This window comes from Macaca mulatta, chromosome 7 (assembly GCF_049350105.2).
Source record: "Macaca mulatta isolate MMU2019108-1 chromosome 7, T2T-MMU8v2.0, whole genome shotgun sequence".
NCBI classification, from domain to species: Eukaryota; Metazoa; Chordata; class Mammalia; order Primates; family Cercopithecidae; genus Macaca; species Macaca mulatta.
The window spans coordinates 88,198,408-88,342,586 of record NC_133412.1 but is presented as its reverse complement, the minus strand read 5'-3'; the positions used below and the strand labels follow the sequence as shown (position 1 = coordinate 88,342,586).

Here is a 144,179-nt window from a genome sequence, read left to right as displayed (position 1 = left end):
TAACAGGAGGATGAACGGGGTGAGAGGTAGAGCTTCGTAGCTAAGGACACTAGCATTTGGTGCATGGGAAATAACGTTCACATACAGTGAGGCAGATCTAGATTTGGGAACATGCCTGTGGTACATGGTGCCTTGCACAGGGGAAGGAAGAAGTGAGAGAGAAGATGGTGGGTGGAGAGAAGAATGAGGCTGAAGCCAGGCACAGCCCCTCCTGTCAGCCTTATCTAAGAGAAACATGTGGCCCTGCAGTGAGGGCCCTGCAGTGAGTACCCGCAGTGGTGCTACCATGGTGCCTGCTCTGCATAGCCCACTTGCCCTGGAGCCAGGGCCAATACATTTGGGAAAGGCTGAATTCCATGAGCTTCTTGAATGACTAAAAATAAGTGGATAAGCGGAACAGGAGCTAATAAAATTCCAAGGGCATTCCAGGGTAGTTCAGAGGAGAGAGGTCAGCTCTGCTGGGGACTGGCCAGAGATTCTGCAGAGGACCAACAAGGAGTGGGTGTGGGGACTCATCTAGGAGGAGAGAGGAGCAATTAAGAGAAAGTCATGGGTATGTCACTGGGGCAGCCAGAAGCATGGAACCTTGCAGATCATTAAGTTGCCCAACGTGGCTGGAGCCCAGACGGGTTGGATGGTAGGAGATGATGCTGCATAACTGCCTGGAACTGGCTTCTAGCAGTGTGGAGGCCTGTGCAAGGGAAGCTGAGTACTACCCAGCAGGTCAGCTGTTGCCAGTAGTATTAGGCTGTTCTCATACTGCAATAAAGAAATACCTGAGACTGGGTAATTTATAATGAAATGAGGTTTAATTTGCTCACAATACTGTAGGCTGTACAGGAAGCATGGCTGGGGAGGCCTCAGGAAACTTACAATCATGGCAGAAGGCAAAAGGGAAGCCTGCGTGTCTCACACGGCTGCAGGAGGAGGGAGAGAGAAAAGGGGGAGGTACTACACACTTTTAAACAACCAGATGTTGTGATAACTCACTATCATGAGAATAGCACCAAAGGGGAAATCCACCCCCATGATCCAGTCACCTCCCACCAGGCCCCTCCTCCAACACTGAGGATTATAATTTGACATGAGATTAGAGAAGGGACATAAACCCAAACCATATCATTCTACCCCTTGCCCCTCCCAAATCTCATGTCCTTCTCACATTTCAAAATACAATCATGCCTTCTTAACCTTCCCCCATAGTCTTAATTCATTCCAGCATTAACTCAAAAGTCCAAAGTCTGAAGTCATCTGAGACAAGGCTAGTCCCTTCTACCTATGAGCTTCTAACAATCAAAAACAAGTTCATTGCTTCCAAGATATAGTGGGGGTATAGGAATTGGGTAAATACTCCTTTTCCCAAAGGGAGCACAAGTGAACTTTGTGGTGATGGTACTCCTAGGTATCTTGATTGTGGTGGTAGTTATAGGAAGCTAAACATGAGCTGAAACTACACACACACACACACACACACACAAACACACTGCATGCGCATACAAATTTTGAATTATACCAATGTCAATATCCTGGTTTTTATATTGAAATATCAGGAGAGGCTGGGTAAAGGGTACAGGAGACCTCTCTGTACACTTTTTTTTTTTTTGCAAATTCCTGTGAATATTTATTTCAAAATAAAAAGTTTTAAAAACTGTGTGGCCTCCTGTGTGGGAGACTAGCCAGTGCCAGATATGCCTGTGACGGAGTGGCGTGCTCAATTAAGTGGGCTGCAGGTACAAGTGGAATTCTCTAACTCAGCTTTACCCTGGAGCACAGCTGAGGTTTTGTTCCATCTCTGATTCCTGTGACACATTTCTCAATTCATTCAAACTCTTAGATGAGGAAAGGGCTGTGATTAAATGTCAGTCTCTGATAACCCAGCTCCCTGGACCTCAGGCCTTTAGAGTAGGAACCAGTTCTGCAGAGAAACTTGAATTATACCTTTGCAATTCCTGAACAGCAGGGTCTGGACCCACAAACAGGGTTGGCTCACGAGGGGGTAAAAACTTTCTCAGGGAATGAAAAAGTTTTGGACAGGACATCCCAAAAAGCCCATGGTGTCCTCTAATTTGACCAAATCCTTTAGAATAAATAAGACTTCAGCTGCCTCTGGAAACAGCCAGAAAAAAAAAAAAAAAAAAGAGCAGTTATAGAAAATGGTGAGATTAAGAAAAAAAAGCACTGAGAAGCCAGGTACCTCCTGGGATAATAAAAATGCAGTAACACACAAAAATCACATTCTGCTTTAGGATCATATTTTTATCAGCAAATATGACATCTCTTATCTGTTTTAAATTAGAAAAATCAACTCTGCAAGTGAAGGTTTGAAGCTCTTGTGTTGCAGGGTCAAACCTCACTTTAAACTTGGTCGGCCCCCCAGTGGAACTTGCAAAAGGAGCCGGAGAAATCTCTTAGAATTCTGAGAGGCCCATGGGAGGGATGCATGTTTTCTCACTCTTGTTATTGTTGGTGCCAGTCTGAACACCTTGATCTCGAAGCAATTTGTCGGAGCCCTGGTTCTCCCACCATCTGTCTACACGCCAATTGTCTTGGCAAGATTTACACACGAAGCAAATCCAATTAAATGAAGAGACTGCCCCTGGCAGCTCAAAGCATTTCTAACACAGGAAGGCCATGCTCTGGAATCCAGCGGGCATTCTCAAATCGCGGCTGATTATCAGCTACTTCATCAAACAATCTCCAGTTTGCCAGCAAACCACAGGCTGACAAGACAAAGGCAGGGGTCAGTGTGGTTCTAAGATGGTGCTTCAATGTCCGTATTTCATTCATGACAAGCACTGCATGTAGAGGAGTACAGTTTCCTTAGGAATTCAAGAGTAATTTGAACCATTCAATCTCCAGAACCAAAATAACACAAATAAGAGCAAGGGAGATAAAAGGTTTCCCAAATAACTTTCTTTTTCTCAGAAGGTCGACAGGAGTTTGAATTACAGTCTGAAAAGATTAAGCGACATAACTTTCAATTTTCCATTCATCCAGGAAACCCTGTCTCTTCATCCAACACAATTCAGAAAACTTAAAACCGGCCAAATGTGTCTAACTAAAAATGAAGGCTGGACACGATGGCTCATGCCTATAATCCCAGCATTTTGGGAGGCCAAGGCGGGAGGATCACTTCAGCCCGGGAGTTAGAGACCAGTCTGGAGAATATAGGAAAACCCTGTTTCTACTAAAAACTAAAACAAAATACATTGTGGGATGTGGTGGTGAGTGCCTGTTGTCCCAGCTACTCCAGAGGCTGAGGTGGGAGGATTACTTGAGCCCAGGAGTTTGAGGCTGCGGTGAGCTATGACTGAGTCACTGCACTCCAGCCTGGACAACAGAGGGAGACCGTCTCAGAAAAATTAAAAATACAAAAATAAAAATAGGGCCAGGCATGGTGGCTCATGCCTGTAGTCCCAGCACTTTGGAAGGCTGAGGCGGGCAGATCACGAGGTCAAGAGATCGAAATCATCCTGGCCAACATGGTGAAACCCCACCTCTACTAAAAATACAAAAATTAGCCAGGCTGGTGGTGGGTGCCTGTAGTCCCAGCTAGTCAGGAGGCTGAGGCAGGAGAATTGCTTGAATCTGGGAGGCAGAGGTTGCAGTGAGCCGAGATTGGGCCACTGCACTCCAGCCTAGCGACAGAGCGAGACTCTGTCTCAAAAAAAAAGATTAATAAAAATAAAAATAAAGAGCTTTGAGGAGATCAGGACCCCAGGGACTGGCTGGGATGCTGACTTGGTGAGGCACATGTGGGTGGGGGTGACTTTGGATGTACTGGTGTTTGCAGAAGTGAGCAGCCACCATTCCTTCCAAGTTGACCTTCTGGGGCTCAGGGTCTCCAGCTAGTGGCTGTCGGGGGGGGGTTCAGAGCCCCCTGAGAAATGGAAGCTCTCACTCTGGGAGCAGGGCCTGTGTGTTCCTTTGCAGGTGGCCGTTGTAGAGGGGCTTGCAAGCCTTGTGAGGGCCCTGTGGCTTCTGGGCCTACAGATTCCTCTTCCTTGCTATGAGCCTGCACCCCCAAGGGATACCTCACGTGCCTCAGGCCCCACTCAGGGAAAGCAGGTACCAGCCTCAGCTTCCTCCCTGCTGGGTTGAAAGGCAAGGTCGGAGCCTAAGCCACCAGCGGCACCTTCGTGCGTGCCACTCAAGAGTTATTTGAAGCGAATGAGCCACAGAAGCAGAAATGCCTGTGTTCCTGATTGTTTATTAATGGGGCACAGCAGGAAGTTCGTTTCCATCTGGAATTATCAGCACCACCAGTTGCCACTATTTTTTCCCCTCAGGGAACTGTTTAAGACCCAGGATCAAGCCAGTGCGCATTCCAAGGCCAGGCTAAAAGCAGCAACAAATAGAGAAAAAAAGTATATAGTCTTACCAGTCACCACCACGCAGCTGGGCTGGGAATCCATGAAGATGAAGTGGGAGCTCGCGTTGCGCTTCCTGGGTCAGGTGGCAGGTGGGTGGCCGGGCTCTGCGCACTCTGCAGGCCTGGCCGCGTGCTGGCCGTGGGGCCGCTATGGAGCGGGAGCCCAACTCCTCCCGGCCGCCGGGCTTCCGTAGCGTTCTGGGCCCCGAAAAGGCCAAGGATCTGGGGGAGAGTGTTAAGGCGATGCCCCTTGAAAGCAGAACTATGAAGCTTAGGACAGCGGGTCGGAGCGCCAGCAGGGACTTTCTGGACATTTGGGCGTGGGTCAGTTTGTTGTTCGGGATGGTTCAAAGGTGAGCTAAGGGTTTGGCCACCAGCTGTCCTGGTTTGCCTGGGATGGAGGGATGTCTGGGACGGGACACTAGAATGTGCTCAAAGGGGTGCCGTCCTGGGCACTGTGGGCTACCCTGTACGTCGTTTATTTAGAACTTATTTTTTCCTCTTTAGTAATCCCCGCTCCCTGCCAGAGCCCCTCATTGTGTTTGGCCATTATGATTTGGTAAAATTTGATTGCTCTGGAAACTGATTCCACAAAATATGTGAGATGTGAGCAGGGAAAAAAAAAAAAAAAAAAAAAAAAAGAAAGAAAAAAAGAAAAGAGAAAGAAAACAAAACCATAGTTGAATCTTATGGCACCTGCCTTTAAAATATTGATTGCAAGCACCGCTGCCTAGGAGCTGTGGGTCCTCAGGGAGGTTAACCTCTGTGCTCAGGTTTCCTGTTTTGGGAAACGAGGATCACAGCACCGGATCATGTATGGATTCTTTCTGTGCCCCCGGCACTGTCCCCAGCTTCATCAGCCCTGAGGGACAGAGGCTTGCCACCTAGTTAGTGTCTGTGCAGGCTTGGTAGCTCTGCACTCACCACCCTGCGTTCTGCCTGCGAAAAGTGCTTGCTTGACACTCTGCTGGACTCCTTAAATGTGCCACTGACAGTGAGCCACAGCCGTGGCATGCCACCTGGCTCTGCAGACAGTCCTCCTCTTTTTGTGTCAGAATAACCGAAAAAACTAACATTTGGGGCTATCCCCTCTACTGAAGAAGCTGTTATACAACATCTTGATCTTTCAGAGAATACTATTAAAAAAAAAAAAACAACAACTTTTGGCCAGGTGCATTGGCTCATGCCTTTAGTTTCAGCATTTTGAGAGGCCAAGGTGGGAGGATAGCTTGAGGCCAGGAGTTCAAGATCAACCTGGGCAACATGGCAAGACTGCGTCAATTAAATTTTTAAAAAAGTGGTGTGTGCCCGTAGTCCTGGCTACTCAGGGAGGCTGTCGCAGGAGGATCACTTGAGCCCAGGAGTTCGCGGCTACAGTCAGCCATGACTGTACCTCTGCACTCTACCCTGGGTGACAGAGCGAGACCCTGTCTCTAAAAATATTCTCAAGAACTTTTTTTTTTAAATGAAAAATACTATTTTTCCAAAGTTGTATAATAAGAGGAAGAAGAGCCATAATTCTCTGTTCCCATCTAGGCCTGGGTAGGAGAAGCTCCCTTCAGGAAAGCAGGCAGAGCCTCTCAAGCACCGTGCGGCCTCTAGAAAGCTCAGTGTGACAGCAGGACCACGTAGCTGCATCTTCTGAATTGTCCTCCTGATATAAAGCGCTCCCTTTTAATTGGGATCACCTCCAGGGATTAGACCCCACTTGATGGCTTTCTGGGATTCTGAACCAGGCTCAGTTCCCTTTAATTGGCTCCTGGTGTGGGCTGCAGGCTTCTTTATAGCCAACAACAGGTGGGAAGTGCCATTTGCTCCCACTGGTCTCCCACTCCCTGCCCTGAGAAGCTGGGGCCCACCTTGTGTTGAGTGGGATGCAGAGGACTTTGGACTTGCCTTATTTCATGGAAGTTACCCAGTTTCTCACATTCCTTGAGGCACTTGTGGACTTGGTCTCAACCTCCTCTGGTGAGCAGCTCTCCTGGCTCCTATCATTTACCTAGTTCCATCATGGGGGCTTGGCTTCCCCTGCACTGTTAAAGGAAGAGATTGGGCCATTAAGAAATGCCCACTTTTTTTTTTTTTTTTTTTTTTTTTTTTTTTTTTTGAGACGTAGTCTTGCTTTGTCGCCCAGACTGGAGTGCAGTGGCGTGATCTCAGCTCACTGCAAGCTCCGCCTCCCCGGTTCAAGCAATTACCTGCCTCAGCCTCCCGAGTAGCTGGGGTTATAGGCACCTGCCACCACTCCTGGCTATGTTTTATGTTTTTCGAAGAGACAGAGTCTGACCATCTTTGCCAGGCTGGTCTTGAACTCCTGACCTCATGATCCACCTGCCTTGGCCTCCCAAAGTGCTGTGATTACAGGCGTGAGCCACAGTGCCTGGCCAGAAATGCCCACATTTGTAAAGTTGGTTGCTCCTAGGGTCCAACTCCGCTGTCAGCATTCACCGATGGGATCTGGGAATGGGAACCTATGTTTAGGCAGACTCCCTAAGTGCTAAGACTGCCCATCTTTAACCATACTACTTTTCTGATAACAAAGTTGAAATTTTCATCATTACTATTTTTTTGATTTGACATGAGCTATTCTTATTTTAACTAAACTGGAATCTGTCCTGGAGTTTTCACTTTCCTGTAATTCACTTATTTTTTTTTTTTCTGTTCTGAAACTTTCTCTAATTTTGAAATTAATAGAAAAAGAGAACAACAGATATAAAATACTTTACTTAGTCACAGCGATATGTCTATTTTTGTATTCATTCACCTCCCCTCTTCCCACACGAGAAACCCCCAGCACATTCCTATTTTCTGGAAAGAAAATAGCTCCGAGAAGTATGGTTTTGAGGTTCAACATCTGCACTTTTATTTCTTTTTTCATTGTGAAAACAAATGGTCTCTAAAAGTTGATGTCAAATACAGTCTTCAGGCCGATGAAATACAGTAAGCCTGAGAACGAATAAGGCAACTAAATGGAGCTGTTTTATTTAACAGAAAGCACAGTGATCTTCCTTACAAGCTGGATTCCCGAGAGGAAAACGTTTGTCATCAGATTGGACTCTAGGATTAAGAGGGCAAGGTGCGACCCTCTTAGGAGGGTCTTTGAGACAGAGTCTTACTCTGTGGCCCAGGCTGGAGTGCAGTGGTGTAATCTCGGTTCATTGCAACCTCCGCCTCCCAGTTCAAGCGATTCTCGTGCCTCAGCCTCCTGAGTAGCTGGGATTACAGGTGCACACCACCACACCCAGCTAATTTTAGTAGAGACAGGGTTTCACCATATTGACCAGGCTGGTCTCAAACTCTTGACCTCAAGTGATCTGCTTGCCTCAGCCTCCTAAAGTGCTGATATTACAGGCGTGAGCCACTACACCCAGCCTACGTTGCAGGCTTTGTGGGCCAGGTGCAACTTGGCTATTGCAGTGTGAAAGCAGCAATAGATAATATGTAAGTGAATGAGTGTGACTGAATTCCAATAATTATTTATAGATGCTGAATTTTGAATTTAATATAATGCTGATGTGACATGAAATAGTCTTCATTGGATTTTTTCAGCTATTTACAAGTGTCGAAACTATTCTTAGCTCTTAGGCTGTACAAAAACGGGCAATGGGCTAAATTGGGGCTGTGAGCTGTCATTTGTAAAATCTTGCACTCTTTTAGGGGACACGATATGGCTGCTGATATGCTGACCTTATGGTATCCAATTAATAAATATTCAATAAAATGAGTAAATAGATTATAATTAAAATGGAAACAAGAACTAAAAGTGATTCTGAATATTTCATCAAAAAACCCATTGCTTTCTCTTTTTTGTTAGGTTCATCCGGTGTTAAATTAGAAGAGCAATCAGAATAGGCATGGCCAAAGTTTCGTTTTCAAAATTATACTATTTATGATGTGTACTAGGAATTAACTAACAGAAGCAGTTAGTACAATTAATTTTTTACAAGTAATTATTTTACAAACAATTTTTTCCTAGTACAATTAATTTGTTAAAAATTTGGTAAGAATATTCTCCCACCTCCCAGCACTCCAACCAGGATGTGAATTTGCTGATTGTTCAAGGTGGGATCTGGCTGCTGTGCCCAGGTAGGTTAGGAACCTGAAGCTCTAATTCATCTTCTTGGAGGTACTGGACACTGTACATTCATGTTTTTAAACTTTATACTGAAGCATGCTTCTCAAATTCTTACACCATTTACTTTTTAAAATTAAAAACTTGAGGCCGGGTGTGGTGGTTCATGCCTGTAATCCCAGCACTTTAAGAGGCTGAGGCAGGCGGATCACTTGAGGTCGGGAGTTCAAGACCAGCCTGGCCAACATGGTGAAACCCCATCTCTACAAAAAAATACAAAAAATAGCCAGGTTTGGTGGTAGGCACCTGTAGTCCCAGCTACTCAGGAGGCTGAGGCAGAAGAATTGCTTGAGCCCAAGAGGCAGACGTTGCAGTGAGCTAAGATTGTGCCATTGCACTCCAGCCAGGCGACAGACAGAGTGAGACTCCGCCTCAATCAATGAATCAATCAATAAAATTAAAAACTTGAAGCCAGGCATGGTAGCATGCTCCTGTATTCCCAGCTACATAGGAGCTTTTCCCAGCTGTTGAGAGAAGATCACTTGAGCCTGGGAGGTCAAGGCTGCAGTGAGCTATGATCTCTCTACTCCAGCCTGAATGGGAGGGCAAGACCCTGTCTCTAAAAATGAAAAAAATAAAAAATAAAAATGAAAAAGACGAGACTTTTATAACTTTCTGAAACAACCATTCAAAATGGTTTTAAAACCATCAAGAAATTGGTTTGCTGGGATCATCTTCAACATCCCGTAGGAAACTGATATTGAAGATACTGGAATTTACAGCTTCACTTGTGAATTCTGAATTAATAGTTTTGAAAATGGATGTTTTAAAATTCCTGGCAGGGTCAGGTACGCTGGTTTGCACCTATAATCCCAGCACTTTCGGAGGCTGAGGCAGACGGATCACTTGACGTCAGGAGTTCGAGACCAGCCTGGCCAACATCATGAAACCCCATCACTATTAAAAATACAAAAATTAGCTGGGTGTGGTGGTGCACACCTGTAGTCCCAGCTACCTGGGAGGCTGAGGCAGGAGAATCGCTTCAACCAGAGAGGCAGAGGTTGCAGTGAGCCATGATGGCACGACTGCACTCCAGCCTGGGTGACAGAGCCAGACTCCGTCTCAAAAATAAAAAATAAAAAATAAAATTCCTGGCAGTTTTCTATGATATATTATAAGGTGATATTTCTCTTACATTTTGTAGGAGAAGGACTTGTCTTTATTTTTCTTCTGTCTTATATTTTTCCCTTAGATTTTTGCTAAGTCTTGATCACTTTTTTTTTTTAGGGACTACAGCTCCTTGACTGCAAAGTAACAACTGTTGCAAAAGGAAGTTTTCTACTTGTTAAAAGCCAGTAGCTTGTTAGCCCTGTTGTTTAAATACTGGATTTTTCTTTCAAATTTCACAAATATCTTAGGAATGACTGGAACATTTGTGTTCTTAACACTGAGGAAATTCTTGTGTAGACAAATGAGGCCAGATGGAGGGTGCAGCAGAGAGCTTAATAGCCTCTTGGAATGGAAGGAGGGGGCCATATTAAAACATGCTCCAGGCCTTCCAGGGGCCCCTATTTTCCAGTATACACATATAAAAGGCATTTTTCTTTTTTCCTTGATTGGGGCCAAGGGTAATTTTTGTGTCAGAAGTGAGTGCTAAGTGGCTGAGTAGGTGTGAGGAAGGCTTAGAGATCCAGCTTATTTATAGACAATCTGATTATAATATTTACGATCATTGATTTTTAAAAACTATTGGACCTCTTCAAAATGGTTGGATATGAGACTGGTATATACTGAAGCTAATAGCTTTCTCTTTTTAAAGAGATAGTGTCTCTCTCTGACGACACACAGGCTGGAGTTGGAGTACAGTGGCACTATCAGAGCTCACTGCATCCTCAAACTCCTGGGCTCAAGCGATCCTCCCACCTCAGCCTTCTGTGTAGCTGGGATCACAGGTGTGTGCCACCATGCTTGGCTAATTTTTTAATTTTTTCTTTTTTGTAGAGATGGAGTCTTGCTATGTTGCCCACGCTGGTCTTGAACTCTTGGCCTCAAGCGATCCTCCTGCCTTGGCCTCCCGAAGTGTTGGGATTACAGGTGGGAGCCACCTCTCAGGGCCTAAGAGTTTTCTTATATATCAGCAATAACTAACTCTAATGTAATTGGAGAAAAGAAAGAGCCCATCCATAATACCCTTCAAATATCAGAAATCTCTAGGAATAAACCTGGGAAGAAATGTATGAGATTCCTTTGTGGAAAACTGTGAAACTGGCAGGGTGCAGTGGCTCACGCCAGTAATCTCAGCACTTTGGGAGACCAAGGCAGGTGGATCAACTGAGGTCGGGAGTTCCAGACAAGCCTGGCCAAGGTGGTGAAACCCTGTTCTCTACGAAAAATACAAAAATTAGCCAGGCATGCTGGTTCGTGCCTGTAATCTTAGCTATTTGGGAGGTTGAGGCAGGAGAATCGCTTGAACCCAAGAGGCGGAGGTTACAGTGAGCCGAGATCACAGCATTGCACTCCAGCCTAGGCAACAAGAGTGAAACTCGGTCTCAAAAACAAAACCAAAACAAAAAAACTCAAAAAAAGAAAAAGAAAAGAAAACTGGAACTTCAGGAAAAAAATACATAGAAAACCCGAGTAAACCAAAGGATGCTGTGTTCTATAATGGGAAGATTCAAAACTTTAAAAATGTTAATGCAAACTGATGTTAAAGACTAGATGTAACTGGCTTGCCTTCCCAGATATCCAAATATATGCTAAAAGTTAGGGTAATTAAAATAGTGCAGTATTGTTGTAGAATTAGAAAAACTGCCAAACAGCTAGAATGTAAATGAGAATTTAATATATGGTTAAAGAGATAATTCAAATTAGTAGCGGAAAGAATATGCCATTTAATGGTGTGGGAACCATGAGAAATAGTTAGATCCATTCCTTATGCCATATAGGCCAGTAAATTCTGATTGGATTAAAATTCAAATCTGAAAATCAAGACAGTAAAAATACTGGAGGTAAATTTAGAAGAATTATTTTCTAGTTTTGGAGTAGTTTCAAGTTACTCATGTGAGACACAAAACTCGGAAACTAAAAGGAAAACAGGAGGTATTTGACTAATACTTACTTTGGAAATAGGAGTTGAATGAGAAGCAGGGAACTTTTCAGTTCATTATTCTTTATGTATACTGTATACATGCACACACACATATTTTAAAAGAACTGTGCAGGCACTATACATGTAATTTTTTTTTTGAGACAGAGCCTCTCTCTGTTGCCCAGGTTGGAGTGCAGTGGCGCAATCTTGGCTCACTGCAAGCCCTGCCTCCTGGGTTTGTGCCATTCTCCTGCCTCTGCCTCTGGAGTGGCTGGGAGTACAGGTGCCTGCCACCATGCCCGGCTAATTTTTTTGTATTTTTAGTAGACACGGGGTTTCACCGTGTTAGCCAGGATGGTCTCTATCTCCTGACTGACCGCGTTAGCCAGGATGGTCTCTATCTCCTGACCTGGTGATCCACCCGCCTCGGCCTCCCAAAGTGCTGGGATTACAGGCGTAAAAACTGCGGCTGGCCCTATACATGTAATTTTTTAAAAACAAGAGAACTTTAAAAAATGTAACAAAAACATGCACCAAAAAATGTATACTTCTTCATACCTTGAAGAAATATATTTTACATTTTTACAGCAGACATTAATGAAACTTTAGTCCTGTGTACCTGTGGCTGACTGCCACAATTACTTCAGACTATAACTACGACAGTTATTTCTGTTACTACTTGAGACCGTCACTACGACAGTTATTACTCTTACTACTTGAAACCGTCATTACGAGACTGAACGAAGGGACAAACGTAGAAATGATAAAAAATAAACTGTTTTAAAGGAAGGGGAAATGGGGAAGAAGAAGGGAGCGCCCTGCTTCTAGTGGGCAAAGGCAGCCCCCCTGAGCTTCCACAGCCCTTGGTATTTATTGGGTAGAATGAGCAGGGAGGAGGCGATAAGATTGGTCAGCTGGCTTGATTGATCACCAGTTCCCATTACTAACAGGCTTCAATTATGTCTAATCATAAAAACACTTGTGCCTGGGTCGTGAATGCCCTCAGCAGTCCTTCTGGGCGGCAGACACGCTTTGTCAGTTTGCCAGCACCCTGCTCTCATGAGAAACAGTTTGCTGCTTACTCACGTGGTCTCCAGTGGTATAGTGAGTTGATCACGACCCTCAATCTTTTGGCCTCTAAGAGCCGCCGGCGGGGGTGGGGAGGTGCCAGCGTGCTGAGGCCTTTGGGTTCCTAGGCTTCTGGCATTTTAAAACCACCACTGCATTCCACCTCCTCTTGGATAACACCCTGAAACAGGCCAAGAAGAAATACAGGAGAAAAAATTACCTGCTGTTGTATATTTCTATTTCAAATGAATACTAGCTGAACATTTACTAAATAACATTGTTAGGTATCAGCAAAAGCGGGCTTATAATAGTTGGGTGAGGACAGGGAAAGACTGAAATGGGCAGAAAAGATTACTGGATGTCCTGCAGGTTCAGTGTGCTTTGGCCTATTTTTCAACTGTGTAAATTTCGGCTGCCGCTGCCTTGTCCTCCTCCTCCTCGTCCTCCTCCTCTCTCTCCTCCCTCTCCTCCTGCTTCTCCTCCTTCCTTCTAGTAAGCTTACTGGAGTGAAACATTTTCAAAAAGGGTTAACGCAAATAATTCTTGTCCAAAGAAATAGAAATAATAGAAGTGTGAAGGGGCGTGGGAAGGGGTTGAGATGTGCCCGTTCAGGCCCGGGGCACTGGCGAGGGTGTGCGTGTGAGTGGGGCGTGGGGGCGTTAACGGTTTCTTCTCCCCACAATGAAAGAGAAATAGTAAATTCTCCTGGGGGCGGTGAATCAGGTGGGAAGGTGGAGCCAACGCTCTTTGCAAACTGTCTGGAGAGCCAGGGGTTGGTAGCAGGGAAGACTGTTAGGTGGTGACTCTGGGGGAGGAGGAGGGGGCGGGGAGCAGGGAGCGGGCAGCGGGGGCAGCCCCGGGGGAGGAATGGGAGAGGGAGGAGGAGGCGAGGGGCACAGGGACAGCCTCCGGGGCTGAGGCCGCCCGTGGAGTCACGGGTAAGGGGAGGGCCAGACACAGGGCCGCCCGCTTCCCTCCCGGCGCACCGCAACAGCTCTTCCCCATGTCTCGGGTTTCAATGGCTCGGCCCACCCGAAAGCTCCTTTATTTTTGAAGGATAATATTGCTGGACATAGAATTATTTGTTGACATTGGTCAGCACTTTGAATATATCATCTAGTATCTTCTGGCCTCCGTGGTTTATGATGAGAAATCAGCTGAGGATTCTTGAATATGACTTGTCTGTCTCTTGTGCTTTCAAGATTCTCTTTCAACAGTTTGATTATGATGTGTCTGGCTATGTATCTCTTTGAGTTTACTCTACTTGTACTTTGTTGAGCATCTTAGATGTGTAGATTAATGTTTTCCATCAAGTTTGGGAAGTTTTGATTCGTTATTTCTTCAAATATTCTTTCCCTTTCTCTGTCTCCCCTCCTTCTGAAGTTCTTCTTATCCATGTCTTGCTTTGTTGCTGATGTCCCAGTGGCCTCCAAAACTGTGTTCATTTTCTTCATTCTACTTTCTTTCTGTTTTTTTTTTTTTTTTTTTTTTTTTTTTTTTTTTTTTTTTGAGACGGAGTCTCGCTCTGTCGCCCAGGCTGGAGTGCAGTGGCGCGATCTCGGCTCACTGCAAGCTCCGCCTCCCGGGTTCACGCCATTCTCCTGCCTCAGCCTCCCGAGTAGCTGGGACTACAGGCGCCCACAACCGCGCCCGGCTAATTTTTTGTATTTTTAGTAGAGACGGGGTTTCACCGTGGTCTCGATCTCCTGACCTTGTGATCCGCCCGCCTCGGCCTCCCAAAGTGCTGGGATTACAGGCGTGAGCCACCGCGCCCGGCGTCTTTCTGTTCTTCAAACTAGATAATATCAATTGACCTACCTTCAAGTTTGCTGATACTCTATTCTGCTTCTTCAGATTTTCTGCTCAGCCCCTATAGTGAAATTTTCATTTTAGTTGTTGTACTTTTTAACTCCAGAATTTCAATTTTTCAAAAATATGTGATTTTGATCCTTTTGTGAATATTTGCATTTGGTGAGACCTTGTTTTCATGATTTACTTCAGTTGTTTAGACACACATTCTGTTAGCTCTTGGAGCACATTTAAAATAACTAATTTAAAGTATTTTCTAGTAAGTCTAAAGTCTGTACTTCCTCAGGGAACCGTTTCTATTAGTTGCTTAATTTCCTATTATAGAGCCATACTTTCTTGTTTCTTTACATGCCTTGTAATTTCTGTTGATGACTATTTAAAATAATACATTGTGACACCTCTTAAAATCATTCTCTCCCTCCCCAGAGTATATTGTTGGTGCTGCAATTTTTTAGCTGCTTTGTATATTTAGTATTTTTTTGAACGAATTCTACAAAGTCTGTACTCTTTGTTTTGTGGCAACTGAAGTCTCTATTTGGTTAGCTTGGTTGTTGAGTAAGGATAGGACAGAGATTTCTGTAAATACTGTAAACCAGTAAATCTCCAAGTCAGGTCAAATACGGACAATCTTGCATGTGGAGTCTTCCAGAGTATTACCAGACAGCTCTGACCAGACAGTTCTGATAAGGACAAATCTTTGGGAATGAGGCTTTAAAAAGAGCTTCATTCTGCTCACTCTGGTGGCTCCAATACTGCCCCAGGAATGTGGGGTGTTATTTTTCAAGGACACTGCAGGAAAGGAAAGTGAGGCATGAGAGTGAATCAAGGTAAAATGCCACAAAGCTTACTGTTCTTACTGAGCATTGGCTGGTTTTCTTAAATACATGCTTCTTGAGTTGCTACAAGCCTTTGGTCAATTTCTAGAGTTCTGGAAAAGTTGATTCTAATAATCTTTGCCAACTTTATCCTTGTTTCTATGGAGAACAGAAGCTTTGTCAGTATTTATTCCACCATTTATGCTGAATTCACCTCTTGATTTTTAAAAATTAATGATCTAAATAACAGTCATATCTCTCTGTATAAAGAACACAGTGCTCTGGAATATGATTTTGGGGGATTCACATCCTGGCTTTGCTGCTTACCGGTTTGTGGCCTTTGGCAAGTTACTTAGTGTGTATCAGCTTTCTTTTATGAACTGGGCATATTAATAGTACTCATCTCATAGGTTGGTTGTGACTATATAAAATGAGTTAATATGTGAAGAGTTCCTATAAGGATGCTTAGTACAGAATAAACATTTGGTGAATCTTACCTTTATGACAGCTACTCTAAATTTTCACTACAATTCCACACACTTGGTAGGCTGCCACCTCCTCCTCCTTCTCCTTCTTCCTCCTCCTCCTCCTCCCCCTTCCCCCTCCTCCTCCTCCCCCTTCCCCTCCCCTTCCCCTCTTCCTCCTCTTCCACCCTCTTCCTCTTACTCATCCTCTCCTTCTTCTTCTTCCTCCTCTCCCTCTTCTTCGACAGAGCTTCCCAGGCTGGAGTGCAGTGGTGGTATCTTGGCTTACTGCAACCTCCACCTACTGGGTTCAAGCAATTCTCCTGCCTCAGCTTCCTGACCTAGCTGGGACTACAGGCATGCACCACCACGCCTGGCTAATTTGTGTGTGTGTGTGTGTATTTTTAGTAGAGATGGAGTTTCACCATGTTGGCCAGGCTGGTTTCAAACTCCTGACCTCAAGTGATCTGCCCACCTCAGCCTCTCAAATTGCTAAGATTACAGGCGTGAGCCACCACATCTTGTCCTGATAGGCCAAATTCTAAATTGAGGTTGATGGAATTATTTACTGAAGTCGCAGAGGTAGTGAGTAATTGGTTCAAGCAACCTTGAAGAGTTGCTGCAAGGATTAGAGATAATGTGTAAAATTTTAATCTCATACTTACAGGCTGCTCATTAAATGGGAAGCACTCCTACAAATTATGGCTCTAGCATTTTCTCCATAGTGGGTAAACAGTACATAGTTCCTTGACTATTTAATTTTTTTGGATGAGTGTATGTATTTATATTTAAATGTCTCTTGCAGTTGCATGAGGGTTTTGCTGAAACATTTCTTCTGTTCAATATCCAGGTTTTGGCAGAGTTCAAAGACTGAGAAGCAAGATTCAGCCATGTTGGGCCTTTGGGCTCATAGATGAGCAAGGGTACCCCAATATGAGGACTGAGCACATTCTGGAACTTATCAGTTCTAAAGACCCTTAGAGGAGAAGGAGACAAGTAAAAAGTCTTTCAAAGCACAGTGAATGGGATGAAAGCAGGGATCAGGAGTAGCTAAAATGGAACAGGTGGCCTACATAAATACCAGCTGTGCATTATGGTTGATTTTATTGCCAGTTTATAATGTTGTCCATGGCTATTTTACAACAGTTTTCTTTATTCCTGACATTGTTGTAAATCTTGCTGTAAAATTGCTCTAATGCCGCAGAAAGGCTATGAAATGAAATGGGAACTCCAAGGATCAGTTGATTGTAGTGGAATGGAAGGGAGGCTGAGGATGCCCAGAGAGAAAATAAAGGAAAGCTGGGGGGAAAAATTAGTGGGCTGAATATCTCATTATGTATGAGAATTTGTCCTCTTAAGTCAGTTTAATAGTGAGCAAGAGCAGATAGCACTTTTAGGATGAATCCACCAGGTGGCACCATCGAAAACATTTCTTAGAAGGCCCCTTCGTCTAGTTTCTTAGAAGAGGTTAGTAAACCTGTGATTTTTAGAGGTGGAAACAATACTTACTCATTTTTGGAGGGGGAATGCATGGTGTATATTACATTATATTCTGTACTTTTTGTATTTGTGTGTATATATTATGGTTCTAAACACTGAAAGACCTCTTTCTTAAGAGATACAATGTCAACTTGGGTCAATTTTGTAGGGCGGATTTGAGCCAAGCATCCCAGATTTAGGGATATATATGGTTTTTTCCCTTTCTTTTCTTTCTTTCTTTTTTTTTTTTTTTTTAGGACAGAGTTTCGCTCTTGTTGCTCAGGCTGGAGTGCAATGGTGGGATCTCGGCTCACAGCAGTGTCTGCTTCCCAGGTTCAAATGATTCTCCTGTCTCGGCCTCCCGAGTAGCTGGTATTGCAGGCATGCACTGCCATGCCCAGCTAATTTTTATTTTTAGTGGAGACAGGGTTTCTGCATGTTGGTCAGGCTGGTCTTGAACTCCTGACCTCAGGTGATCTGCTTGCCTCAGCCTCCCAGAGTGCTGGGATTACAAGTGTGAGCCACTGTGCCCAGCCAGGTGTATATTTTTATTCCTTTTGGTTAATATTAATATACTTTGGGTTTTCTTCTCTTTTCTTAACCTGGGACTATCTAAGTCTATACTTTTAATTTTCCTTTTTATCATCTCTGCCAAGAGGTGAAGGAGAGTACTAAGTAGCCCTCTCTACTTCTGCTCCCAGCAGCCAGCCGCTGGCTCTGCCTCTACCTGGTCCCTTCCAGGATGTACTTCTGAAGTGGTGGAAGTGGGGAAGGTTCTTGAAGGGAGATACCCACGATTCTTAAAATTATGCACCAAGACACAGCACAGAATTGGAATCCAAGAAAGTTGGATTTCTGGCCCATTCTGCCTCTTTCTTTCTAGCTCACTACTTAATTCAAGGGTTATTGCAAGGATTAAAGAAGGTAATGTGTGCAAAATGCTCAGTATATGGCCTGGTACATGCTAGGTGCCGAATGCTTGTAAGAAAATAAAGTTTAAAAAAATGTGTATTAAACTAGTATCTTTTCAGCAGGAGGCCAAATAAACTTCTTGTCCACTTCAGATTTTTTTTCTCACTTTTTTAAAAATCAAGAAGGATGTGAGGAACCAGGAATTGAGATTTGGCATTCATCTTCATTGTTGGTGCCTAGGGTTGGCCTTGTGTATCGGCGATGAAACAGGCTATTTTTGACATTGAGTTGTCCAGCATTGTCGAAGGTGAAGCTAAAGGCTTGCATATTGGAAAGATTTAGCGAATAACAGAGGCAGGCTCCACTCTTGTTTCCCACTGGGAAAGGCAAGAGCAGCCTGCAGACAGAGCCCCTCTGAGGGCAAAACTCACACTGCATGCTGCATGTGAAAACTGCAACAGGGAGTTAGAGTTGCCTGGGGCAGTTGTGATTTTCACTGTGCCTTTATCTGTAATCATTTCTGTAAGGAAGATTGATGGATACAGGGGGGTGAGGGTGGGCGGAGGAAGTCACTGCCGCATAGTGATGCACAGAAATTGATATTTCATCAGAAGGAAGCTCTTGATAGTTGTTTTCCTGGCAAGCTGGAGATGACAGACAGTCTTTACTAACCGAGTTGTTTATCCCCTCTGTCAAGTACCTAGTCCTGCAGGGCGCTGCTTAATGAACCAGAAGTCCTGCCTCTTAAGTATCTCACCAACTCAAATGTGTGCATGTCACCTTGGCGTGAATCGGAGCAGGCGCTGATGGATACCGTTTGGAGGCATGCCAGCAAGGAGCTCCTTGCGTAGCCTGCCTCTGGGGCCTCAAGTTCAACTTCCATGGGGCCAACAGGGGAGCTGGGCTGGGCAGGGCAGAAGCTCCTGGGAACCAAAGCAAATGGTCTGAGAGTCTGAGAACATAGTGGAGGTAACGTGTTTGCATCCTCTCTGGCTGCAGCACCCCAAGTCCTTGCAGACTCAAGTAGCCTATCTGCAAGTTTCAATAATTTCTGAGCCCTGACGGGTAACATTAATACTCACAGTGGCCCTGGGTCAGGGATATAGAGTGGTGACTACTTGGCAGAACTGGAGCTTGCTCAGATGAAAAGATAAATTGTACTGGTTAAACGAAGCTTAAGTGCAGGGTTTGGACTTTGTTTCCATCTTTCGTGTGGACTCTATAAGCACCTACGCTCAGCATTCTAGAAACTCTGCTCCCACCCCTTCTGTCTCATGTCATCCTCCCAATTCCAGCGGGTGGACATACTCTCCCTGTGTCATGTGAGAAATTCCTTTCTCATGGAAAGCAGATGGTATTCCTGGACTCTCCTTGGCCTGGGTGTTGGTAAGCACAGGAACTCAAGGCATCCGAATCTCTTGTCAGAGGTGGGCTGTAAGGCTACAGAAGAGGAAGACGGAGGAGTGCCTGCAGAGCTCCTGCCTGAAGCCTTTGGATGGGCCCTGCTGACTTGCCGTGTGTGTGTGTGTGTGTGTGTGTGTGTGTGTGTGTGTGTGTGTGGTGTCACGTTTATTATTTGCCCTCAATGAGGCAAGAGAGCAGGGATCAGGTGTCTCCCAGCATCTGGTCTCATGAAGACAATAGAAGTGGTTGGATCAGGTCCACTGCCATGCTTGGCTTGCTTATGTCTCCTAGGATTGGCTGTCTGGTGGCCATCCCTCTGCCATCCCCTTTACTGTCCTGCAAGTGACATCCATTCTGGGGCCCCAGGCCACTCAGAAAAATTGAAAAACTGAAGATTGTCAAGTTCAGGTGCAGGTGGGGGCAGGTACTGGTGGTGGGGGGCTTTGTTCTTCTGTAGTTGGAGGATCCTCTTTCAGAATAGTAATACAATTTGTGAATTAATAAAATTAGGTATGAAAGAGGATATGTAGAAGAGAAGATAAATCACAAGCTACACAATTTTTAAGTTGACAAAACTACAAACATCACAAAATAACATAATATTTTAAATTAATTATCTGCCTGGAATACTCTAATTTTTTTTTTGATCTTTTGCCTACATCGTCTTTGATAGGAGTTTTTTTTGATATTGCTTTTTATAGAGAGAATCTCAAGATAATGGAGTCTTTACTCTGTTGTGGTTAATTAAACATTTTTTGATGTTATTCATAATTTGAGATGTTTCTTTTAGCTTCTCAACCTGCTATACAGATAAAAAGCACTTTAATGTCAGGTGAATATTTAGAATCGCTGCCAAATTTTAAATTTCCTCCATCAATTTTCTTTCATATGTCACATATGAGTTGTGAGATTTGGAAGGATATTTCAGACCAGCTTCTGTATCTATTTTTTTTTCTCCTTCTTTAATCACATGCTCCTAGTGTTGTGGATAGTAACACATGACCATGTCAGGACATGACTTCTGGCCCTGCATCTTGGTGTCATGACGCTGAGTGAGCCCACTTGAAGGGTGGTAGAAGTATCCCTGGGCATCATTCCTACACCAGAACAGCAATAACTCAGCTGTCTGAGGAAGTTACTGTGAACCACATGCACATATTCTACTCAGGTCAAGTCAAAGTAAATGTGCCCCCAACTCAATTTGTCCTTAGCTAGACCCCAAAAGTTCTCATGGGGAGTCTCTCACTCCCCTTCCACTTAACATGATGGAAAGCCTGATTGGAGGGGGGCGTCATCAGTGGGAAGAGACACAGCCTTCACTGATTGCAGTTAAAATGTCTTACTTTTGAAAATAGGACAAAAACATATGACCACGTGCATACGCTGCTGAATCCCCTCCCCAGGCCATGGAAGGTGCCTGTGTGAGTGCAAGTGAGATGCCCGGAAGTGTAAGTTTTATCTGCTCAGGGGAGGACCCAGGTATTGCTTGGTATCACATTCCAGGGGAAAGGAAGAGACAGTCAAGGCCTTCTGGCTATTATCTTTGATCTTAGTGCTCCGTATTTTCCATTCTGCGTGATACAAAAACAGATTTATATCATGTTCTAGCACAGAGATGAAAAGCATTTTCACTTTTGGCAGGCCCTGGAACATCATTTAATCAATATTTTTTAATTGGTTGAACTGGATGCATAATTGGAAAGCTAATGGAAGGAGATACGTTTGACCAGGAAGGGCCCTTGGTGATCACTGATTATTCATTTTTACAGATAGAAAAGCCAGGAAGGGGAATGACTGTCTGAAGGTGACAGTGAATGACAGAGATGAAGCCCATGGCAAGGTGCACTAGTACACTCAGCCTTTGCATGACTAAGCAATTAAAGTCTCATCAGAAGTCATTTTGAGTTAATGCACAGAACAAATACAGATGCAGATGTTTAGGAGAAACAATGACATTTACACTGAAGCCACTTGAAGGTTTATTATAAAATGTTGCACTGAATACTTTATATACACCTGTCTTGGTTAGTCACTATTGTTATTTTCTCCAGTCTGTGGGTTACATGCCCCCCTCCTGACCCACAATACCATACCACAAGATATGCTGCGTATTGGCCAGGTGTGTACCTGGCAAAAGTCTGCTCTGCTTAGGCTCAGCTGTGATGGGTCGTGAAGACTGTGGACTACAGGACTGGGCTTGAGGGCAGAAGAGTCATAGGGCACTCTGGCCAGGAAAAGGGAAAGGGGCCTGTTCCTACCAGGTGTTCTGTGGAGTGTCCACCCTGCAGGGAAAGGCTCAGGTCTGAACAGGAGGCATAGACTTTGTGTCTACAGGACCCTGCAAACAGAGGCCTTGTGGAGGTTTGGTCAAGATGGAGAGGCCAGTTGGCAGCGTGCCATGGGCTAGACTGTCCATGACATGGAGGAAAAGGCAGCTATTGGAACTGAGCTGACAACAGTGGGAGGTGGAGCCTCAGTGGAAGTGGATTGTTTGCTTCTCATCCTGCCTCCAACACTTGGTACCCACATGACCCTGCACAAGGAACCTCCTTGGCCCCTCTGAGCCTCTGCATCTTGGGCTGTCAAATGCCAAGAAAAAGAGAAACAAGACTGATCTCATAGCGTGGTCATGAGAATTAAATGAGATAATCCATGTAAAGCAACTGACATGTAAAAATAACAATAATGAAAGTGACACTAATCTTAGACAGGGGCTACTTTGACTTTGCTAAGTGGTTTTACAATAAATAGCATTATTATTTATTTATTTATTATTGCTTATCATTATTTTTAATATTACTATTACATCAGTCTCAATGGCTGTGGATGGGGGTAGGATGACCTGGACCTGTGGGCCCTGCCTGTCTGTTTGCCTCCTCCATGCCCAGGTACCCAGTCCCTGCAGGTGTGTGCAGCCCACTCCCCCATGAGAACTTCAGGGTGTCCAGCCAAGGGCAGGGCCTCTGGGAGCCTCTGTTTTCTAACAGGGGCTGGGCTGCTGGGCTCAGGAAGCCCATATAGCCCTAGGCTTCTAGGGAGGATGGTGAGACAAAAGGAAGCATGGGGAAGAAGGCAGTCTGCAGTTACTGAGCACCTACTATGTACCATGACTCTAGAAGAGTTTATATATGTTATCTCGCTTAGCAATGCTATCATTAGGTATTCTTATCTCCAATAAAAACAGGGAAATAGACACTTTGAGAAGTATTCTGCTCAAGTGTGGAGCTGGTGAACACACGACCCAGACTCAAACCTGCATCCATGTGACTCATGCCTGCGCCACTATTCAGGTGTGGGAAAGGCTGCTTATTCCATTCCATGCTCATTTTTGCATAAAATAATTATTGACTCAAACAGGAAGGTGAATTACAAGGTAACTTACCTTAAAAACCAGTTGGGATTTTGACTGGAAGTGGACTGAAGCTATAGACTGCTTTTAGTAGACTTGACATTTTTATGATATTGAGAGTTCTTCACCTTGAATGTGGATTACTTTTTTAGTTATTAAGATATTCTTTAGGCCAGGGGCGTGGCTCACATCTGTAATCCCAGCACTTTGGGAGGCTGAGGCAGGTGGATCACTTGAGGTCAGGAGTTCGAGACCAGCCTAACCAACATGGTGAAACCCTGTCTCTATTAAAAATAGAAAAATTAGCCAGGTGTGGTGGCAGGCGCCTGTAATCCCAGCTACTTGGGAGACTGAGACAGGAGAATCACTTGAACCCTGGAGGTGGAGGTTTCAGTGAGCCAACATCATACCACTGCACTCCAGACTGGGTGACAGAGTGAGACTCCATCTCAAAAAAAAAAAAAAAAAAAAAAAGGAAAAGAAAAAGATACTCTTTAGAAGACACTGGACACTATAAAATAGGAAAAGACAAATCTAAAACATATAGATGTAATTGTAACATGTATAGCTGGAAAAGGATTAGTATCCAGCATATATAAAGAACCATTATAAATTCATAAAAACAACCTAATGGAAAAGAGGAAAAAAGGATACAGATAGACATTTCTCATAGGTGGAAACATAAATAGTAAAAAAAAAAAAAAAAATGAGGAAAAGTTTATTTTCTTGACTACATTTCTTAAAAATTTCTTGACTGCCTTTAATTGAAAATACTAATATTCAGGAAAATGAAAATTAAGACATCATATGATACTTTTAAAATACTCTTCAATTTATAAACATTAAGAAATTTGATAAGATCAAGTACTCAGAAATATCAAAACAGAACATACACTGTTGGCATGAGTGTAAGCTGATATAAGCACTTCAAAAAGCATTGTCTTATAAACTTGAATATAGGTGAGTCCTATGAACCCACTAATTCTCTCTATACCTGGGAGAAATTCCTGCCCCTGAGTACTACAAAAGCATGTACAACAGAATGTTTTTAGCAGGCTTGGTAGTAGCCAGAATGAGAATAATGTAGATGTCCAACCACTGGAAAATAGATGAATAAAAGCTGGGTATATTTACTTAGTGGGATATGATACAACTGTGGAAATGAATGACCCAAAGCTGCCACCATCAGGAGATAGATGGGTGACAGTGAGCCTCAAAACTTCAGAGTCAGTAATATGAGATGATACCATTTTTATCATGCTAAAATCCAAGCATAGCTAAACAGTATATTGTTTAGGAATACAGACATAATCTAGAAAAAACCTTTTTTTTTTTTTTTTTTTATTAAATGAGAAGGATAAGCACAAAACTAGAAATAGTTGTTCCCTCTGAGGCAGAGGCAGAGGCAGAGGGGTGCAGTCAGGGGGTCTTAAGGGGATTCCCTGTGTTGGGCATGGTCTCTTTCTAAGCTTGGTGGTTGAACTGGGGTACTGGTTTTGTGAGTATGCCTCATAACTCTGACATACATTGTATCTGTTACCATTCCCTGAACTCCATATCTCACTACCATTCCCTGATCCCTGTTTCCAGTCCTCTGCCTTATACTTCTGTATCCATTTCCCTGAACTCCAGAGCAGGAGATCAGACCTCTGTTTTAGCTGTTCCAGAATGGGCCCTGCGGGCTTGGAGGGTGGTAGTCACTGCATGGAGTTGGATGGGATCCTGGGGTTCACAACTCCTCTGTTTCGGGCTGAAATGCACATCTGTTCGTAGGCCCTTTTCCCCATCCGTGCCAGGTGTCTTCAGGCCCTGAGCCCTCAGGAAGGGTCAGAGAGAAGAACTGCTGTGCTCCTGCCCGCTACCCTCCAAATTGAGTGCCTGCATTTTGGCCCAGGTCTCCGCAAATTCCAAAATTTTATCACTCTCTCTTCTCCATGGTGGCTTCCTCTCTCCTTCTCTTTTTCTTTGTCATTTTCTTAAAATAAATCATTTCAGTCTTTTCATACCATTTTGAGCAGTCCATCTTCTGGATTCAATTCACCATCCCTGGAGGTCAGGGTAACTTCCTGTGTTGAAATTTGCCTTTTCTTTTACAAGTGAAATAAAGGAAAGATGTTGTGGTTACTCGGATCATCCAGGAGGTTTTCTGTTGGTGGAGGTTTGGGAGGAATGGACAACAGGCCCCTTGGCCTGCTGCTATTTCTGGTCTGACAGGCACAGCCCCTCCCTCTACTGTTCCTGGAAGGCTGTTGCATTCTGAAGAAGCTTTTCTGAACTAGCCATGACATTGCAATTTTCATCACCATCACTACCTCTTTTTTTTTCCTTGCAACTTTAAATTTTAAGATGTTTATAATCAGTGCTAAATTTTCACTCTGATTTCACAGTCATGAGAGAAAATAGATAAGCATGATAGCATGCTTATCAAAGGGATTACTTTTTGTACTTTATGCATTAATTTATCTCTTTCAGGGCAGAATGCATTATTTAATCTGTTTTAAAAGATTAAATTATTTTATTCCTTTACATTACAAAAGGTGACACTGGCTTCTTATGACAGTGGCACCTAGCCAAGCGGAAACTTCCACTTGTGCCTGCCACCTCCTCAGGTACCAAGCCTACGGATTGAACGTTGTAGGCCTGTAGACAAATGCAGAGCTCAAGTTAATTTAGAAAACACCATGCATAACCTGACATTCTTTTTCTAACCCCAAACAGTCAAGACAGACAGAAGGCATGAACATGTTATTTCAGCTGTCAAAGTAATGAAATCAATAGCCAAGAGCTCGTATTAATTCAGTATTATTGAAGACAAAGCAACTTAGCACAGGATTTGAATAGGTTTGTGTGTTTCTTTAAGCTCATATTTTAAAATTGAACATCATTCAAATGGACTGTTTTTGTTGTATATTATGAACATACTGAAAAGGCAAAATAGAAATGCCCATTGAGATCATAACGGTCAATGTCATGGATGAGGTTATAGAAGTATACCTGTCATATGCTTTTTAGGTTCCACATCTATGCTAATGCTGTTTTCCCAGTGACTGGCTTTAATTGAGTTCTCCCATCTACTTCTGACATAGGTGAAACTGAATTCATAACTGGGTTGGAAAGAGGAGCATCTAATTAAGATCATATTTATACTTGAAATATCTCTCCCTAGTAGGGAAAGATAATATCGTCACTTAGTATTTGGGGTGGATGATGATATTAATGCTTTTCCCCATAGGAAACATAGTTCAACCAAGGTCTTGTCTGAACTTGTAGAGACTTTAGCATCTTTGAAGGGAGATGGCCAGGAATGTTTCCAGGAAGTCATGAATTTTTCATTATTCTTTCTTCTCTCTTTGATAAACAGGGTTTAGATAGCCAACCATGCTGCCCATAGTAACTTTGAGGTATCATACTGATTGAGGAATCATTTACATACAGTAAAATTTTCAATTGTGTAATAACCACTGAATCCCCTAAAAAGTTACCTTTTGCCTCCCCTAAGAAGTTACCTTTTGCCTCTTTGCAGTCAGCCTCCTTTTTTCATTCCCAGCCTCTGATAACCACTTAGCTATTTTCTCTCTGTATAGTTTTACTTTCCAGAATGTTGTATAAATGGCATCAGATAGCATGATGGCTTTTGTATCCAGCTGCTTTCACATAGCATGCTTTGAGATTCATTCATGTTGTTTCAGCATAAGTTCTTTTCTGTTCTTTTATTTTAGTAACATTTTAGTGCATGGATATATCAAAATGTGTTTATCCATTCACCAGTTGAGGAACATTTGGGTCATTTCTAATTTCTGGCAATTCCAAAAAGTGTTTATTAACATTAACATTCAGATCTTTGTGTGAATGTATGTTTTTACTTCTCTTGTGCAAATACCTAGGAGTGGGATTGCTGGGTCATATGGCAGGTGGAGGTTTACTTTTATAAAAACTACCAAACTCTTGTCTAAAGTAGCTGTACCATTTTTCATCCCTACCAATATTAAGTACTATTTAGGAGAGTTCCAGTTGCTTCATGTATTCACCAACTTTAAGTATTGTCACTTAAAAAATATTCACCATTCTAATATGTATATAGTGGTATCTCCTTGTGGTTTTGATTATTTTCCTCATGACACCGAGCATCTCTTTATAGGTTTATTTGCCATAGGAAGCTCTTCTTTAGAGAGTCTGTTCATAGAGTAATTTTTTTGGCCATTCAAAACTGGGTTTTCATTGGAACAATACAGAGATTAGCTTGGCCCCTGTACAAGGATGACAAATTCATGGAGCATTCCATATTTTTTAAAAAATGGGTTTTTAACTCAAGAAACGTAAGTAGGTAGTTCATAGACCCTAAAAATAAACTACACAATAGAAACTACAAAGTAACCAGCTAACAACTCCACAATAAGATCAAAATCTCACATACCAATATTAACCTTGAATGTAAATAGTCTAAATGCTCCACTTAAAAGGCACACAGTGGCTGAGCGTGATGGCTCACACCTGTAATCCCAGCACTTTGGGAGGCTGAGGCGGGTGGATCACGAGGTCAGTACTTCGAGATCATCCTGGCTAACATGGTGAAACCCCGTCTCTACTAAAAGTACAAAAAATTAGCCGGGCGTGGTGGCAGGCGCCTGTAGTCCCAGCTACTTGGGAGGCTGAGGCAGGAGAATGGCATGAACCCGGGAGGTGGACCTTGCAGTGAGCCGAGATCGTGCCACTGCACTCCAGCCTGGGCGACAGAGCGAGACTCCATCTCAAGAAAAAAATAAAAAATAAAAAGGCACACAGTGGCAATTTGGATAAAGACGAAAGGTAAGACCCATTCATCTGCCATCTTCAGGAGACCTATCTCACTTGCAACAGTGCCCATAGGCTCAAAGTAAAGAGGTAGAGAAAGATCTATCACACAAACGAAAAAGAAAAAAGAGCAGGGATCGTTATTCTTATATCAGATAAAACAGTCTTTAACAACAATAAAAAAGGACAGAGAAGGGCATTACTTAATAATAAAGGGTTCAATTCAAAAAGACTTAACTAACCTAAATATATCAATACCCAACATCAGAGTACTCAAATTCATAAAGCAAGTCCTTCCAGACCAACGAAAAGTCTTATGTAGCCCACACAATAATAGTGGGAGACTTCAACACCCCACTGACCGTGTTCAACACATCATTGAGGCAAAAAACTATCAAAGAAATACTAGACTTAAATTTAACACTTGACTAATTGGATCTAATAGATATCTACCGACCACTCCATCCATCAACTACAGAATATACATTCTTCTTGTTTGCACATAAAACATACTCTAAGATCAACCACATGTTCAGCCATAAAGCATTTCAATAAATTTAAAAAAATCGGATTTATACCAACCATACTTTTGGACCACAGTGGAATAAAAGTGGAAATGAATACCAGGAAGAAGAGACCAAGAAGATCTCTCAAAACCACACAATTACAAGGAAATTAAGCAACTTGCTCCTGAATGACTTCTAGGTAGACAACAAAATTAAGGCAGAAACTAAAAAAGTATTTGAAATAAATGCAAACAGAAACATGACATAGCAAAATCTCTGGATACAACAAAAGAAGTATTAAGAGGAAAGTTTATAGCTCTAAATACCTACATCAAGAAGTTAGAAATATCTCAGATTAATACTCTAACATCACACCTAGAGGAACTTAAAAAGCAAGAGCAAACTAACCCCAAAGCTAGCAGAAGAAAATAAATAACTGAAATCAGAGCAGAGCAGAATGAAACTGAGACCCAAAATTTCATACAAAAGGTTTATAAAACCAAAGGTTGGCTCTTTGAAAAAATAAACAAGCTTGATAGACTGCAAAAAACAAATACGCACAGAGGTGACAAAGGTGATATTATAATTAATTCCAGAGAAATACAAAAGGTCCTCAGAGACTATTATGAACACATCTATGCATACAAACTAGAAAATGTAGAGAGAGGAATGGACAAATTCCTGGAAACACACGACTTCCCAAGATTGAATCAGGAAGAAATTAAAATCTTGAACAGACCATTATCAGATTCCAAAATCGAATCAGTCAGACAGAAGTGAACCATAAAAAGTCCTGAACCAGATACATTCACAGCTGTATTCTACCAGACATACAGAAAATTGCTGGTACCAAATCTTCTGAAATTATTCCAAAAAATCGAGGAGGAGGAACTCCTCCCTAACTGATTGTATGCAAAGACGCAATGAAAAAAGAAAACCACAGGCCAATATTCCTCATGCACATAGATGCATAAATCCTCAACAAAATACTAGCAAACTGAATCCACCAGTGCACCAAAAAGTTATTTCATCACAATCAAGTAGGTTTTCTTCCTGGGATGCAAGGTTGGTTCAACATATGAAAATCTATATATGTGACTCACAAACATAAAGATAATTAAAAACAAAAACCATATGATTATCTCAATAGACACAGAGAAAAGTTTCCACAAAATACAACATCCCTTCATGATAAAAACCCTCAACAAACTTGGTACTGAAGAAACATACCTCAAAATAATAAGAGCCATCTATGACAAACCCATAGCCAACATCATCCTGAAAAGGAAAAAGCTGGCTGCACTCCCTTTAAGAACAAAAATAAGCCAGAGATGCCCATTCTCACCACTCCTAATTCACATAGTACTGGAAGTCCTAGCCAGAGCAATCAGGAAAGGGAAATAAATAAAAGGCATCCAAATAGGAAAAATAAGATGTCAAATCATCTCTCTTTGCTGATGATATAATTCTATACCTAGAAAACCCTAAGGACTCATCCAAAAAATTCCTTGACCTGATAAATGACTTCATCAGGGTTTCAGGATACAAAGTCCACATACAATGACAATGGCAGCATATCTATCCATCTGTAACATTCAAGCTGAGAGCCAAGTTAAGAACCCAATCCCTTTTATAATAGAGTCAAAAAATAAAATACCAAAGAATACATCTAATCAAGAAGGTGAAAGATCTCCACAAAGAGAACTACAAAACACACTGAAGGAAATCAGAGATGACACAAATAAATGAGAAAACATTCCATGCTCGTGTATTGTAAGAATTAATATTGTTAAAATGGCCATACTACCCAAAGCAATATACAGATTCAGTGCTATCAAATTACCAATGTCATTCTTCACAGAATTAGAAAAGAACGATTCTAAAATTCACATGAAACCAAAAAGAATAAAATTGAACCCCTACTTATCACCATATAAAAAAAATTAACTCAAGATGAATCAATAATTTAAATGTAAGACTTCAAACAATAAAAATCCTAGAAGAAAACCCAAGGAATACCATTCAGTACATAGCCTTGCAAAGAATTTATGACTAAGTCCTCAAAAGCAATTGCCACAAGACCAAAAATTGACAAGTGGGCCCTAATTAACTAAAAAGCTTTTGCACAGCAAAAGAAACTATTAACAGAGTAAACAGAGAACTCACAGAATGAGAGAAAATATTTGCAAACTGACAAAAATCTAATATCCAGTTCCATCACCCTGTATACTAATTCCCTGCTAGCTTTTCCTCACCACCAGATATACAGGTAAAGCCATGGTTCATCCAGCTTTGGGAAACAGGAGGTCAGATTTTCTAGGAGGGGCCTATGGCCCATGGAGAGGCTTTGTTAGTTTATTGGAATAAAATTATAATATGTGCCCAGATGTAAGAAAAATTTCCCTCCTCCCCTCCCTCGAATTATTTTTCTGAAAGGAAGGAGTTGCCCAGTATTCAAACCCTTACAAATTATCTTCTATTATAGGACAGTAATCTTAGTTGTTTCACTTTGAACAATATGTATTGTGTAAGGAAGACACACTTAGCCTTAATTGATCTCAATCAATTCTAGTTTAGGATACTCATAGGTCATCTGGAAGAATAAGAGAGGAAGAGTGGGAGTGGGAGTGGGAGAGAATATTAATACTTGAGTAGTAATTATCCTTAGGAAGAAGAGTTCAGCTTTTCAAGTGTCATTAATTGTAAATTAGCTTTTGAAGGACACTTTAAAAAGAAATATTTTGTCAGATCGTCACAGAAGGTTTGAGGCATAGTACTATCCTAATGCGCCAATGGATACTTGAAGCTTGGGATAAAAATTAGAGTGATTGTGCCATTTACATGTTTTAAAAGTGTGTATAACAACTTAGAAAGGAAATGGACACAAATGCAAAATGGCATGTAATGGGTAAAAATCTGGTTCTAGGGGTGCTAGAGAAATGGATGTTAAAAGAGGTGAGCAGTTTGAGTAAAATTATCGTATGAAATACTTGGAGAGCAACAAAAAACAATCTTTTAAAAATAACACCTTATTCTGTGATATGTAAGGTTTAAATTATCTATGTGCAACTACATTGTTTGGCTACTTGATCTAAAATATTACAATCTTGTTTGCATTATTTAAGGATGCTATATTAAAATGTTCACATTGGGAAAATGGGAGAGTGTCTTCTTATAATCATAAATTTGTGGTAAAAGGAAATGGGGCCACATTTGTTTCTTGTGATGTCTATAGGATCAATAGAAAAGGGTAGAATCAGAAGGGAAAATCCAGTTGTGTTCATTATCAGCAAAATGGAGCATTTGTGCCTAATTCAAGGAGAGAAATTTGAATTGAGCTGCTCAGAACACACTGAGTACATGGCCAGTATACTACAATCACTATTCTTGTCATCCCATGGGGGCTAAGACTTTTTTAAGTTTAATAACATTCTTTATGATTGTAAAAATAGTACCATTGTTTCTCATTATTTGTGAATTCTGTATTTGCAAATTCACTTATCGAAATGTATTTGTAGCCCCCAAATCAATACTCATGCTGTTGTCATGGCCATTCACAGACATGTGCAGAGAGGCAAAATATTTGAGTTCTCCGAGGGCCACATTCCCAGCTGAGGCTGAACACAGAGAAGCTCTGCCTTACTGTTGGAGCTTTCATATTGTAAACAAATGTGCTTTTCATGTTCTGTTTAGGGCCACATATTTTGCATTTCTGTGTTTTTGCTGGCGATCTTGCCATTTGAAATGGCCCCCAAGAGTAGTGCTGAAGTGCTGTCTAGTGTTCCTGCACTCAGGATGGCTGTAATGTATGGCACAGAGAAAGTCATGTGTATTAGATAAGTTTCCTTCAGACATAAATAAGTAACAGTGCTGTCAGTAGTGAGTTCCAGTTAGTGAAGCAATAATGTAAATAAGGCGTCTTTAAGCAGAAACACAAGAAACAAAGATTATGTATTGATCAATTAACAAAAATATTGTGTGACCAGAGGCTCACAGGAACCTAACCCTTTGTTTCCTTTAGAAGCAGTGGTTCAATATTTGCTAATTCAGTGTTGGCAGCAACTTTATAGAACATGACTGTATATGTGGAGCATTCTGTTTGGTGACTTACGTTTTGCTTATCAATATATCATGAACATTTTTTTCTAGGACTTTAATCCTAAGATTATTTTAAAAACTCAATTCATGGTAATTTACTTTCATAAAACAAGGGTGAATAGATTTAAAAATTTTCCTTCAGGTCAAAGTAGTGAAGAAGTTAATGGAAGAAAATTTGGCTGTCTGTGTGAGAGGTCAAATATCCGGGTATTCCAAAATGTGAAATGAAGATGGCCAAATCAGGTTTTTACTTTTGGTCCAGATGTTTGAAAGAATGTTGACATTAAGCTCTATTTGAGGTCGTATTGATTTAATTACTAGAATACCATTTTTCCTCAACTTATTTACAGAGGGTCGGAAAGGAGGTAAAGATTTGGGGAAAAGTCTAAAGTCAAACCTCTCAAGCATTACCTAATGAGTAATATGCAGAAAACAAGTTCCACGGAGTGTTGATATGTGTAACTCCTGGGGTACAGTTTGAATATGCAGTCACAGTGAGACTCAAGTGTAAGGAAAGTCTTATTACTCTGTTTCTGCAAATCTAATTAAATCTGACTGAACTACCGTGCACTTGTGAGGTAGAAAATTTAAGCACAATTATCTAAGGGGCATCATCCTCCTACTCACCCACCATGGGAAGGTTGCAGGGAACTGACACATATTGGAATGCTTGAAGAGGGCTTTCTGTAATTGGTGCACACTAAATTCCACTGCCATGCTGAGTTGCTAAGCCAGCATGACCCCTTTTGATGGTGGTGGTGGTGTGTGTTTGTGTGTGGTGGGAGGATAGCTTCCCCATTTCCAGCCAGACTTTTCCATTTGAGTCTTTCCTGAGGCTTAGCTGCAGATGTACAGGACCTGTATGTCCACCATCCCCTCACTCAGAGACTGCCCCTTCTCAAGACGGAAACTCCAAACTCCAAGCTAGAGGCCTCTTCTTGTTTGAAACATCTCTCTCATTAGGGCTTGATGCTTAAGTCTATCTCCTTCAAACTCTAGAGCCCATTCTACTAGTTAATTTTTTAAAATGCAAAGATATTTAAACTTGACCTTAGACACAAGGGAAGTCCCATGTCTGCAACACAGTGGCCTAAGATGGGGAGCAGAGCTCTCTTTTATTTGACTCTTCCACCAGCATCGAATTGTATCAGATTCTCTCAATAAATTAGCTCACTGTGCTCTGCAAAATTGATGACGGGATGCTCAAATCAAAAGAAGGTTGCAGGAGGAGTGGATTTATGTACTTTGTGACTTCTTAGAGCCTTTGCAATGCTTGCATGCACTGTGAGTCTCCAGGAGGAGGTTGGACCTGGGAGTGCATGTAAAACAAGTTGAACCACAGAGCCTTTTGGAAGTAGAGCACTCTTCGGGTTGGTGCTTGGTTGGGTGTGCACTGCATACCCAAGGTGGTAGACAGATTCTGAAGGGCTTGAAGTTGGCAGGTGACAGATATCCCCCCACATGACATATTTCCTTAGCAGAGGGTCAAGTAATTTATCCCAGGTCTTCCTTCACAGGTTGGGTTTAGAGAAACGGTGTCCTCTTTGGCGTGCTCTCTTGGTCTTTATCCAGGAAGCCTGAGGCTTCTCATGATTTTAGGCTCCAGGTAAAGCTTATAAGAGGTGAAACTTCTGGGGATAGACCTAGAGCTCAGGGCTGCAGGGTAGGGAAGATCTGCGACTTGTGTGACGTTGGCCTTGAGTCACTGTCTTCTGTGACCTTATCATCTGCTCTTTAGGACTGCTGGAATTTAGAGACTTCGCTTATGCGACCATAGATGCAATATAGCAGTTGTCTCCAATCAGAGCCCTTCCTTGACCAGAGTACAGTGGTGCTGCGCTTTACAGTGAGTGCATGAGGGTAGGGCTTGCAGGCAGTTTCATGGAGGGATTGTGACCGCTACCTGAAAAACAGGAGGCATTGAGTGGATTTGGAAATCTACACCTTTACAGCAGCCACACTCAAAGCAACTGCTGCATCTTCCAAGAAGAAACTTCATTTAGATAACTCAGTCAGACCCATTTTCAGTATAAAGAGTAAAGAAATTGGAGGCCATGTGGGAGTTCCCACTGGCATCTCCAGGATTACTGCTTTAACCAGCCTGGGTACAGCAGGCTTTCTTGTCCAGGACAGAGATCCAGACCAGCCTCTCATCCCATGGCTGAGTTGTGAAGTGCTGTGTCACCCTCCAGGGATTCCGAGGTGCACTGGAGCTAATGCACAGACATCCCTTGGTCAAGTGGATTTGTGTCTTTAAGATGTAGAGTGTAATGAATCCTGTTCCCCTCCTAAAAACCTCCTGTTCCCCCCACTTCACATTCAGCAGATTTTCTTTCATGGGTTATTTTGCCCATAGACATGAGGAGATGCATGTAATTGTGATGATTTCAAGAGTGTGAGTAATGCTTGGTACTTACTTTGTGCCGTATCTGCTCCAATCACCCATTCCACTTTATTTCCTATTATGCTGAATGAAATGGTTATATTATAGCTATCATCTTTCACTTCCTCTGCAGTTTATAAAGCAGTTGCTGCTGCATGCTCTAACTCCAGATTATTTTGAGAGATTAAAATCCACTTCAGAAGGCCTTGTGTTTAAACAGAATTTACCATTAATTGGACCAAAATATCCAAGAAAAAATTCACCTCAAGGGAAAGTCTGACCTCCCACCCCTGCCTATTTCTATGTACCATCCATCCTGGAAACTCCTGGAAGTCCAGGCCCTAAACACTTATTTACTGGGAATAGGCTTTCCCAAATTAACATGCAGACTCATATTTTTCTTCTTTGAAGCCTGCCACTTAACATGTTGTGTCATTGTGTCTATTTGGGGGCTCTGACAAGCCTATAAAGGATATATGCTGTGTTAGTGACTACCTAGGGGTCTCTAGGAGGCTTGGGGATAAAATTTGGCCTTTGCTGAATTGTAGACACAGCTCTGGACTTGAGGCCAGAAGACCTGAGTGTGGGACCTCATCCCACCACTGCTGGCTTAATGACCTCGGGCACATCACATAATCTCTCCAAACCTCTGAGTTTTTCCTCTTTAAGGTGGACACCATAGGACTGTTGTGAGGATTGAAAGATTATTCATGGAAATGGACACTGTAATGCCTGTCCCATGGAGAATACTGAAGGAAGGATATCTCCCTACCTGTTTATGTAAACTCCCTTAGCTCCAGTTTTTTTCACGTATTAATTGGGGGGTAATTGTTGCTGCTCAACAAACTTCTCAGAGGCATTCAGTGAGAATCCAGTGAAGCTCCTCTTGTGGAAATGCTTCTAGGGGGACCCACAGCATCACTAGTGTTCTGTGCTGCTCTTAGTTTCTGGAGTTCCGCACAGCTCATAGTGCTTTTGTCTGACAGGTGCCCAGTTGCTGCTGTTGCATGCCAGTTGAAGAGTGTTGCTTCTATGCAGAGACTGATTCTCACTCAGTTCCTCTTGGTAGCCTTTAAAAGATAAATTAGCCAGGCACGGTGGCTCAAGCCTGTAATCCCAGCACTTTGGGAGGCTGAGACGGGCGGATCACAAGGTCAGGAGATGGAGACCATCCTGGCTAACACGGTGAAACCCCGTCTCTACTAAAAAATACAAAAAACTAGCCGGGCGAGGTGGCGGGCGCCTGTGGTCCCAGCTACTCGGGAGGCTGAGGCAGGAGAACGGCGTAAACCCGGGAGGCGGAGCTTGCAGTGAGCTGAGATCCGGCCACTGCACTCCAGCCTGGGCGACAGAGCGAGACTCCGTCTCAAAAAAAAAAAAAAAAAAAAAAAAAAAAAAAAAAGATAAATTGAGACACATTAAAATTTAAAGACTTTATTTGAGCAGACTGACTCATGAATTGGGCAGCTCCAGACTGCAAGCCTTTGGGGGCTCTGCTGAAGGAGCATGAGGGGAAGACTTTTACAGGGTGAACATGGAAGTGAGTCAAAGAAAATTATTGATTGATTAATGTGGAGCCATAGCCTTATTTGGATTATTCCAGTGGAAATTCCCTAGTGAGAGGTTGCTTGGCAGTTTCTGAGTGATTAAGCTTAAGGTTAGTTTTACCATTTACACTGAATTAGGTTTTAGTTTGCTCATGTAGGAACCCAGGGTGCTGGAGCTGCCTTAGTCTAATGGCCTCCCAGTTAATTATTTTAACATGGCCAAGGGGCTGTTGGCTACACGGTCTGGATGTTTAGAGCCTTCTTCAAGGCAAAGACCCCTCTGGGCTCTGGCTCCCAGCCTCTCCAGTCAAAAGAAGGAGTTTAAAGAAAGTAGAAAAGCGATGAAGCCACATGTGATGTGATAAACAGATGATCCCTTGTTTAGCCTCGGTGCTGTCTCCATCTCTAGAGCTTGTCATTCTCCTTTCTTTGGTACCCCATGATTTTCAGAGACTTGGGCAGAAAGGCAGCAGGGATGGGGCCTTCAATACCCTCTGGACCTGCTTTGGGAAGGCATGGGGTGTGGGGTGAATGTATGAACACTCCTTGCTTCCCCTAGTTGCATTATCCTCAGGGGAGTTTGCCAAGATTATGTCTTTACACCTAACTGGCTGTGAATCTTGAAAAAAATTACTCTTTGAGCCTTGGTTTTCCATATTTCCAATGGGGATAGCCATGTCTACCCAGTGACTGTTGTTAGAATTAAATCTGAAGATGAGTACCGTGGTTAAAAGCCATTTTTATAAAACCAAAAGTGAGGGCCTGTTAACGTGATTGATTCATCAACCTCGTTATCATCACCATAGGCAGGTGGTGCTAGCAAATTAGTCCCTGCCTTTCTGTTTGCCTGGGTGAAATCCAGAGCAATTTGTGGGTCAAGAGAGCCAGGTTGTGAGAGCCAGGTCTTGGAAAGGAGGATGCCAGTAGATGGCTAGTTACCAGGGAGGAAAACAAAGCTTCAGGATGCTGTTCAGCCAAATGGTAGGGTCTGGGGTCCTGCTGTTGGGAAGGCAGAGGCTGGGACCTCTCAGGAGCTTGTGGGATCCAGATTGGCTTCTGAATGAATGTTCTGGCACCTGGAGGAAGCAGCCTTCTGCATCTGCATCAGTCAGCAGATTATGGTGTCAGTGACTTTAGCCAAGTTCTTTCTGTACCTCGTGCCTCATTTTAATTTCAATCTACATAGAAAAAGATGAATCCTACCACCTCTTGGTGAATTGGTTCTGTAAAAATGAAATCAAATTACCACTGATATCAGAAAGTGGCACAAAACAAGAAAACTAGTTGCAGGGTATAGGTTTTGTCAGACTAAATTCGAGGTAAGCAATACCTGCTTCTCTCTCAGACCCCATACTTAAAATAAAATAAATGTTTGCTGGAGTGTGTGGTTTCTGGTCGGCACACTCTGATGTGTGAGGTACAAGAGGCCAGAGGGTGAGCATCAGAATGGAAATAATAATTATTTTTTATACCAATGTCTTCTCAAGCTTCAAAGAAAGGAGCCTCTCTCCTTGCACATGCAAACATCAATTTGGGAGCTGAGGAAGGTAATTTTCACATGCAAATGCATATGAGTTGAAATGAGCTGAGGCAATGAACAGATTGTTAAAGAGACACCATTCCTCTTCTCATCCAATAAAAAGGAGCAGGGACTTAGGAGAAGCAGCTATTTCTTAAGGGAGCAAAGGGAAAAACCTAGTGAGTTTCTTTGCCCATGTCCCTTGGACATGTCTCTGTATCCCTGGAGCTCTCCAGGAAGTAATGATTAAACTCAGCAAAAACTAAGGACCCCTTAGTAAGGTACTTGAGTGGAGCAAAGCGTGTAGGTTTGAGTCTGATTTTATTATAGATCCCATTCTTCTGCAGACTGATCATGGGACCTCAGGGGAATCATGTAACTTCTGTGAATCTGACTTTTCTCATCACAGGATGCTGTCAGGATTAATGGGAGTATACTATGAAGTGCTCTGTGGTATAAATTATAGGCCACAAACCCAGAGGAGAAGTAACAAGCACCATTGCCTTTTCTAAAATAGCAATTTCTATGCTAATCCCTCATCTAATCATCCTTTGTAGGACTACCCCTTCCAAAATGGTACCAGGTCTCTGGAATCAGAGGAAAAGAGAATGATTTGCCATCCAGGTGTACAAAGCACCTTCCAGTCCAGAGCTTCTGTTATGCCAACTCATGCTTGGAACACTGGGACTTTTCTGAGGTGCCTGAGACCCTGTGTGCCCAGAAACACTTTCAGTCACCCTTTCTCTTGCCTGGTGTTTAGAGAACAAAGGGGTTTCTGTTCCTCATATCCTGGCCACCTCCACCACTGCTCCTGGATCAGCTTCATGGATCAGTTTATGCTTGAGGTCAAGACACTGCTATTTCTGAATCACTCTCCAATCCCTAGGGAAAAATTGCTGGGAACCACTGCAGAAGGGCTATACCTTTGCTCTGCCCAAATCTGTGACTGGTTATCTACTGGATTAAGAGCTGTGGGCATCAGCTTATTATCTGCTGGACTAAGGGAGGGACAGGAAGGGCAAAAAGAAATTAACACCTCACTAATTGGGAGGAATCATTGCACATGCCATAATGGTGAGTGCTCCTGCACCTTCCTCACCCCTAGGTTGGGGGTTAAAAGACTCCCTTGACCCTTACAACTCTATGATTATCTGAGTCAGAACAACCATAAAGTACAGAAAGAACAACTAAGCTTTGTATTTTTGCTCTGGTTCTCTGAAACTCCTACTCTGGGGGACAGCAACTTTGCATCTTTGAAAGTTTCGGCATTGCCATTTTGTTTGGATTAATGCAGAAATAATTTTAAATGGTCACTCCAACAAGAGCCCTTGCTAGTTTTAGGGAGGGCTATTGAGAGATACACCCTTGTAACATTTCCCACATGTTCTTTGGTTTGGGCTTGTGGTTTGTCTGTCTGAAAATAATTAAGATGGTTTCACTAGAATATTGAAAACTCTGACCACAGCAGAGAATAGAAATTTAATGAAAAAGGTTTGCTTAATATCTCTACAAGGCTAGAAGTATCTGTTGAATTTTCTGCCTTTGGCATCTATGACCATCAAAGTAATCACCAACTGGTATACCCTTAGAGCTGGTAGAGACACAGGACACATTGAAGCTATTTTTCCTTGTTCTGGAAAAATTAATAGTTGATTCCCTTTTCCCCTCTCCAGGGGTCTTCCAACCCAAGACTCTCCCCAGGAGCATCTAAGGCTGAGTGTAGACAGGCTTTTGCTTGGCTTGGCTGCCTAGAGCTTGGTACCACAAAGTCAGATCACCTTAGTCTGACTTCATTGGAGTTGCTGAGGTCAGCACAGAAGTTTTGGTCATATCACAAACATGTCTGGTGTTGAAGAGCTATCTTAGGGTGTGACTTAAAGATAACAGAATTCTGGCTAAACATCAGGTCACCTGGCTTCTAGAAACAAATCCAGCAGTGACCAGCTGTGTAATTTGGATAAACTTTCAACCTCTCTAGCTTCTTACTTATGTAAAACAAAATGAGTTCATATAAATGTTAAAATCTCCTTAGGTCTCATTTTCAAGGATTTTCCAATTAAAGAACATGATACAGGAGAAGATGGAGTAGATGTACTTTTCTTCTTCCTACAGTAAGTACATTAAGTATCTTGGATGTTACATATAAAACAAACATAAGATGACTCTGAAAGGTGGCTTTAGCACCTGAGGAATGACGTGGTGGTGAGTTTATTAGATGTTCTTTTTGCCTTATATGCCCTTTAATTGGAGCTGAAAAAACTGGTAACCTGGGGGCACCATTAGGCACAGATAAAATAGTTTCAAGAAAAGGTTTCTGTTTCTAACCAAAGGACCAGAAACAGGGCAACCTAGCAAGACAAAATTTCACTCTACCCCACCCAAACACCAAAGCAAAAACAATGACTTTACTCTTAACCACTCCAGCAAAGTCTGGATGGGGAGCTTAGACTTTCACACTTTCACTCTCATGAGGCTGTAATTAGATACCCCAATAGCCTCATCATGGTGGCATCAGAAAAGGCCAAATAGCAAGCCAGGACCTTCATTCCCACTGGAAATGAGCTCTCACCCAACACAATGTCACTGGAGACCCTTGGGAGAGTTAGAACTTCTATCTCCACTTGTCAGTAGTGAGGAGCCCTTTCTGCCTTGAGTGTCATGGAGACAAAGTGGAGAACCCATACTTCTACTCCTACCTGGCAGTAACAAGGTGGCAGTAACCCTTCCCTTGACAGAGTGGTGTCAAAGAGAGCCATATAAAGCAGGAAATTTAAATAAAATCATTTCAGCATATAATATAAAATGCCTACATTTCAATAATAATTGCTTTTTATGTCAATAATTAGAAGTATCTTGAACCAAATGAAAAAGGGCAATCAATAAATGCTAACATTGAGATGACAGAGATGTTAGAAATATGTAACAACTTTTTTTCTAATGAAGATTTTTAAGCAGCCATGATTTCAGTGAGCAATTATGAACATATTTAAAATAGGTGAAAAAAGGAGACTTGGCAAACAAATAGAAGATACAAAAAACCTAATGAAAATTATAGCACTGAAAAGTGCAAAAGCTAAAGTAACCATATCAGTGGATGAGATCAATGGCAAAACAGGGGGGCAAGAGGAATCAGTGAACTGGAAGATAGAACAATCAAAACTATCCAATGTAACCTACAGAGAAAAAAGCAATTGAGAAAACAAATAGAGCCCCTTGGACCTGTGGATATTGTCACAAAAGATCAAACATTTAGGTTATGGAAGCCTAGGAAGGATCAGAGAAGGAGGGCCCATGAGCTAACTAAACCTCTTTTCTTTATAAATCACCCAGTTTTTCAGGTAGATTTTTATAGCAGTGTGAGAATGAACTAATACAGAAAATTGGTACCAGAGAAGTGGGCAATTCTATAAAGTTACCTGAAAATGTGGAAGCAACTTTGGAACTGGGTAACAGGCAGAGGTTGGAACAGTTTGGCAGGCTTAGAAGAAGACAGAAAAATGAGGGAAAGTTGGAAACTTCCTAGAAACTTGTTGAAAGGTTGTCTCCAAAATGCTGTAGTGATATGGATAGTGAAGTCCAGGTTAAAGAGGTCTCAGGTGGAGATAAGGAGCTTTTTGGGTAAAGGAATAAAGATCACTCCTGCTATACTTTAGCAAAGAAAGAGATTGGTGGCATTACACCTCACTCTAGATATCTGTGGAACTTTGAACTTGAGAGAGATGATTTAGGGTATCTAGTGGAAGAAATTTCTAAGCAGCAAAGTATTCAAGATGAGGGCTGGCTATACAAAAAACCATTTTTCCCTGTTAGGCCCAGGCCTATGATGAGAGAGGCTGCTGCAAAGATTTCAGAAATGACTCAGAGGCATTTCTCCCATTGTCTTGGCTATTAACATTTGACTCCTCTTATGCAAATTTCTTTAGCAGGCATTAATTTCTACCCCAGAAAATGCAGTTTTCTTTTAAACCACATGGGAAGGCTGCAAATTATTCAAACTTTTATGCTCTGTTTCCCTTTTAAATATAAGTTCCAGTTTCAGATAATCTCTTAGTGCATGCATATGACTGTATGCTATTAGAAGCAGCCAGGCCCCAGTTGCTTTGTGCAGCCTCGGGACTTGGCACCTTGCATCATGGCTGCTCCAGCTCAGCTGTGACTAAAAGGGGTCAAGGTACAGATTGGGCCATTGCTTCAGAAGGTGCAAGCCCCAAACCTTGGTGACCTCACCATGGTGCTAAGCCTGCAGGTGCATAGAGGGCAAGAGTTGAGGTTTGGAAGCCTCTGCCTAGATTTCAAAGAATGTATGGAAACACCTGGAAGTCAAGGCAGAAGTCTGATGCAGGGGTGGGGTCCTCATGGATAACCTCTACTGGGGCACTGCCTAGTGGAGCTTTGAGAAGAGGGCCACCATGCTCCAGACCCCAGATTAGTAGATACATTGACAGCTAGCACCACACACCTGGAAAAGCTGTAGGTATTCAATGCCAGTCCTTGAAAGCAGCTTCAGGGGCTGTACCTTGTAGAGTCATGGGTTGGAGCTTCCCAAGGCCTTGGGGGCTGACCCCTTGCATCAGTGTGACCTGGATGTGAGACATGGAGTCAAAGGAAATTATTTTGTGGTTTTAAGATGTAATGACTTCCCTGCTGGGTTTTGGACTTACATGGGGGCTGTAGCCCCATTTTTGGAATGGGAACATTTATCCAATGCCTGTACCCTCACTGTATCTTGGAATTAACTAACTTTTTTTGGTTTTACATGCTCATAGGTGGAAGGGACTTGCGTTGTCTTGATAAGACTTTGGACTTGGACTTTTGAGTTAAGAGTATGGAGGACTGTTGGGAAGGCATAATTGTGTTTTGAAATATGAGAAGGACATGAGATTTGGGAGGGGCCATGGGAGTAATGACATGGTTTGGCTCTGTGTCCCCATCCAAATCTCATGTTAAATTGTAATCCCCAATGTTGGGGGACAGACCTGGTTATTTCAAATATAATGACATAGGCAAGTTGAAAGTAAAGATTAAAATGATATACCATGTAAACATTAGTCAAAGAAAAAAAGAAATGGCTATATTCATATCAGATAAAGTAGACTTCAGAGAAAATACAATTACCAGAGAAGAGAGGAACCTTACAGAATGGTAAAAAGTCAAGTCACTAAGAAGACATAGTAATTGTAAATATGTATGCACCAACCAACAGAGCTTTGAAATATGCAAAACAAAAACTGATGAAAAACTCAACACATTCTTTTTCAAGCACCCACAGAACTTGTTCCAAGTTGGAAGATATCCTGGGTTATAAAACCTCAACAAATTGAAGAGACACAAAATCGCACAAAGTGTGTTCTCTGACCACAATGCAATCAAACTGGAAAGCAATAAACAGAAAGATAGGAAAATATTCAAACAAATAATAATAAAGGATATATCTAAAGAACCCATGAAACAAAAAGGATGTCTCTAGGGTAATAAAATTTACACTAGATGGAAGAAAAATTAAAATATAAAATATCAAAATTTGTGAGATACTGATAAAGCATGCTGAAAGGAAAATTTATAGCACTAATTGCCTACACTAGAAAAGAGGAAACATTTCAAATCAACAATCTCAACTCCTACCTCAACAACTTAGGAAAGGAATAGTAAAGAATAAAGAATCATAAAGAAATAAGAAAGAATAAGCATAATAGCAAACATAATAATAATAGGAGTAGAAATTAATAACATTGAAAGCAGGAAAATTTAAAGAAAAAGCTGCTTCTTTGATCAATAAAATTGACAGATCTCAAAGGCTGATAAAGATAAAAAGAAAATATTAGAATTTTCTGGTTACCAATATCAGAAATTAAACAGGACATATCACTGCAGAATTTGCAGATACCAAAAGTATAAGGAATTATTACAAACAACTCTGTATATGTCAATCTGACAACTTAGATGAAATGAATCACCAATTCTCTTAAAAAACACAAACTATCACAACTCATCCAATATTAAGTAACTTGAATCAGCCTATAACTACTATGGATATTGAATTATGAATTTAAGCACCTTGCAACCTAAATCTCCTGGCCCAGATAACTTCACTGAAGATTTCTATCATATGTTTACAGAAGAATTAACAACAATTTGATATAATCTCTTCCAGAAAATACAAAAGGAGGAGACATTTCTTAATACATATTATAAAGCTAATGTTGTCCTGATATCAAAATCATACAAAGTACAATCAACCAACAAAGAACTCCCATACACAAAACTACAACAAACAAAATCCAAAAGACCCCCAAAACCACAGACAAATATTCCTTATGAATATATACCCAAAAATCTTTAATAAAATGTTAGCCATATTAAATTAAGCAGTATATTCAACAATGTTTCAACTGGTTTAATATTTGAAAATCAATCAGTGTAAGCCACCATATTAATATGCTAGTGAATAACAATCACATGATTATATCAATGAATAAAGAAAAATTATTTGACAAAATTTCACACTCATATATGATAAAAACTCTCAGATAAAATAGAAACCAGAGTACTTCCTGAATTGATAAAAAGTCTTTACAAAGCCAAAGCAAACATTATACTTAATAGTGAAAGAATATATACTTTCTCCCTAAGTCTGGGAATAAGAGAAGGTTATCTGCTGTCATGAATCTTATTCAATATAGTATTTACAATTCTAGCCAGTGCAATTCAGCAAGAAAAAAAATAAAAGGCATACCTATTATAAAAGGAGTAAAAAGGGTACTTCTTTGTAGATGACATGATTATCTACATCAAAAATTTCAAAGAATCTACAAAAATCTCCTAAAAGTAAAAAGATTTCAGCAAGGTCACCGGATACAAGACATGCATACAAAAATCACTTGTAATTTGATATACTAGCAATAAACATGTGAAGACTAAAGCTAAAAATACAATACCATTTAAAATCACAAGTGATGAAATACTTATGTGTGAATATACCAAAACACGTACAAGACTTTTATGACAAAAACTACACACACAGATGAAAGTAATGAAATAATGTCCAAATAAATGGAGAGACATACCATATTTACAGATTATAATACTTAGTATACTAAAGATATTAATATATCTTAGTATATTACCATTAGATATTAGTGTCTTAGTATACAATAAGATATTAAGGAGAAATTCACTCAAAAGATAGCTATCATAAAAAAGAAACAAACAGAAATTCTGGAACAGAAAAATTCAATGAATAAGATAAGAAATACATTTGAGAACTTCAACAAAAGATGAACTAAAGGAGAAGAAAGAATTTTAGAATTTAAAGACAGGTCTTTAGAAATGACCTATGTGATAGGACACAAGCAACCAAATACTCAAACTTTGAGTGTTTCAAAAGATTAAGAGAAGGCCAAAGGCATAGGAAATCTATTTGATGAAATAATAGCTGAAAACTTCCCAAGTTTGACAAGAGATTTAGACATCTAGATACAGGAAGCTCAGAAACTCTCAAATAGATACAACCCTAAGAAGTTTTCTCCACGGCACGTGATAATCAAAAGTTAAAGACAAAGAGAATCCTAAAAATAGCAAGAGACCAGTATCTATTCACATATAAGGGAACATGCATCAGGCAAGCAGAAGATTTCTCAGCAGAAACCTTACCAGCCCAGTGAGAATGGTATGACATATACAAAATGCTGAAAGACAACAACTGTTTGACAAGAACACTATACTCAAAAAAGTTATCCTTCATCAATGAAGGAGAAATAAAGTCCTTCCCAGACAAGCAAAAGCTGAAGGAATTCATCACCACTAGGCCAACCCTACAAGAAATGCTTAAGGGAGTCCTATACCTGGAAGTGAAAGGACAATATCTGCCCTCATGAAAATACATGAAGTGTAAAACTCACTGGTGGAGCAAACATACAAATGAAGAAGAGAAAGTACTCAAATGTTACAATGACAGAAAACCACCAAAGAAACACAAAAAAAGATAATCCAAATAACAAAGTCAATACTGAACAAAAAGAACAAATGAGGAGGCATCACACTGCATGACTTCAAAATATATTACAAGGTTATAGTAACCAAAACAGCATGGCATTAGTATACAAATAGACACATAGACCAATGGAGGAGAACAGAGAACTCAGAAATAAATTCCTGTATTTACAGCCAACTGATTTTTGAAAAAGGTGCCAAGAGCATACAGTGGGGAAAGAACACCCCCTTCACTAAATGGTGCCAGGAAAACTAGACATACATATGTAGAGGAATGAAATTATAATCCTATCTCTTACCATTTACAAAAATTGACTCAAAATGGATTAAGAACTTAAATGTAAGAGTCAAATATATAAAACTACTAGAAGAAAACATAAGTGAAACACTCCAGGACATTGGTCTTAGCAAAGATTTTGTGGCTAAGACCTCAAAAGCACAGGCAACAATAACACAATAAGACAAATTGGACTATATTAAACTAAAAAGCTTCTGCACAGTAAAAGCAGCAATCACTAGAATGAAGAGACAATTTGTTGAATGGGGGAAATATTTGCAAACTGTTCAGTGAACAAGGGACTAATATCTAGATATACGAGGAACTCAAACAACAGCAAAAAAAAAAATAAATAATCCAATTAAAAAGTGGGCAAAGGACATGAGTAGACATTTCTCAAAAGAAGACATGAATGGCCAACAGGTATATGAAAAAATGCTCACCATCACTCATCATCAAGAGAAATGGAAATCAAAACCACAATGAGATAATGCCTTACCCTGTTAGAATGGTTGTTATAAAAAAGACACAAAATCACAGATGTTGGCAAGGATGTGGAGACAAGTGTCCATGAGCAAATGAATAGAAAAAGAAAATGCTGTATATATATATACACACAATGAATACTGTTTGCTTATAAAAAGAATAAAATCCTGTCATTTGCAGCAACATGGATGAAACTGGAGGTTAGTTTGTTAAGTGAAATAAGCCACGTACAGGAAGATAAATATCACAAGTTCTTGCCATAAGTGCAGTTAAAAACTTGATCTCATGGAGGTAGAATAGAATGATAGTTACCAGAGGCTGGAAAGAGTATGTGTGTAGGAGTGGGTGGGGGAATGAAGAGATTAATCAATACAAATATACAGTTAGATGGAAGGAATAAGTTTTAATGTTCAATAGCAGAGTGAGCTGACTATAGTTAGCAACAGTGGATTGTAAATTTCAAAATAGCTAGAAGGAACAACTTGAAATGTTTCCAACAAATAGAATTGATAAATACTTAGGGTTATCAATATCCTAAATATCCTGACTTGATCATTACACATTCTATGCATGTAGCAAAATACTACAGGTAGCCCATAAATATATATTAATTTAAAAATTGTTCTGAATCTTAGCAAGATTTTTGTGTAGTTGCAGACAAGATTATTTGAAAATTTTTACAGAAAGGCAAAGGGACTACAATAGCTAAAACAATTTGGAAAAATAATAAAGTGAAAAGAATATGTCTACTAAATTTTGAGACATTATATAATTACATTAATCAAGACTATGTGGCAAAGATGGAAAGATAGACACAAAGATAAACGTAAGTGAATAAGGAATCCCAAATAGTCCTACACATATATGCCCAAATGATTTTTACAAAGATGCAAACATGATTCAACAAATGGTGCTAGAACAATTGTACATTCATGGAAAATAAACAAATATAACCTCAGTTTAAGTCTCATATTGTCTCCAAAAATTAACTCAAAATGGATCACAGACTCAAAATTAAAAGTTAAAATTAAAACTTTTATTTAAAAAAGAATGAAATCTTTGGGATCTAGGGCTAGGCAAAACGTTTTGAAACTTGAAACCAAAAGTGTGATCCATGAAAGGAAAAACTTATAAATTGGGCTTCATCACTAGCTTAAACTTTTGCTCTGTTAAAGACCCTTTTAAGAGGATGAGACGGTAAACTACAGATTGGGACAATATTTGTATAAGCCACATATCCAATAAAGGACTAGAATCTAGACTATGTGAAGAACCCTCAAAACTCAAGTGAAAAAGGAAGCAATTTAATTAGAACGTGAATGAAAAACAGAGAGATATTTCCCCAAAGAAGACATACAGATGGCAACCAATCACATGAAAAGATGTCCAGTCATTAACCATTAGGGAATTAGAAATCAAAACTACAAGGAGCTATCACTACATTCCTATCAGAATGGCTAAAATAAAAAGATATTGATAACCCCAAATATTGGAGAAGATGTGAAGAAACTGGATCACTCATATTATTGATGGAATTGAAAAATTGCGCAGACACTCTGGAAAACAGTTTGGCAGTTTCATATAAAACTAACTATGCAACCACCATATGAGCCAGCAATTGCACTCCTGGTCATTTATCCTAGAGAAATGAAGACTTATATTCTCACAGAAACCTGCATATGAGTGTTTACAGAAGTTTTATTTGTAGTAGCCCCAAACTGGGAAGCAGCCCAGAGGTCCTTCAATGGATGAATGGTTAAACAAATTGTGGCAAATCCATGCCATGGGACATGAATTATCCTATTCACTAATAAATACGGAACAAATGGTTGATACACACAATAGCCCACATGAATCTCTGAAAAATCAGGCTGAGTGAAAAAAGCTGAAAGGTTACATACCATTTGATTCCATTTACATGCATTCTCAAATAATAAAATCACAGAAATGGAGAATAATGGGTTAAGGAGGAGTTAGGGGCAGGAAAGAAGTAGGTGTGGTAAGAAAAGGGCGACATGAGAGATCCCTGTGGGGGAGAAAATATTCTGTGTGTTGACTGTGTCAAAGTCAGTACCCTGGTTGTGATATTGTACTACAGTTTTACAAGACACTACCATTGGGGGAAATTGGGTAAATAGTACAGGGCCTTCTCTATATCATTTCTTACAAACAAATGTGAATCTGCAATTATCTCAAAAAGCTTAATTAAAAAGTTTTAAAGGAATATGAGATACAATAATCAATATTTATGAAACCAGTGAGTTCAGAAGTTGAGTTTAGTTTGACGTCAAGATCCCAGAAGTTCCCACCATAAATTTCCTCATCTTTGCAGCCTTACCTGGCACCACTTCTCCCTCGTCCCCAACTTTCTACTGCAGTGGCACTGAATTATTTCCCTTTTGTGCACTGTGCTTTCTCCTGCCAAGGGACTTTGCATATACTGTTTCTCTTGCCTTCTCCTCCCTTCATTTGTTCAACTCCTACTTATTTTATGGATCACTTCTGTATTAGTCTATTTTCATGCTGCTAATAAAGACATACACAAGCCTGGGTAATTTATAAAGGAAAAGAAGTTTAATTGACTCTCACTTCCACATGGCTGGGGAGGCCTCACGATCATGGCAAAGGGTTAAGGGGAGGCAAGACACATATTACATGGCAGCAGGCAAGAGATCATGTGCAGGGAAATTGCCCTTTATAAAACCATCAGATCTCATGAGACTTATTCACTATCACGAGAACAGCATGAGAAAAAACCACCCCCATGATTCAATTACCCCCTACTGGGCCCCTCCCATGACACGTGGGGATTATAAGAGCTACAATTCAAGATGAGATTTGAGTGGTGACACAGCCAAACCATATCAACTTCCTTAGGGATGCCCTCCCTGACCAGGTAAAATCCCCCTCTCATGGCATCCTGTGTGGTCCTTACATAACACCAGTCATGGTTGTCACATTTAATTTCTGACTTGATTTACTTAAGTTCTACCTCACTGATCTGAAATTCAATGAGTGTGGGGACTAGAACTATTTTAACTCACCAGTGTACCTCCAGCATCGAGCACTGTGCCAGACGCATAATGAGCATTCATCAAATATTCGTGGAGTGAATGAAGGGAAGCATGAGGGGATTTTTTACCTTTCTGTTCTTAAACCAGCAAGGTCTTCAATATATTTAGAGTATAATCTGATCTCTCCTTCCTGCTCTGTGTGACCCACCATCCTGGGAAGAAGTGCACTGTGCTTCTTTGAGCTCTCCACTGCCCTCAGTTGATCCTAACCTCCCAGAAGGCACTCAGGCAAGTGATTATCCTGACATGGCCATGTGAGAGCTGGAGAGGAATCATAGGGAAGGCCAGAGAAGATGCGCTCAGGGATAGGCTGGGTCTGACATACGGGCAAGCTAGCCTTCCCTAGAGAGGGGGTCTTTCCTGGCAGAAGCTGCTCCTCTCAATGACTCTCCAGTGATTGGTATATGTGGGGTGATTTGCTACAGTTGTGAACTTCTGTGATCACTACCTGTGTCTTGGGAGAAGGCAGCAACCCATATCTGAAGACTGGGTCATAACAGAATAAAATATCTAATGTCTGCCCTGTACAATGCCATGCTGCTACCTCCAAGCCCTGCCAGCCATGGCCCTGTTCCCCAGGACTCTACAGTCTGCCAGTACAAGCATTGCTGGTGGAAAGTCGGCAGGCTGACTCAGGGCTATTCTAGAGTGGGGAGCAGGGGATTCAGCATCACAGCCCTTACCATTCTGTCTCCATACCTGATTTCCCCACTAGAGTATAAGCTCTCTGACAAAAGCAGGGAGATTATCTTGTTCCCCACTGTAGCCTCGACATCAAACTCTGTGCCTATAATGTAGTAGGTGCTCAATAAATGTTAATTACATGAATGAATAAAACTAACCTTTATCATCTCTTTTGTGGGACCCTTTTCAGGTTTTTGTGCTTTGCCTGGATTCTCATGGTGTCTGCCTAACTCCCTCCACCGTTTCTACCCATACAGGACCTCCTTGTCTCTATCACATTCCACTTTTAAGCTGAAAGTAACCTAATCAGTTTTATCCTCAGAGTGAAAAATGTTCAATTAGTTTTGTAGTTGTATCTTGATCCTCCCAAATAAACAAGGATTTCTAGTAAGTATAGAAAGAAGATTTGAGTAGATGAGCATTTATCTTTCCCCCATTGTGTGTTGGACATTATTATGCTTCTTGCTCCTCCCTATGCAAGAGGCATTTTAATTTTCATTTTCACAGAGAAGAAGACTTAGGTTCACAAAGATAAGCTCTGTTCTCAGGGCCACACAGCAAGGCAGCAGGGACCAAAGATCTAAGTTAAGATCTACTTAATTCCTAAGCTCCTTCCTGCAAGGGCTGGAATATCTCTTAGAAATTTTTCTGACAGTAATTTTAGCTTTAGGAGAAAGACTAGACACTGTTTTTTGACCTTTCCAATTATCTGACAAGCCTGGTGTTAATCAGCTGAGTCAGAATTGATGACCTCAGGACTGCTTTAAGCCCCAAACCATCTTCGGATGAAATGATAAAACGAGACTGTGAGGCTAATTAACAAGTCTAAAAACATTATGTGAGTTCCAGTGATGCCTCTCCTTCTGGCCCATCCCACACCTTTCCCAAATAAGAAAGCAACTAATTTGCAAAACCGTTGCTTCTGTGGAGGAGCTGTGAGAGTCACTGACATATATGATTAGCATAAAATTAATTCCTGTTGGGGAAGCATTATTACCAGCCCTAATGAGGTTTAGGAAGTGATTAGTACTGTGTATGAAGGATGGTATATACTCTTCTTTTCACTCTGGATGAAATGTGTGTGGGATGCAATTTTCAACAGAAAGAATTATGCTTAGGGATCATGTGTTTATGGCACAGTCTGAGTCCATTTGGGATGCTGTAACAAAATGCCAAAAACTGAGTGGTTTATCAACAATAAAGATATATTTCTCATGGTTCTGGAGGCTGGAAAATCCTAGATCAAAGCACTGGCGGATTTGGCGTCTGGTGAGGCCCACTTCCTGGCTCGTAAACACCATCTTTCATTGCATCCTGACACGGTGAATGGGATGAGGCAGTTCTCTGAGGCAGCTCCCATCATGAGAGAGAACTCAGGACCTAATCACCTCCCAAAGACTTCATCTCCTAATACCATCACATTGGGGATTAAGATTTCAACATAAGAATTTTGAGGGAACACAATCATTTAGTCCACAGCAGGCGTCTTGTGTGAGGTAAGTTTTAGTCAGTGATTTGAGGGTGGGGACCATTTATGACAGTTTAAACGGGTCTCTTCATTATATTTCTATGTTTTGTTCTCATGGAAAATTCTGTGTGGAAGACAATTATGATAACTTCAACCTCTTAAATGTTCCTTAAATGAGCTATAATTTTACCATTATTTCATTTATAATTTTAAATGGAAAAGAACAGTGAAGCTACTGTAGTTAAATATGGGAATCATTTATTCCAATTACATGACAAAAAATAACTACCTGTAACCCTTACATCTATAGATAAGCAAAGTTAACTGAGTTATGTATTTCCTTTTAGGCATTTCCTGTACATATAGTTTTATTATTTAGCCAAAATCACACAATATATTGAAATGTGCATTTTGTTTTCTGTACTTATAATAATAGTGTGTTTTTCTCACTAAAAATTCTTCATAAAACATAATTTTAATGTTCTTGCAGTATTGCATTGTGGATGTGTCATGATTTATTTAATCATTGCATAAATGTTACATTTTATACTTGTTCCCTATTATGAATGATGCAATGCAGCTGCTTTTTTTTTTTTGCATTTTAACTTATTTTCACTGATTTCGTAAAAGTGGCAATACTTGATCAAAACAGGTTTTGGATAAATATTAGGTACCAGACAAATATTGCTGAATAGATTTTCTGAGTATAACTGCCAAGCTAGAATCCTATCCAGGAAAACCATTCCTTAAGAATGGAGGAAAAATAAGGGCATTATCAGACAGACCAAAATTTAAACAATTGTTACCTTCAGGCACACACCAAAAGAAATCCTAAAGTATTTCCTAAGATAGAGAAAGACTTATTTCAGATGAAAACATGGAAATGCAAGAAAAAATAAAAAGGAATGAAAAAATGTAAATATATGGATAGATCTAAATAAATATTGACTATACAGAACAATAATGATTTAAAATATATGAAGAACAAATATGCAAAACAACACAAAAAGATGGAAGCAAGGTAATGAAGTTAAAATTTGTGAAGTTGTTTTACTACCTGGGAAGTGATCCAAGTACCAAGTTTTATTAGAATCTAATAAATCAACAATGTTTGGAGTAATCACTGTGTAACCCTTAAAGGTGGATAAAAGAAATTATAGTTAACAAGGTAAGAGAAAAGGACCTGGAGATACATTTTTAAATGTTTTATTGGTTCAAAAAGTTTCAAGAAAGGCATAAAAGACATGCAGAACAGATAAAATAGATAACAGTAGTTGATAACAGATAAAAACCAAACTATATCAGCAATTATGTTAAATGTAAATGAACCATAATACTTTAATTAAAAAGGAAAACCTCTCAAACAGAATTAAAAATAGGAGAAAGTCTTTCTACTATTTAAATACTACCATTTCTTTCTATTATCTACTAAATAAATTTGATATGTAATTAACAAAGTTCCTACAAGGAACAGGTGAAGAATCAAAATTTAATAAAATCTATTACCAATTGCTGATAAGAATGCTCAGCAAACAAGAAACAGCAAAAAGAACTTCCTTAAACTGATAAGAAGCAGCTCAAATAAATCAAAGTAAACATTTTATAATGTATAGTGCTACATAGGAGGCATCTTCTAAACAACGGAAATAAGACAAAATGTGTTATTATCATTTCCATTTGTGTTAGGGTTCTCTACAGGGAGAGCACTAATAGGATAGATGTATATATGAAGGGGAGTTTGTTAAGGAGTGTTGACTCACAGGATCATAAGGTAAAGTCCCACAATAGGTCATCTGCAAACTGAGGGGCAAGGAAGCCAAGACCTCAAAGTAGGGTCCCAAGTCCTCAAAGTGTCCCAAGACCTCAAAAGTAGGGAAGCCAACAGTGCAGCCTTCAGTTTGTGGATGAAGGCCTGAGAGCCCCTGGCAAAACACTGGTCTAAGTCCAAAGGTCCAAAGGCAGAAGAAGTTGGAGTCTGATGGTCGAGGGCAGGAAGCATCCAGCACAGGAGAAAGATGGAGGCCGGAAGACTCAGCAAGTCTGCTCTTTCCATCTTCTTCTGCCTGCTTTATTTTAGCAGTGCTGGCAGCTGACTAGATGGTGCCCACTCAGATTGAGAGTTAGTCGGCCTCTCCAAGTCCACAAAGGAGATCAAATGTTAATCTCCTTTGGCAACACCCTCACAGACACACCCATAAACAATACTTTGCATCAATCCAATCAAATCAACAGTCAATATTAACTATAACACCATTGATTATTGTACTAGTTGTCCAAGTCAGTGCAATAAGGTAAGAATAATGAATAAAATGTACAAGGACTAAAAGGAAAGAAATAGAATAACATTATTTTCAGACCATATGGTTGTGAAGTAGAAAAATCTAAAGGAATTTGCAAATACACTATTGCAGTTAATAAATGAATTTAATGAGGTCACTGAATAAAAGGTCAGTGTATGAAATTCAATACTTTAATATACCAGCAGCAAATAGAGAATGGCATTAAAAATGATACCAATTATAAAGAGTATCAAAACATCAAATACCTAGGAATAAATTAAATACCTAGAAAAAAAGGGCATCACTTCAACACTAAATACTGTAAAATGTAATTGAGAGAAAGAAGGCATGAATAAATAGAGGAATATTTTATTGTTCTGGGCTGAGTTGTGGCTTCTCCCAAAATGCCTAAGTTGAAGTTTAACCCCCAGGACAGAACCCCCATAGTAAAAATGTGACTATATTTGGAGATGATGATCTTCAAAGAGTTAATTAAGTTAAAATGGAACCATTAGGATAGATCCTAATCTGATATGACTGTGTCCTTAAAAGAAGAGGAAATTTGGACACAAACAGGTACAAAGGAAGCCATGTGAGGACATGGGGAGAAAGTGGCCAACTACAGGCCAAGGAGAAAAACCTCAGAAGACATCAACCCTACTGAAACCTTGCTCTCAGACTTCTCACTTACAGAACTGTGATAGAATAAATTTCTTTCTTTTAAGCCACGCAGTCTGTGGTACTTTGTTATGGCAGCCCTAGCAAGCTAACATACATACTTGTGGATTAGAATACTCAAAATTGTAAAGATGCTCATTGTCTCCAATTTGATTTATAAATTCAATGAATCTGATGGTGTTTTAATCAAAATAAATTTCATTGATACTCTCTCCAACTCATCCTTTTATTTCCCTTTATGATATTTAGCAAAGCATCTTTGCATTTGTTGTGATAGGGTATGCAAGATGCAGTGGGTCTCTGAAGTTGCAGGTGCCTGAATCTCCATACTGTTTATTGCCCATCACTGCAGTGTGGCGATTCCTCAACGTCTGTAACTAGAATTACCATTTGGCCCAGCCATCCCATTACTGGGTATATATCCAAAGGATTATAAATCATGCTACTATAAAGACACATGCACACGTATGTTTATTATGGCACTATTCACAATAGCAAAGACTTGGAACTAACCCAAATGTCCATCAATAATAGACTGTATTAAGAAAATGTGGCACATATACACCATGGAATACTATGCAGCCATAAAAACGGATGAGTTCATATCCTTTGCAGGGGCATGGATGAAGCTGAAAACCATCATTCTCAGCAAACTATCACAAGGACAGAAAGCCAAACACTGCATGTTCTCACTCATAGGTGGGAATTGAACAATGAGATCACTTGGACAAAGGGCGGGGAACATCACACACTGGGGCCTCTTGGGGGGTTGGGGGCTGGGGGAGGGATAGTATTAGGAGAAATACCTAATGTAAATGATGATTTGATGGGTGCAGCAAACCAACATGGCACATGTATACCCATGTATCAAACCTGCACGTTGTGCACAGGTACCCTAGAACTTAAAGTATAGTAATAAATAAATAATAATCGAGGAAGAGAAAATTAAAATAGCCCCAAGGAATAAACTGTAAACATATGTTGTGTCTATTCTATGTAGGTGTAAACTGTGTCCGATCCTCTTCCTTGAGTGAGACAGAAAAAAATTAATTTGCTGCATCAGTGGCCATATCCCATGTATGTGAGGCTACTACTTGGTTAAGCTCAAGATTATCCACAATCATTTTCCAGGATGTATCGCTTCTTCGGGGACAAACTGGTGAATTACATGGAGATATGTAGAAACCACTAACCCAATTAGTGCCTTTAGTGTGGTACTACTACCTGCTATCCTCCCTCCCCTGGGTGTGATACCATCCATGTTCGATTTACTATCTGGCCAAGGCCACTTGGTCTTCTTGGTCTCTGATAGCTCTTGTTACAAAGGCTTAGGACCCAAGATAGGGATTTAGCTAACTGCCAAGTATGTCTAACTCAATTATAAGTTTGGAAACTGAAGAAGTCACCATCAGGTGAGTTTGTGGACTCAGTGGACATAGTGTAAGCTGAAATTTGGCCAGAATTCTGTTGTTGCTTTACCTCTACATAAACCTCCACTGTAACCAGAAGCCAACATAATTCAGGTCTCTGTGAATCAATGTCAACCTAGGCCTGTGTCCAGTGATCCCCAGAATATAAGAATAGTCCCGTTTCTCTCTGTTATGCTACTCTAGTAAAGGGGGGAAGGACTGGGCAAATTACAGCAGATACTTGGCATGGCATTGCAGTCTTTCTCCAAGAAGACACAGCCAGCCTTTCGAGTAAGTTTCAGATTTGAAAATAAGCACACTTCCAGAAATTGAGCAAGAGGGTGACTTTTTATTGGGGTAACTGTCCTTAGCCTCTTGTTCCTCCACTCCTGTTACTTTTTGAAGGAAGCTCAAGAATAGCATGACCATGGCTCACAAGCTGAGGCAGACCTTGAAGGAGCTAGAAGCTCTCAGCTTACTACTGTTCTTGCTTGTGGCAAGTCTTTTCTTGAAGATGATTTGGGTGGTGCATCTCCATGCCCGCCACAAATTAAAGACACTCTGTTGTCATAAATTATGTCTGCTCCAGCAATACATTAGGAGAAGCAGGGATAGGGTTTGATATGAATGAAAAGGGTAGATGGCCCAGGAATTCAAGAAAATGCTCCCAGAGATGTGCAGAAAGGAAGGACTAGAGCCAAGGGGTGGATGGATGTGAATGAGGCTCCTGGTTCTGGCTTATCATCTGACAAGGAAGATGGACAGCTCTACTGTCCCTGAGGTATACAATCTGGAAATAATGCCAAACCTAATTCTCCACTACCTTCTGGGTCTGGCAATGAGAACACTCAATCTCCAGGACCACCCCAGGGAACAAGGGCAATGAGCAAATGGATAGTGAACCATGCCAGACCCTTTCTGTGAGACTGTGAACCTTTTTCCAACATTTTCTCTCCCTTCCCCTCACTCCAGCATTTGGAATCCTCTAGACCTAAGTCTGGACACCAGCCCTGCCACTTGGGCCAACAGCTAAACCTCATGGGCCCTGGGTTCTCTGGGTAGACTGAGGATATCAGTGCAGGTCTTGGAAGATGCTGTGAGGATTAAATAAACAGTGCAAGTGGCTGTACCTAGACAGCAAGTTGCCTTCCAGATGGTCCATAAACATTGCCTACTGTCTGAGCAGCCGTTTATACATGCCTCAGTCTGCTTGGGCCACCATAACAAAATACCTTTGACTAAGGGTCTTAAATGACAGGCATTTATGTTTTCATGGTTCTGGAGGCTGGGAAGTCCAAGATCAAGGTTCCAGCTAACTTGGTTTCTGGTGAGAGGTCTTTACCTGGCTCATGGTTCTGGAGGCTGGGAAGTCCAAGGTCAAGGTTCCAGCTGACTTGGTTTCTGGTGAGGGCTCTCTACCTGGCTCATAGACAGCAATCTTTTTGCTATATCCTCACATGGTGGAGAGGGAAAGTGTGCTCTCTGATGTTTCCCTCCTCTTATAAAAACATGAATCCTGTCACATTTGGGCTCCACCCTTATGACCTCCTTCAATCTTAATTACTTCTTTACCTCAAATACAGTGATAATGGGATTAGACTTTAACTTACTTTAACTTATAACTTTTGTGAGAGGACACAACTTAGTCCATAGCAGTATCTTTCATTCAATCCGGCACCAGCCTCCAACCCATGTCTTTGTGAAGGGGCCAAGACTTCTGTAAAGCTCAGGCAGTAAAAAATTGAGCAAACCAATGGAAGTTCCTAAAAGTCACCCAGTTGCATGGCTTTGCTTGAATAAATTGTCTTTAAGCCAAAAGTTACCCAAATGTGTTCACCCAGGGATTCAGCAGGTGTGGAAAAGGAGGGGAAGACCTCTCAGAGGCTTATGTATGTGAAAAACTAGGGGTTCTTCTAGAAAGAGTTCGCAATAGAGAAGCAAAAGCAGAGAGGCACAGGCAGATGGACTCAAGGACGCTTGATTCAAGATTTAGGGTAGATGGGCAGGGAGAAGGGGGTTAGCTGGGGAGCATCCCTCAGCATCTGGGGGTGAGAGTAGGGGACTGTGGATGTATGATGGCAGAAAAGGCTGAAGGAAGGGGCTTACCCTGTTTCTAAGATGCTGATATCAAGTAGGAACTTGGATTATGGCTACTGCCCCAGAGAGAGGAGAACAGATGGGCTACAGGGCCAGTTTCTAACTTGGATTCAGTGTTAGCCCAAGGAACATTCTGGACCACAAGACAACAGCCGAGCCTGCTGCCAGAAGGACATCTCTGCATCTGGTTTGCTTGGTGTCTTTGGGAGGTGCTAGCATAGGGCTCATCCCAGCAATGACTGTGAAAAGGTCTAGGGATGAGTTCATCTCGGCTGAGACACTCCTGAGCATCCTGAGAGTTGGCTGGGTAGGTATGTGAAGGTGCACCAAGTTTTCTAGCAGCAGCTGGGACAGAGGCAGGAGAATACTATAATTTGCCTGTGACTCTATTCATGTCCCCAGGCTGCTGTGCCCTGGAGGGTGAGGGCACAATCACACCACAAGCACCCTCTTTTCTGCACAGCTTTGGCCTAGACAGCCCCTGTGATGGCAGTGTTTCCATGGTGATTGTGTAAGGGATAGCTGTTCCCGGGATATTCTTCATATTTTATTTTCCTTTAGTGGAGTTGGTTAGATTAAGTCTGTTCCCTAATGAGCATCGATTAATGAAAGCTAAATGCGGGACTCCAGCCCCCTTGCAGCATCTGCAGTGGCTGAGGACAGCGCTGTGACGTGACCAGCATCATTGAGTTTACCCAGGCAAATCCTTTCACTGCCTTTCCCAGTGACAGCCAGCTGGGTGCCAGGGAAGCCTGGGTGGTGATGGGCTGTTTTTACCACCTCCGTGGATTAAGTGGGATAGATTAGGATTCTCTGTTGGCTCATGGATGTGTCTCTTTGTTACTGAACTGTGGGGGCTGTGGTGTTCATAAAATCGGGGTCATAGTTTCATAGATGGATCAAGTGGCAGGCCACATGGGGTCAGCTGGCTCCAAGAGGAACCCTGAGGGAAGCGTCTCTCAGCTGCAGTATCCTCGGGCCTTTCCTGCATCAGGCAGAGCCAGCAGAGTTCTGGGAAGGCTCAGGCCCCAGTGGGGTCACTGTCATTGGCCTCCACCTCCCAGCCCCCTTCACTGGACTTGACCTCCTTCCCTAGCGATTTAGTATACATAATATTGTTCATCTTTATATTCTCAGGGTCTGGCATGGTGACTGGCACATACAAGACATGTGTGAAACATTAGTGGAATGCATGAATAATGAAAATATCACTTTGTTCTCAGAGCCCAATGTGGTCTCCACGATGAATAAATACATGAATAAATAAATAGATACATCCATTCTCTCATTCGCCCATTCATTTACTCATTGATGAATATTTATTTAGGGGATACATAATATTTGCACCTAACACAGTGCCTTGCAGATATAAAACACTCAATCTCTTTTAAATTACATTGTGCCTGGGACTGGGAAAATCCAAATACTACATGAAGCACAATCCCCTTTCTATGTCTGTGTCTGTAAATATTCTTCCCACTCTCATCTATCTGCACACACACACACGGGCACACTCACATTTTTATTTTATTTTGTTTTAGTTTAGTTTAGTTTAGTTTTTGGAGATGCAGGCTTGCTCTGTTGCCCAGGCTGGAGTGCAGTGGTGAGATCTTGGCTCACTGCAACCTCTGCCTCCCGCGTTCAAGAGGGTCTCCTGCCTCAGTTTACCTAGTAGCTGGAATTACAGTTGCCTGGCACCACCCCTGGCTAATTTTTGTATTTTTAGTAGAGATGGGGTTTTGCCATGTTGGTCAGGCTGGTCTTGAACGCCTGACCTCAGGTGATCTGCTCACCTTAGCCTCCCAAAGTATTGGGATTATGGGCATGAGCCACCATGCCTGGCCTGTATTTTGGAATCATTCCTTTCAATTGGGGTATGTTTGCTGAAAAAAAAAATTCTAAAGAAGCAAATTTGAATTTAGAATTGAAATGCCTACCATGTGCTGACTTTGTACTTGGAACAAGATACAGCTCCAAAAGACATTTGTGGTTGCCTTGTCCCTGTGTAGTCATAGGAAGGTCATGTTTGATTGAGGGACTGGGATGCAGTAATGGTCCAGAGAAGAAGGCCAGCATCCAGGAAGGACAGATGGATGTCCCCTTTGCATACCTGCCCTGCAGGATGGCACAAAAACCCTGAACCCCCAGGAGGGATGGAAGGGAATGCATGACACGGGAAAACCACAGCAGTGTAGAAAGCTGGCAAGTGTGTTGTCATTTCTTGCCAAACCCACACTCTGGCTCATGGCAAAGGGATTAAAACCAGCCCTCTTCCATGTGCCAGTGTGCTCCTTTGGACCTAGGAGCAGATGAAGAGTTGAAGATGGAAGAGAACTCTTAGGTTTCAGGGTCCTATAACGGGAAGAACAGTGGGTCACATAACAGACGTAGGGCAGTAAAGAGGATGGATGTTGGGGAGTTAGGGAGGGGAATTCAAGTTCTGTTTGTAACACAGTGAGTTTGAAGAGACAACAGGAAGACAAAGGATGTATTGCAGTCCGGTGAAGGAGGGTCAGGGCTGGAGATGGGGGACCCCTCCAGAGTTGAAAACTGAAGCACCAGAGTAATGAGGGCATCCACGAAAGCGGGTCAGCATAGAAAAGGCATTAGGAGTTGCTGAGAGAATAAACACTCAGAACTCAGATGGGAGCCAGGCAGGTCAGAGTGTGGCAGTTATCCTGCTACTAGCTCTGTGTCCTTAGGTTCTCAGTCCTCAGTTTCCATATCTGCGAAATCAGATAACATGGGAAATCCCTCAGCACAGTACCTGGTACATAGAAATTCATCAGTTTTATCTGTCATTATTAGGGGCTAAGAAAGGAAGGGGAACAATTAAAAATATGGAGCCATATCAGAAAACCATAGTGTCAGTTACATTGACAGAATGTCTTTTGAGATTAAAAAAAAAGAAAGGAAGAAAAAAACTGCAACCTCTAGAGGTTTACCTGAATGGGTTTTACCACCAGCTCTGTCCTTGAAAGCATGCACAATTGAACAAGACTTCTCTCAAGCTGTGTTTGTCTCCTAGTAAATGAAGGTGTTGGGCTTTTAGTCTGACACTGGTAGTGAGCAGAAGAGGCAGTAATCCAGCTTTTCCAATCAATGTGTTTCCATCAGATACCTGGAGACCAACAATCTCCATGAACTTTGGAGCTTACATTGATCTTGCTGCCTCTTAAGTCTCCATTTGGTCTCCAGGGCTGCCCAGGAGAGGTGCTCCCCACCATATGTCACAGCTGCTGGGGCCACTGGAAGTGTCTCTAGATGTCAAACCAGTGGTTGGGCACAACCACTAATTTAGGAATCCTGTGTATCTCCATTCCAATTTAAATACATTATTCAAATTAAGAAGGGGGAAAAATCTCTTCATAGCAGCCTTAAACTCGTCGGATATTATTTTATGATTTGCTCCACTGTTGAGTTCAAGCTCCCAAATGTCTTGGCTCTTGTAGCAAGGTCTATGTCAGGACAACAGTGCCCTGTTCCATCAAGTTCTAGCCAAAGATGTCACTGGGAAATGGACTGAACAGCCTCGAGGACTCTTTCAATCCATATTATAGGCAATTTTCAGAGCTGGAGGCTGAAAAAAACCTGAAAGTAAGGAAGAATAAAATCAGATTTTAATTGAATTGCTGCAATGTACTAGTAAGGCTAGTTAAGCATATAATTAATTGTTGTAACTATAGCAACAAGATTAGCTGGAACTATTAGGGTGGGCACCAGGGGTTCAGTGAGAGACTCTTAAAAAGACAAGTGTTGGAAATTGCAGAAAATAATTCATTCTCCTCCTGTGGTTCTCCAGAGGGCCTCACACTCTTTAGCAACCCCAAATAAATCTATATAATAATATTTTCTTAGATTCATGCAGTTTCTTTTATCCCAAAAGGCCCTGGGGTGCTTTGCAAGCCATGAACATAAATATAGATCTGGAATAATGTATCGGGCCAGATTTTCCTAGTGCTTAAACAACTCTCTCGTGGTTTGTTCTGCACCTTTGGAAGCTCCATTACCTTCAGGATACATGCAATCAGTAATTTATTAAGTGGCATCCCCATAGGCCCAGGGCCTGAAAATTCTGGTAGGAGAAGAGATGGGCTCCAGAGATAGCGCTTTTATTTATTTATACCCTGTCATTCCAAAAAAGATTCAAGCAGCCTTGCAAAATACACAGTGCACATCGGGATAAAACAAATACATGAGGAAATCCAAGGCAGGGGCAAATAACAGTAAGAAGAAAACATGTAGCTCTACGGAAATGTTAGTATAGGAACTGCAGAGAACAAACTCCTACAGAAGAGCTGAAGGTGGGTGTATTTGCAGCTGTTCTTCCTGCTAGTCTAAAGGAGAAGAAAATGGAACCAGCTGCAGGCAAAAGACACTTGGTGCTGCAACTTTAGACTCTACTCTTCAGCATAATGAGTCTCAAGCCACCTCTGAATTAGAAGGAAGTCAAGGAGGGCCTTCTAAAGGTAGACTTCCATTCAGCTGCCAAATATGGATTGACCATCTATTTTGTTCTTGGCATCTCCCCTTATACAGGGCAAAATAATTCAAATAATTCAGCTTTGATGCTTTCTGATATTCTGGCTTGATCTGTGGCTAAAATTTAGAGTTCAGAGCAGAGGTACCAAAGTGAAGTTCACGGGACAGATACAGGGCAGAAATATGTTGTGTCTTGCCATTGTGGAAGATTCACATTCCAGTCCAGATTTCCACTTCTCTTGAAAACATAGAAACACCTGCAATGCTGCATCCATCTTTCCACTATTGCTGAGCAGAGGCTGACCACTTGGTTGGGACAACTTCCTTCGGTGCACACTTTGCACTATGACATACTCCCAGTAGCTGCTCTGCTTTTTGTGACCTGCCTGCCTCCTATAAGCATTTGAGTTTTGTTTTGTTTTTTTTTTTTTAAATCTCTGATCTAGAGTCATGTTCATATTGTTTATCTCTGTAGACTCTGTGATGAGAGTTAGTCAACCAAGGGTTTAGTGGTGGGTATTTCTAGGCTACTCTCTTCAGGCATCTTCCATTAGGACACTACAGTCAAGGCCTTTGCTCCTTCTGTGCCTCTCAGGTGGATAATCCTCCCAATTCTTCTCTGCTTATCTAAATCTCATCTGTCACTAGGCTCAGCTCAAGACTCCTTCCCGAAGCTTTCTTCAAGGTTTCTACCTCATTGATCATCCTTCTGGGACTATACCTGAACTTTCAAAGGGAGTAGGTATCAATTAAAAACAACAACAACAACAACAAACACATCAACTAGCCAGGAGCAGTGGTACATGTCTGTAATCCCAGCACTTTAGGAGGCTGAGGCAGGAAGATCGCTTGAGGCTAGGAGTTTGAGACTAGCCTATGATGGCAACATAGCAAGTTCCCATGTCTAAAAAAAAAAAAAAATTAGCCAGAGGTGGTGGCATGCACCTGTAGTCCCAGCTTCTGGGACGCCTGAGGCAGGAAGATCTCTTGAGTCTGAGAATTCAAGATTATAGTAAGGTATGATTGCACCACTGCACACCAGCCTGGGTGACAAAGCAAGACCCTATCTCTCTCTCTAAAAAAAAAAAAAAAAAAAAAAAAAAATTCAACTTTGCACCATTCACAAGGTGACCTGCCCGTGAATGTGTTTTCTGCTGCTCTTCTACCTCCCCCTTCAAAATCACCCTTCTCCCACATTACAGGAGATTGTCCACCCGTCATCCATGTAGAATCTTACCATGCTGCACGGATCCAGTATGACAGACCTTCAGGGGCACCAAGCAAGGACAACTGTAAACTATCAGTGTTGACAGGTGAATGTCTGGGTAACACATCATTTTGCAAGTAGTTTAAGTCTAGTTCCCTGATCTCAACAATGCAGAAGGATCTCATTGAATTGAGAGCTGGTAGATCATTAAAACATTTTTGAAAATGGATTACTACATGATTTGTGGCATATAGTTTGAAGCCGAGATTGCACCACTATACTCCAGCCTGGTGACAGAGCAAGACTCTATCTCAAAAAAAAAAAAAAAAAAAAAAAGAGTGACACTGCTATAAAATTACTCGTTTCATTCCTATTTACTTACATATGTGAACAACATTTACTCAGTAGGTAGTTCTATCAAAGTAAAAAATAGTACTAACAGCTAATTCTTTTTTTTTTTAAATGGAATCTCACTCTGTCACCCAGGCTAGAATGCAGTGTCATGATCCTGGCTCACTGCAACCTCTGCCTCCTGGGCTCAAGCGATTCTCCTGTCTCAGCCTCCCAAGTAGCTGGGATTACAGGTGTGCACCACCACACCTGGCTAATCTTTGCATTTTTAGTAGGAACAGGTTTTCACCAAGTTGGCCAGGCTGATCTCAAACTCCTGGCCTCAAGTGATCTACCCGCCTCGGCCTGCTAAAGCGCAGGGATTAAAGGCACGAGCCACTGCGCCTGGTCCCTGAAAGCTAATTCTATCACATTTTAGCAATATGTAAAAAATAATTTAAAACCTTTATCTCATTAAATGTGCATTTCAATACAATTTGATGAAGAATATATATTGTATACTATCAATAACTGTAATAAGTAAACCTAGAGAAATAAAATTATGCAAAGTGAATGGAATACAAATAAAAGTTCAAGAAGAAAAAGTGAAATTTCTGTCTATTAAAAGAGGAACTTGTTTGTAGATTTTTAAAATGGGTGATGGAAAGATTAATCACCATGGTAGCTAGATTCTGCTAGATATATTTAAAATGAAGGATCAGCTTTATTTATAAAAGTCAATAGTTACAATGTACCAAAAAACATATGCTCTGTAACTTTGTAAACTTAACCATGACACATTTTAGAAGTCAAATTATAAATGTACCACTCAGTGTGTAGTTTTTAGCGTTCTTTGGTAGGGAGTCCCCAAGCAAACAGATTAAAAAACACTGTTTTGGGAATTCTAGTTTCTCGTAGAAATTTAATTTTTCATCATACTGTTATTCACACTTGTGCCTTTGATGTATTATTTCATGGCTGCACGTCTGGCCTACGCAGTTATTAAGAGTCTTTGAGATCTATGAATTGCCAGTTACACAGTGTTTATCAAGCATCTGCTCTGTGTTCAGAATAGTAGAGGACCAAATATACGACGCGGATTTTCCCATTGAAGAACATTTATTTTATTTAAGGAAAGATGAAAAATAAAAGCAAAACAACAGTAAAGTCCATTTAAAAGATAGGTGGACACTTCGTGTGTGAAGATCATTTATCCTCTACTTTAACTAGCTAGAGAATGAACAAAAACCAGTAAATAAAAAAAAAAAATTCTGATCAAACCAGATTGAACGTATGGACAAAAACCCATAGGTGAAAACATTAACAAGCAAAACCTTAAAGCTTTATTCAGAACTTATTTACTTATACATTAAAACAATATTAAGGAGTTGTTTCTCTGTTGTCACAATTAAGATAATATCAAAAGTGGAGAATTATAAAGGAGGTAAGAAATTAACACCTTCCCTCTGTAGATAGTGTTATAGGCTGTATGCTTGTGTTCCCCCAAAATGCATATGATGAAGCTCTACTCTGCAATGGAATGGTAAGAAGAGGCGGGTCCTTTAGAAGGTGATTAGGTTTGGATGAGTTTGTGAGGCTGGAGCCACCATAATGAGATCAGTGCCTTTTTTTTTTTTTTTTTTTTTTTGAGACAGAGTCTCGCTCTGCCGCCCAGGCTAGAGTGCAGTGGCGTGATCTTGGCTCACTGCAAGCTCCGCCTCCCGGGTTCACGCCATTCTCCTGCCTCAGCCTCCCGAGTAGCTGGGACTACAGGCGCCCGCCACCTCGCCCGGCTAGTTTTTTTGTATTTTTTAGTAGAGACGGGGTTTCACCGTGTCAGCCAGGATGGTCTCGATCTCCTGACCTCGTGATCCGCCCGTCTCGGCCTCCCAAAGTGCTGGGATTACAGGCTTGAGCCACCGCGCCCGGCGAGATCAGTGTCTTTATAAGAAGAGAAAGAGTAAAGCTCACTGTCTCCACTAGCGATCACTCAAAAGGCACTAGATATATCCATACGTTGACCTCGGACTTCCTAGAACCCCTGAATTTCTAGAAAAAAATTTCTGTTGTTTAATCTGCCTGGCCTATGGTATCTTGTCATAGCAGCTCCATCTGACTGAAACAGAACATGAAATGTCTTCTTTTTTTTTTTTTTGAGACGGAGTCTCGCTCTGTCGCCCAGGCTGGAGTGCAGTGGCGCGATCTCGGCTCACTGCAAGCTCCGCCTCCCGGGTTCATGCCATTCTCCTGCCTCAGCCTCCTGAGTAGCTGGGTCTACAGGCGCCTGCCACCGCGCCCGGCTAATTTTTTTGTATTTTTAGTAGAGACGGGGTTTCACCGTGGTCTCGATCTCCTGACCTTGTGATCCGCCCGCCTCGGCCTCCCAAAGTGCTGGGATTACAGGCGTGAGCCACTGCGCCCGGCCATGAAATGTCTTCTTAAGAGTGAAGGAGGAGATGAATGCAGAAAAGACACAAAAGGCAAGGTGCTTTGGCCTGCATGTTATAAGATTGTACACCACGTTAGCATCCCTTAGAGTAGAGAATTAATTATCATTTGTATTCATCAAAATAAATGCACTAGATTTAATTTGCTTACCAAGGCAAGAAAGTGTAAAATAACTTTTAAAAGATTTCTCTTGAATTTTTTAAAATTTGAAATTAAATTTAGAATTAAAGATAGATTAGGTTTTAACTAGTAAATTCTTGTAATGGAACTACTCATTTCTGCATGATCAGTAGGCTTTATTGCATGTGAATCAGAGGTAAACAATGTGATTTGGACTAAAGGTTCTCTGTCCTCACCTGGCCTAGGCCTGCCCAAGCAGTCAGCTTTGCACCATCTTGCAAGGTAACTGGAAATCATGCATAGATTTCCAGTAAAGAAATCTGAGTAAAGAAAGTGGGCTTCTCTTGACCCGACATGAAGTTATATAGCTTGTGTTCACACAGAGGGAACCATGCGGAAGCTCTGAGCTCAAAGCACAGTCTGCTGGCAGTTTGTGCCTTGATTTTTGCGATTGATAATGAGGTCACTGTCCTTTAGCAATGACCCAGGGGTGGACAAGATCATTTAGCTCAGAGATTCAAAGCACAAGAGATTTTTCAGAGAGGCAAGGAAGTAGGGGGATGAGCAGCTCTGAAGGTTCATTTTTTTAAACAAATCACCTTTAAAAGTGGTATATGTCAGGTGCCTGGCGAGGTGGCTTATGCCTATAATCCCAGCACTTTGGGAGGCTGAAGTGGGCAGATCACCTAAACTCAACAATTCGAGACTAGCCTGGTCAAAATGGCAAAACCCTGACTACAAAAAATAAAAAGTTTGCCAGGTGTGGTGGCCTGCACCTGTAGTCCCAGCTACTCCAGAGGGCGAGGCAGGAGAACTACTTGAGCCTGGGAGGCAGAGGTTACAGTGAGCCGAGATCGGGCCACTGCACTCCAGTCTGGGTGGCAGAGCGAGACTATCTTGGGAAAAAAACAAAACAAAACAAAACTGGTATATGTCACCATAGTTCATAACTCAAAGGTTAAAAAAAAAAGAGAAATCCCCCCCCCAAAAAAACAAGAAAATGGTATGTGATCTGATCATTAAAAATCCAAGTAAAATTAGGAAAAATCATATGTAATGATATACACTTGACATTTTGATGTGTGGCTCTTACCAGTCTTTTGTTTTCTTTATGTATATTATAACTACATAACTACTTATGTATGCATGTGTCTGCACATGTGCATACTTGTGTGTGTGCATGCATGTTTGCACATGTGCATGTTCCTGCATGTGTGTGTAGGACTCATATTGTAAACTTTTTTTTTCTGTTTAGCAATACATCATGAATATTGTTCTGTGCCATTAAATATTCTTCCATGTCATAGCTTTGAGTGGTATATAGCATTACAATGTAATTATGTATCGGGATTTACTTAACCCATCCCTTTTTATTGAACACTTGGTTGGTTCATTTTTCATTTTGTTTTAATTTTATTGCTATGATAAACATCTTAATCATAAAAAATGCATGCTAATGGATAAGTGGTAGTTTTATTCTTGTTCCTTCTTGTGTCTGTCCAGACGTTTGCAGAGTGAGTTGTCTTTGATCATTTGTGGTTTGAAGTTTCTTATTCTGGTGTCCCCAGAGGATGGCCTGTCCCATCCCTTCTTTTCTATTAGGGTTGGTGGTAAAGGGAACTTGAGGAGAGTTAAGAAGTGAGACTGGAGAGAGCCCCAGGGGAAAACATAGCACAATTCTCAGGAGCCAAATTAACAGCAGATCTGGGTAAGTTTAAAAACACATCATGTAGGAGGTCAAGACCTTTAACAGGGGTAGGGGGATTGAAAGTCCTGGAAATACATACTGAAATTTTTTTTAAATGAAGAAATTGAGAAGAAGAGATAAAGGAACTTGATTGTAGAGTCCCGGGGGGGTCTATTAACCCCTCACTCCATGACACAAAAATACGCCCAAGAAGCTCCCGTATCAATCCCAAAGGATGACTAAATGTGCCTGAGCCAGAGCAGCCCAGAACCACTGGTGAGTTCTGGGAAAGAAGCCTCGGGTAGGAAGGCAGAGAGGAAGCTTTGCTTTGTTCCTGACGTTGGCACAGGAGTGCTCCCTTGATTTTTAATCATTGTAGTCCCATCCCTAGGTGTCAAGTAGGAGCCAGTATCGGAAGTGAGCTCTGTAACCTCTTACTTCTGAATTTTCAGTGGTATCCACAAATTGTTGTTGCAGATGCTCAAGTAAACTACCCAGCCTGTGGAGAGAAGGTCAGTGTCTAATCCTTAAGTTACGTGTGCTCTGCATGAACACACCCACCTCTCTGGAAGAAAAATGTAGCAGAGTGGTGAGTGAGGAGTCAGGCCTCTCTGGAAGCTTTGTGCCTTATACCAGTCCATGCAGTAGTATGTTGGTGCCATGGTTTGGATGTTTGTCCCCTCCAAATCTTAGGTTGAAATTTGATCATCAGTGTTGGAGGTGAGGCCTAATGAGAGGCATTTAGCTCTTGGGGGTGGATCCTTCATGAACAGCTTGGTGCCATTTCCATGGTGGTAAGTGAGTTCTCATTCTATTAGTTCCCACAAGAGCTGGTTGTTGAAAGGAACCTGGCACCTCCCCGCCCTGCCACCTCCCCTGTCTTTCTCTTGTTTCCTCACATGCCTTGAGATCTCTGCACAGATGGTTCCCTTTTACCCTCCATTGTGAGTGGAAGCAGTCTGATGCTCTCACTAGATGCCCATATTTGAACTTTCGAGTCAGCATAATCATGAGGTGAATAATGCTCTTTTCCTTATAAATTACCCAGCCTCAAGTATTTGTTTATAGTAACACTAAATGAATAAAGACAGTTTGTAAATGTTTAACACTTGGAGGACTATAGTTCAATGCCCAACTTTCTTTTGGATATTTCCTCTAGCTCTCCCAGTATAAAATAAGAGAACCACCCCCCATACTCCCATAAGACCGTGGAACTATCCTCCATGCTGTTCTCATGATAGTGAGTGAGTTTTCATGAGATCTGATGGTTTTATAAGTGTTAGGTATTTCCTCCTGCATTCATTCTCCTTCCTGCTGCCTTGTGAAAAAGGTGCCTTGCTTCCCCTTTGCCTTCTGCCATGATTGTAAGTTTCCTGAGGCCTCCCCAGCACTGCTGAACTGTGAGTCAATCAAACCTCTTTTCTTTATAAATTACCCAGTCTAGGACAGTTCTTTATAGCAGCATGAAAATGGACTAACACATAAATTAATGAATATTAACAAGAGAATGATGAAGTAAATTGAAGTATATTTGTGTATTATACTACTATACTACAGTGAAAATAAATGAACATCAACATAGATAATTTTTGCATGCATATTGTCAAATGAAAAAAATTTTAGAAGAATACCTGTGAACAATGTCATTGATATACTGTTTATGTAACGTTTGAGTTGTACAAAAATAATACTCAATATTGCTTAGATATACAGACAAATGTGGTAAAAGTATAAAGACATGTATAGATATGTTGGACTTTGCCGAGGGAGATGGGATGGAAAAAAAATAGCACCTTTAGTGTATTTGTACTGTTTTATTTCTTAAGTTTGGAGACAAGTATCCCTGCATTTATAATATTATTTCCTCCATATTTCTGTATGTCAGAAATATTTCACAATAGAATTTTCAAAAATAAAAAGAAAGAGGCAGCTATCTACTGACGCTTAAGGAGCCCTAGTGAGTCAGTGGGTTGGATGTCTTTTCTGTGATGTGTGTCATGTAGAAGCTGATGAGAAAAGCCTTTCCATGATCCTGAGAAGAAAGCACATTCTATTGTTCTGTGTTATATGGAGTTTTCCCACAGATCCAAAGGAAAGTTGATATTGACATTTAAAATTAACTCGAACTATGTGTTTTGGAGTACATAAAAAAAGAAAAAAAAATGGCCGGGCGCGGTGGCTCACGCCTGTAATCCCAGCACTTTAGGAGGCTGAGGCGAGCGGATCACGAGGTCAGGAGATCGAGACCATCCTGGCTAACATGGTGAAACCCCGTCTCTACTAAAAATACAAAAAATTAGCCGGGCATGGTGGCGGGCGCCTGTAGTCCCAACTACTCAAGAGGCTGAGGCAGGAGAATGGTGTGAACTCAGGAGGCGGAGCTTGCAGTGAGCCGAGATGAGCCACTGCACTCCAGCCTGGGCAACAGAGCCAGACTCCATCTAAAAAAAAAAAAAAAAAAAAAAAGAACAAGTAAATGTTTCTGGAAAAAATCTGAACTACTTTTCCAAAGAAAATGATTCTGAGTCATGAGTCACCAAGTTCTGTCCGGATATATTAGGAAATTCAGGTCAAAGACCTTCTCAAATGTTATTGCTAATTGTTCTCTGTTAAATGTGGCTCCTCTTCTTATTTCTTGAGTTTCCTAAATAATCTGATTGTATTTTTTTTGTGGAGCATGAGCTTGCCTGTTTTAGCCCCAGCTGATCTTTGCAATGAAACCCAAATAAGCTGATCTTAGAAAATGAGAAGCTTTTAGTCAGGGAGAGCCAATAGCTGCTTTTTGGAAGTCAGACTCCAACAGGACCCCAAATGCAAGCTTTACTTAACCTCTTGGCTTTGGGGTTGGCAAAGAGGGTCTCTGAGAGCTAGCTAAAACTCAGAGAAGGGCTTCTCAGCCAGCCTTGAAGAGAGGACTGCTCCTCTAGGTGTGGGTGGAAAGACTGACTCTATCATTTATTACTGATGTGACCAGTGGTGAGTTACTTAGCCTGTTTGAACCTTTGATTCCTCATCTGAACAGTGTGTTTTGAAGATTAAATTAAGTAATCTCTGATACATCCAGTACATACAAGACATGCTCACTGGCACCACTAGCCAGATTCAGACTGCAAGACACATTGGAACTGACTTTCTGAATATCCTCCAATAATTGCAAAAATAATCATTTACATTCAGTCCTTAAGACATTAGTATAAATGAATTTCTAGGTTCACTAAAACATCTCTGATAAATAGAGGACAATTAATAAAAGAGAGGCTTCAAATGGAGCACTATTTTCATATGTGGTGTGGCAGTAGTTCATGAAGTAGTTTTCAATGGTGCAGCTTTATATGCTTATATTGACAGCATTGTACTTAGCTTCTCGTTACCTTCTGGTGCAGAATATTTTTTGACTTTTTAGTAATAGCCATTCTCACTGGCATGAGACAGTATCTCTTTGTGGTTTTGAATTACATTTATCTGATGATTAGTGATGTTGGGCATTTTTTCATATGTTTGTTGTGTATTTCATGTGTATGTCTTCTTCTGAAGTGTCTGTTCATGTCCTTTGCCCACTTTTTCAGTGTTGTTTTTGCTTGTAAATTTGTTTAAGCTCCTTACAGATTCTGAAAACATATTAGACCTTTGTCAGATGCATAGTTTGCAAATATTTTCTCCCGTTCTGTAGGTTGCCTGTTTACTCTGTTGACAATTTATTTGCTGTGCAGAAGCTCTTTAGTTTAATTAAGTCCCATTTGTTTATTAATTTATTTTTTGCAGTTACTTTTGGCATCTTTATCACAAAATCTTTGTCAGGTCCTATGTCCAGAATGGTATTGCCTAGGTTATCTTCCATGGTTTTTATAGTTTGTGATATTACGTTTCAGTCTTTAATCCATCTTGAGTTGATTTTGGTATATGATGTAACGAAGGGGTCCAGTTTCAATCTTCTGCATATGGTTAGACAGTTATCCCAGCACCATTCATTGAACGGTTGGCCCCTTCCCCATTGCTTATTTTTGTCAAGTTTGTCGAAGATCTGTTGGTTGTAGGTGTGCAGCATGATTTCTGGACTCTGTATTCGGTTCCATTGATCTATGTGTCTGTTTTGGTACCAGTACCATGATGATTTGGTTACTGTAACCTTGTAATCTAGTTTGAAGTCTAGTAATGTGATGCTTCCAGCTGTGTTCTTTTTCCTTAGGATTGCCTTGGCTATTCTGGCTCTTTTTTGGTTCCATGTCATAAAATAGTTTTTTCTAATTCCGTGAAGAATGCCGTTGGTAGTTTTAAAGGAATAGCATTGAATCTGTAAATTACATTGGGCAGTATGGTGATTTTAACGATACTAATTCTTCCTCTCTGTGAGCACGGAATGCTTTTTCCTTTGTTTGTGTCAACTCTGGTTTCTTTGTGCAGTGTTTTGAAATTCTTGTTGTAGAGATCTTTCGCCTCTGTGGTTAGCTGTATTTCTGGGTATTTTATTCTTTTAATGGCTATTGTGAATGGGATTGTGTTCCTGGTTTGACACTCCAGTTGGATGTTGTTGTTGTATAGGAATGTTAGTGATTTTTGTACAGTTATTTTGTATCATGGCTACTGTTACTAGTACTTGTTTTCTCTAATCAACACTGCTGTTTTTTAAGTTTTTATTTTATTTTAAAAAATGGAATGCTTTATACATTTTCATGTCAGCCTTGCACAGGGGCCATGCTAATTTTCTCTTACCATTCCAATTTTAGTATATGTGCTGCCGAAGTTAGCACAACACTGCTTCTTATGGGTATATCATCACATCAAAAATACAAGAGTTCTGCAGTAGAGATTGGAAAATCAGTCCCACAGGGATGTGGAGGGGAAAGGGAAGAATGCAGGCAACAGTGCATTGAATCCATCACTTACTCCCCCCAACTTTCCAAGATCTGAGAAAAAAACAATCTCTTTATAAAAAGGTGAATGTGGCAAAGTAGAAAAGTCTGGATAGCATGTCAGAGATGGTGATATGTCTCCTACATGGTATCTAAGGCAAGCTGGTCAGAGTCTGTCATTTGTTCTTCTAGGGGAATCTATGAGGTCTCTAAGGTTCCTGGCTGGGTCCTCGAAGCTTACCTGTATATCCCAAATAGCCTTAGCTCTCTGCGTTGTATTTACTTGTAACTACATCACATTAATATGGTCATCTGTTACCGTCACATCAACAAATTCAAAGCCTCCTCATGTATCATGTAATCACTATGTACTGTGCATTTTCAGCACAGGAATAATGTTGTTCTCTTTAATTTCCTGGACTCAACAAAAGAATGACTCAATCGGAAAGAAATTCCACTTTGCATATGGTTAAATAATGCCTCAGAGATTTTCCCAACAGAAGAGAACAATGGAGTCTTGGCTCCTAAACACTGACATTCACCTGCTTTGTTTCCTATAAAAACTAGGCCAGGCTCTGTGAAATGGGCTGGCCAATGTTGTAACAGCTGTAAGACCAGCTTCTCCACTGTGAGTCTACACAGTGCCTGGAGTCAGAGGAAGGACACTTAATTTAAATAACCTGTCCATCAAACTTTGATTCTAATTATTTTTCTCTCTAATTATTTTCTCTGTTGGTATATTCTGAGATCCAGAAATCACCTGTCTATGTACTTGCTTTTTTGAGAAAGACAAGAGCTTGCATTTATGTAAAAAAAAAAAAGTAAGGACAATAACTCTCACATTTCAAAATTTACTTTCTAATACACAAAAATATATTAGGGGAACTAAGGTTAAGATTCTTTATCTTATTGTAATGAGATTCTAAGATGACTCAACTACCTTTAGTCTTTCTTAATGAGGAATCACAGTGATTTTTGAGGGAGGGTCTACTTTTCTTAAGATGCCTGTGGAGCAGGAAGTTAGCTATGCAGGAAATAGGAAAAAGGGAGGGATAGAAATGTTAGTGATTTCTGGCTACTGGACACATCCAGTTCTTGTTGATCATGCTGACCCAGGCAGGGGGTTCTCCATCTGACACTTCATGCTTTTCCTCCAACTGTATAAGCCCAGCGGCTTAAGAATGAGGATCAAAATTTTGTATATGACTAATTCTCTTCTCTCAAGACTGTGATTTTCATTTTGTCTCTAATAGATTTGCTGAAAGAAACTCCCAAAATATATTAAGTGGAAGAATGTTTATTGTAATTAAAATGTTCCCTGAGTCAGCAAAGTTAGTGGCCTGATTGTGGAGGCGTCGGCAGACTCTTCAGGACTCCCCAACACGTTCCTCATCAGCTTGCTTCACAGGGAACTCTGTCTGACCCTGTGACCTGGATGCAGCCTGCATAGGGGGCCCAGCCCTCTGGGTGAGGTCACATGCCAACCTAGAACCCTTGGCCTGAGAAACCCTTGCCATTTCTTTTTAGGTGTCTGCATATCTAGAAGGCTACCATTTAGAATGACCCTGGGAAGCATGCCAGTCTCCTATGGAAGCATGCTGTACATTTCATCCCTTAGTTAGTAGGAAGCAATGAAGGGAGTTGGAGTTTACTCTTGGCTAAACTCGAGGCAGCAGGGAAAATCAGTACACGCCTCTTATCATCAAAAACCCAAGTTTGGTATCACATGTGCCTGGGAGGGAATGAAAGGTTGGTGAAACAGACCGTCCCTATTGTTCCTTTTGCTGGAGTGTGCTATACTTAGAACACCAGGGGGACTTGTCACCATCATGGGCATTTAGAATGGCAGATGGCAAGCTGGGCGTGGTGGCTCATGCCTGTAATCCCAGCACTTTGGGAGGCCAAAGTGGGCGGATCACTTGAGGTCAGGAGTTCAAGACCAGCCTGGTCAACATGGTGAAACCCATCTCTACTAAAAATAGAAAAATTAGCTGGGCATGGTGGCACGTGCCTATAGTCTCAGCTACTTGGGAGGCTGAGGCAGGAGAATCGCTTGGATTCTCCAGAAGGTGGAGGTTGCAGTAAGCTGAGATCATGCCATTGTACTCCAGCCTGGGTAACAGAGCGAGACCCTGTCTCAAAAAAAAAATTAAAAAAAAACATGGCAGATGGCAGCCTGTGTGTGTGTGACATGCATTTACTTATAAACTTTTGTTTTTCCATACTTTTGTTTTATGATTAATTTCCTGTTAGGCATTTATTGTAGGTGTGATACTGTAAAATATATATTTGATCTTTGACCTGTTTTCTGACATACAACTTCTAAAATCCTTAAAATCTCCAAAATAATGTCTTTTTGTGTGCTAATGAGATGACTGGTGGCAGACAGCCCCTAGATAGCTTCAAACGGGGTGTATTAGTCCATTCTCATGCTGCTAATTAACACACACCTAAGACTGGGTAATTTATACAGAAAAAGAGGCTTAATGAACTCACAGTTGCACGTGGCTGGGGAGGCCCGCCAATCATGGCAGAAGGTGAATGAGGAGCAAAGGTACATGTTACACGGCAGCAGGCAAGAGAGTATGTGCAGGGGAACTGTCCTTTATAAAACCATCGGATCTCATGAGACTTACTCACTATCATGAGAGCAGCACAGGAAAAACTTGTCCCCATGATTCAATGACCTCCCACCTGGTCCCTCCCATGACATGTGGGGATTATGGGAGCTACAATTCAAGATGAGATGTGGGGGGGGGGGTGGGGACACAGCCAAACCATATCATGGGGGCTGGCCCCCAGAAAGAACAAGAAATGATTAGAGTGCTAGATTTTCATCCCCATCTCCCAACCTCTGGGGAGGGGAAAGGGGTTGAAGGCTAAGTTGATCATCAGCGTCCATTGGTTTACTTAATCATAAAATCTCAAAATGACTGACTTTGGGGAGCTTCTAGATAGCTGAACATGTGGAGGTTCTAGAAGGGCAGCATGTTCAGGGAAGGCATGGAAGCTCTGTGCCCCTTCCCTGATACCTTGACCTATATATCTCTTCATCTGTATCCTTTGTAATATCATTTATATTAAAGGTAAACTGGTGAATATGAGTGTTTCCCTTAGTTCTGTGAGCCACTCTAGCATATTACTCGAATTTAAGGAGGGGATCGTGTGACTGTTGATTTATAGCCAGCAGTTCAGAAGCATGGGCAAAACAACCTGTGCTTGTGATTGGTATCAGAAGTGGGGTGGAAGCAGTTTTGTAGGACTGAGCCCTTAATTTGTGGGAGCTATGCTAACTCAATGTAGATAGTGTCAGTATTGAATTGAATTAGAGGATACCCAGCTAGTGTCTGCTGCAGAACTGATTGCTTTCTTGGTGTGTAATACAAAACCACACATACATTTGGACACAGAAGTCTTCTGTGTAATTGTTGTGGTTTGGGAGCAGAGGAAAATAAGTTTGTTTTTTCCACAGTTTGTGTTTGTGTTTTTTCCACCCAGAGTGGGGAAAACACTTTCTAAAATGTTAAACATAGAGTTACCAATATGATCCAGTAATTCCATCCCAATGTATGTACCCAAAAGGATTGAAAGCAGAGTCTCAAGCAGGTATGTGTACGCCCATGTTCATAGCAGCACGATTTACAATTCGAAAAGGTAGAAACAATCCAAATGTTCACAAATGAATAAATGGATAAGCAAAATTAACGTATACATATATGTATACCAAATAGATAGTTAGATAGTAACTATTACAGAACTTTAAAATGGAATAAAATACTGATACTTGTTATGATATGGATGAACCTGGAAAGCATCATGCTAAATTAAAGAAACCAGACACAAAGGGTTGCGTAATGAATGATTCCACTTATATGAAGCATCCAGAATAGGCAAATCCATAGAGATAGTATTTCAGGAATCCAAGAGTAAAACTTTAAAAGCAGTTCAGATAATACATTTATTGAATATATTATCCACTCACACAGAGATTTATATAGAGGAGTCCCTATATGGAGCCTGTTCATGTTATTGGCCAGGTTTCTAGTGCAATTATTTCTCTTCTGTCATCTTTCTAAGTTTTCTTTCTATCTTTTAATGTTAGGTTCTCTCGTCTACAGGACTTTACTTCAAGTAGCCTCAAAGCTTTTTTAGAAGTGGGTAAGATAAAGTTATAACTAAAAAGCTAACCAAAAACTCTCTTTACACTTAACAACAAACAAACAAAATTGCTTATTTGACCTGAAATAAAAATTTGATTAAAAAAGCTCACACCTCCATTGTTCTTTTGACTTAACATTCATGTTACCAAGTGTGAAAGGTTCACTAAACTGAATATGGTTTCATTGTCTTTTTCTTCATAAGAAGGTTTTGTTTAGTTGAGCGCTTTCTGCTGTGCAAGTTTTATGGTGAGGTTTCCCTCCAATCATACTGCCCATTGGTATGTTATGAAACAGTTTATGGCCTTCATTAACTTTGATGATAATAATTAAATGAAGCTGTGAATTATGTCCAGGGACAGCTCTCTGGGGTGTTCCTGATTCAGTTTCCACAGACAATCAAGAGATGGTTGGTCTAACTAAGCCAGAGTCCAGAATATTGTGACTTAAATATCTTCTGAAAATAGAAGTCTGTCCATAGAGAAAAAATATAAGAACAGAAACAAATATAAGCCAGTACAGAGAGATCCTTGCGATGAGCACAGAGACTGCAGTAGTGGAAGCTTCAGAGGAGAGGCAGTGCTTCCTCTGGGTGTCAGCCTGATTCGGTGAGGAGGAAAGGTCAGTGGCACCTGCTAAGCCCTTACAATGAACTGAGCATATAGTGTCTCTTTAGTCCTCACAAAACTCTCATAAAGATGCCGCATTGTGCCCACTGCCCAGAAGAGTGAACAAATGCTTGTTTCCTGGTAAACTTTATGACATAAAGCAGAGGTCCCAGCTATGAGAACTGAAGCTGTGGATATCTTACAGTCCTCAGTTCATACGGATGAAGGGGTATCTGGGCTCATGAGGGACTGTCTGATGGGCCATGGGCCAGGGTCCCCTGAGTCTTCCATTGGAGTCCCATGATTGTATGCCTGATTCTAAGGAAGACAGTGCTGCAAAAAGAAGTAAGAAACAATGGGAAGGCTAGATCACTATGCCCACCAGAGTATATTCAATGACCGATGTGGAGTCCTCAAAAGAGGCAGCCATGTGGCAGGACAGGGACAGGGGTGCAGGCGTGGGTGCACCATGTTAGCTTCATAGACGTACCACCGGGCATCTCCTAGGGAGGCTAAAGAAGGAGTGGAAAATGGCAAATGTCTTTGTGAGACAAATAGTCCCTCTGAAGCACAGGGAAAATGCTTTCTGGAGAAACTGAGAATTATATGCAGAGGGGCTGAGGGTGAGAGCAAGTCTGTGTCCTGCCTTCATGGAACGGTCTACATCAGACGTCAGACACCGGTGCTGCCATCACCACAACCCAGGTTTTACTTTGTCTGGTATCATCTGGAAAGCACACAGTGATAAGTAGAACATTATTTTTTGTGCTGTTCTCAACCTCTAGAAAAGGAAGCACAATTGAATTGTAACGAATGCACTCTTAAAGGAATAGACAAGTAGATCAATGCTGTGGAACACAATTCAGAAAGTGACCAGTGAATATTTGGAATTTTAGTATCCGATAAAAGTGGTCTCCAAACCAGAGTGTAATGAAGGGCTACTTACTTAATAAACGATGTTGAAATAATTTGTTATCCCTTTGGCAAAAAGTGAAGTTAGGTCACTTTATCACACCACGAAAACAAAAAGCTAGGCAAATCAAATGCCTAAACAATAGAAACGTCAGTAAAATAGAGTATATTTCTGACCTTGAGAATAAGAAAGGAATTATTGAGAAACAAAAATGCAAAACTTATACAGTAAAAGATGGCCAAATATAACCATGTTAGGGACATGCATCAAGTTCTCAGAATTGTCCTATTGAAGCTTTTCTTGGTTTGAGCAGAACAAAAATGCGTCATCTCTCACTGCCTCCATGGAGGTGAAGGGCTGACGCTTTCATCAAAACCTCTCTCCACTTAATATCCTTCTCAAAGTCCTTTCAGGTCCTTGACATAGTTCAGGAATTAAGAGTCACATAACTATTTTTGGCCACTTCCATTGGTGCCCTCCATAATGATCTTGTGTTTTACTTTAGAATATAGTGTTGATTATGTTGGGACCTCAGCCAAAGCTAAGATTAAATAGCTATTTTTCATATCTTGGTGTGTGAATGTGTGTGTGTACTGTGTGTGTCTCATGACACTTCAAATTGATAGCAGCAGTAACTCTCAGGCAGAGGAATGAGTGGAGTAGTGGTCAAGAGCAACATTAACTTTATCTGTGTTGTTTGAATTTTTATAGTGACAATATATTCATGTATTACTTGCATAATTAAAAATAAATGAAATTAAATCTACTCTAGCCTGTGCTGGATATGTTTCTGCAACTTAATTTCCATCTGCCAATGAAATAAATCTGAAACCTTTCATTTGGGTTAATGGTCCAACTTAATGTGTCGCTCTGTTGGAAAAAAACCAAATTGCAAGGAGCTTTTCAGCGCTCTGTGCTTTGGATTGCTCTTAAGGTCACAGCGTTTTCTTCTGATATTTGCTTTTTCCAGATATATACTCAGTGTGTAATGTACATTTGTCCTGGTCCTTGGCTGACCTAAAAGAGTAAATGGCAAGGCCAGCAACTTCCTCTTTTGCAAACATGAGAGAATACATAGCTACCTGGTCCATTTCCAGCTGGAATCAAAGTCCAGTAGGTAGAATGTTTATTTGAACAGTGAAATTAAATGGGCTTCTGTTTGTCTTCCCAAAATAAGCTGAATAACCACTTTTGTGATTTGCAGAGAGCATCCTGGGGATATTTTGGCAAAGGGGCAGTCGTGAAATGAAACGAGGTGATAAGTGCAAAATGGATACTGTGACTTTGGCTGGAAGCACGCGAGGCATAGCACTAAAGGCACACATACCAATCTTTCCCAGGCACCTTTCCTCTGCATAGTCTTCCACACTGCAGTAACAATACCTTAGTGGTACCTGGGGAGTGTTTTTTATAAACATTTCAAAGTGCTTCCACACCTTCACTGGCCCATTTTACAGCTATCGAGTGCCCATAATGGTTGGTTGCAGGGCTGGGAGTAGAAAGAGCTATTTTCTTTGAGAGCCTAGCTTGGGGAGGTAGACACTTCAGCTAGCATTATAGCCTTCTGGAAAGGGCTTTGAGAGAAGGAAATACAGGAGCTAGGGGATAGCAAAGGCAGACACTAGAGGGAGGTGGGACAAGCTGGGTTGCTTTGGGAAAAAAGAGTGGCACAGGCTGAGGCACTGAGGTCTGGAATTGCACCATGGGTTTTGAGAAACGTAGGTAATGAGGCCAGGACATGAGCACAGTGAAGCTTCAGCCACATGGAGGGTCTTGTATGATCATTCATGGAGACTGAACCTGACGTAAAGGCAAGAACATTTGATGGATTCTAAGCAAGGGAGGGACTGGGATGTATTTGCACTCCAGGGTGAAGCATCAACAGAAAGGAAGCACCACTGGAGGTTAGGAGGCTAATTATGGAGCTCTGTCAGCAATCTGCACAAATGAGGCTGCTGTAAGACAGAGGTACCCGGAAAGGTGGGAAGAAAATAGAATTGAGAGAAATGAAGGAGCTTCTATTGGTGACTTCTTGGATGCTGGAGAGGCATGGAGAAGGGTGTCTGGGTCGCTGTACCCATCCAGGCACCATTCACAAGGTAGTGAGACTAAAAGGAGGATTAGGGTCAGGGGAGAGTTGAAAAGTCTGCTTTTATAATATGTACTTTCCCACACTTTCTACCCAAATTCCAGTGAACTGGGTATGATTGCAGGATGAAGTTCGTCTTCTGGCAAGGAATTTTGGACACTCAATAAATGGACTTATCCAAGGCTTCCACCTGGTTATACCAAATATGGGAATATAATGGAGTTTTATTTGCTCTAGCACAGAGTTCCTTTAACTGAGCTGTGAAAAGTTGAGTGCCTTTGACTGTACATCTACTCACTGTGCCTTAGAAGGCAGGATATATACCAGATGCTCCTTGGACAGAATTCCTTCCCTTATTCAGCGCATGTTTATGAATGCCTCCTCTGAGCCAGGCATGCTTGAGATACTAGGAATTCAGCTGTGGAAGTTCAACTCTCAAGAAGCTCACATCTAGGCCGTGGAGTTACAGAAATCAGACCGGAACATGATACAGAAGGGACTAGGTGCTATGGAGAGAAGTGAGCTGGGGAAGGGATAGCCTGTGTTGGAGCGGAGGCTACTTCTTTAGAGAGATGAGGGAAGGCCACTCGAATCTGATGCTGAGCAGAGATCAGGGATTTTGTATAAGGGAAGTGAGGGAGTGAGTCATGTGGCCACCTCAGGAGAGCATTCCAGGATAAGAAAACGGCAGGTGCAAAGGCACTGCTGCAGGGAGGTGTTCGATATTCCCAAGGAGTGTGGAGAAGTCCCGTGTGGTGGCTGCAGAGGGATCAGGGGGAGGATGATGGGAGGTGAGAATAGAGATGTCTGAGATACGCCCTCAAGAGCCCTAGAGGCCATGCGAATTGCATGGGACCCACTGGAGGGAGCCATTCCCAGAGCCGTGACAGGTTGGGACCTGCCTGCAAAGGACCACATTCTGGCCGTGGGGAAGGACAGAAGCAGGAGACCAATTTGGAGGTTGGGGCCTGGGGCCTAGGACAGGCATGGTGAGCAGTGGTCAGTTTCTGAATCCATTCTCAGGGTAGACACAATAGGATTGGTGATTGATTGAATATGAGATGTGAGACAAAGACAAACGCCAAGGATGGCTCCGAGGGTTTTTCCTGAACAGCTGCCAGGATGAAGTTGGCATTGATTTAGGTGGAGGAAGAAAGGAGGGAGCAGGTTTGGGAGCTGGAGATAGAGATTCATTTTTGAAAGTGTTAATTTGAGATGTTCAATTAGACACACAGTGGAGATGCCAAATAGACAATTATACAGGAGTCTGGTGCTGAGTGTTGAGGTCTGGGATGGAGACATCACCCTGAGGGTCCTTAGCATTTAAATGCTGTTTAAAACCAGGAGGTTAGATGAGCTCATCAAGGGAGAGAGAAGGGATAGAAGGGAGAGGGTCTGAGGACTCAGCCCTGGAGCATAGATAATTAACAGGCAGATGAGGAGAAACTGGGAGAGGAGACTGAGAAGGAACAGCAGGCAAGAGAAAGAGGGCTAAGGGAGAGCCATGACCTACAATCAGGTCAAGAAGCATTTCTACAGGAGAGATTTATGCTGCTGATCTTCCAATAGATCAAGTAGTGTGGAGACCACCGAGACCCAGCCACTGGAGACCATTAGCCTAGAGAGGTCATTGGTGGCCTTGCCAAGCCCTGTTTTGATTCCAGGTTCGGGAGACAGAGTGTAGACAGAGGAGAGGAATCACAGACAGCCCAGTGCAGACAATAGGCAACTCTTTCAAAGAGTCATCTTATAAAGGTGAGTGGACAATCAGAGGAAACCTGGGGTGGGTAGGGGGCGGGTGGTGGCAGAGTTCATTTAAATGTGTTTGTGTTTTAGTGGGCAATATGACCACATTTTTCATGCTGATAGAATTCATTCTGGAGAGAAAGACACACTGGTGACGTAGGAGTGATACCTTAGATCATTCACATGTTGGACTAATTAGCAGGCACTGCATGTGTTAAGGAAGAGGAATTGGGGTTGTTCAAGAACTCCTGTAAATGGAGATCACCTGGCTAAGGGAGGGGCTGGTAAGAGTGGCTTATAAGCATTCAAAATAAATGTATCGGGGCTGTCCCTCAGGGAATGAGAAAATGTTGGATTCATGCTTTGTACTTTATATTACAGTGAATTCCAGATGTATTAAATTTAAATGTTAAAGGGTAAAATTATAAAGGTTTTGTGGTAAAGCACAGAAGAAATTTTAAATTTTAAAAGCAATCTTGGGGTGTGGAAGACCTTCTGGAGCATGACACAAAAGCAGGGACCCCAAATGAAAATGCTGATAAATTCAACTTCATACAAGTAGAAAAATTCCACATAGCTAAAAATAATCTAAACATTAAAAAATACAGGGGAAATGTCTATAATTCATAAGATCAATAAAGAGCTAATTTCAAAAATATATGAAGCTTTTACAGATCAATAAGATAAAGACAACCTAAAGGGGAAAATGAAAAATGTTCCCAGATAGGCATTATAAAGTGGTATGACTTACATGGAAGACAGTCTGGCAATATCTTTTAAACTTAAAAATGCATATGCCTTTTTCCTAGAAATTTCATTATAGATATTTTCTTACAAATAAACTTCTACATGTGTGAAATAATGTTTACCTAGGAATCTTTGTGGCAGGATTGATTGTAATAGCAAAATATTGGAGGAAACCTAAAGGTGATCTCTCAGTAGGAGGCTGGTTTTATTATAAATTGTGAGACAGCTATACAAGGGAATACTATGCAGTCATTAAAAAGAACAAGGCAGCTCTTATGTAGTTAGATTTCTGAGATACACTGTGAGAAGAGGGAGATCTAGAATACTTTGTTACATTTTTACAATATATAAAACTGTTGAATCATACTCCACCATTTGTCACAGAAGCAACGTAGGAGTAAAAATAAATACACAGTCATGCCATGCCAAAAGCTGTGAGGTATGTTCCCTGCAGATGAGAACAGTGAGGAATCTCTGAAGCTGGAAGCCATAAAGGGAAGGTGGAACACAAAACAGCAAAGCCGAGGACACATGAGCCCTACAGGTGGGAGTAAAGCCCTCCTGCAGAACCTCTGATTAATTCCTATCCCAGATTTCAGGGAGGCCCTGGGAGAGAGTAGGTCTTCAATAGGCAATTAACTGAAGACTTATGAGAAAACTGTTCTATTCTTCCATTTTCAGAGAGGCCAGTGTAGATGTATGATTTAATAGTTAGTCAGGACTAGGGCTCTCTGAATTTAGAGTCCTTAGAGGAATCGAATAGAACTTTCTTAACTGGGGGAAGGTTATTAATCAGTGAGCTACAACAAATATCATATGTACTGATGAGATAACAGAAGCCTTATCATCCATGGGGAATAAACCAAAGGTACACTACCAGTGCTGCTGTTTAATATTGCACTGAGCCCTGCTCAAGGCAGTAAGTCAAGATTTACAAAGATAACAATTAGCTCCAGCCTAGGCAAAAAGAGTGAAACTCTACCTCAAAAAACAAAACAAAACAAAAACAAAAAATAATTAGATACTGGACAGAGATAACACTCTCATTAATTACAGATTGCTTATGACTACTTAATGAAAGCCTTTTATATTTAGCTACATTAAAAACCCTCTTGTTAGACAGTTCTAGTTAGGGCCAGGCACGGTGGTTCACGCCTGTAATCTCAACACCTTGGGAGGCTGAGGCAGGCGGATCACCTGAGCTCAGAAGTTCAAGACCAACCCGGCTAAACATGATGAAACCCTGTCTCTGCTAAAAATAGAAAAATTAGCCGGCAAGGTGGCACATGACTGTAGTCTCTGCTACTCGGAAGGATGAGGCAGGAGAATTTCTTGAACCTGGGAGGCAGAGGTTGCAGTGAACTGAGCTTGCGCTACTGCACTCCAGCCTGGGTGACAGAGCAAGACTCCATCTCAAAAAAAAGAAGGTTCCCGTTAGTTTTCAGTGGTTTCTTGATTTTTTTTTCTAAGCAAAAGTTCCTGTATACAGTGTTGGAACAAGTTAGAAAATAAAGTTAGATATTAGTACACATCTATTTCTGTTTCTTCTCTTTTCTCTTGCTCTCATTACATACACACTCACAAAGAAAGATGTTGATGGATTTAAGATCTAAATATGAAAGCCAAAACTATGAAACTATTAGGAGAAAATTTAAAAGAATACTTTTATAATCACTATTTTTCTCAGAGGCCACAAGGGAAAAAACTGATCAACTGGCTACAAAAAAAAAAATACCAAAAACTTCTGCACCCTAAAACAATCATTAGATTAAAAATGTTTACTTTTTTTAACAAAGTAAAATAACAGGAATAATCAGGGGCATCATTGGGTCAACGTATTGGTTGCAACTGATTAACATCCATAATATAAATTAATAAAATGATAAACAACTGAGTTAAAAATGAACAAAAGGTATAAATAGGCAATTAACAGAAAAAAAGAACAATATTAATAGTGGTAATTTTGTTCAGCCTCACTGGTAAGCCAGAAAATGTAAATTAATGCTATAAGGCATGAATATATGTGTGTATATATAATATACACGTTATAGATTATATATTATATAACATATTATATATAATGTATATTTATATTATATATAAATGTATATAATCATATGTATTATATATGTATTATATATAAATATATGATCATATGTATAGTATATATTTAGTTATGTAGAAATATATTAGCTATGTAGAATATAATATATAATATATAGACAGTATATATTATATAACATATGTAGATATAATATACATATATTATATATAATATACATATATTTATTATACATAGGTATATTTTGAGTTTTATTTTGTTATATAGGTAATAAAATAAAAGTTTATTTTATTATATAGGTAGACTCATGTCATGGGAGTTTGTTGTACATATTATTTCATCACCCAGGTATTAAGCCTGGTACCCACCGAACAGTTATTTTTTTTCTGCTTCTCTCTCTCTTCCCGCCCTCCACCCTAAAGTAGGCCCCCGGGTCTGTTGTTCTCTTCTTTGTTTACATGAGTTCTCATAATTTAGCTCTCACTTATAGGTGATAATATGCAGTATTTGACTTTCTGTTCCTGTGTTAGTTTGCTAAGGATAAAAACATCCAGCTCCATCCATGTTCAAGCAAACACATGATCTTGTTGCTTTTTATGGCTGTGTGGTATTCTATGGTGTATATATACCACATTTTCTTAATCCTGTCTGTTATTGAAGAGCATTTAGGTTGATTCCATGTCTTTGCTATTGTGAATAGTGCTGCAATGAACATTTACGTGCATGTGTCTTTATGGTAGAATGATTTATATTCCTCTGGGTATATACCTAGTAGTGGGATTGCTGGGTTGAATAGCAGTTCTGCTTTTAGCTGTGTGGGGAATCGCCATACTGTTTTCCACAATGATTGAACTAATTTATTATACTCCCACCAACAGTGTACAAGTGTTCCCTTTTCTCTGTAACCTTGCCAGCATCTGTTATTTTTGAACTTTTTATTACTAGTCATTCTGACTGGTATAAGAAGCACTGATATTTTTAACAAAAAATTACAGATAAAATGTAACCATCCTTGGTAAAGATGTGGGTAAATGGCTCTTTCACAAATTGTTTGCAGCAGTATAAAATGGTAGGAGACACTTTGGAAGGAAATTGAAAGTATCAAAGTGTGTTCAACTTGCATATGCCTTTGAGCAAATGATTCTGTTTCTAGAAATGTAACCTATGTGAACATCTACACATGCTTCCCAAAATATATACAAGATATTCATCATTATTAATTGAATAATATAAAATGGAAACAACTTAAGTGTCTATTAATAGAGAATTATCAAATAAATTCTATTTTATTCACACTATGGGAAAGTCCATAGTCTATGCTCTAAAATGCTGTACATACTGCCTCTCAATTCAACTACACTGCCTTTGCATATTCCCAATAATGTGCCTTCTGAAACAGTAATTAATCAACTAATCAATCAGTTAATCCATCCATTCATTCATCCTTGCTTGCCTTAATTTTACAATCATTTATTTGAGCCAACTAGGAACCATGCAGTCTGCTATGTTCTAACAGATATAAAGATTTTTTTTTAAGTCCTCAAAAAAAGTCTCAGGTGCATGCATGTTGTAAGAAATTAATGTCACCCTGTTTATCATATGGAGGCTGCTCCTATTCCATAGTATTATTTATAAAAACATTCCACTGGAAATATCTTTCCTAGGCAATTGATGGAACATGGCTGAATCTAAATCTTGTTTTAGGCCCTTATTAGCAAAATAACTTTGCACAGGCTGCCAAAACTCACTGGCCCTCAGGCTTTTCATCTGTAAAATGGGGTAAGGATACCAACTTTGCTATAACTTGGGAAAAGTTAAATGGAAGATGAACATGGCATGTAAAAGAGGTTAAATAAATTTTTTCTACTTGAAGTGTTACCCTCAAGGAACTCATATTCCAGACTGTGAGAAGACAGACAGCCAAAGGTGTGATGACAGAATTGGGTAAAAGAGTGTCATGAGAGAGGTAATCACAGGTAGGGGTGACACTGAAAATGTTTAGCATGTAGTCTCACTTGTGTACCAGCCAATGCAGGCACACTCATCAGTGACCAGCAGTACTGGTACAGGGCCCTAGAAGTCCTTTGATGGTCCAGGCATCAGCCCTTTGGGAGCTGGATCAACAGAAGGTGAGGTAGGGAATTTCTAGGGGGCAAAAGCCAGGCCAGCCAAGGCTATGGAGAAGGATTCTGGGGGTTGCATGGGTGGGGTTAGCACAGTGACTATTTCCAATAGGTGCAGAAGTATTTTAATATTTTAAGCATTGGCTTGAATTTATTAATGCCAGAAGTAAGGAGTGAATTGCAATTTTCCTTTCCTAAGTCTAATAAAAGGCACAAATGAGTAATAAAAATCATTTTGAAGTTTTGGACCAACAGTAACCAAATGAAGTAAAGCTTAACCTGGAGCCACAAGGTCCAAAGCTTGATGGCAAAGGCAAAAAACAGAAAGTCTTGGAGAGGACAGGGAGACCTCAGTGGGGATGGTTCCGAATAACCCCTCTCCACCCTCAGAAGCCACACTAAGCTGTCAGAACCCTTAAAATTCTCACTGAGTACCCACATCTTTCTTTATGTGTACCACATAAAGAAAAGGAGCTCTTTATCTGACAGATAAGTGGAGATGGCTGTTGGAGAGACAGGTGTGAAACTAGACATGTGATCAACAGAGCAGTCACTCTCTTTATCCAAAGAGAGGACATGGCAGCTACACAAGGAATTGGGGGTATTCTCAGTGGGAGTAGGACCACCCCCTACTCCCATACCAACCAGATGAAATGAGTCTTGGTAAAGAATATTTAACAAATGCTTCAAAGGAGAGCTGAATGCAGGCATTCTTTTTAAAAGAAGAAAGAAAGGAAAATTAAAAAGCAGCATTCATTTAGCATTCCCTGAACTTCTAACATGTTCTTGGGGTAGAGAAAATGAGTGGACTATGATATATTCACTCATCTGAAAATTATAGATCACTGAGAAAACAGTAACCAAGACTTTATCAGAACAAACAACGTGCCTAATCAGAGTTGGGCAAACATAAGCCAGATGGAAAATGCAATATGATGACCAAGTCAACCTCTTTTAGGTGCAAAAGTACCATGTATGTGGGGGTAGGGACCACAGGAATATGGTGTGAAAAATTAGAGGAAGCCAAGCTAGAAGAAAACATGGGATGAAAGGAAATTATTAGCAATCGTTTTATGTTACAGAGCGATTTAGTAAGAATGAACATTCGGGTTAGCTCAAGATAAAATGATCAAAGGCAGTTAAATAGAAGAGAACTTTCAGATCGCAGGACATAAGCAAAAACCCAGTTGTTACTGAACTCAAACATAAACTTGGTTAAAAATATGAAAAGATAACTGCAGACTGGGAGAAAATACTTGCAAATCATTTCTGCGGTAAAGAACTTATATTCAGAATATGTAAAGAGTACTCAAAATTGCATAAGAAAACAAGAAATCCAATTGTAAAAGAGGCAAAAGATTTACCAAAGTGAAATGAAAACTGTGTTCACACAAAAACTTACAGCCAAATGTTTATAGTAGCTTTATTTGCAATCAACCCAAACTGGAAATAACTCAAATGTCTCTCAAGAGAGGAATGGATAAACACACTGTGGTACATCCATAAAATGTAATAGTATAGAGCAATAAAAAGAACAAGTTACTGGTGCTGGCAACAACATGAATGGATATCAAATGTGTACACTAAATGAAAGAAGCCAAAGTCTACATAATATACGATCACATTTATATAATATTTTGGAAAAGGCAAAATGATACAGACAGAAAACAGATTGGTGGTTGCCAGAGCCCACAAAAGGGTGTGAGCAAATATTCTGAAGATGAATGATTGTTCTATATGTTGATTGCAGTCGTGGTTACGTGACTGCTTATCAACGTAAAGAACTCTGCATTAAAAGGGTGAATTTATGGCATGTAAATAATGCCTTAATAAGAAAATGAAAAATAATTAAAAAAAAATAAATTAGAAACACCAAAGAACAGGGAAAAGTCTAAAATATCATATTAGTGATGTGAAGAAAAGACCTAATAAATGTCACTGAGTAATGTAAATGATAAAGGCAAAAATATTAAAATAGGAGAGAAACTAATATGTTTGCATACCATTCAACATAAGGTAAAGTAATGTCTCTGAAACAAAACAAAAAACCCTACAAATGGAAAAATATATTTGATATTTAACGTTTTCTGAAAGAACAAATAACGACCATATTTTTAAAAAATCGTTCCAGAATTCTTAATACTTAGACACTTAACTACTTAAGCTATTGTGTTTTATAAGTACTCTTTTTCCCATGAATCCAGGCAGAAAAGTAAAATTTTTACTACAAAGAAAAAAATTCAACTGGCCTCAGGCTTTTCTACACTGATTGCTTGTATCAAAAAAATACGAAGTCTTAAGACAAAAAGACTCCTAAAAGAGTCACTTGGTTATTCATAGTCAAGGTGCCTTCAAAATCAAAAAGTAGTAAGGAAACATTGTCAAACATGAAAGAACTCAAGTGAACATCTTGGAACCATTTTGGAAATTAAAAAACAAACAAGGCAGGGCATAGTGGCTCATGCCTGTAATCCCAGCACTTTGGGAGGCTGAGGTGAGTGGATTGCTTGAGTCCAGTTCAAGACCAGCCTAGGCAGTATGGTGAAACCCCGTCTGTATAAAACACACAAATATTAGCCGGGCATGATGGTGCCTGCCCATAGTCCCAGCTACTCAAGAGTCTGAGGTAGGAGAATTGCTTGAACCCGGGAGGCAGAGGTTGCAGTGAAACAAGATGGCACTACTGCACCCCAGCCTGGGCACTGAGAGAGACTCTGTCTCAATAAAAATAAATAAATGAACAATTTTAAAAAATAAATAAAAATAAAAACCGAAACAAACAACAAATAGCTCTGTGTAAGTCTCATCTAACCAAAGGGTTTTTTAAAAAAGTAAAGTGAGCAGGAGAAAATATATTAAATGGCTTTATAGTAAGGATTGAATCCATTTAAGTATAAAACTTGTTATTAATAATCATAAGAATTATGGGTTCAGATCATCTTGCAGACATGATGTGCCTGAAAAATTATTTAAAAATGTTCTAAAATAACAAACAATTGGATCTTGGCAGAATTGCTACGAGCCCACGTCTAAAACTGAAGCATAAAGATTTGCTTTAAATGGATCTGACTGTTACTTTGTTTTCCTTAATCTTCATTTTTTACTTTAGAAACGTCTTTTTGGAAATAACACTTCTGTGGTAAAGAGACATTTATTTCAAAGGGAAGTGCCTCTCTAGTTAGTCCTTTCATTTTCAACTTCAATTCAAATTCAGCTAAAATTAATACAATAATTTTGATAAAAATACAATCTATAGAATGGTCTAATATTTAGAACAGTTTTCCTAACTCGCTATCCTTTTAGCTCTGCATATGCATAGAAAGATACCTGCAGTCACAATAATATTAAAAATAGTAATAATATTTAACATTTACGTCACATATATCCTAGGTGTTTTACGTGGGTTGGCTCATGACAGTAACCCCTGTGGTGTAAATACTATCATCATCATCTTCATTTACAGATGAGGAAACTGAGACATCGTTGTGTCCTGCCTGGACACACGTGACTGGACCAGGAGAGACCCAGAAGCAGTCAGGCTGGCTCCTGCCTGGCTCCTGCTCTTTTCTGACGTGCTTAGTGACCTCCTAAAGGTTCATGGTGGCCAATTCTAAGAGAAGGAATATTTTTTTCACTTTTATCTATGTATGTATTTTTCCATAATTGTCTGAATTCTTTTAGTTATGTGTATTTGTTTAAGTAAGAAAGCATAATTTAAAAAAAAAATTGTAAAGAGTTAGAAGTAAGTTTAAAATAGGCTAAGATATAAGTGGGATGTTGAAAATGTAGATGGATTTACTTCTTTGAATTTGTATCTTAAATTTTTACATTTTAACATATTGAAGAAAAAATGAGTGATCTGATTTAAAGTGAGACTGATTCCCTTTTAGGCAGACCAGCCAAGTAGCCATTTCTCTTTGGGTTTAATTTCACTTTTCATTTTTATATTAGTAGTACTTGATCCTTTGCCTGTTAATTTCTCCAAAGTTCATTATTTAGAAATACATGTGTTCCTGCTTCTTCTCAAAGTGCATTGGTATCCACCAAGAAGCAGAGTGCTGTTTTTAAAGGGAGTGGAGTATAAATAATTACAGTGACAAAAAATGGGAAGGAAAAGATGCCTATGGGAAAAACATGTTATTTTTAAATAATTGTTTTTGGAAGAACCAATGTTGGGTCTTTATAAACTTCATTACAGAATTTATACAAGGCTCTGTCACCAACTCTCTCTGTTCATCTCTACTAAGCCTACTGAGAAAAATTTTAAGGTGCTTATCTTACATATTTATATAAATAACTTATTCATATAAATGAATATTTTATCATCATCCACAAATGACTGGATGGATTCTCAGTAAATCTGGGGAGTATTAGAGGTATAGATGTACTTCAATATTTAGGCTATCTAGTGAGCCAGAAATTATATCAGGAGGCATGGGAGTCATTTCAGAGCAGCTGGTACTGAGGAAAACAATTTATTAAATTCAGAAATTGAGTTTTGAGACCATCTAACTTAAAATTATAGGCTTTGAAACATAACCCCCACATTTTTTCAGGTTTTTTAAAGAAGCCCCTTAAAGGACAGGCAGTCACCTCCATTGCCACTAAGACATCGCTAGAGGCTGGTGTGAACCCTAAGCTGGGCCAGGAGAGAGGAAATGCCCAGTGGTTTCATACTCATGCTGGGATTGGAAGTCACAGGACCAAAGCCCATGGACAGCAGGCACTGTGACCCTGCTGCGTGGAGTCAGGACGATTCATACCTGTGATTCACCTTAACCATGATGTGCCTGGGCACTCTGGAAAGGGCAGCTAGAGACAGTGATAGAAACAGGTAATGTATTGGGGGGTCAATATGGGGGTGCCCCCTGTGCCAAGCATGCATAATCCCCTCCAATCCTAACAACTGATCAATGAGGGAAATTTAATTATCCAGTGATGTTAATGAGCAAATAGAGGCTTGAAACGATGAAGAACATTTCTCAAGGTGACACCTGGAGAATGGCAGATGCAGCAGATAAACCAGGGCTGGTTGAGAGCATGACTGTGGGGTTTTGAATCCCTGCTTCACCACTGACTAAGGTGTAGGCTTAGCATGTTTCTCAACTTTTCTGCAACTCGGTTTCCTAGTCTATAAAGTGAAGAAAATAATAATATAATTGTTGTTGGGCTGTGATGAGGGTCAAACAAGCTAATAAATATAAACCTCTGGGTGGTGTTTGACACGTGGAGGAGCCCAGAAAACAGGTGCAATTATTCTCATGGTTATGGTGTCTCACAGTGCCACATATGCTCAGCTTCTTTCACGCTCCACATAGCCACAAGAAGATACTGGATGTTCCCCAGAAAAGTAACGTGATTGACTTTTCAAACTCTATACTGATTTTTAAAACTGCAGGGTCCTGAATTCAAGATTCCATGACTAGAAAATGCCTGGCACTTCCTTACAAGCCTCTAATATTATCACTCAAATGATGGACAGTGAAACTTGAGTAAGGATGGAGCTGGCAAGCAGAAAATGGCAACTTTGCCATGATGACATGAGGCTCCCTGAAGGATTCTAAGTGGTGGCATTCTTGATAACTGTGTTAGTCTGCTCTCATGCTGCTAATAAAGACATACCAGAGACTGGGTAATTTATAAAGGAAAGAGGTTTAATGGACTCACAGTTTCACATGGCTGAGGAGGCCTCACAATCATGGCAGAAGGCAGAGGAGAAGCAAAGGCATATTTTACATGGCAGCAGGCAAGAAGTGCATGTGCAGGGCAGCTCCCCTTTATAAAACCATCAGATCTCGTGAGACTTTTTCACTCTCAGGAGAACAGCACAGGAAAGACCTGCCCCCATGATTCAATTACCTCCCACCTGGTCACTCCCACAACACAGTGGAATTATGGGAGCTACAATTCGAGATTTGGGTGGGGACACAACCAAACTATCAGTGACTAATTTGGCTTCACACCCATTGACTCTGTCATGGCCTTAATCTCTGGGTCTGTCCCCCTCTCTGAAGGTGCTCAGAGTCTCACATAGTCAAAGCCACTTGGTCTTCTGTTGAATGTCACTAAGGAGTCACAAGACAAAGGCTAGGCAGAGAGGGTTAGGTCGTGTATGTAGTGCACCAACTGACTGAACTATACTAATGAATCAGTAACTTTTTTATTCAGGTAGACAATCGATGATTGGGGTTGTTGTTTTACCTGGATGAAAGATGGGTGTTTTAGACACCTCTTTGTATTGGTGTCATCATTTCTTTAGCAACATTACCAAACACTGGCATTTTTCTTGTCTCCTATTGACTTGGTTGACATGACTATAAACACTTATCCCTTGTTACACGTTCATTTTCCACTGGAATAAACTTGGAAAAAGAAAAAAAAAAAAGAAGAAGAAAAGCTGGCCTACTTTTGACTAAGTAGTGAAAATAGAAACTGAGAGATAAGTTCAGTATTTCCTGGGGGATTAAGAGAGAAGCTGCAGGGGATTCCAGAGTCATTCCAGAAACATAAAGAAAAAGCAGGTGAAAAAAATGGCTCAGAGTAATGTCCCTGCATCAGCTAGTGGTATGTATCACTCTTCAAGCATCAGGGCCAATACTCAGGCATCTCAAATGGAGAGGAGGGTGGACTCACAGAGAAAGAGAGGAGAAATATTCTATTAATATTTGAGGCTTTCCAGAGGGATGCTTTTGGCAATGGGGAATTGCCTAACTGAGGAGTTCTTTGATTCCTTCTCACATCATGGAGATATTGTTATGTTTATGAGATACCATTAATCCCCTCTCTTTGTCAGCCTTTCCCCTTGGCTTAAAGTGAGCCTTCCTCTCTGCCTGTTCTAAATGGGAACGATGCCTCTGTTGGCTAATTTGCAATAGGCCCTGTGATCAGGCAGTTCTCTCCCACACAGTAGTTGAACCAATCTTTGTGGGTGAGTAATGGAAGTGTCTGGAGTCTGTACAGTTACAGCTTAGAGGATGTCATGCATCATGCCTCTCGCGGAGTTTCTTCCCCAAGGCAGTGGGGACAATCATGCACTTGATCCCTTGTTCCAGGAACATCCAAACTGAGGCATCAGTTCTTGCAGTCTAGTGCTCCATTGTATCCAGGTGAACCTGAGCAGGTTTGCTACCTTTGTCACCCAGAAAGTTCCCATGCCTTCCAGGTGGTCTTCTTACCTGCCACAGTTCAGTCTTACCAATACCCTAAGTTGCAACTCTGAACACTCCTCCCCATGCTCTGACCCGTCTATTGACTCCACAGCCCCTTTATTTGTCCACCTCACGTACTGTGCTCCTGTAAGACCAAGCTGCTGAAATTCCCCACACGCTATGGGGCTGTAGGTTTCCATGCCTTTATTTACAACCCTGCCTCCTCCTGGGATTCTCCTCTTTACCTGTCATCATCAGGCCGGGTCTTACTCATCTTTCAGGTATGAATTCAGACATGATACTTTCCAGGAAGCTTTTCTTAAACTCCTGGGTTAATCCCCAGGCACCCTGGGCATTATTCCACATTAACACTAATCTGGAGATTATGCACCCATCTTCTTGTGAAATTTTCTTGGGCAGTGACCTTGTCTTATTTGTTCCTGAGTACCTAGCACCTGACCCAGTGCCTGATGCTTAGTAGAGACTCACAGAGTGTTTGTTGAACTGATCTGGTTTTGATTCCCATGGTAACACATTCTGATCAGATCCGTGTCAACAAGTCTGTCCCTTTTATTTGCACAGCCCTTGAACTTATCATGAGGTGAAGTCATCAGGGTATGGAGTTGAGGCTTGAGATGATCCACAACTTTCCCTGGAACCCAGATCCAATGCTGAGCACAGCAAAGGGAGACTCACCTCCGCGCCTTGGAGAGCGTGAGCAAGATGCTGGAACTTTGCTTCCTCTGGTCCCTGGTCATTGATAGATGGTTTCCTCTTGCCCTGTTTGTATGCTCTGTGGTCTCCCGTGCCTTCTGGCCATCCAGGGCATGGGGTGTGAGCTGGCTGCTGCCCTTCAGAGGCTCCAGCAGGCTTGGGAAACAGCCTTCTAGTGTGGGCTGTGGCCAAAGTCTTCCCCAGACTGTGCCTGAGTGAGGAAGGGCAACAGAGGCCCTTTGTGTCCCAGGTTCTTCCCACCTCCCCTCCCCTTCCTGCCTTATGCTTCCCAGCTGAGGGAAAGTGCAGGATTTGGGGGGCACCCAGAAAGTTGCCCTGGACAACTGGTGTACAGCCCTCCTTAGGAAGGGGACAGCAGACAGCTTCTGAGTGTGAGCAGCTACCCCCTTACCACACACACACACCACACACCCATCACATACATACGCATTGCATACACCACACGTTACATATGCCACACACCACACCCACCCAATATATTCCACATACCACACACACCACATACACACGCATCACATACACCACCACTCATGTTACATACACCACACACCATGCACACACAATGTATACCACACACCACATACCACACACACCACATACACACCATACACCACACATGTTACATACATCCCACACCACACACACCCAATGTATACCACACACCACATACCACACACACCACATACACATGCATCACATACACCACACATGTTACATACACCCCACACCACACACACCCAATTATATACCACACACCACATACCACACACACCACATACACATGCATCACATACACCACCACTCATGTTACATACACCACACACCACGCACACACAATATATATCACACACCACATACAACACACACCACATACACATGCATCACATACACCACCACTCATGTTACATACACCACACACCACACACCACACGCACCCAATATATACCACACACCACATATCACACACACCACATATACATGTATCACATGCATCACATACATAACACATGTTACATACACCACACACCACACACACGCCTAGTACATACCACACGCCACATACCACATACACCATATACACATGTATCACATGCATCACATACACCACACATGTTACATACACCACACACCACACACACCCAATATATACCACACACCACATATCACACACACCACATACACATGCATCACATACACCACACAGTACACACATACCCAATGTACACCATGCACACCACAAATACACATCACATACACCACACATGTAACATATACCACACATGCTACACACACATCCAGTATATACACACACACCACATATACAGACATCACATACACCACACATTACATACACCAGACACCACACACACCACACATACACCTAATGTACACCAAACACACCACATACACACACATTGCATACACTACACATTATATACACCACACACCACACAGACATCCAATGTATACCACACACACCACACACACACCCAATATATACCATACATATCACACACCCAATATACTCCACACACACCACATACACATATATCACATATACCACCCACAGTATACACAGCACACACAGCACATACACTTCCCTCCTATATACACCACATGTACACCATGCACACCACATACACACATCACATATGTGTATGCTCTGTGGTCTCCTGTGCCTTCTGGCCATCCAGGGCATGGGGTGTGAGCTGGCTGCTGCCCTTCAGAGGCTATATACACACATGTATGTGGTGTATATAGGCAAGAAAAGCATGCCTGTGTCCTCCTGACTCACAAGTGAGTCACCCATTGTGCACATATGTGGATGTGTGCACAATATACACACCACACACTCAGCACACATACATCACACACACATATACCACACACACACACCACACACACATACACACCACACAAACACACACTCCATATACACCACACACACATACATATCACACACGCATACCTCACATACATACACCACACACACTACATCACACGCATCCTGCACCACACACATCACCCACACCACTCACACACCTCATGTACACTGCACACACCCTACGCCACACATGACACACACCACACACATCACACTCACACACACCACATTCACACACACCACACACCCACTCAGCTCCCCACGTAATCACACACCCACACTCTACACACATGCTATTCATACAAGCCACACACACTATACCACACACACAACACACACACATATCACATACACCCTATACCACTCACATACCCCCTCACACACATACCACACTACACCTGCATGCCACACATGCCACACACACGTTTACAATGCTTTGGCAGCGCCACTCCTACTTGAGGGCATGTCTGTGGCTGATACGCTCCCATGACCAGCTCCTCAGACAAAAGAATCGCTTTCATCTTCACTGGCCACTTGGTTGTAGGAATGCAGTAGAGTCTGCCACAGGTCAGGGAGGCTGGAGCATGAGACTGATTTCCAAAGTGACTCTTATGCCAGGAGTCGTAAAAGTAGTTATGGAGTCGTAAAATCTCAAGGTTTCTTTTGTATTTGAATAAAGATAATGGATTTTATCACTTTATTGAGTTCAAGAAACAGAGTCCAAGTAATATTCCTATGCTCTGTAATAGGGGAATTGGCTGGAATAAACCAATCTATGACTGGTTTGTATCATTGATTCTAAGACGTTCCTCATGCTCCTCCTGAGTGTTCCAGGAACAGCCAAAGGAAGGTGCTGTGTTCTTCCTCCTACATTTAGGTGAAGGATGGGATCCCATGTGGATTTTAAAACCCACAGCTGCAGGCATAAATTGATCTGTGGAGCTGGGTCCAGCCATGCTAGGGCATGGGAGCTCCCGGCCTCCCTCTGTGCTGGGTTTGTCTGTTGACCATGGTCACTTCAAAGCAAAATGTTCCCTTCAAAACAAGGGGGCAAATTGGAGTCAACCTGGAAAATGCTTATGGCTGTCTTTTTTTTTTTTTTTTTTTTTTGAGACAGAGTCTTACTCTGTCGCTAGGCTGGAGTGTAGTGGCGTGATCTCTGCTCACTGCAACCTCCGCCACCTGGGTTCAAGTGATCCCCCCGCCTCAGCCTCCTGAGTAGCTGGGACTACAGGCACCCGCTGCCACACCTGGCTAATTTTTTTGTATTTTAGTAGGGATGGGATTTCACCATATTGGCCAGGATGGTCTTGATCTCCTGACATCGTGATCTGCCCACCTCGGCCTCCCAAAGTGCTGAGATTACAGGCATGAACCACCGCGTCCAGCCCTGCTGGCTGTCTTCTATTTTAGCTTGCATTGAGGAAGAAAGAGCTTCTGAATTTTTTATCACCCAAACATGCCATTTAGAAGAACTGGTATATTAGTTTTCTAGGACTTCCATCACAAAGTACCACAGATTGGGTGGCTGAAACAACAGAAGTTTACTTACTCACAGCTCTGGAAGCTGGAAGGCTGAGATCAAGGTGTCAGCAGGGCAGGTTCTCCTGATTCTGTCTCCTTGGCTTGCAAATGGTGGTCTTCTACATGTCTTTCCTCGGTGCGTGTCTGTGTCAAATATCCTCTTCTTATAAGAACACCAATTATGTTGGATTAGAACCCACACTAAAGACCTCATTTTATGTAATCCCAGAACTTTGGGAGGCCGAGATAGGCGGATCACTTGAGGTCAGGAGTTTGAGACCCGCCTGGCCAATATGGTGAGACCCCATCTCTACTAAAAATACAAAAATTAGCCAGGCGAGGTGGTGGGCGCCTGTAATCCCAGCTACTTGGGAGGCTGAGGCATGAGAAGTGCTTGAACCCAGGAGGCAGAGGTTGCAGTGAGCTGAGATCACACCACTGCACTGCAGCCTGGGCGACAGAGTGAGACTCCATCTCAAAAAAATATATAAAATAAATAAATAAATAAAACCTCGTTTTAATTTTAAAGACCTTACCTCCAAATACGGTCACATTCTGAGGCACTGGGGGTTAGGACTTCCACATAAAAAGTATGGGGAGGTGGGCACAACTTAGTCCATAACAGCCCATGAATTATTCCTCCTACAATTTTGTTAAAGGCTTTGTTTTTATCAGAAGAAAAGAAGCTTTAAATTAGAGAGGAATTATTTTCCATAGAAGCCACTTCCTGTCAAAGTCATTCTTTCCCAAGGGAGTTTCCCAGACACCTCCCTTGGGTTTCATTAAGAGCAATAAGTCTGTGTCTCTCTCTACTTTTCATGGTGTGGCCCTGGGGACAGAGTATAATTGTGCTGTCTTGTTTAGCTCAACAAAGACAGAGCAGTTGCCCATTAAATTCTGTTATACTTTATAGAATGAATAGGTTAGGTGGAAGTTGATGGTGAATTATTTGGGGAATGTTAGAAAGTGGTTTTTAAGTTGCAGGCAAATCGTGTGTGTTATGGGAGTGACATGATCACCAAGCCTCCCAACCTGTTCCAGGCATATGGACCTGGACTCCTTCCCAGCAGATTGGATGGGAAATTTCCCATTAACCCAGCCCTGCTGCTAGTGCTCCAAACACTTTGGGAATTCCCGGAAAGCCCTGCAGCAGAATAACTTACATGCCAACAAATTCTTAAACTTTAGCTTTTAGACAGCACTGGTCATTGTGCAGAGCCAAATCGAGTGAAGAATGAGGGATCAGACTGAGTTATTCTGCAGTCGTCAAAAAGGAAGTTCCACTGAGTCATCACATTTGTTTTCGTGCTGCCTCTGAAGATAATTCCAAGAGATGGTTTGGAAAAACTGTTTGTGAACAATGTCAATCAATGGGCCTGCAGGAATTGTGTAACCTCTAAAGGCCATAGCACTAACTTTATTTACATGGTGTTCACTTTTTAAAAATCAGCTTTAATTCTTTTCCCCTTTGCAAATAAAGAGGAGCAAAGAGTTTTTGAGAACCTTCTCTGGTCCCAGAAATATGCTAAGCACTAGGTAAGTAAAGAGGAACATAGCAACTCTAGTCCCCAAGCCATAGATACATAACATAGGTACAGGTGTCCAGTGTGACCAATATCATCATAGTAGCACACCCTGTCTGGAGCTGAAGTGGAGCAAAGAATATTATAGTGCTCCTTTCTTTCTCTGGCATGGAGAGAGGGCCAGAAAGAGGTGGGAGGGAACAGAGTGTGCTGTTACACTAAATCAACCTTCTGCCCAACCTTGACAGCAGCCATTCTACAGATAGATTTTTTTTTTTTTTTTTTGTACTTTCAGCTCTTGTGAAACTCCACGTTTATGGAACGAAGCTTGAGTGCATTTTGATATCAAATAAGAGAGTGGTGGACAAAACTGCAGGTCCCAGGTGTCTAGCCCCAGTGCAGAGGAGAGGTGGGCTACCTGCATACTCTAGTCTTGGAGAAAGCAACGCTCGATCAGGACACATAGGTCACCTGTGCAGATGTTGAGTCGGCAACCTCACTCTGGATTCCCTTTTCCCACTCACTCTCCCTTTATCCCATTAGGAGTCTGGGAATTCCAATATCGGTCAGGACAATGGTCCTTGGCTTGGTCTCAGGTACGGTCTTTCATGAAGGCAGCTCTTGCAGAGTGGCAGCCCTGACCAAGAGATGCCTGCTGCTTGGAGGGGGCTGGTGGAGCTCATCCTGGATTCTTAAATACACAATTTCACATCTACATACATATCTACTCTTTCACATCTTTCCCCAGGCTCATAATGTGATGTTAAAAAAGCAAATGGTCTGTGATAAGAAAACTGGATGCAACTGGAATGTCCACCCTGAGGGTGCTAGTGAAATTCATTATTCTACATTCATAGCCTGAACTATTACATTGCCATAAAGATTGTGTTGATGAAGAACCTTCCAGATTCCAGCATAGTGATTGAAAAAGGCAGGTTACATGACTGAGATCACATGGGGATCTCAATGATGTTTAAACAAACAAAATATGAATATGGCAATTTATCTCTGAGTGGAGGATTGTTGATTTTTTCATTTTACTTTATTTTCTGCATGTTACATAAACAATGAAAGTTATTGAATTATTTGTAAAGTAACAAGTCCACCGAGCCAAGTATCGAATAATTCTCTGGCCTTGAGGATAACCTCTGGAGGTTAGGTCTCTCTCAGGGCAAATATTTGCATCTTTCCTTCTTTCTCCTCCCCACACTGCCCTCCTATCACTCCCTGGCTATATCTTAAACCAGAAAAAGTGACACAAGCCACAAACCAAACCCACTGGGAATGAGCCCACACCAGTGAAACCCCCTTAGTCCTTCCTGTAGAGCGTTCTGGCTCTTTAAGAATACATTCACCCAGGGAATATTTATTGAACAAATACTATATTCCAGGCACAGCTCTGGGCAAGGACAAAATCCCTGCCTTCATTTCCACCTTTTTCTCTCTCTGTTAAATAGTATCAGTCTTCTCTTTGAGCTTCACTCTCCTGTTGTCTACATGGCAGAGAAGGGATGATGGAGGAACCAAAACTAATGTTACCAGAGCATCCACTATTATCTCATGGAATTGCACATAATAACCATGTGAGGATTTTACAAAAGAGGAAACAAGCTCAGAGAGGTTAAGTAGTTTATTCAAGGCCACACTGCAGTTAAAAGGCAGAACATGGCCAAGCTGCTTTTCCTATGGCACTATCTTGCCACTTCAGAGGAGCATTAAAAAGTCAAATTCTTTTATTCCACGCTCAGCTTTGTATTCCACTAATTTTAGTAAGACATCTCTACTTAGCCACTCACCAGAATCTTAAGATACATAAGATTTGGGGGAGGATTGTTGCCGTTTTGGGGTTCAAACAATATATATTTTTTTGAGACAGAGTCTTGCTCTGTCGTCCAGGCAGTGGCGTGATCTCGGCTCACTGCAACCTCTGCCTTCTGGGTTCCAGCAATTCGCTGTTCAGCCTCCCAAGTAGCTGGGACTACAGGTGCATGTCATCATGCCTAGTTAATTTTTGTATTTTTAGTAGAGATGGGGTTTCACCATGTTGGCCAAGCTGGTCTTGAACTACTGAGCTCAGGTGATCCACCGGCCTCAGCCTCCCAAAGTGTTGGGATTATAGGAGTGAGCCACTATGCCTGGCCACAAACAATTTTTAATTTTTGTAAACAACAAAACAAAGCTAAGACATTTCTAGACTTTATTTTCTCTCTATCTGTCTGTCTCTCTCTCAAGACCTCACCAGCCAGTCATCTTCTATGACATGTTTACATGTGAGGGGCCATCTTCTCAGATAGAATTTTCAGGGGCGGGTCTGAGTTAGAGGAGCATTGGGCCCTCCTTCTGCGCAGGGCCCAGCTGGCTGATGAATGGGCTCCTTGCTTCTCTTCAGGCTCCTCCCCTCGCCTCTCCTCCTCATTTCCTATTGTCCAGTGTACTCTGCCAAGCTCTTTTGCATCTTGCTTTGCACCTGCTTTTTGCAGGGAAGACTGTCTCCCTGGCCCTCTGGTGGCTGGCTTCTTGCATCATCCCTATCTCAGCTCATATGCTATCCTTTGACGAGGCCTTCCCTGGTCCTCTTCAAAGGAGACCACCCTCAACCTGCCACTCCCTTCCCCTTTCCTTGTGTATCTTCTTCACTGTGTCAGGCACTACTTGCAATATTTACTTGTTTCTTCATCTACTTATTGTCTGTCTTTTTCCCATTCATTTGTTTGTTCATCTATTCATTGTCTGTCTCCTCCTGAAGAGACTGAAAGCTCCGGGGTTGTTTTGGTCCCTGCAGCAATTAGAACAGTACCTGGCATATACAAGACACTCAAAAATATTTCTGAATGAGGAACTTGGCTCCAGAAGTCATGAGAATAACTTTGTTCCAAAACATTCAGGCTGCAGCCAGAAAGGGTGAGCTTGAAGCAGTGAGCTGGGAGATAATGAAACCAAAACATCATTGTCAGGAAGCTTAAGAACAAGACCACCTTTTAAGTATCTAGAAATTCCGACTAATTTCTTCGACACCTTGTTCCCCAACCCACCTGAAGGCTGAAACTGAAAGGCTTTTTTCCCAGCCATCTTGACCACAGGATTGGTTTTCTCCATGAACATAAAGACCAAAATCACTGTGACACCAACAAACAGATTTTTAAAAAAATGGAATCCATGTTTCATGTAAACAATGTGCTACTGCCTGCCATCGAGTTCTCTTCCCTCGTTTTCCTTTTTAAAGACTTAACCCCTTTCCCAAAGGGGCCTGTGCTCAGGTTTCTTGACTCCACACCAATCGCTTCTGTTGTGTAAGTCAAACTGATCACCTTTCACAATGAGACAAGAAGTGATTTAAATCAGATGGTGACCCAATGACAATGTCTGTGCTGTGTCCCATGGAGAAAACCAAAGCTGAAATCCAGTAACAGGTGATAGGAAGATGTGGAGATAGAAACTGACCTGAATTCTGAAAAACAACATGAGAAAAGGAAGTCTGAGAACAAGCTGGTGTTCTTCCAAAATCTGTTCATTGTGTGAATTCCTAGAAGATAGCGTGACACCCAGAAACAGGCTGGAGTGACACACCCAAACAATTATGCTACCTAGATCTGCCAAGGCAGGCAGACAAACCCAGCAGCCTGGAGAATGGAGGACAGAGTCCAGACTTGGTGAGCCAAGTTTTCTTCTGTTTGTTTTGCTGTTGCTGTTTTTGTTCTTGTTGACCTATTAAGTTCTATGATGAGACCAAATGTTTAAGAAGTGTCTTCTATCCTAAAACTTGCCTCTCAGCAACAACAGCAGCAATTATTTTTGACCACTCACTATCAGACAACACTGCTTTAGGCTGTGGAAATGCAGTAGTAGAAAAGCCAGGCATAACCCCTATCCCCATGGAGGCACTATCTCCACACAAGGGCAGAGAGGACCTGCAAGCCCTGAGGTCTACAGCTGAGGTTCCTCTCTGCAGGACAGTTGCACTTCAGGTCATGCTGCAGTATGAGAGAAGGCACTGTGACATCTTAATGTTCTAATGCTCACACCTGTCCCAGTGAAGCATTTCTACAAAGTAATCACCACCCCCCTCACACTCCCAACAATGTCATGAAGTCATACATCTCCTTGGTTTGAAATATTGGATTAAAATATGATTAAACAATATGTCTCAATGGAAAGTTGAGACGTGTGCATTCTCTATCCTCAAACATTCCTGGTATGCCCCCCCCCACTTTATGATTTTTTTATGGTTTGCCTATCAGAAATCTGTGCTAAAACTCTTAAAGAGTTTAGTTCTTAGATTTATAAGAGTAACAGCATATAAGAAATTATTCTTTGACAGTTTTCATTGCTAGCAACAAAGTTTTTAGGTTCCAAAGAGGTATTTCCTTAGAAACTAAACAGTGTGAACCATGAAAGGAGAAGATGGTGTGGGAGAACAAATGGGGATGAGGTATGAGGAAAGCCAAATGCTAATCCTGGTGTGTCACTGATGTGACTTGGACAGTGCCACCCCTCTGGACCTCTGCTTCCTCTTAGGGAAAAAGTGCTCTCTGGGGGTTCTCTGAGGTTACTCCTGGAGTTCAGGTTCTATGAGCCTGGAAAGAGCAAAAATGTCTCACACACGCTACTTAATGTTGTCTAACTGATAAATAGCAGATTTTTTTTTTTCTGAGATAGTGTCTCATTCTGTTGCCCGGGCTGGAGTGCAATGGTGCGATCTCAGCTCACTGCAACCTCTGCCTCCCGGGTTCAAGCAATTCTCCTGCCTCAGCTTCCCAAGCAGCTGGGATTACAGGTGTGCACCACCGCACCCAGATACTTTTTGTATTTTTAGGAGAGACAGGGTTTTGCCCTGTTGACCAGGCTGCTTTTGAACTCCTGGCCTCAAGTGATCTGCCAGCCTTGGCCTTCCAAAGTGCTGAGATTACAGGTGTGAGCCACTGTACCCGGCCTAAGTAGCACATCTTTACCAGATAATCCATTAAATTTGAAAAAAATCCATAATAAATAAGTGACATTTGTCAAAAGCATATAATGTGTCAAGCGCTGGGCTATCAGCCTTTCCACACAAACTCTTTCCTTTAAATTTCATGGCAACCCAATGATAAAAGTGGCATTAGAATTCCTCTTTTTTTTTTTTCTTAAGTACATGTGGAAACTGAAGCTTAGAAAATTGCTATGACTCAACAAAAGTGACAAAGCTGGAAACTGACAGAAATAAGCCCAGGTGGTGGACTGCAGCTACAGAGTCCCTCATAAGGGAAGCTCCTTCAGGAGCAGTTTGCCTGACTATGAATGGTGTCCTCCAGCCCCTGAAGGAAGGAACTGAGATCATATCTCTCTCTTTCGCCAGGTTTCACATACAGAAGCAGCTTCATGGACCCATCCAACAGGAAGGGATTTCTTACAGGCAAGCCAAGAAGTTATCTTGCAGCTGACTTTCAGTTATGCATAACTACCACCCATCCGGGACCCAATGATTGGGCAAAGGAGCTCGGACATCACACAATAATGGCCCAGTGACTCGTCTAATTGCCTACTTGTCAATGCCATAGTATTACAACATTCTGGTGGCCTGACTTACTTGACTATTCATATCTCAAAGGGCATGCCTCTGAGATGCCACGTGAGATATTTTGAAAGATTAGATATTGCCGAATTGAGTCATATGTGGGAAAGAGAGAAGAGGGCTCACTGGATTCCTCTCTGGTAGCAAGTGATTTGGTGGGAGTGAAGCCCTGAGAAGAGACTGTCTGGGAGGATCAACCAAAAGCCTTAAAACAAAGGAGTGACTTTCAGAGACTGGCTAAGGATACAATCATTAAAATCATTTATTCAGTCACCATTTTCAGAGCTCACTGTTAGGCAGGCAAAGATACATAAGAGAAGTTGCTTACTTTCATGATCAAGTTGGAGACAGCAGTTATCAGAACACTCTCAGTATTTCTGGGAAATCCTGCAAGTTATGTCACATGGGGTACCTCTTTCTTTGAGCTCAAATCGTCCTATCTGCCACTCTGGTTACATAACCACTCTGAACTGCAGTTTCATCTTCTGTAAATTGGGAATAATGAGTTCTACCTCATTTTTAAGTGAGCTTCTTAACGTGAAAGTAATTTTCAGATGATTTAATGCGAAGGGATATAAATACACTGGGAGTATTTGGGGAATCCATGAAGAGATTTACTTCCTTCTTTAATATTCTGAGATTTTACTTTGCAGTCTTACAGGCATGCACGTGCGTTTTTTTTTTTAAGTTGATTAATTAAAATTATTCCCTGCTTTTGTTCTTAAAATGAGATATACTCCATTTTTATAGATTTGTCAAGGTTGCAAAGCTTCAGAATTCCTAAGTCAGCTGTGACTAATGGATAATATCAAACCAAAGCATTGAGGGTTCCTTTAAAAACCAAAAAGTCTGTTTCAGGGCTGAGACAATGAGGATTTCTGATATCTTTAAAGGTGCAAGAAGCAGGCAAGGGAGCCTTGGAATTATTGACAAGAGCCTTCGTAAACACCTTCCAACCAGTTTTCCTCACAGTTGCCACAAAAGGAACAGGCTTGTGAGAGGGCCACAAAGGAGCTTAGGTTTCCTGACAAACTCTGAATGGCCTTCCCTGTATTACCAAGGGCTGACTTTGTTCCTGGTGGTGCCAACAGTGGGCATGAAGCCAGCCCTTCTGTTTATGAGCAGCTCAAGGTCAGGTGGGCTTGGACTACCTGACTTTTCATTAGGTCAGTAAATATGTATATGAGTAAAGTGGTTGTGGGCCAACTGAACTGCTTGCTCCAGAGCTATGGACCTCTTGCCTGGCCTCCCAGCTCCCTGAATCCATGAGAACATTCAATGAATCAACGAGGACATCCACATCCTCATTGAGTCCTCCTTGGTCCTTCCCATTCCCTGCCTCATTCACAAGACCCTCTCCTCATCTCTCACCCTGTCTTGCCTTGACGACCTGTCCAGGCCCATCATCCACCTGACTTATAAACTTCAAACACCTTGTGGTGTTTCCTGCTTCCAAATAGTCCTCAAAATTGAGGATCCTGAGTTGAATACCTGGAGTTCTCCTTTCTGATTTCTATAATGGTAGACATGGTCTAAGGTAGATTTTCCAGGCTTTTCTGGACTTGCCAGAGACTCCCTCTCTTGGCAGGTCTGAATCAGAAGATCATGCACTGGCTTGGCATGGTGGCTTATGCCTGTAATCTCAGCACTTTGGGAGGTCAACGCGGGCAGATCACTTCAGGTCAGGAGTTCGAGACCAGCCTGGCCAACATGGTGAAACCATGTCTCTACTAAATACAAAAATTAGCCGGGTGTGGTGGTGCACACCTGTCATTCCAGCTACTCGGCAGGCTGAGGCACAAGAATCTCTTGAAATGGTGAGGCAGAGCTTGCAGTGAGCCAAGATTGAACCACTGTATGCTATCCTGGGTGACAGACTGAAATAAAAGAAGATTCCTGCAGTGTCCTAGAATCTCTACTTTTTAAAATTTTTTTTTTGAGATGAAGCCTCACTCTTGTTCTCCAGGCTGGAGTGTGATGGCATGATCTCGGTTCACTGTAACCTCTGCCTCCTGGGTTCAATCGATTCCCCTGCCTCAGCCTTCCAAGTAGCTGGGATTACAGGTGCCTGGCACCATGCCCGGCTAACTTTTGTATTTTTAGTAGAGATGTGGTTTCACTATGTTGGCCAGGCTGGTCTCAAACTCCTGACCTCAGGTGATCTGCCTGCCTTGGCCTCCCAAATTGCTGGGATTACAGGCGTAAGCCACTGAGCCCGGCCAGAATTTCTACTTTTAACAATTATCCTGGAGGATTATTATGATCAAGTATGTTGGAGGAATAGCTAGAATGCCTGTTAGGGTATAAAAAGTATTATGTTTTACTTCTTCATGTATATTTGCATGTTTTCCTAACAGACCCTCAGTATTACTAGATGATTAGCCAATATTGCTAGATGATTAGCTAGATAATATGGATGATTTGACTGGCAGGTAGTGGCCCTAATGCAGTAATAAGAAACTCTGTCCATAGATAGTTGAGAAAGAGCCTTGGGTGCTGACACATTAAATAGGCCTTATGAAATATATTTTGGTGTTCTTGAGAGATGAGAATGAATTTTCAAGAGGGCAATTTGGTCTCATTTTAACTTGGAAGATAGAAGAGATGGTCAAGAGTCTCATTGTTTATATAAAAAGACTGTAGAAAATGCATCAAAGCATTCGTAAGGTTAGGCACCTCTACACGCTTCTTGAGGTTAGACACCTCTACATGGTTGGTGTGGTATCTGCCACAAAGTAAGCTCTCAATAAAACTAATGGAATGAATAAATAAATGAATGAACATTGTATTCATTGATGGTGACTGGGACATGTTCCTTTCTCCTCCCTGTCTGTCTAGGTCTTCTCACCTGAAGAACATTGGGAAGACTTTAATTGGAATCACAAGAATTGGGTATAAACTTTGGCTCCGGCCGGGCGCGGTGGCTCAAGCCTGTAATCCCAGCACTTTGGGAGGCCGAGACGGGCGGATCACGAGGTCAGGAGATCGAGACCATCCTGGGTAACACAGTGAAACCCCGTCTCTACTAAAAATACAAAAACTTAGCCGGGCTAGGTGGCAGGCGCCTGTAGTCCCAGCTACTCGGGAGGCTGAGGCAGGAGAATGGCGTGAACCCGGGAGGCGGAGCTTGCAGTGAGCTGAGATCCGGCCACTGCACTCCAGCCTGGGTGACAGAGCGAGACTCCGTCTCAAAAAAAAAAAAAACTTTGGCTCCACATTCACTATCTGTGGGACATTCACTATCTGTGGGCTTCATCTGTAAATGGGTGGGCTGTCTTTGGGTAGGTCACCCAGTTGAAACAATGGATTCCAAGGGTTTTATTACCTCCTAAGGGTTGAATAGGATTATTGTGTGTCTCTTTGACTTAATCAGTCCAATCTTCTACCTCGTGTGGCACAACCCTCACTTCTCAATTTTGTAGTCTATTTCTTTTAGGAAGAGTCAATGCTCAAGATCTATGAGACACTGAAGCATGTTTGCTTGTTTTTCTCAATATATGCACGTTCTGTATATCTCAGCTCTAAAGAACTAAAGGTAAACTCTAATACGAGCAGTAGGAAATGGCCAGATAGGAGGAACATGCACAGTGACCTTGGGCAAATGTCTGAATTCTAAGGCATTTGTGGAGTTTGCTTTCCTCCTCCACGACATGAGTAAATCAGTTTCAATCATCTGTTAGGTTCCTTCTGTATCAGCTTGGAAGTCCCTGCTGGAGGTAAAGGGTGACACTGTTCAATGCCCTGAGAACAGCCAGGAAGAGGCTCAAGTATGTAAGAACAGAAAAGGAAGGTTATGGCCTTTTTACTTGATTCTACATGCAAACACAGGTAAACAGTCATGAGAAAGAAAAGAGGTTTAAAAGAAAACAATAGTGACCTTATCTGCTTTTCCTTTTGGTAAAATACCTTCGTAGGGCTGCTTACCATGTTGTATATATATTTTTATTCTTTCTGCCCGTTATTTACGTACTCGTTCAACATATATTTATTGAGAAGTTTCAGAGTTCTGCTCGCTGTCTCATCTTCCGTCTTCTAAAGAAAATAACAGCACCACCACCCAGTTGTGCTAGTTTTTTGGCTTACCTCCTTACAAGGTCACACTGCTAAAACCCTCACTCTGGCATGACTAATCTGACACAGAGTTTACCTTTGTTCTCCAGAGGTCTAATGAACAGCTCCCTGTATACCACCAGGTGCAGTCCACACTCTTTGTGCTGGCCTTGAGCCCCTTGCCATCTGAGCTGCCTCCCTTGTTCCTATTGTAGCTTCCCACATGCCCAGGCAGCAAGTGACTTGGCTCAACAAACAGCTTGTTGCTGTGATCTGCTTGTTCCTCTCATTGAAACCCTTGAGGCCTTGGGAGGTGGTATAGCATGATGTTAAGAGCAAAGCTGTGAAGTCAGTGGTGAAACGTGGGTTTTACGTCTGTTTTACCTGAAATCCCAACATTAACTGGTTTTGAGAACTTTGCCAAGTTTCCTAAGCTCTCTGATGTATGAAAAGACGATGGTAATCACTTTGCTGAATTGTCTTAAGGCTAAAAGGAGGTAAATTATGTAACTTGTTTGCTTTGAAAATGGATTGATATTTTCTCATGAAATCTCCTTCAGGTGCACGTCATGAACCCTATTCTTGCAGTCCAACTTCTACTCAACTTTCAAAGTCGGGGTTTCATGCAATTTGTGTCATGAAATGTCCAAAAGCAAGTGCTCCCTCAGTTGGACTCTCTGTTATGGCCCATATTACATTGTATCATGTATTTTAGATATCTGTGTTGTTATTATATGGAAAGTAAACATCTTATTTATCTTTATTTTGTCCTAAAGCCTGGCACAGTTGATTGCCTATATGATACGTAGTAGTAAAAAAATTTTTATGAAATGAATTAGTGAATGAATATATAATGTATTAATAAAAGATTTTGCTAGCAATAAATATTTCTATATGTAAGGACCTAATGGGGGCATGCCAGCTAATGAATCTTTCTGAAATAAAACTTTTTGAAAATCTTTCTCCAATAAGATATTTGAGCTCATATAACTGAAAAGAGAATTAAGATATAAAATATATAAAAATCATATGAATCAATAAGATAAAAAGAACTAATTACAAAAAAGGACAAAGGGCAGGAACAGGAGATTTCACAGAAAATAAAACCCAAATGGCCAATAAATATATGAAATGTTGTTCAACCTTACTAGTAATTATGGAAATGAAAACTAAAATAATAAGATAGCATTTCATAAACTGAACACTGTGGAAGTACTTAGTAGTAGTAATGATGTAAGAAATGAGCATTCAAAACTTTAGGTTTCAAATTGATCAAAGTAGATCCCTACAAGTAAATACAAAAATGCATGAGAATAATGCATCTGATCTACCTGTACCAACAGGAATAAATTCAGAAAACAACAGAAAATGATGAAGGTTACTTGCAGAGGTATAGAACAGTGTGATGGCATTTCTATATAGCATCAACCCATACACACACATACACGTACACATACACATGACCATACCTGTATTAGTCTGCTTTCACCCTGCTGATAAAGACACACCCGAGACTGGGAAGAAAAAGAGGTTTAATTGAACTTACAGTTCCACTTGACTGGGGAGGCCTCAGAATCATGGCAGGAGACAAAAGGCACTTCTTACATGGCAGTGGCCAAGAGAAAAATGAAGAAGCAAAAGTGGAAAACTCTGATAAACCCATCAGGTCTCATGAGACTTATTCACTATTATGAGAGCAGCATGGGAAAGATCGGCCCCCATGATTCAATTACTTCCCCTGGTCCCTCCCGCAACACATGGGAATTCTGGGAGATACAATTCAAATTGAGATTTGGGTGGGGACACAGCCAAATCATGTCATTCTGTCCCTGGTCCTTCCAAATCTCATGTCCTCATGATTTCAAAACCAATCATGCCTTCCCAACAGTCCCTCAAAGTCTTAACTCATTTCAGCATTAACCCAAAAGTCCACAATCCAAAGTCTTCTCTGAGACAAGGCAAGTCCCTTCTGCCTATAAGCCTATAAAATCAAAAGCAAGCTAGTTACTTCCTAGATCCAATGGAGGTACAGGTATTGGATAAATACAGACTTTCCAAATGGGAGAAATTGGCCAAAACAAAGGGGTTACAGGGCCCATGTAAGTCTGAAATCTAGTGGAGCAGTCAAATTCTACAGCTCCAAAATGATATCCTTTGATTCAAGCTCTCACATCCAGGTCATGCTGATGAAAGAGGTGGGATCCCAGGTCATGGACAGCTCTACCCCTGTGACTTTACAGGGTATGACCTCCCTCCCGGCTGCTTTTAGGGGCTGGCATTGAGTGTCTGTGGCTTTTCCAGGTGCATGGTGCAAGCTGTCGGTGGATTTACCATTCTGGGGTCTAGAGGACAGTGGTCCTGTTCTCACAGGTAGTACCACAGTGGGGACTCTGTGTAGGGGCTTTGACCCCACATTTCCCTTCTGCACTGGCCTAGCAGAGGTTCTCCATGAGGACCCCATACCTGCAGCAAACTTTTGCCTGGGCATCCAGACGTTTCCATACATCTTCTGAAATCTAGGCAGAGGTTCCCAAACCGCAGTTCTTGACTTCTGTGCACCCACATGCTCAACACCATGTGAAAACTGCCAAGGCTTGGGGCTTCCACCCTCTGAAGCCATAGCCAGAGCTGTATGTTGGCCCCTTTCAGCCACAGCTGGAGTGGCTGGGACAGAGGGCATGAAGTCCCTAGGCTGCAAATGTGGCAGGGACCCTGGGCCTGGCCCAGGAAACCACTTTTTCCTCCTGGGCCTCCAGGCCTGTGATGGGAGGGGCTACTGTGAAGACCACTGACATGGCCTGGAGACATTTTCTCCATGGTCTTGGGGATTAATATTAGGCTCCTTGCTCCTTATTCAAATTTCTGTAGCTGGCTTGGATTTCTCCCCAGAAAATGGGTTCGTCTTTTCTATTGCATAGTCAGGCTGCAAATTTTCCAAACTTACATGCTCTGCTTCCCTTATAAAACTAAATGCCTTTAACAGTACTCAAGTCACCTCTTGAATGCTTTGCGGCTTAGAAATTTCTTCCAACAGGCCTATCCTAAATCATCTTTCTCAAGTTCAAAGTTCCACAAATCTCTAGGTCAGGGACAAAATACTGCCAGTCTCTTTGCTAAAACATAACAAGAGTCACCTTTAGTCCAGTTCCCAACAAGTTTCTCATCTCCATCTGAGTTCTCCTCAGCCTGGACCTTATTGTCCATATCACTATCAGCATTTTGGGCAAAGCCATTCAACAAGTCTCTAGGAAGTTCCACACTTTCCCTCATTTTCCTGTCTTCTCCTGAGCCCTCCAAACTGTTCCCACCCCTGCCTATTACTCAGTTCCTACGTTGCTGCCACTTTTTCAGGTATCTTTGCAGCAACACCCCGTTCTCCTGGTATCAATTTACTGTTTTAGTCTGTTTTCTTGCTGCTGATAAAGACATACCCAAGACTGGGAAGGAAAAGAGGTCTAATTGGACTTATAGTTCCACATGGCTGGGAAGGCCTCAAAATCATGGCAGGAGATAAAAAGGAACTTCTTACATGGCAGCAGCAAGAGAAAAATGAGGAAGAAGCAACAGCGGAAAACCCTGATAAACCCATCAGATCTTGTGATACTTTTTCACTATCATGAGAACAGGATGGGAAAGACTGGCCCCCATGATTCAATTACCTCCCCCTGGGTCCCTCCTACAACATGTGGCAATTCTGGGAGATACAATTCAAACTGAGATTTGGGTGGGGACACAGCCAAACTATATCAGTACCCTATATTGTTTCTGGGTGGGGGGAGACATAATAAGATTGTAAAAATGTAAACAAGAGGGAGTCACATAACATGGGTACCATGGTCTCTCTTGGGAAGGAATGAGAGAGGAAGGAATCAAGAGAGCTGCAACCAGATCTTTGGCTTTACCTAAAGGTTTTATTTTTTATTTATTTTTTATTTTTGAGATGGAGTCTCACTGTCAGCCGGGAGTGCAGTGGTGTGATCTTGGCTCACTGCAACCTCCGCCTCCCAGATTCAAGTGATTCTCATGCCTCAGTCTCCCGAATAGCTGGAATTACACATGCCTGTCACCACGCCTAGCTAATTTTTGTCTTTTTAGAAGAGGTGAGGTTTCACCATGTTGGCCAGGCTGGTCTCGAACTTCTGACCTCACGTGATGCACCTGCATTGGCCTCCCAAAGTGCTGGGATTACAGGTGTGAGCCACTGCGCCCAGCCAAAGTTTTGTTTTTATATTGAGACACATCTAAGTTAGATTAAGCAAAATATGGATGATTAAAAACTAGGTGGTAAATGAGTGTTTTTATTTTATTCTTATTTTTGAAATTAGTAATAACTTCATAGCTTTAAAAATTAAAAGAAATGTAAAATTTCTATGACCCAAAAATGCAAAGAATTGACTTATGTTCAGATATTTATTCCCAGAACTTTCTAGCAATAAGCTCAAGAGGAATGGGGTATGGCCTTTGTTGACCTGTACAGAATCATATTTAAAGTGATATGATTATGAAAATGCCATTTAAAAGGCACAAATTTTGCTTTCAGAAATGCTTCTTTCTGTAGGGTGACCATTGTGCCATTTTTTCTTTTCTACCCTGCACGAATAGCATATCACCTGCTGTCAATGCCTTGACCTTCAATGATAGATACTGAAGCCTTTTATAGAAATACAGAAAAGCAGCTTTCCCCAACGTTTTCTCCCCTACCTTCTCTCCTGGACAGTACTGATGTGGCTGGTTGCCTCTGAGTGACCACTAAGGTCCTATGGAGTAGACATACAGGACCTTCAGAACTGCTGTGGGGGAAGAAGAGAAGGTTAGTTTTGGGAATTGTTTAGTAGTGGGGAAGATCAGGGATGGACAGAGAAGGGGCGTAGAAGTTAAATCTCTCTGAGGTGAAATTTAACTCATCTCATTGTTGAAGTGATGAATGATGTAACGTTTCCAGGTTTCCTCTAACATTTACTGAACACATATTATGGCTTCATGGTTTAGGGGATCTAGGCTTTGCAGATGTTACTCCATTATTTCTCTAAACAACCACTGAAATTGTATTTTTTTTTTGGGGGGGTGGGACGGAGTCTCACTCTGTCATCCAGGCTGGAGTGCAGTGGTGCAATCTCAGCTCACTGCAACCTCCGCCTCCTGGGTTTGAGTAATTCTTCTGCCTCAGCTTCTTGAGTAGCTGGGACTACAGGCATGCACCACCACTCTTGGCTAATTTTTGTATTTTTAATAGAGACAGGGTTTCACCATATTGGGCAGACTGGTCTTGAACTCTTGTACCTCAAGTGATTCATCTGCCTCAGCCTCCCAAAGTACTAGGATTACAGGGGTGAGTCACTATGCCCAGCCAGAGATTGTATAGTTATTTCCATTTTTCAGACAAGGAAACCAAAGCTTAGAGAAGTTAAATGACATGCCTGAGGTTGTATAACATGGGTGGCCAAGAGTTACAGCCAAGTCTCTCATTCTGTTTGGTGTCACCTCTTAAATTCTCCAATTTGATCTGCTTTTCTCTGTTAAATAACAAATCCCTATTTCTCTTTCTAGGAAATGTTCTTCAGTTGCCTGTAAACATTTATTTTGAGAATAGCACTGCACTTTTCCTGCAATGTCCCGTTTGATAACATCAATAGACTCAAATAAAGACAGAACCCTTTTTAATCACTTAAACCTTCGTAAGTAGAGTAGGCAATCAGTGCTAAGTCAGGGTCAGAGCTTTCTGACACTCACCATGTGCATTTTACTGAGGCATTAATAGGAGCAAATCATGATATGATTACCTTTAAATGAGGATATTAACAAGTTCATATTTCTTCAAAATATGTGGTAGCTTATGATGGGATGTTAAGTGGTTTCTAATAGTTTCTTATGATCTGAGATAAAATACTTCTTTCAAACGTTGTCTTTCATTATATCTTCATCTGTAGCTGAGTAACACAGAGAGATTCTTCTCCAGGTCTTGCCTCTGAGTGACCATCTTAAAGGCATCAGTTGTGGTAGTGGGGGCCAGCCATGTTCAGTCACTTAGGCCTGGCTGGACTCACAGGAAATGGGTTGAGGGACTCAAGCAAATGGCTTCTGTTCCTTACATTGTTTGAGGAGTCCTTGCCCAGATGGCTAGGACAGAGAGGACTGGAGAGGAAGGGTGTCAAGGATGGTGCAGCTCCCAGTTACAGATATGGCGGCTTCCACGGAGATCAGGTGGAGTTCTGAGGTTTTGGAAACTACCTGAAAACCTTCCACTAGCTCGTTTTCTTTCTTTCTTTCTTTCTTTCTTTCTTTCTTTCTTTCTTTCTTTCTTTCTTTCTTTCTTTCTTTCTTTCTTTCAAGATGGGCATCTCACTCTGTCACCCAGGCTGAAGTGCAGTGGTGTGATCTCGGCTCACTGCAACCTCTGCCTCCCAGGTTCAAGTGATTCTCACGCCTCAGTCTCCCGAGTAGCTGGGATTGCAGGCACGCACCACCACACCCAGCTAATTTCTATTGTATTTTTAGTAGAGATGGGGTTTCATCATGTTGGCCAGACTGGTCTCGAACTCGTGACCTCAAGTGATCTACACTGGAGAGTGATCCAGCTCAGCCTCTCAAAGTGCTGGAATTACAGGTGTGATGCCCGGCCCTGCTTGATCGTTTTTGAAAAGGAGAAATCCAGGAAAAGACCCGAGGGAGTTACAAGGTGGAGAATGTTGAAAGTATTTCTCAAAATGCTATTCCTCTTCTCAACACCAGTTCAGCATTCTCCTCCAGAGATTTGGTGTCTCACACTGCCTTTTGTGCTGTAAAAGCCAAATGAGAGGCATTTAAATTATTTCTGTTGCCTAGGAAAGAGAAATATTATCCACAGTAACAAAACATCAAATTTTATTATGCACAAGTTAGTGCTATATATTTAGGAGTTTTGCTTTAGAGGATGTAATTTAGAAAAATGGGACAGCTTTTCATTGGCTTGGAAGTTTCTATTGTCAAAACATATTACCAGGAAAGTACAATACATTGTAAAATTATAAGGAACTGCAATTCAGTCCTATTTTGACTTTATTTATAAAAAAACAAATTAATAGCAAATGAATAAAACTTTTAAACCATTATCCGGGTAATAATACTAAACAAAACAACTAATAAAACAGGCGCATTCAAACAGCTGTTTAAGGAAACCCAATGATATTTCATCCATTGTCAAACTTGGCATTTGAGCAGAATAAAGACCAAAGTAAATATTTATTGATTCATGTGAGAATACTGAAAATTTCTCTTTTATAAGTAGAATAAGCAAATAAACCATGATTTATAAAAACCCTGGCTAACTAAAATCAGCTAATGGGTCTATTCAAAAAATTCTTATCATGTAAACTGTGAACTGACAATTATAATTGAAAATTACCAGTTTCTCTATGAATTTAATATACATATAGTTAACCACCTGCTTGACTGTTATACAGAGCCATTTAAACGTGCAAATGGATGTACAAATGTTTGAAGTCTTTTGAACCAAACACATTAATTGCCAGTCTGTGTTAATGGAAACACACAGAATGGATGCCCGCCTCTCTGTAATAAATATAAAAATTCCCTGGGCTTCCGAGTCTCCATACTAAGCACACATGGAGGCTTTTTATAGGAAAAGCTCATTTAGAGATTAAGCCCCTCAACCCCAACCAAATTATAGGTGATAAGGAGACAGGAAAAGTTGTATTGGCCAGATTGACTACAAGCACACTGCATTCCTAACACTGTTCTGTCCAAGTAGGGGTCTGTAGCCCAGATGGCTACAGAATTGGCAGTGAGAAGTGAGGCAAAGTTCAAAGCAAGCACAGGGGCACATTTAGTGCCCAGTTTCCTCCCTGTTGACACCTGGGCAGGTTGGGCAGGTGACCTTGTGCTTTTCCTTAGTGGCCTGAGGACTCCCATCATGACTTCCCCTGGACCTGCCCTCACAATGCAGTGATCCACAGCTAAGATGCTCTTCCTCCTTAGCAAGATATATCAGCCCCCTGTCCCCTGGCCCACAGGCCCTGAGTGTTTCAGATAGAAACACAAGGATGGCCTGAGTGCTCCTCTGCCCAGCCTCCCACTCAGCAAGGGCCACCAGCTGTCCAAGCTAGGGGCCTCTCTGAGGGCTGGTGGTAGGCCCCTCATGCAGTCACTTTTCCATGACTCTCTGGCTATCGGGGTGTAGATGGAGGTGGCCCCAGCTTGACTCTGAGCCAGGGCTCAGTGATGTATGTTGATGCCTGGAAAGCATCTGGAGGCCTGTGGGGTCTGGGAAGACCCATCCTAAGGTAAGAGGGTGCCAGGGAAGCTAAGCTTGGCTCAGTTCCAGAGCTTTAGTGTTCAGAAGGGAGGTGAGACTCTGGATCACCTGATTTTTTCAGCAGCCCAGTCCTAAGATTGTACGTCTGAGTCTTACCCAGAGGAAAATCTGCAAACGAAAAAGTGAAAACAGCAGTTTCTCTAAAAACAACGTAATAGGATGGGGCACAAGAAGCTGTTTTTTTTTGTGGGGAGCCTTTACAAAACAAAATATAAAATCTGCCGGCTGCCGTGGCTCACGCCTGTAACCCCAACACTTTGGGAGGAGCCTGAGGCCAGTGGATTGCTTGAGGCCAGGAGTTCAGAATCAGCCGGTTGTGATGGTGGATGCCTGTAATCCCAGCTACTCAGGGAGGCTGAAGCATGAGAATTGCTTGAACCCAGAAGGCAGAGGTTGCAGTGAGTCAAGATCGCACCACTGCACTCCAGCCCGGGCTACAGAGAGAGACTCTGTCTTAAAAACAAAAAAACAAAAAAACAAAACAAAAAAAACCCAGAAAATATAAAATGAAACAAATCATTCTTCACTTTCCCCAAATCAGTCCCAACCTGGGGTTGTGAAGACTTCAAGACATTAGAGGTGATGCTAGGAAGTAGTGGGAATTGACTTATTCCTGGAGACTTTTAGGAAATTCTTGGGAGTAGAAGACAGACTTTGCGAGAAGCTAAGATTTTTCAAGATCAAGTTGGGGTAAGAGTTAGCAACATGGGGATCTTGTTTTTAATGAACCCAATTCACCTCCTCAGCCTGACGATGCCCGGAAACACCCAGGCAAGGTGAAGCATGAGTTCAGTATTACCTGTCAGATGTGTTTCTCACTTCTGCTGCTGTCTTTCACCTCTGCTCTGCCCGGTTTCATCAGTGTCACACCTAGCCTAGCCTTCAACTTTACTCTCCAGGCTTGTTTCTGAATGAGCTTTAGGTATTATCAAAGGCATCATCCTTTAACCTCAAAGGATAAAGACTCTTCACCAGTGAAGATATAAGAAGACAAAGCCACAGGCTCTGAGGGCCATTTCGAGAGTGCTCTGGGCATCCTTTGAGCACATTCGTGTCACCCTCCTCTGCACTTACTCCTCATATGATGAGCATACCAGCCGGTCCTGGGATTAGACAGTGAGAAGGGCCTGCTTTCACTGGCCACAGGTCACTGTTGACAGAGCCACAGGAAGAAGAAAGAGATCCAGATCTCCTGGGAAATCAGGTCCTCATTTACTTGTAGTCCAGAGAGAGAGAGAGAGCAGAAAATCAAAGACAGCCTGAGAAACATGTCTGTGGCCTCTGACCATGGACACCTGTGCACAGAATACAAGTCCTAAAGGAAATGGTGTACAAATCACGCATGGTCTGGTGACCTCTAATCCAGAGCCAGGCCTCGGTCTCTGGCAGCTCCTGTGGGCAGGCCCGGGGCAGGCCAGGCCTCCGCACAGAATGGGGAGGGAGAGGTCATTAGAATCAGGGGAGATGGGGACTGAACCAGCTGTACTGCTGGTCTTTGTGGGGGATGCCATCCAAATGCCAATGGCCAAAGGGGCCTGAGGTTTCTGGTCCCATCCCAGTGTCCTTGTTTATTTCTGGGAAGACACTCTGCATAGGGACTGTTTAGTGACAGCAGGAGGAATTTAGTGCTAGAAGGCAGCAGGTGATGGAAGCTTCTTGGAGGACAATAGCTGGTGTCGGCAGATGTGGGGAGCAGGGTTGCCCCAGTGGAAGGAATGAGGGGAAGGTGATCAACCATACCCTTTTACCTCAAATTGAGGGGTCCTGGGATGGGGGCTTTCAGTGCTAAACCTGGGGAAACCCTGGGCAAACCAGGACAAGCTGGTGCTCTGGGGAAGGCCAGGGAATCGCTGTGCAGGGCATCAGGGCCCTGGCTGGGCAAGAAGAGAGATGCCAAGTTCAGAACTGTTTAGGTCTTAAGGCATAAAGCTCCTTCACAAAAATCAGATTCAAAGAAAACCCCAGTCCTCCCTCCTTTAACACACATGCACACACATGGGAACACAAACCTACAAAAAAGACAATTTAACACATGCACACACACAGGCACACAAACGTACAAAAAAGACAATTTCCTCTTAGTGAACTTATTTAATGTATGCAGCCCTCATTTCTGCTGATAGCAGCCATTTCTGATTTATTCCTTGCTGTAAGAAATTTCTTACATCTTCCTTCCTCTGGGCTTCCCAGTGTTGGAATTGAAGCTTTGGGTCTCCACTAAGCGGGTTGGTCTGGTAAGGGCTTCTTCCTAGTACAGGCCCAGTCCTCTGTGTGGGTCACCCAGCCCAGGGGAGGCAATGGGTGAGCAAGGCAAGTGCCTAAGTGTCCAGGCTTAGACCAGACTTGGGGCAAGATGACACATTCCAGCTCTCTCCAGCAGCTGCCAAGGAGTCAGTGAAGGTAGTGTTTATCTTGGAGCCAGTCAGGCAATGCTAAAGTTCAAAGACCCAGTGTCTCTGGCTGGCCAAGGCTGGAGAAAGAAGGTTAACATGTGGGTTTCCTGGCTTCCACCAACGTAGTTCTCCCCAGGAGACTTCCCTGTTGTGTTTAGCAACAAGTCTGAGACCATTAGAAGTCTCCCTATTCAATGTAGATACTGTTTTAAACATCTTCCCATTAGCAAAGGGAATTATTTTTGTTTTGTTCTTGGGAGGATAATTCTGGTTGTCTTAAAAAGGCTTTATGAATTTTCTTAAAAACACTGCATTTATCTGACATAATCCTGTCACTCTCTTACAGGAACAGCTGTTGGTGTTTGCAGCCACACATGTTTGAGATCAGTTATCTTTTGACATAATGACCAAGCTTTTTTGTTATGTCAGATGAGATAAAAGTAAGTATTTGCTGCTACAGTTTCCCCTGATAAGCAGTATTCCACTTTTATATAAGAGGGCCAGATGGTTGAATTAAGGATGAAATAACACATATTGAAATTTGCTTTTAAATCCACCTCTGGACACAGAGGTTCTCTTAAGAGAGGTTTACCATGAATCTTTGGCTTTGTCCTCTCCTAATGATGCAGGAGCTATAAAGAAATTATTTAGGCAGTTAGTGAGGGTAAGAGAGCCTTTGTCAAGGTTTCCTTTTTAAGAAAAAGCAGCCCCCAAATCATTTCTTTTCTAACAAAGAGCAGCCTGAAAAATCAAGCTGCTGACATAGAAAAGCAAGATAGAAGCTTGCATGGGTGAATGCCGGTAGCCGTGCCAATGGGAAAAGGCTACCTGGGGGCCAGGCATGTTCAACACGGAGGCTCTATCTTCCCTTTTCTTTGTCAACCACATGTACAGTAACGAAGCAGGCAATATGGCGCTGGCCAGGTAGAGAACCTAGCTGCATAATAGAAGATTACGGTGGGCTGGCCAACTTCTTGCACTATGCAAATGACACACCTGGTCTGACCAATCTCTCGTACCCTATGTAAATCAGACACCGCCTCCTCAAGCTCCTGTATAAAATCCCATGCATTTCACCACAGAACTGGAAGACCTACTCGGGAGCTCCTCTGTCTCTACAGCAGAGAGAGCTTTTCTCTTTCTTTCACCTGTTAAACCTCTGCTCTTAACCTCACTCCTTGTGTGTCTGTGTCCTTGATTTCCTTGGCGTGAGGCAACGAACCTCAGGTATTATCCCAGATGAACGATGCCACTTCACTAAGGAAGATAAAGGAAACTAGAGACTAAGCTCAATATCACACTCCTCCCATGTGTATACACACTTACATATACATCTTTGTTTTAATTTAAGCAGGAGAAAGAAGTTAGGAAAGTGTTTATGTTCCTAAGCTGTTTTTCCATAATCTGAGCTTTGTTGGAAGTATTAGAACAGATCTGTAGCAAAACTCAGAAACTGTGAACCCTCAGTGCAGTTTCTCAAATGTGCTCACATGTGATCCTAGATCCATCTTACACCTTGCTATTCCAGTTTAATAGTAGGGTATTGAATCTGGCTTCCTGTGCTGCAGTGATTTAGAAGGTGTGTGAAATATGGAATTGTTTTGTTGGACTCTTCCTTATTCCTTATCTGTTTACCACCCACCAATACAGCAACTACTAAAAATAAGGCTAGAGCTCTGTGTTCTTCCAGTAGTGAGATGAGTCAATGTTGATAACATGCCCTCTCTTGATTCCCAGGTGTATAAACAATGAAATTTTTGATGAGTTTTCTTGCCCAAGGGGTGAAATCTCCAGCCAATAAACAGAGCATCTATCTGTGTGTGAGTGCATGTCTGTGTGCACATGAGTGCATGCCTTGTGTGTCCGTGTGTGTGCATTCGTGTGCTGTGTTTTGAAAGAAGCTAATTAAACTGTAGACACTAAATCTTTAGATGTTACTGAATCAACTCAATCAACCAGTTCTGGCAAGTCCAAATATTTGCAGTGGTAGCAAATACGAATAAGCGATCACATATAGAACACTTGCCATGTGGACAATCAGATGGATTCTGTCATCTAAGATTTAAAAAGCAAAATAAAAAAATACCACGGAAACCTTCATGTTATGGGAAAGTGACTGCATATTTGTAAAGAACACAGTCAATACTAGATGTGTGAGCTGTAAATAATGTAGTCATTATTATTTTGGTCTGGAACACTTTATGTCCTTTAGTCATTAAAATTAGGATCTATGAGACTGGGGCAGCATGGAGAAATGACTATTATACCATGCAGTGACTTTTTTTTAAAAAAAGAAAAACATAAACTTAGGGCATCTATTTCCCACCATTTTCTCATTTAATTACAATTCCCTGATACCTTTCTACTAGTCTCGTGCTGTTTGGGGGCAAACTAGTAAGAAGCTGGGGGCAAAAGTCTCCTCTTCCAATAAATTCCTGTGGAAGTAGGAAGGTATTATCTGTTTCTTCCTTTTATAATGGAGCTTAAATTCTTACCTGAAATAGACCCCAGCTGTGGAGGTAAAGGGTGTGGAGGAGAGGAAGAAATAACAGTGTTTGTGAGTGCACATGTGTGTGTGTGCACGTATGTGGCAGGTGTTTGCAAACACATGGGAAGCACCTATGCTTTTCTTGTTTCCAGTGGGAGAAGCTGCCTAAAGCATGTCTCTTGCTGTTCAGCAAGACATCTCGGTTCCCTGAAAATTCGTCAGGGATGGTGAAATCTCCATCAACGAACACAGAAAGCTCCACCAAAGAGACAGTTCATGGTGAATTCAGTTATAGTGACATTCTAGAAGTTGACACCCGTCAACCCTTTCTATCCACCTCCACCCTGTCTCAGTGTCTTTCTTTTGCTGTTGCTTCTCATCACCAACAAACTCATGTCTAGTTTTAGGGAAACATTACTGTGTAATGGCTTCTGTAAAATAAGGGCTCTCCTTTCTAGAAAAATTTAATAGTCTTAGCAATTAAGCCCATGTTTTATAGTATTGTTTCATTAGGAATAAACACATATATTGTAATTAAAAACTTTTCTCAGCTTCTGAGTGGTCTTTCCATTTCATCAAATATTAAGAAGTGGGAGTATGAACGAAGGAATTAAAGAAGAAACAGAAAAGAAGGAAAATAATTCACAAAATGTAATACACAATCACACCAGGCAACTGTAGTCTCTTTCCTGGATAATTTGTGTTAAAATTTATCAGACTCAGAAGCTGATGTGAAAAATAGCCCAATATAGTTTCTCCTTGTTGTCTAATATCATCGCAGGTCTATCTGCCTCATTGATAATGTAATTTCTTTCTGTTTAAAGGCAAAATACTTCAAGTATTTGACAAGCTAAACATTAGCCCTAAAAATGTGTATCAATCTGCATTTATATATTTTCTACATAAAAAGTTCTCAAACTCAAAATCAAAATATTTACAAAGGTATCATGTGCTTATTGATGTCACACATTTTCTTTGCAAAGTGCATAATGAAAATTTCAGAAGTAGTCGATTCTGTTTGCTGTAAAATGTCTCCATTAAAATACAAAGAAACAAACTATTGATGCACAGGGCAATTTGCATGGATCTTAAGAGGTGTTCTGCTGAGTAAAAAACTGCCAGTCTCAAAAGGTACATACTGAATGATTCCATTTTTCTAGCATTCTCAAAATGACAAAATTACCAAGATGAAAAACGGATGGGAAGGCTGGAGTGACGGAAGGAGATGGCGAGAGGGAGGCAGTGACTATAAAGGGACAACTCAAGGGAGTTTCTTTGCAGTAATGGAGCAGTTCTGTGTCTTGATGGTGGTGGTGACGATATGCATTTCTACAGGAGGTAAAATGTCATAGAGCTGTACACAAAAACATACACAAGAAAAATGACTGCATGCAAAGGCTGGCAAAATCCAAGTAAGGTCTAAGCTCTAGTTAAATTGTATTCTCAATGTCCTGGTTTTGCTAATGTACTGTAGTTATCATTGCGGAAGACCGGGTGATGAGTACATGAGACTTCCTTGTACTATTATTGCAACTTCTTGTGAGTCTGTAATTATTTCATTATATAAAGGTAGAAACATAAATCTCTGTTGAAGAAAAACTTCTGGCAACTAAACACACTTGGAAGCAATTTAGTCAAAGACTGGTGTCCTTTCAGGAGGCAGAGCCCTTAAGTGTAAACACTGAAGACCCCTGATTTAGCATATGTTTAGTATCCAGGTAACCAGGACTGCAACTCTTAGACTGTATAACTGAAAACAATTAATTGTTCCCATTTCTTTTATGAAGGTTGTAGAATCAGGAAATTTCAGAGCAAGCAGGGTCCATGCTCTCAGGTTACAACTCTCTGTTTTGATATCCTGATTTGTAATGTGAGGGCTTTGTCCTAGTTTCTTTGCAGTGTCTTGCCTAGTTCTAAATTTCATACTACACATAAACTACAGAAATGGTAATGGTAATCATAAATTTTGCCTCAGTATTGCATAAGACAAATATTTCAACTTATGTTGATTATAAATGTGGATACAGAAAGAACCCATTTATTATGTAACACCATCTATTAAAAATAACTGGAGAGCAAACCAACTGGACTAATTCTTACTCCTTAGATCAGGTGGTAATTTTCCAGGACAGAGGGTCTGGGCGGTTTCTTTGAAATGACGTATCGTTACATCCTCCTTGTATAGAATATAGTGCTCATATCTACTGATATCTACTGGAGTGTCTGCGTAGAAAGGGGTGGCATCAGTGTGTCCCAGTAAGGACCCGTTGACTGCCCATGAGATCTGCTAAATCGACCCTGGGGAGATTCAGAAGAAACACTCAAACTCAGGAGGCTCTAACCCTTATTATTTGGGAATAAATGATGATATGCTTTTTATAACCAATATAGCTTTAGTTTCCTTACTTGTTTCAACTACTTTTCTTCATGGAATGCTAAAATAGAACTACCTTGGGAAACTGAGCCCACTGTAAAAACAAAGTCAGGTTCTAGGGCTGTTCCTCCCTCACGATAACACGCCTAGAGAAAAGGATTTTAACTGCAGCAACATTTTTTTTTTTTTTTTTTTTGGTATTGAGTTCCCTTAAGTCTATAATAATTTATATTTGAAAAAAAAAAGAACTAGCAACTCATAGCATTAGTGTAATAATTTTATTAATAAAACGAACCCATAGGATTCAAACAAGTATACAAAGTATTTTTTTTCCTGTGGGTTAAATTGTTACACTTTTAATAATAAAAATAAGAAAGTTTTCATAGTTAACTTACCAAAAACATAACCCTTGCCTATTGTTTCTTATTGTGCAAAACAAAAACAAAGAGTTTTGCCCACAGAAGGATTTTGTGCACCAAAACATGCACATTTTCAATTTCAAAATTTCTGCATCAAAATGAAAATTCCAAGGCCACGTTTTTGTTTTTTCAAACTAAAGAAGGGCAAGAGGGGAATAAACAAGCAAATAACAGCAGCTAAATTTTTAATCTTCATTCCCAGGTATTTTCTGTTTCAATGTAGAATTCTCCACATTCATAAAATGATATCTTCAACCTACTGCTTACGGTCAGATATGCCAGTATCAGTTTGATAAGGCAAGTCACACCTTTTAGCTATTCTCTTAAGTCCTACAGAGATAGTTTCACTTCAATTTCACAGGGTCACTTCAAGATTTATCTAAAAAGGTGACAAAACAATCCTAGTGAAGGATTCCTTTAAGTAGTTGCTTTTCTAGATGGAGCCAAATAATTAAACTTTCTCTCTCTCCATACTGGAGTTTGTTTCTTTCATTACGTTTTAGTATCATGGAGTCGAACAATGCTTTGACAAGGCATGAACTACAACTTAGAAGTCAATGAACAGTTGAAGATGATCTTTTGTAAAGTAAAAATCAACTGTTTAGACAACACTTAAATACACATTACCTGTTTAAAGATACACACACAAAAGAGCAAAATTCAAAAACCAAATCAAGGAATAACGTTTTGTGACAATTTCAGTAGCACAATTACTGGTCTAACAGTTTTGCATTGTGGTATAGTGGCTTACAATGAAAGAACTATGCAGGAGGCTTCCATGATTGCAGAGAAGAGAGGTAAGCCCAGAGGGTGAAAAGCATACATTTGCCTAATGTGTGTAGAAAATTCCCTGATCAAATGGCCAACTAACTTTTAAATACAAAATTTAACCTTAGAAGAACTTTTCTATTTTTGGTGAACATTGATTGAAAGAAAAACCAATCATTCTGTTAAATGAAGTACAATATTCTGCAGGGGAAGCACCAGGGTTTCTAGATCAAACCCTTAGGACATGAAGAAAACCAAAGTACTCTGCTAGTTCAAAATCTCGTTCACAGGAATCCCTGGCTCCCTTCCATGTGTCCAGAGATGCTCTCAGCTCACAAAGCCAACAGATGGAGGGAAAAGCAAGTGAACATGTGACCATGTAGGAGGGGAGCTGGGGACAGTAAAACACTGCTCAGACTTTTAGCAGAAACACAATCCTGTTGGTCTGAATATCCTGAGGTTAAAGGATAATAAAATATTGCACCAACACAATAAAGAAAAAATCACAGTTTAAACAGAATTACTGAAGAACTGGAATAATGTACAATGAAGTGACTGCCATCAGTAGACCTAGGTCTCTTGACAGGAATTAAAGTTGTGTCTTTTTTAAAAAATGGCACTCCTACCTTCTTTTGGTTTGGTGTTTATTTTGACATTCTCTTAGGTATACATATATTTACTTCCATTTAATGCTAACTTACTGAATTTTCCCCTTGGCCCAGTTTCATATTTAGTGATAGTTGCTGTAAACAGCAGTAACTCCAAAGAAGAGTACTCAAGGTGAGAGATTTAAAAACATATCTGATAACCCCATTAGAGGTAGGTTAGAAAAAGGCCTTTTATTTTGGACTGTGTAGTTATCAAGGCATCCTGCAGATGCAACCTTTTCTCTCACTTCTTTCTCTGACATGCTCCTAGGTAAATAAGATATGAGGAAAATCAAACATATATCCTGTTAAAGCACTTAAAGGGGGTAAAAAGTACAGCCTTCAACAAAATGTGTTTTCACACGAAATTCACCTTTCCCCTTTGAACTGACAAGCTTTTCAAGAAACCCTTTCTTGTTTTCATAATACTGTACTGCCAATTTATAAACTACGTTTTAGTCTACCCTTGAAAGAATGAAAACTGTAGTACTTCATTAGGACCTCGTATGACCATGATCTCAAGAAAAGATACTTTCAATGTCTCTAGGCCTGAATATGATAGGAAATCATGAAGCACCCAAAACCTCAGGGTCTCACGTTGTATTTGGAGTGGGCCATTTTCCTATTCATGCACACCCTTGTTTTGTTACCCTCTCCAAAATCAAGTCTTCCCCGCTTCAGTTCATATCGCCTTCATTCCACTCTTTAAAACGCCATGGGAAACTCCCACAGTGTTTCCACTGTTGACAGATTCCTTTCTCTCAGGTCATCGCAGGCACCCTTTCACTTACTCTATAACCATCAGGACTTCCATTACATTCTGTGACTTTGCACATCTTCATCCCAGTTTTTAACAGGGATATATATATGACCACCATACAAACTTGTGCAGCAATCCTGTCGGCCCACTAGAAATTTCTCACATTCTTTAATTCCTGTTGCCTTCAGTCTTGATATTCATTCATGTTTTCAAGTGAATCTTTCCTGTCTCTTTCCCAAAAAGGCAGAAGGAAAAGAACCAACGTTCTAATTTGATGATGAACACAGTGATTTCTGAAATATGTTCAGAGAATGAAGGACACAGGCTGGGTCTCTTCTACATCGCTAGGATGTGGATCAACCTGCAAAAAAAAGAGCAGACTGAGATTAGTGTTGTAGCATTATTTAAAATGAGTCTAGTACCTATTTCTAATTACATGATGGTTATATGCCAAGTTGGTCAGAGCCTGCTATTAGTAAGTCCCAGAAGGTGCTTAAGTTCTCTATATTCCATAGCCAAATAACAGACCTTAGAGGCAATCCACAATACTGTATATGATGCCACAGATCACGAGGAAAATAGTAAAAAAATCTGGCAAAAGAATCAGTGATAATCTATTACCACTGTATAAACAAATTTAAATGTATCCCTTACTAATTATGAGTCAGCAACAGATACTCTAATAAATAGATGACAAAAAAGGATTTGAAAATAATACAGTAAAAGTCTAATTTTCTTTTGCTTTGCTTACCTCTGCATAAAGAGGTGGGGGTTGAAACCGGAATTCCTGTATACAGGCAAACATAGGACAGCACACTTCTCCCTCACAGTTAGGGGGCTGAGGGTAAGAAGGAATGTGTCTAGAGAATTCTTCCTCTGATACCACATCTGCATAATTTGGTGGTGCTGAAATAGAAATGAAGTTGGAGTAAGAAATCCACTCAAAAATTAATCTCAATTCTTAACTGTTACAAAAACAAGAAACAGTTAAATTTGAAGATAATATGGCATTCTTTCCCTCTAATCAGCAAGGTTTTATGCACATTACAATAAAAAATAGTTTCTCCCTTTATTAAACTACTACTAATAGATTATATTCTAGTCTCTTGAGATATAGGTAAACAAATATCACTGAACTATGACTACAGAAAATACGTAACACACCACACATTTGACTATGTTTCATTGTTTTCCTAGTACAAATAGGAATTAGGAAATGTACATCTTATTCCTCAATCTGCTATCAGCAGCTTTGCATCCTAGATAAAGCTAAACGTTCAAAGCCGCTCCCAGGACTAACGCTTTATGATTTTTTAGTAGTAGGAATAAAGATACCCAGAGTAGCAGTACTAATCAACGTGTGAGCACTTCATAGCTTATATATTCTGTTCTTAGATATTTTCTAGGTAAAATTTCATTATGAAAGAACACCAAAATATTTTACCTTCAGGCTGTTCTGGCAGGGTCAGTGTCAACCAGCTCATATCCATACTGAACTGGCTGGCAATGCTGGAGTTTCTGCTGCCAAAACCATTATATGGAATTGTACCAATCACTAATGGCAGTTCAAGCATCAATTTTTTAGCACCAGGAATGTGAATGTACACCTAATAAGCCAAAAAAAAAAAAAAAAAAAAAGAGAGAGAGAGAGAGAGAAAGGAACAAATGTAAGTTACACCTCCAGTAGGTAGCCCAATTAATTTCTTTTTTCATAGAAACAAATGCTTTTGTCAGCTGCCACCACCCTCATCACAATTCTCAACTGTCTTGATTAAACAAAATGAAGAGTACACAAAACATAGTGAATGCTCTGTGACAGAGAACTGTGTCCTTAACATGCATCACGGTAGGTTTGCATGGCTCATATAATAATTATAGAAAATTAAGGATATGTCTTCAATATAACAAACACCCTTTAATGCACCTCAATTCTTTCATGGCATTCTATTAAATCCCTTGTGGGGAATAGTTTTTTATTAAAAACAAGGGCCAATCTTCATACAATCCCCAATTGGTGTTAATGCTGAATATGCATAGTAACATGACATCAGTTATTGTCCATCATACACTTTTTTTTTTTTTAAAGAGCTTTGCTTACAGCTAAGGAATAGTCCACTCTGATAATGCAGCAGTCCAGGATGGATGGAGTGACAGGTGGAATTTTGAGCGTTTTCCCATTCCATGTGTCCGTGCTCCCGGAAGCGATGTGGTTTCCTCGCACATTGGCAACCATGTGTCGAATGGTCTTTGTTTTTCCACTAGCCAAATACGTCTGGGTTTGGAAAATAGCAGCCTTTGGAACAATCAGACGAGAGGAACAATTCTCTATTTCTGCATAGATTGGAATAGCTTCTCCTAAAAAGAAAACAAAACCAGGGAGGATTCAGAGACTCTTTAAAAACTTCTCACCACAGTGGATTAGGGCCATATAGCTGAAATGTTCCAACATCACTTTAACAAATTGAAAAGCTTTGATGGAAAACATATTGTAAATTCAAGCCAGAGAAATAAAAATTCACTGCAGGTTGTGGTAGATCTTATTTTCTAATTATTGCATTATTGACTTTTCTAATGTAGCAATATTGCATTAGCAATTCTAAAGATATGTAAATGACCAGTGTCTATATAAATTAGGATAAGGCATACAAATAAATGATTCAGGACTATGTTAAGTATAAAAGATCACTAACAAACTCATTAGTGCTTATCAAATTAAAATCTGCCCAAGAGGAGAACAAAGCCTTTGCTTTTAAGGAATTAATAATGTTAAGGCACAGAAAGAATCAACGGATGGACTAGGCAAGTTTTATAACATTATGGCTCCACATCATACCATTCCATACTGAATTCCTTTCTAACAAGTTCGAATCCTGAAGCAGGGGCCAAATCCACTGCTGGAAATGGGCCCTTCACTATTGGCAGTTCCAGTAACAATCTGATTGTTAAGTTTGTTAATATACTACATTCCAGTCCCAAGTATTTGCATATATCAAGCCAGCAAGGAATCAGAATGTCTAATAGCATTTTATACTCCAATAGTTCTCTTCTTAGCAATACAACCCTGGAGATTCTTTTGCAACATTAAAATCAGATGCTGGCATTTTCTCATTCCTCTAGTTATATTCTTTGTTACTAAAGTAACAGGATCGAAGTCAGAAAAAAACAGGAGTTTGACTGGAAACAATTCCTCCATTTAAAAATACTTAAATATCAATTATTTATATTAAAAATGTATCACTACTCATGTTTTAAAATACTATACATGTCATACAATTACAAAAAACACTATTTAAAATCACTTCAAATTAGCTAAGAAGATGAATGAAATCTTTCATTTGGACTTTCAAGCATTTTGCTTACCATTACAGTATCCCTTTCTTTCAATTTTGGCACTCAGCGAGACTGGACCAGAAGTGAAAAACCAACAGCCAACCATTTTCTCTTGAGTTTTCAATACAGGGGTCTTGAAAATTTCAAACAATAAAACAACCTTAATTAGGCCACTCTAGAGAACGCATATAACTTAAAATTATGTCTTTCTTCACAGAATGGTAGTAAAGAAACACCAAAAAAATGAATAAAACTTTCTTATCCTTATGTAACATATTAGGCCAAATATGCACAAAAACACAGGGTGTTAAGACTCCCCCTTTTAGGAAAATCACAGTGAATTTTCAGATTCAAAAATTAGCATGACACCATTTTATTTTACCCTGAAGTAATTATGTTTCCAGGAAATAATATACCATGTTGTTTTAAAAAAATCAAAAGCTGTATTAGTACTTATAAACATGACAGAATTATTTTTAAGACTTTATATACAAAAGTCAGGTGGAAGGACAAATGATATAAAAATAAAAAATAAAAATAAAAAATAATCAGAACATTATATTTATTTTGGCATTTAATAAGTGGAATAATCAAACAGCCTTTTCCCATCACTTACTTCAAAATGCATTATCAGGCAGAAATTTCATGTGTTCTTAATTTGGAATGGTTTTGGGGTTTTGTGTAATAGTGCAATGACGTGTAGTGTTAACAGATCTGAAAAGCTTATTAAATATACTATCTCACGATAGTATGCTATTCTATAGTGTCAAGAGAAGTTACCACAAGATTTACAATGTTCAGTTTACAAGTTACACACACCAAAGCTTTCTGTAAAACCCAGTTACTTGCAATATTTTTTCTTTATTTATACAAAGAATAGTAAGGGATCAACAGTGTCTGTTTTTAGCAAAGATAAATCCCTTTAAATCAATTCCTGCAATGGTCATAAAAACTTTAAGAATATTTAACCTGCCAATTCTAAGTAGTTTTTAAAAATATAAGTTACTTAGCATCACCAATTTTCAAAAATGGTTTTAAAGCAGCTGTTAAAAGTCATAGCTATAAGCCAGGCCAGCTGGGTGCCGGCTATTTTATGATTCTGACCACAAGAGGCCATGTAACCACAGCATATCTGCTATCTTTTCATAATCTAAAGGTGAACATTAAATTCTATTTCTCTTTCATGCGAAAATAAGACTTAAACAACAACTTTTTAACTGCTAGCTTTTTCCTTGTCTTTCAAAAACACAGGCTAGAAAAACCTCCAACATGAAAAATACATCTTTGTCACATCAGTATCGTGATGGAAAGTTTAAATTATCTCAGTATTTTCTATGAAGTAAAAAAAATCATTCATTCATATTTAAATGAAGAACCATTAGGTCCTAGTAGCTATCATGAAAGTACAAGGTATAATTTTATATTATTTTGATAATATGGGTTTAGATAAAAGAATCTAGCTCATTAGCTCCCATCTTGCCTATTCTGTTGTTACTTATAGCCTGATCTTTCTTATCAGTCTACAGTATTTCTGGTGATTATTAGAAGTTCAATGCTTTAATGTGGCCAAATCTGTCATAAGGAAATGATAAGTGAAAGGATCTCGGCGGCAGCTGCATGCACTTACTTAATGTTAGAAAATGACATGCAAAATGGAAGGATACATAGCATAATGGCCTGAGCTTCAATAACAGGCTGAGCATGATTAATACTCTTCCATAATTACTGTTCCTCAACCTGCTATTATTGAGGAGTTTAGAATACCCCAGTCCTGTAAATGTGGCCACTCTGGTAAAAGTAACTACTCTCTATGTGTGCATTATTGTTATTAAGCCTTATTAATGCATTTCAAGCCTGTGTAACTTTTTGGCAAAAGAAGCCCTGAACAGCAGGGACATAATCAATAGTATTAACACACACAATTTGTAATTTGTCCAACCTAGAATCATATATTTATAGTGAATGCCTTTGGGTTACAAGATTGTGTTTTCCAAGCCATCAGAAAGTGACAGGACCGACTACCAGTAAACTGGCTAAATATAGATCCCACTGTTGAAAGGAAGGAGGAAGGGAGGGAAGGAGGAAGAGAAGGAGGAAGAGAAAAAGGAAGAACTTACTAGTAATGCTGGTGTGTTGACATCGACATGACTAACAACCTGCAGTTCCCTCTTTACACTCTGATCAGGTACCTTGGGTCGTTCCAACACTGCCCGGACACAGTACTGAATGCTTCCATATTTCCCAGTAAACGAGGTGACCAAAGGTCTGAAACCAACCAAAGACATTAATTATGAGTTTACTTTCAGTTAAACATAGCCAAAAAAAGCATGGTTTAAAATGTTTTAGGTTGGAAATAAAAAATGAGTAAGTCTATTTAGGGACTATTCAGTATAAACATGCATACTTGAGAATCAGAAGATACCTAGCAGTGATACATTCGGATGGACATATTGCAGAGAAAGATAACCACAAAATTATACAGTTTCACTTACTCAGATGGAAGTTGAAAGCGAAATGGAAATTCATGTTTTCCAGGCTGTAATAAAATGATGCCTTCACCTATAAGAGATTGTATTTTATTTTAATGAAGGATGGTTAGTATTAGATCAAGAGTTTTCACAATGTAAATAATTTTTTGAAGGAAGTTTTTCTTGCTACAAAATGCACCATACTCCAAAAGTTTATTAAACAAATGTACAGAATTAAATTTGAGTGTGTGTGTGTGTGTGTGTATGTGTGTGTATGTGTTTGAGCGACGGGGTCTTGCTTATTGCCCAGGCCAGAGTGCTATGGCCTTGAACTCCTGGGCTTAAGCAATCTTCCTGCCTCTGACTCCCAAGGAGCTGGGACTACAGGCATGTGCCATGGTTCTTGACTAATTTTTAGTAATTCTTTCCAGAGATGGGGTCTTGCTATATTGCCCAAGCTGGTCTCAAACTCCTGGCCTCAAATGATTCTCCCACCTAGGACTCCCAAAGCACTAAGCTTATAGGGGTGAGCTACTGTACTTGGCCAGTTTTTACCAAGTACCATAACACTCACACGTACATACACACATATATTCCATTCTCAAATAGGCCAATTACTAAAGTGCTAAGGCTTAGAACTCCAACATACATATATATGTGTATATGGATATGTATATTTGTGTGTGTGTATATGTAAAAATCACAACTGCTTACCCCCATTCTATTATACTAATGGGAAATACCAATATTAAATTGGACCAAAAACGAATTTAGCAAGACAGATTTATTCTGGGTATACCAGAAACATCACATTGAGTATTCTTTGAGCAGAAATGGAAAAGGGAGTGAAAACTTTATGAATATTGTTAATATTGGGTATAACACAAAACAGCCAAACCAACAAGACAAGCTATTAAGCAAGTCATGTATGTATCCTTGAGCTCTCCTGACTAACAAAGAGTTTCTTGGTGGCTAACTTGTGAACACAGAAAGGGCTTTACCAAGCATGGCCAGGGCCGTTTTCTCAGCTTTGGGTTACCAGCTCCATTTTATTTCATGAAGAAGCTTATCATTGGATTGTGAGAAGGCCAAAATGCAGGGTGTGGAGGGACTTTGTAAGGCCAGAGGCAACACTGAAACCTGTGATGAAGGTACCAAGACAATCTGTTTAATTCAGATCCAAAGTAGACTTCGTGGCTTTCACGGTTGGTCAGGAGGCTCTCTTGAAAGACTTATACACTCTCCTTTCATTTCATGCTCAGATTTAATATTGAACTCCCTTATTGTGGGTAGGATAAATAAGATGAAGAAATGGGAACACAGAGAGAACTCTGAGATTTGCCTGGTCATCTGACACTAAAATGAAGATTTCTACTTTATCCATTCACTAAAAAAAAATTAAAGAAATCAGTAGTGAAATGGGAATTTTTTATCCCTTAAATAAAAATAGAGTTTTATTTTATGACCTTAACCAAGTCAGCTGACATTTCAACTTTGTACTTTTAGAAAATAGGAACACATTACTGACCCATTAAGTCTTCTGAATCTATGCCCAATTTTTAATGTGTTGACATCAAGGGCGATAAAAAAGTGACACACCTGCCACTTAAGTCAATTTGAATACTCCACAGGTGGGTGACTGGAGGCAAAGTGAAGAACAAGTCACAGGGGCATGAGATCATGTTAAATTCAGTGGCAGGGCGAGTCCCAGTGGCTGAGGTGTGCTCAGGAAGGTTGCAGCAGAGCTACAGTACCAGGGACCAGGGAAGCATCTCAACCTGATGGCTGTGGAGTGAAAGGCTCAAGGCAACCCCAGTGCTCCTAAAGGAGCTGGGCTGAAGTTCTAATTTGAAATTATTAGAGTACAGAACATGACCAAGTATTTACAAATGTGTTGAAGTATGTATTTCATTTGAGTTTAAAATGCATAGTGCTTAGATTTCAGGCACTGTGGATAATCCTCAAATAGACTAGGGGAGGAAAGGAGATTACATGCTTGTACACAAGTAATTACCATAGAGTGCTAGAACCTAGAGCATTTACAAAGGAACAGGGGTGGGCCCAACATCTTCAGGACCTGAGGGCTGGAATGGAGACAGGTAGGAAGGGAAATTTAGATAAAGAATAGCATGAGGAAGAGCATAGCAGGCATGTGTGGGGAACACAGTTACCCAGGATGCTGAAGAGAATGAGAGATGAAGTTCCCCTTTCATTAAGAAACAAATCGACATAGGAGACATATCATTTAAAATGAGACTTTCAACTATCTCAAAACATAAACAGGAAAAAGAAATGGAAAAACTGATAAAAATGGGTTATAATATTTGGAATTCAATCTTTGTTTTCTTTTCCTCTTTCTCAATTTTTTTTTTTAATGTAAAAGGTTCACAAGTTGAACCATGTGCCCATTTCTGCTCTGCACCAACCGCTCATTATTTCTGTCTTGTTTACTGAGCCCTACAAAGTCACAGAAAGATGTTTCAATCACTAATGGTCTTACAGCCAAAGCTCATAATTAAAGGTTTTGGTGAGCCGTAGGATGCAGAAGACCATTACAGAGGCAGAGACTGGGGCTCAGGAAGAGCGACTTGCATAACGTCACACTGCTGGTGGGTGACGGAGAACTGAAACCAACTCTCTGATACTGTCTTGTCTTTCTACTACAATTTCTCAACAAAAATGTGAACAAAAGCAATCACAATGATAGCAAGTAGTTGAATTAGATTAAGGACGTCAAATAATTATCTGGAGAGCATTTGTGAAAACAGATCCCAGTGCTACATAACATGGATTTCTAAAAATCTCCTTAGGTGATTGAAACACAGCCAGGTTTTGTAATGAAATGACCCCAGAATACAGACTGTGTCAAGATGCTAACTTCTTCCAAGCTATAGATATTAGGGGTGACTTAGTTTTTTTCCTCAGCTTGTACTATGGTCTTAAGCAAAATGTAATTGTGCCAATATGTGCTATGATACATTCTAAAACAAGTTTAAGATTTTCAAATTGTCTAGCTTTTACATTCTGTTCCACATGTATATATGTGCGTGCATGTGAGGAATAAACATCTGACTTGTGAATTAAAAACTATTTGTTAGCCCAGATTTTACCAAAGCAGTTTTTTATTGCTAATCCCAGGTTCAACTGTTTTTAATTTTACAGCTATTTACTCGGCAGTTACAGGCCCAGGGATAGAGTCCAAAGTCCCGGACAAAAATGAATGTATATCTCTCTCCCAATGTCCTTGACTCCATTCAGCCATCTTGCAAATTGTGTTGTCTGCTTCCACTGGGGCCTGGGTTGATCCTGGAAGCAATACTGAGGAAAGGGCATGAAGGAGTAAGAACTAGCACTAACACACTGTCGCCATTGATCCAAAAGGCAGTTTTGATTCCAAATACGGTTTTCCTCACTACAATTTTGGGATCACTCAGATGATCATTTACCTTGAGGACTTCGCTGTGTCCACAGTAGGATAAGGCAAAACCACATATTCTATTATATTTTGTATAAGACATAGTACATAAATATAATGCGTTCGCTCTTCAAGGAGAGGAGGTACATACTATCGTTTTACTTGATAGATAAAAGCTCGTGGCATAAAGGTAAAAGTTTAAACTAGTTTTCATCCATGAAATAAGAGTAAGACTCATGGTTCTTAGTATTTTCATGACTAAAGGGATCCAATTTTTGGTATCTAATATTAATAAAACACTCATGTAATGTGTCCCCACATGGGTACTTCTGGAAAAGTCTACACTATGAACTGGACCTCACCAAAGTGAGTAGGAAGGGAAATCCAGACATGCCCAGATGGCCTTGTCTCTAAAGGCATTTTGAGTGGAGAGAAGTGGAGGAGAGGGGAAGAAGTGGGTAGGAAGGGAGGAGGAGGATGGGGAGGAAGAGGATGCAGAAGAAACAGCAGCAGTATCAGGTACAGGCACAACTCTTACTAAGTGGCCCTGCTCCCCAGAAGAGGGAAACCAAGCATGATGGTCAAGTCTAGAACACACTTCTTTGAACTCCTACCCCTCAGGAACTACTTCCCTATTCCCAACACCAAATTTCTGCTAATTCATCATGAACCAAGAACGTGTCCAGGATAGGGAGGAGTGGAAGCCATAAGACACGGGCACCGCAGAATGTAACCTCATAGCCGCCGGTTCCACCGTCCCTTCCTCGACCACAAAGAACAGGACCCAGATTTTTGGATCCCCCACTGTCCAATCACAGGTTCCCACCGCACCCAATGGCCCCCTCCTCTCGCGGTCCTAGAAAATCCCGAGCCACTGGTCCAGGTCAGGCCCGGCGGGCAAGGGGCGGGGCGCCAGGTAGAGCTGCGCACCCAGGACGTGCGGTCTCTCCTTACCCGCGAGGCTAGGCCAGACCCCACCCCCGGAAGCCCGCCCTGATCTCACCTGCCAGGTGGGCATCCCGCCTGCACGCGGCCTCCCGGCCCCTCCCCGGCCCCGTAGCCTGGCGGGGGAACCCCAGGCGCTCGCCTGCGCTTACCGGCCGGGGGCTCCCGCAGGCTGAGGCGCACGTTCAGGTACTCCACCTCCGAGAAGACAGCCAGGGCTGAGGCGCTGGCCGAGGCGCGGGGGCCGGCGCTCGGGCCCCAGGCGGCGGTGGCGCGGCCCTGGGCCTCCAGGCGCAGCGCGCGCAGGGCCACCGGCTCGGACGCCTCCAGCAGCACGTGCCCGGCCACCGTCTCGCCACTGGAGTAGCAGCCCTTGCGCTCGTCCTCGAACACCAGACCCAGGCTCTTTACGCGGCCCTCGGCACCCACGGCCGCCGCGCACCCAGCCTCACCGCCCATCCCGCCGGGCGACTCGTCCCTGCCCCTGAGGTCGGCAGAGACCCGGAGCCGGGGTCGCGAGCACAGCGGCACCGCTGTCACAGGCGCTCGCGGCAGACTCAGGCCGCCGCGGCAGCCGTGCGGTACCCGATGGAGCACCGGCTCGCCGAGGGGCCTGTCGCTTTAACAAACCCAGTTGGGGCTGGAAAAGGGCCGGGACAGCCCACCCCCGGCGGGCGGCCATAGGTCAGTTGCGAGCCCTGCTTCTTGCTGATTTGTTGTAGATGGTCACTGAGTCATTTCATTGGCGCTCCCACGCGTGGGTTGGCGCAGGAAGGCCGTGCGTGATCAAGCAGTGTTGGCCAATCGGGAGGCTCCGGCGTGCACGTGCACAGGCCGTTTACTGGCTGAGGCCAGGCACAGTCCTGGAGCCCAGGCCAATAGCGAGGCGGTGCGCCCATGTGGACAGACAGTGGGAAACAATATCTGTCAGGGAGGGGGCGGAACAGGGTTATCTCCGGCTCTCAGCGTGTCAGCCGTTCCCATGGTTACGAATGGGGGCGGGGTTTCTAGCAGCGTAAGGACTTTGCAGGAGCCACTGGGTTCTCCCTAGAGCATGAAGTTGTGGCTGTAACTGGCTTGTGTTTATGATTACATCTGCAATACTCAAGAGGAAATAGATGCCCTGCGAAATGGAACTCGGCAATATTTCCTTTTGAGATCTTGGGGGCCGGCCGCATCGGGACTTTAATGAATGACTTGGAATCTTCTAACCTCCAGATTTTTGATCCCCGCCTCTCCCAGGTTTCAGAATTCCCAGACTACGTAAGAGCCATAGATAAGAAAAATGAGGGTTGTGGTTTTAAACCTGATATGTCCCCTAAGGAGTTCTCTTCCTAAGCTCCGCAGTATCGCTGTTAGGAATAGCTGTAACTCTGATTCTTCCTGCTGTAAATAAGGTCATGAATCACATTGTTTTTGAACAACATCTGTCACTCAAGTTTCTGCCCCACCCAAAGTTTCCTGACATCAGTATCATATCCACAAAAATTTCCAATTGCCTTGATGACTTGTTCCCCACGCCCGCGGTTCCTCTGGCTTGTCCTGTTACATTTCCCTTTTTAACTTTACAGTTTTTTTCTCTGTTCTGTTTTTTACCATCTTGCATAGCTTGTCATTAGCTGGCCATCATTTTCTTAACTTTTAAGTTGTCCCCTTATTGACATGCCACGTTTGTGAGCTGTTATGTATTGATTAATCTCACAATGAAATTTAACAATTTTCCTAAAGCAAAAAAACCTCAAAGGTTTAAAGGTTGCTCTACTACCCTCGTTGAGTTTAGATTATTAATGTGGAGCTTTAATAAAGTTCTATAAGTTCAAAATTTCCTCTCAGAGAAAGTGAAAAAGTCCCAAATTAGGCTCTGTATAAAGTTCTGAAATAGTGGTTCTTCTCTGACCATTTCATCTAGAATAACTCCCAACATGCTCTCACTCTGCCTACTTTTTTAAATAACACAACCTGACCTTACATATTTATCTGTGTATTATCCATTCCACTCATTTGAAACACAGAACTTGGATTGAATGATGTATCCGAACCTTGTAGTATTATTGGCTCTGCAATACATGAATAGTGTTCTGCCTCTTATTCTACTAAACTTTCACTGTCTCCAGGCAATGGTTCCCTCCAAATTAAGTGGCTGGGAGAGGGAGAAAAGGACAATGGCCCTAACAGTGACGAAAGGACAAAATGGCAGATTTTGCATTCCGTATTGGGAAAGACCAGACTCATTGTTCTCATTTCAGTTAATAACAGTTTTGGCTGGCCAGGCGCGGTGGCTCACGCCTGTAATGCCAGCACTTCGGGAGGCCGAGGTGGGCAGAGCACGAGGTCAAGAGATCGAGACCACCCTGGCCAACATGGTGAAGCCCCGTCTCTACTAAAAATACAAAAATTAGCTGGGTATGGTGGCTGGCACCTGTAGTCCCAGCTACTTGGGAGGCTGAGGCAGGAGAATCTCTTGAACCCGGGAGGCAGAGGTTGCAGTGAGTCGAGATTGCACCACTGCACTCCATCCTGGGTGAGAAAGTGAGACTCCGTCTCAAACAAACAAAAAAACCCACACATTCTGCCTTTAAAAATATTTCTTGTTTACTAGATGAAAAGATCAATAGTAGAGTATGGACCCTTCGGGTTGATTCATCAGAATCCTTTTATCTTTCTCCTTGACGTACTCTGCTGCCTTCATGGTAGTAGAGAGTTACCACAACTCTAAGTGTCTCCTTCTCTTCCTTAACAACAGAGTTCAAGACATAAAGCAAGGGAGGGTCTGCAAACAAACAAAAATTCTCTCTTCTCTCAGAAAGAAGATATATTTATATCCTAGATTCATTGGCCAAAACTGAGTCATATGTACACCTATAGATTATTGACTGGCGAAAATAAATAGGATATTTACAATTCACTTAGGCCAGTGATTCTTCTCTGGGTGCTGAACACAATCAGAGCTCTGTTAACAAGGAAGAGGGGCAAATGGCTGTCGAGCAGTCAACATTGTCGAGCCATTCGAGTGGCTTAAGTGGGTCTGGCCAAATTTGCTATAGAGCAGAGCTGCCCCAGCCAGACCTTAAGAGGATATTTAAATAAAAAATCTTCTATAACCAGAGAGAAGGTAATTTATATGGTGACTCAACTCATTCACAGATAAAATTCCATTTTTGTTGTGTATACATTACAATGAATATTCAAGTTCAGCTATTATTAATATAGCAGCATATGACAGTTAAAAAAATCCGATCTGACAATCTCTTTTAATTGGCATGTTTACCATTTACATGTAATGTGATCTTTAACAACGTTGGTGCTACAACTTGTGTTCCCAAAATTTATATGCTGAAATCCTAACGCCCAAGATGATGGTATTAGGATGTAGGGCCTTTGGGAGGTGATTAGGCCGTGAATGCCAGGGCCCTCATGAGTGGGACTAGTGCCCTTACAAGAGGCCGGAGAGAGAACCCTCGCTCCTTCCACCATGTGAGGATGTAGAAGGCACCATCTATGAAGACGCAGGCTGCTGTGGCTTATATATGGTTTGTCCACACCAAAACTCATATTGAGATTTGATACCCAATGTGGCAGAGTTGGGAGGTGGGACCTAGTGGAAGGTGTTTGGGTCATTGGAGTGGATCCCTCATGAATAGCTTAACACCCTCTGGCAAGAGTGAGTGAGTTCTTACCCTCATGGGACTGGACTGGTTCTCACTCGAGCAGGTTGGTAAAATGAGTGTCATCTATTTCTCTCTTATTTCTTCTTTCCACATATGATCTCTTTGTGCATGCCTGCTCCCCTTCTGCTTTCTGTGGTGAGTGGAAGCGGTCTGAGTTCCTTACCAGATGCAGCTGCCCAATCTTAAAACTTTTTGGCCACCAGAATCGTGAGTTAAATTAACCTCTATACATATATATTATATATATATATATATATAACCTAGCCTCAGGGATTCTGTTTATTTAGCAGCACTAAATAGACTAAGACCCTGGGTGTGGTGGCTCATGCCTGTAATCTCATCACACTGGGAGGCCAAGGTGGGCAGATTGCTTGAGCTCAGGAGTTGGAGACCAGCATGGGCAATATGACAAAACCCTGTCTCTACAAAAGATGTAAAAATTAGCCAGGCATGGTGGCATGTGCCTGTAGTCCCAGCCACTTGGGAAGCTGAGGTAGGAGGACTGCTTGAACCCAGGAGGTCGAGGCTGCAGTGAGCCAAGATTGTGACATTGTACTCCAGCCTTGGTCACAAAGTGACACACTATCTCAAAACAAAACAAAACAACAATCACCGCCAGATGAAAACACAGGTCCTCATGGGACACCAGATCTTCTGGTGCCTTGATCTTTTGACTCTGTAGTCTCTAAACTATGAGAAATAAATATTTGTTGTTTATAAGGCACCTTGTTTTATGGCATTTTGTTATAACAGCCTGAACAGACTAAGACAGTTGGTTTTATATGTGTCATTTTATTATTTGCTTTGGTTGTGACTTCATCGGTGTGTCTGTGTTTTTTTATTCTTTTTTTCGTGCCTTCATTTTGATTGTTTGAACATCTTTTAGTAATCCATTTAAATTTATCTTTTTTTTTTTTTACTTAATATATATTTTTAGCAGTTGCTGTAGGAATGACTGCCCTTCCCCTTTTATGCTATAGCTGTCATGTGTATTACATCCACATACATTAAAATTTACATTTGTACGAACCTCAGAAAACCCACCAGACAATTTTACATTTTATGTTTATGCTACTCTCAAGGCATAAACATAAACATGGGGGAAAAGAGACAAATCTTCCTTACAGCAGAATCCCAAGTAATTTATATAGATTCTCCTCCTACTCACTTTGAGTGGGTGCTAGACCTAGTGACTTGCTTTCAACCCAACAAACACTCTTTGGACCAGGTGATGAAGACTAACATCACCAGTGATAAGTTCTGTTGATAGCGTGTACCTCTCATATGATGTTAGGTAAAGGGCACTTCACTTCTTTGATATTTTACCCTCAAACCGTAAGTCCAGTCTAAGCATGAGCAAAACATCAGAAAAACCCAATTTGAAGGACATTCTACAAAATATTCAATGCATACGCCTCAAAATTCTCAAGGGCATGGAAAATAAGGAAAGATTGAGAAACTGCCATTGAGCAGAAAAGACTAAGCTGATGTGATAACTAAATGCACTATGGCATCCTAGATTGGATCCTGGAACAGAATAAGAACTTCAGTGGAAAAACTAGTGAATCCAAATAAAGCCTAGTTTAGTTAACAGTTGTTGGTATTAGTCTGTTTCACATTGCTGATAAAGATATACCTGAGACTGAGTAATTTATGAAGAGAAAGAGATTTAATGGACTCACAGTTCCACGTGGCTGAGGAGGCCTCAAAACTATGGTGGAAGGAGAAAGGCATGTATTACATGGCAGCAGTCAAGAGAGAATGAGAGCCAAGCAAAAGGGGAAACTCCTTATAAAACCCTCAGATCTCATGAGACTTATTCACTACCACAAGAACAGTATGGGAGAAACCACCCCATGATTCAATTATCTTCAATTATGGCCCTCCCACAACATGAGGAAATTATGGGAGCTACAATTCAAGATGAGATTTGGGTGAGGACACAGCCAATCCATATCAGTAATGTACCCATATAGGTCTCTTAGCTTCAACACACGAACTATGGTAATGTAAGATGTAAATAATGGGGGAAACTGAGTGAATGTGTACAAGATCTCTCTGTACTATCTTTGCAACTTTTCTGAAAATATAAAA

At 41.2% G+C, this 144,179-nt stretch overlaps 1 protein-coding gene, 1 long non-coding RNA gene, 1 other non-coding gene and 1 pseudogene across 7 annotated transcripts; 2 read left to right on the top strand and 2 right to left on the bottom strand.

The window, feature by feature from the left end:
- Positions 1-27,023: 27,023 nt before the first annotated feature.
- On the top strand, positions 27,024-27,120 carry LOC114679783 (U6 spliceosomal RNA; annotated as a pseudogene).
- A 45,913-nt stretch (positions 27,121-73,033) lies between these two features.
- On the bottom strand, positions 73,034-73,139 carry LOC114679768 (U6 spliceosomal RNA). Its single transcript, XR_003731878.1, has one exon. It is a non-coding gene; the product is annotated as a U6 spliceosomal RNA (small nuclear RNA).
- An 8,279-nt stretch (positions 73,140-81,418) lies between these two features.
- Positions 81,419-111,070, top strand: LOC144329736 (uncharacterized). 5 transcript variants are annotated; one of them, XR_013395368.1, is made up of 5 exons: positions 81,419-82,763; positions 91,150-91,331; positions 92,243-92,520; positions 105,834-107,215; positions 108,888-111,070. It is a non-coding gene; the product is annotated as an uncharacterized LOC144329736 (long non-coding RNA). The 5 variants fall into 5 exon arrangements; XR_013395367.1 differs by lacking the exon at positions 108,888-111,070 and adding an exon at positions 100,797-101,097 and having other exon boundaries at positions 105,834-108,822; XR_013395365.1 differs by lacking the exon at positions 108,888-111,070 and having other exon boundaries at positions 105,834-108,822.
- A 14,859-nt stretch (positions 111,071-125,929) lies between these two features.
- Positions 125,930-139,035, bottom strand: ARRDC4 (arrestin domain containing 4). Its single transcript, XM_001100322.5, has 8 exons — positions 138,570-139,035; positions 134,082-134,148; positions 133,707-133,854; positions 131,620-131,722; positions 130,358-130,614; positions 129,704-129,866; positions 129,011-129,165; positions 125,930-128,620 (listed from the first exon to the last, which is right to left on the bottom strand). The coding sequence occupies exons 1-8, from the start codon at positions 138,874-138,876 to the stop codon at positions 128,564-128,566; spliced, it is 1,257 nt and encodes a 418-aa protein (XP_001100322.1). The 5' UTR covers positions 138,877-139,035; the 3' UTR covers positions 125,930-128,563.
- Between the last annotated feature and the right edge of the window lie 5,144 nt (positions 139,036-144,179).

What these genes read in the sequence shown, in the direction of transcription:
- ARRDC4 (XM_001100322.5), bottom strand. Translation starts at nt 138,876, where the DNA reads ATGGGCGGTGAGGCTGGGTGCGCGGCGGCCGTGGGTGCCGAGGGCCGC. An exon ending in GAGTGGACTATTCCTTAGCT is followed by an intron (nt 129,867 to 130,357) that starts GTAAGCAAAGCT and finishes TTGGCTTATTAG; the next exon opens with GTGTACATTCACATTCCTGG. An exon ending in CCCCACCTCTTTATGCAGAG is followed by an intron (nt 128,621 to 129,010) that starts GTAAGCAAAGCA and finishes TTTTTTTTGCAG; the next exon opens with GTTGATCCACATCCTAGCGA.